Below are 141,587 nucleotides of genomic sequence, written 5' to 3'. Positions count from 1 at the left end.
ACCATGTACGTACTCTCACGCAGACGCTCCGTTATGCACAGCTACAGATGAAGTGAAATATATAATAATACCTATGGTTATCTGTTCTGTTTTCATGTTTAAGGCTGCTTTAAATATTGTCTGATGCTCTGTCTTCTACAAACACAAATCACATTCGTGACTCCTACAGTTCGTGCATCAATGACACGATCAGCTTCGTCTCTCTCAGCATGTAATCCAGAGTTTCTAACCTTGCATTAATCCCCCTCTTCCTCACCTTCCTCCTCCCTTTAGGGGAGCTAAGAGACCCAGCGGGATGACCTCCACCCACGGGCGGACCCCCATGTACGGCTCCCAGACCCCCATGTACGGCACCGGATCCAGAACGCCCATGTACGGCTCTCAGACGCCGGTACAAGAGGGTACGACACACACTATTCTGGTTTCTTTTTTTAGTGTTGTGGATTTGTTTCTTTCTTTTCTCCATTCATGGTTAATTTAGTATTTTTCTTCTTTCGCGGGTTTGGTTTGGGACGGATGTGAAACAACATATTTAAGAAACGACTCATGAGAAACATCAGATAGGTCGTGATGAGGCTTGAGTTGCTCCCTCTGGGTTGTGAGTGAGTCACTGAGTCTCGGTGTGGGTTCATCAGTGAAAGTCTTTCAATGTGAGAACATGACTCATTGATTTCATATTTAGTAAAACTTTCTCACGCTTTCACAGATTTGCTGCCGTCCAGCTTCAGCGCTTCTCTTAGATTTGTTTTGTGCAATAACTCAAAATATGATGAACGATAAATCTTAAAATGAATGATGCAGGCTTAATCCTTCACTGCCTTAACTATAAACTAGTAAACTATAAACTAGTAAACTATAAACTAGTAAACTAGTAAACTATAAACTAGTAAACTATAAACTAGTAAACTATAAACTAGTAAACTATAAACTAGTAAACTGTAAACTAGTAAACTATAAACTAGTAAACTATAAACTAGTAAACTGTAAACTAGTAAACTGTAAACTAGTAAACTGTAAACTAGTAAACTGTAAACTAGTAAACTATAAACTAGTAAACTGTAAACTAGTAAACTATAAACTAGTAAACTGTAAACTAGTAAACTGTAAACTAGTAAACTATAAACTAGTAAACTATAAACTAGTAAACTGTAAACTAGTAAACTGTAAACTAGTAAACTGTAAACTAGTAAACTGTAAACTAGTAAACTGTAAACTAGTAAACTATAAACTAGTAAACTATAAACTAGTAAACTATAAACTAGTAAACTATAAACTAGTAAACTGTAAACTAGTAAACTATAAACTAGTAAACTATAAACTAGTAAACTGTAAACTAGTAAACTGTAAACTAGTAAACTGTAAACTAGTAAACTGTAAACTAGTAAACTGTAAACTAGTAAACTGTAAACTAGTAAACTATAAACTGTAAACTGTAAACTAGTAAACTATAAACTAGTAAACTGTAAACTAGTAAACTGTAAACTAGTAAACTATAAACTGTAAACTATAAACTAGTAAACTATAAACTAGTAATACAATGTTAATGTTGTTAAAGATGCAGCAGCTGCATTTTATAATAAAGGTCCAATTAAAAGAGCGTTGAAGTAGTCAAGACGTTTATTTTTATCAGAAACTTCAAAACAGAATCTAACTTTTGTTTAATTTTAAAGTTAGAAAAAAGTATTTTATTTGTATCCATTCATGTTGTCGTGTCATTAAAAAAAACAATGTTTGTGTTTCTCATCGCTCGTTTCTTATTTAATTTGTTTGTCCTCCAGCTGGAAGTCGTACGCCTCACTACGGCTCTCAGACCCCATTGCATGATGGGAGCAGGACGCCAGGTCAGAGTGGAGCCTGGGACCCCAGTAACCCCAACACACCTTCCAGGTAACACACACACTCACAGACACACACACACACACTCACAGACACACACACACACACTCACAGACACACACACACACACTCACAGACACACACACACACACACACACACACACACAGAGCTTAGTGTGTGTTACTTTCATGTTCTTTACTTTATTTTTAAACCGTTTGCGTCTTCTCTCCAGGAACGAGGAGGAGTACGACTTCGGCTACGATGACGAGCCCTCCCCGTCCCCTCAGGGCTACGGCGGGACCCCCAACCCCCAGACCCCCGGTTACCCAGAAGTCCCCTCTCCACAGGTCAACCCTCAGTACAACCCTCAGACGCCTGGCACGCCTGCTATGTGAGTCCTTCAAATGTTCTGTGGGCTCTCTGGAGTTCTTCTTCACGATGGTCTGAATGTAGCTCAGAGCAGGAACTACGTTTTGTGTCGTTTCTGGTATAAAATGTTTGAATTTTAACATTCTGGTGGCTTTAGATTCTTCTAAATGATGATGGTATGTGTGTGTAGGTACAACACAGAGCAGTATTCTCCCTATGCGGCCCCGTCCCCTCAGGGCTCCTACCAGCCCAGTCCCAGTCCTCAGAGCTACCACCAGGTGGCGCCCTCGCCGGTCGGCTACCAGAACACACACTCTCCAGCCAGCTACCACCCGACACCTTCACCCATGGCTTACCAGGTAGGAGACGGTCCATAAGTAATCAGAACCGTCTCTTAATGAACTTGAACGTGACGACAGCGTGACCCTCGTTGTGTCCACAGGCCAGTCCTAGTCCCAGTCCGGTGGGCTACAGTCCCATGACGCCCGGAGCGCCCTCTCCTGGAGGCTACAACCCTCACACCCCCGGCTCCAACATCGAGCAGGGCGGCAGCGACTGGGTGACCACCGACATCCTGGTCCGGGTGAAGGACTCCTTCATGGACCTGATGGGGCAGACCGGGGTCATCAGGAGCGTCACGGTAAAACCTTAATGATCCTAATGATGTGCAGCTCCTCGCCTGTTGGTTAAAGGGAGACTAATCAATGTATTACTACAGTAGATGGAGTTTGGAGTACCAAAGAGTACTGAGAGACTTTGTGAATCTGAACCTTAAATAAGTCCACAGCAGAACATTGCTTTACCTCATACAACCACACGTCTGAACATCAGTACTGTCCCTTTAAGAGTCCAGATATATCAGTGTTGATTATGAGAAGAACGTTTATTATTTCCATCACCAGACTTTGGAAGATTGAAACTCTTCATCTTGTTTTGGAAGTTGATCTGAAGAGAAGCGAGTCCTCGTCTGTGAAAGAGAAACGTGTTTTAAATTAAACAGAGATGAGGACCAGAGGACCGGATGCAGCTGATCCCTCAGTAGATCATTTACATCCTCTGATGATTTTAGGTCTGCAACTCATCTTAGTCTTCAAGATTGCACATCAGGCAATAATATTTATAACATCATATTCATATTGGGCAATAAGCAGCATTTGAGAAGCTGAAACAAGAGATTTTCTGACATTTTGTGCTTAAAAAATAACATTTGATCAACTATGAAAATAGCTGCCGATGAATGTTCAGCTCTGAAATGATCCTCATCATGACACTTTATTAATATGTCATAGTTTGCATCACTTACTGACGTGTTTTGTGTGTTTTCCTTCAGGGAGCGATGTGTTCGGTGTTCATGCAGGAGTCAGAGAAGGTGGTGAGCATCAGCAGCGACCACCTGGAGCCCATCACGCCCACCAAGAACAACAAGGTACCGACGGCTGGGAACTTTGTTTATGTTTATGTGGTTGTAAATACGCCAACGATACGAGTCCTCGTGATCAATAGCTCTCACAAATGATATTATATATATATAAATATTTTCAGACATTTTTCACTATTTCTTTCCAGATGTTTACGACTTTTTTTCAATAATTTGTATTACTAATTATTTTTAGAACTTTTTGGGGGATGTTTTTGTTTATTTTTAATATATAATATAACGTCAACGATACGAGTCCAGATGATCAATATCTCTCTTTTTTTTTATTTTGTACTATTTCTTTCCATATATTTACTAATTTCTTCCAAACATTTCCCCACATTTTTTCAATGATTTATATTACTGATAATGTTCAAGTATTTTTCAAAATTTTCGCAACATTTTTCACATATATTACTGATTATTTTTAGAACTTTTGGGGGATTTTTTTGTTTATTCTTAATATATAATTTAACGTCAACGAGACGAGTCCAGATGATCAATATCTCACAATTTTTTTTTTATTATTTTCACATATTTCTCAGCTATTTTTTCACTATTTCTTTCCAAACATTTTTCTATTTTTTTAAAAATAATTTATATTTATAATTTTCAAATATTTTTCAGAATTTTTACACAATTTTTTCACATATAATAATAATAATAATAATAATAATAATAATAATAATAATAATATAATAATAATTTTAGAACTTGTTTTAGGATATTTTTTGGTTATTTTTAATATATTTTTCACATATTTATTTATTTATTTATTTATTGTTTATCAAATCAAATAATACACACATCTGGAACAGGTTTCCCAGAATATGGATCTCCGTGACTTCTAAAGTACCGATATCAGAACCTCAATACTCATTCAGAACCGGGTTTCGGGGAACATCCCTACAAAGTGCATTTAGACTCATCACATCCAGATGTTCTCACTCAGACCTCGTGTGTTCACAGGTGAAGGTGATCCTGGGAGAGGACCGCGAGGCCACGGGGATCCTGCTGAGTATCGACGGAGACGACGGCATCGTGCGCATGGAGCTGGATGACCAGCTGAAGATCCTCAACCTGAGGTTCCTGGGACGCCTGGGGGGGGGGGGGGGACCACTGAACACTGAAACGTCCTCACAGAGACACATAAGTGAGCTGGGAGCACAGAGACACACACCAGAGACTGTCGGCTGTGATGTCGAAGGCCAAGACAAGCTGGGAATTCACTTTTTATTACTCTTAGGAGACAAACCACAAACTCTCTCACAGCAGATTAGATCCACAGTTACAGTCTGACTCTCTCTCTCTCTCTCTCTCTCTCTCTCTGACTCTCTCTGACTCTCTCTCTGACTCTCTCTCTCTCTCTCTCTGACTCTCTCTCTCTCTCTCTGTGACTCTCTCTCTGACTCTCTCTCGCTCTCTGACTGTATCTGTCTCTCTCTGACTCTCTGACTCTCACTCTCACTCTCTCTCTCTCTCTCTCTCTCTCTCTGACTCTCTCTGACTCTCTCTCTCTCTCTCTCTCTGACTCTCTCTCTCGCTCTCTGACTGTATCTGTCTCTCTCTGTCTCTGGTCGTGTGATTTTTTATAATTTTTACGTTAGCTTTACTGTATTCTCACCAGTGGTCTGAATCTGTTTTTAGTGCTTTCTGAATATTCTGTCAGTACTTTTTTTGGTGGAGGAGGTTTAAAGAAAGTGTAACATGTCAATAAACTGTGAACCAGTTCATGTGTTAGTCTACATGTTGGACTTTGAGCTGTGCAACCAAACACACACATTTAAATCCTTTTTAAATGTTTTTATTTTAATATTGAGCTGTTACAGGTAAACTGTGTTACATGTATTCAACCATTTAACTGTATTAATCAGTAACTCTTCATACCAAACATTCAAAGTTATTGATTAGCGATTGGCTTCCGTTAGCCGCAGGGCCGCTGTGGGTCCTGGTGGTCGATGGGGAAGTAGTAGAACGGGACCTGGGGGGGGCAAGGGTGCCCGTGGGAGGAGTTACGGGGGGGCGGCGGGTTACCGTCGTCAATGTCGTGGTGGTCACAGCCGACGGTGAGGTTGTGAGACAGAGGAATCTTCACCTGAAACCACACCTCTCTGTCCTGAAGGGGGAGGAGTCAGAGATGAAACCCAACTGGTAGGATACCAACACTTTATTTATTAATACTGCTGCTGCTAGTGCTACTGCTAATGCTAGTGCTAGTGCTACTGCTGCTGCTGCTAGGGCTACTGCTAGTGTTACTATGGCTACTGCTAGTGCTACTGCTAGTACTAGTGCTGCTGCTAATGCTAGTGCTACTGCTGCTGCTGCTGCTGCTAGTACTAGTGCTGCTGCTAGGGCTACTGCTAGTACTAGTGCTGCTGCTAATGCTAGTGCTAATGCTAGTGCTACTGCTGCTGCTAGGGCTAGTGCTAGTACTAGTGCTACTGCTAATGCTAGTGCTAATGCTGCTGCTAGGGCTACTGCTACTGCTAGTACTACTGCTAGTACTACTACTTCTAGTGCTACTTTTAGTGCTAGGGCTACTGCTAGTACTAATGCTACTTTTAGTACTAGGGCTTTTAGTACTTTTAGTACTACTGCCACAGTATTAAAGTGGCTTCAGTTACTCAATTCAGTATCTTTTTGCATGTATGTTTGAGTTAATTCTAAAATCTATAATTAGCTTATTTAAAAACAGCAGAAAAGATAGTGGCGTGTACATTATTCATTAAAGTTAATTTAATTCAAACATAAACTTAAATCTGGCAGAAACAAAACATGTATTCTGTAAACAGTAAGTCTGGATGTGAGACAACGAGGCAAGTTTAGAAAATAAAACGACCACAATAACAGAAAACAAATAAAGATGCAAATCAATCAAATAGAAGCAAAAACAGCCATAAAGACGACAAACACAAGATTTAAATCAAAGTAAAACAAACCCGTCTTGTTTGAGTAAAGCATTTGGTGCTGATGGTGATGCAGGAGGAACGTTTTTAAATTACATTTCTTGAGAATATGAATTTCCACAATAAATGTGATGGAGGTCAGAAGTGGTGGAGATCTCTGGATGATAGTGGGTTTGTTATAGATTTCATTGGAAGAAACTGGAGTCAAATGTCCAACACGGGAGTCATTAAGGCTCATTAGAGCAAAGACAGCGTCCAATAACAGCAGTGAGTCACAGTTGAGTCCAAACGGACCGATAAACATCCTGAGTTATTAGGAGCCGCTGTGATGAAGCGTTTAAAGGATCTGTTCTCACGCTCTAGAACCTCACAGCCTGTTTCATTAGGTGTTTAGACGTCAGTAGCTCAGAGAGATTCACTTAACTGTGACATTTAGAGACTGAACCAGTGCAGCTGCAGCATATAAATACCTTAAATGTTATTGAAATAGTTTATTTCAGCTGTGAAGACAATAATCAGAGGAACGTTTAGATGAAGATCTGACCTTTTCGTCTGTAACACACTGGATCTCGTGTTTGTCTCCCAGATGTGGAGCCAGAACCTGATGAACCTCCACAAGCTACGAAAGCACAGGAAGCAAAGTATGGTGAGAGGAAGCAGACCGCAGGAGCTGCTGCTGTACTGATGAACATGCACAGATCTGAGGATCAGTGCTGCAACATCTGGAACATGCAGTGAACACAGCGCATATGAAAATAAACTGGAGACAAATAAAGATAATATTAGACAGAGTGTCAGCTGGGTCTTTAAATCTGAAGTTTATGGATCAATCTAGCGACAATTTTATCGATGGCGGCTGCATCAGGTGATGGAGGCGTATCTATGGCAACGACTTCCCATCAGGCCACATGAGCACACGCTAGCACAGGTTGAATGTAGCGTGTAGCGTGTTGCGGATGGTGTCGTCCTGTTGGAGGCAGTGCTGGTGGGCTGACTGTTTAAGTTAGCGAGGTTAGTGGTTGTATTCTGGGTTCTTTATTGTTTTAGAGACATTTCTCTTTAAGGTCAGAGGTGCATCACTGTGTTTTGTGGCTGTTGGGTCGTCCTGAGTTCTGACGTTGATCCACTATGTTCATCACTATGTAAATAAATGAACATTCTCTCTGGTTGTTTGGGACTTTAGGTTCATGTTGGTTCATTGTAACCTTCGGCATAACAATAGTATGAATGTAAATCTAAAAGATGTCTTAGTGCAGTATTTAATTAAAGAGTTGAAGAAAGTCATAATATAGTCCGTCATTAAATGTAAAGCACTCCACATTAAAGTGTCAATAAAAGTCATGATGAAACAAATTACAATAAAGATTCAGTCTATTCGTCATAAAGAATGTCTTCATCGGTCAGTTGTTACCTTATATGGTCGTTCACAGGACGGAGTGATACCAGCTTCCTCCAGCAGCCTGCAGAGAAGAACAGAGTTCACATCTTCATCTTATTGTTCACATCTTCATCTTCTTGGTTATATGTTTTTAAGACTTGAAATGTTCACACGTAGTTTGAATTCAGTAATCACTGAAACTATTTCCACTTTGTGCTGCGACTGCTGCAGAGCCTCATATCAGCTTTAATGTGTTTCTATCGGAGAAAGAAACCGCATGAAGTCAATGAATCACAGAAACTGAACACTTCACATTCCAGGAAACAGCACCGAGGCACAAATGTAAATATAATAAAAACGTGCACGTGTGTGTGTGTGTGTGTGTGTGTGTGTGTGTGTGTGTGTGTGTGTGTGTGTGTGTGTGTGTGTGTGTGTGCGTGCGTGCGTGCGTGTGTGCGTGTGCACTAACCTTTGGATATCAAACTGTCCTCGTAGTTTGAGGCAGATCTGGAAGTATCTGAGAGGAGAGTTCATCCCTTCAACACACGCTGCACACACTCCGTGTTTCTCCCACTCTTGTCTCCTGTTACACACAAACACACACACACACACACGTACGCACACACACGTATGCACACACACACACACAGATGTTAGAATAAATGAACTCCAGTGTGTTCACAGTGATGGAGGAACACTGATGAGGTTCTGACTTCGTACCAGAAGTGGAAGCTGGGTTGAGTTCTCAGTAAAGACGGCCAGTGTTCCTTCAGCTCTGCATCCAGCTCCTGGAAGACAGAGATCAGGTCTCAGCCTCAGATTATCAGAGTACCTGGTCTCAGGTCACCGGGCGAGCTGGTCTCAGGTCACCGGGCGAGCTGGTCTCAGGTCACCAGGCGAGCTGGTCCGGACCGGGACTCACCTGGACGTCAGATTCAAACATGGGCCAGCACGTACAGCAGCGCCAAGCCTTCAGAGGCCTGCAGGCAAGAACACGGGAGTTAACAATGAAAGGGTTAACAACATAGTAATTAATAGCTTATTAGCTCGTTATTATAAAAGATATATTAAATAAAAAAAACATCTTCAGCTTCTTTAAAACAAAGTACCTGAATGTGGCTAAACCTCGTTAAGCTTATTATTATTATTATTATTATTATAACTAATATTATTGTTATGATTATTATTATTATTAATATATATATATTTTACTTATTATAAAGACCTGATACTTGATTAAATTGTATCATAAAGTACAAATATCTTAACAACAGAGAAGATGATGATGATGATGATGAAGACGAAGATGATGATGAAGATGAAGATGATGAAGATGAAGATGATGATGATGATGAAGATGATGATGAAGATAATGATGAAGATGATGTAGTAGGTGTACTCACCACAGGCCGTGGATGGTCCAGTTGTTGATGGTCGGAGGAAGCGTGCAGAGCGTTTCTTCATCTAGAGACTGAGGAGACAAAGGAAAGGAGGCTCAGTCTGTCCTCCATCCTCTCCTCCTTCTCTAGCGCCTCCTTTTCTTTCACAACCTCCACTTTTGTCCGTCTGAACTTCCTCTTTTACTTCCTCCTCACCTACTTCACTACCGCCTTTATTTACTTCCTTAACCTCTTCTTTCCTTCTCTACCTCCCTAGTAAAGGATCACTATCTCCTCATTTCCTTCCTTATCTTGACTTTATCCTTGCATCCTTTCCTTCCCTCCCTCCTCCTTCTTGCCACTCAGAAACTAGTTAGGGTGCCTCCATCTTGTCGGCCATTTTAACATCTTGTAACTCTTTTCTTTGTTATTATGTAAATCAATCTCTTCTTCTGCAGCCTGACTTATTGATTGTTGATTAGTCATAAGGATGACGATGATGACGATGATGAAGATGATGAAGATGATGAAGCCCACCTGACAGAAGGCTCCGGGCCACTGCAGAGTGAACAGGAGACATTTCCAGGAGCAGAAATGCTTTTTGTCAGGTAGCTCAGAGCCGTGGCGGCCATGTTTGTAGTCCTGCCAGAGTCCCTCCTCCTGTGTGGTTGTGTAGTCAGGAAGCTGCAGCAGGAACAGAAGCGCAGGACTCACAGCGACCAGCAGGGGCAGCACCGAGCTCCACATGTCCATCCACCTGATGACATCACCCAACATCAGTCAATCAATAACACAAGTACTCTGATAAAAAGTACTTGTAGTATTGTGTACTTATACTTCATTCCCCTGGCGGCCATTATCACAGGAAAAATAAGAAGTTCAAGAGTTTGTGGATGTTTTAATATATATGATAAAAAATATAAAATATATATATATATATGAAATATAAAATATATAAAAAATATAAAATATATATATATATAAAATATAAAATATATAAAAAATATAAAATATATATATATAAAATATATATATATGAAATATATAAAATATATATATATAAAATATAAAATATATATATATATAAAATATAAAATATATACAAAATATAAAATATATATATATATAAAATATATATATATATAAAATATAAAATATATATATATATGAAATATAAGATATATAAAATATATATATATAAAATATATATATATATAAAATATAAAATATATAAAAAATATAAAATATATACATATATATAAAATATATATATATAAAATATATAAAATATATATATATAAAATATAAAATATATATATATAAAATAAAAAAAATATGTAAAATATATAAAATATATATATACATAAAATATATAAAATATATATATATATATGAAATATATAAAATATAAAAAATATGTAAAATATATAAAATATATTTATACATAAAATATATAAAATATATATATATATATAAAATATAACTTCACTTTAAATAGTGAAACTAAAAAACAGTCTTTACATAGAAAAAAGAGGACAAAGAGTCCAGCGAGGCTTCAAGTTGTCTGAACATCTTCAGACACTTTCATGAAGATTTATTAGTTTTTTAAATCTTTTCTTAGTTTAGTTGGAGCAGAATCTCACAGATTTATCTGAACTCATTAATCACCATTAATGTTGGATAAAAGCTTAGTTTTAGTGGGAATAAAATATCCACAATCACATATTATCATATTATATATTATATTATTATATATACATATTATCACGTTCATTCTGATGTTATATGTGAGTTTCAGATTTACACAGAACATGCAACACTAATATAATAATACATATGATATATAATATCTATAATAAGAATAAGATAAACTACAACATTGCAGTAAAACAATATATACATATAACATAAAAGAATACACAAAAAACACATGTACATCTGCAGTATAGTGTATTTTAGTGTGAGGAGTACGCACTGATGATGTTTATCATGTCAGACTTTAAAAGACTGGATCCAAAGTTATACAAGATTAAAAACAAGATGAATCTCATGATTACATGTGAGTTATGATGATTATAATGATGATGATGATGAAACCTACCAGAGAGCTGCTGCTGCTGCACTGAGCTGCTGTATGAGCTGCTTTCTGCCACCAAACACACAAACAGGAAGTGAATCTCAGGCTGAGATTTGGTGGTTTTACACAGAATAAATGTGTGTTGATGCGTTTATATTTAGAGGAAGCAGAACGTTCTCTGTGACACACCTGACAGGTGACAGAGGAACATTTCTGACCAAAGCAATCACATGAAAAGACCACAATCATAACAAGTCTGTCTAACCAAAGACACATACAAAGAGACGCACAACAACTACAAAGAGACGCACAACTACAAAGAGACGCACAACTACAAAGAGACACACAACTACAAAGAGACACACAACAACTACAAAGAGACGCACAACTACAAAGAGACACACAACAACTACAAAGAGACACACAACAACTACAAAGAGATGCACAACAACTACAAAGAGACGCACAACTACAAAGAGACGCACAACAACTACAAAGAGACGCACAACAACTACAAAGAGACGCAAAACAACTACAAAGAGACGCACAACAACTACAAAGAGACGCAAAACAACTACAAAGAGACGCACAACAACTACAAAGAGACGCAAAACAACTACAAAGAGACGCACAACAACTACAAAGTGACGCACAACAACTACGAAGAGACGCACAACAACTACAAAGTGACGTAAAACAACTACAAAAAGACCTTTTGCATGTTTGTCTCGTCACCCCACACATCATGTCCCTAAGCAGCACTTTAAACAGCTTCAGACTTTCTTGCAGTTAATCAACTAAAAACACAACACGGATACATAGAAACACAAAATGTAAACATCATGTTGCTGTAAACACTATTTCATAGGTTTTACAGCTGCAGCAGTCGTTTCCTGACGAGTTGCCGAGCGCACACAGTTTGGCCTCTACAGCAGATCGTAGTTTGGCAGAGATTCAGAAACACTGATACTGTGCGTGTGTGTATTTCTGAGTGTGTGTGTGTGTGTGTGTGTGTGTGCGCATGTCCTTGTCAGGGTGAAGCGAGGCGACGCAGCTCGACACACACAGACACAGACATGAACCAGCTTCTGGTAAATATGACTTTTTCCTCAAACTTCCCTTCTCTCTCTGTCGTTTGTCTCTTTGTGTTTGTGTCTCTGAAGCTTCTGGAACCCTTTGAGGTTAAAGGAGAGAAATGAACATCGTGTTGAACAGTGATTTAAAGTGAACAGTCTGACCTTTGAACGCTGTACGAACACTTTCTCACAACTTATGTGTTATTGTTGTGTGTCTGAGTGAAACGTATGATCTAAATATAAACATGCGGAGCAGCAGCACGGCCTCACATGACCTGCTGACAGCTGGTTTCACTGTTATTCACTGAACAGCAGAACCAGTAGAACCAGCAGAACCAGCAGAACCAGCAGAACCAGTAGAACCAGCAGAACCAGCAGAACCAGCAGAACCAGCAGAACCAGTGTCCTGCTGTTAGTGGGACGCACAGACACATAAATATAATAGTGTCCCATCGGACATGTTTAAGCTCTCAGCAGGGTTCTGTCTATATATATACAATTAGATATATCATATTATATATATGATATATCTAACATTGTATATATATATATATATTATATACATATATAACATATATTATATATGTATAGCAGTTTTGTGCAGTATGGGTGCTTTATGTTTTTTATACTTTAGTACTTGTAGCTGAAAATACTACCTTACATAAGTAATGGAGTATTTGTACATTGTCATAGTACTAATCTGTCTCTCTAAGAGCTAAAACAATCGTACTCGTTCTGGAGCTTTCGACTGTATCACATGGTCTTCATCAGACGTCCTGTGAAGAGATTAACAATTCAAATCAATTTAAATCAAAACTTTACTTAATATAAATAATATATATATATATATATATATATATATATATATATATAATAAGAATACTTATATAATAAATGTAGAAATATAATGGAAAGGTCATGTGTCTTTCTTAGAGCTGAAACATTTTGTTTTTACTGGACAGTTATGAAATACTCACAAACTCAGATGTATTTTTATCTCTTTGTGTTTTATTTTTACTGTCTAACAAAGTGTGGAAGAAGTTCTTCTTCTTAGTTCAGTTCTTCTAAAGGAAACAACGCTGCAGCTGTAGAGATCCTCAGGATTCAGATGGGTTTGAACGCACCATTCAGCGGAGCTGACGGTGCGTTCAGGAACTCCTAGACATGTAAACGAATAGTTGGAGAAACAAATGAAGTCTGCTGTTGTTTGTGTGTAAACGTCTACATGTGATGATCAACATGTGGAAGCTGCTCTGGTTCATCTTCAGTTATTTACATTAAGGAGACAGCTGATTGGTCGATTAGACAGCACGTGACTGTAAACCGACGGAATGACTCCACAGCAGGCAGTTTGGCCTTCTAACACACACACACACACACACTCTCTCTCTCTCTCTCGTACTCTGCTCTGCGTCCTGATTGGTTGGAGTGTCGGGTTCGGAGGCTGTGATTGGCTGTGAGTTGAGCGACCCGACGTGACCTTGGTAGACGGTTAAAGAGTCGCGCAGCTTTCTTAAAGAGACAAACTTCTGCTGCATGATGAAACAACACCTGAACGCACCATGATAACGTTATAATGTAGCTTCAGCCAGTACTCATGTTCACTGAGCAGAGCCTGAAGGCATCATGGTGTCACTGAAGTGAACCTCCGTTGGTTAGCCGTTAGCTGCTAACGCTGCTAACGTTGCTAACGCTGCTAGCTCTCCTCTGATTGGTTGTTTACAATGAAACATGATCAGAGATCAGAGAACAGGTCGTTTTGTAGCGTTTACTGTTTGAACTCTTTCACACTTGGCCCGTAGAGTCAGTGAGGATTAGATTAGAATAACTTCACAGCTCAGCGTTTAGAGACGTTTAAACTGTGATCGTGTTTAAAGCTTTTTAACAACAGAAGTTACAACTTTCATCAGAATAATGAGGAACAATAATGGAGCCAAACTCATAAAAACTCTTATTCTTTGATACTCATCAAAGAATATGAAACAGTGAAGATGAACTGAGTGAACGTGTTGGTTTATAGTCTTTGTCTCCTGATGAAGACTCACGATGAAGAAACAAACCGGAACCCGTCAGAGCTCTGAAAGCAACAACGTCACAAAGAGAACAGAAGCTCAGACTCACTTCCTCTTTCTGCTGAACTACAAACTCTCCTGTTAACACGTTCACGTGATGTTTGTGGAAGTTTCTGCTTCCGCTTAGTTCAGTGTTTCTCCTGAAACAAGATAAATATATACGTGCACGTGTTCAGGTACAAGTACAGCGATGGAAGAAGTACTCAGATCTTTTTACTTCAGTCAAAGTAGTAAAACAACGATGTGCAAATACTCTTCTACAAGTCAAAGCCCTGCATTTAAAACAGCTTCATTCAGGAACAAGATGCTTAATTAAATGTTTTATTGTCTAATTAAATATAAATATCTGATCTATAAGCGATAAAAAGCCACATGTTGTTCTGAGCTGTGAAATGTTTCGTGTTAGAATATAAATGCTGAACTATAAATAAGGTTAAAGAGGAAATAACTAAAACCTGTTTCCTCTTTCTGACACTTTGCTGGATCGAGTTTCACAATAAGAGTCGACATCAATAAAACAATCTGCAGAACGTTTAGTCTCATTCCAAACAACTGGAGTTCATTAAAGAATGAAAGCTTGACGGTGAAAACAGAATGAAGTTGTGTCGCACCAACAAAGACTCATTGTTAAATGTTTAGATCCTGATTTAAACTTGAGTCACGCTGCACTAAACTTTAAGTCTAGTTTAACGGAAGAAAGATTGAATCTACAACTCTTTAAACATCCGTTTAGTTCTTACTTTAATGATGTCATTTATAGAATAAAACAGTTTGAAGTGTTCGCTCTGAAATAAAGTCCTGAACTACAGTTTGTTCAGAAGTTTGAGGAGAAAAGTTGCAGCAACACGTTCGATGATAAACATCTGCTTGTGGGACGAGGAGGAGCAGTCAGGAGTGAGACGGACACGGAAGACTCTCCAGAGGATTCATCGTATTTAATTAATTTTTCCAAACTGAGCTTCACATTTCTTTGTGTTTCCAGAAAGTTCCAGTTCTGGCCAGCCGGGCCTTCAGCAGCTCTGCCAGACAGCTGAGGAACAGAGTCCCCGAGGCCCAGAAGATCTTCCAGGTAACACCACGGTTACATCATTAGGATTCATCCTCTGAGGACCAAGAATATCCACAGAGGATCGTTTTAGATCAGTCTGACCAAAACCTCTGCAGCAAAGAACAGAGAGGAGCTTCTTCAAACTAACATCCAGGAGACAAACCTCCGGTTCTTCTTTAGAGAAGTCAGAGCTTCATGTGTTAAAGCTGCATTCTCTCTAGTGTCCACCAGGGGGCGACTCCTCTGGTTGTATAGAAGTCTATGAGAAAATGACTCTACTTCTCTCTTGATTTATTACCTCAGTAAACATTGTAAACATGAGTTTATGGTCTCAATCTCTAGTTTCAAGTCTTCTTCAATACAGCATGATGTTCATTTAGTAAATGATGGTCCATTTAGAGTCACACAGACCATAAAGCAGGGGATGCTTTAGGGGCGGGGCTACACAGTGATTGACAGGTATACGGCGTCTCTACGTCACTCCTCCTCAGTCCATATATGGTCACTTCCTGTTCACCGGTTGCTAAAAAACAAGATGGCGACGACCAAAACATAAAACGTTTAACATCAGGTCTGTTTCTCCTCCAGCTCGTTACGTCGTCAGCGTCACATGATCGGTAATGTGTTGATGCTATCAGGTTTAATGCTAACACATTAGCACACCCTGTTTGCTCCATGTGGTCTCACACAGGAGGACAACGGGCTGCCGGTCCACATCAAGGGGGGAACCTTTGACGTGCTGCTCTACCGGGCGACCATGACGCTGACTCTGGGAGGTAACTGACACAAACAGGGTTTACTGTGAATTAGCATAACGGATAAGTGATGAATAACGTCATTATAAGTTGATGTTGTTTTATTCACAGTGATGTTTGATCTCTGTCACATAAAGTGCAACCAGATCAATAAGGAGGCGCTCAGCTCCTCCTTATTCACACGTTACAGTAGAAACAAGGAGGTGAAAGGTCAGAGAGACACTGCTCTCATTTCTCTATTTTGTGCTTCCTCGTCTCCTCGTCTCCTCGTCTCCTCGTCTCCTCCTTCCTCTCAGTATGCCATCTTGAAGGTTGTCTCAAATCCTAAATAGGAGGCTTCCTGACAGGAGCTAGGAGCGAGGATGCACAGGTGATTCCTTAGCGGAAGTCTTTTGATGACGGACAGGTGATGCAACCACACGTCTTATTTAAATAAAGTTGATTTAAAATGACGCTTTCGAAAGAACGGAACGCTGCCTCACCTCCTCACCTCCTCTCCTCCTCACCTCCTCTCCTCCTCACCTCCTCTCCTCCTCACCTCCTCACCTCCTCTCCTCCTCACCTCCTCACCTCTTCATCTCAGGTGGAAGGGACTAAGACGCAAGGAGAGGAGGCGAGGAAAGGAATCGAGGATGTAGAACTGAGAAGAGCCCTGTGTACTTTATGCACGAATCCAAACTAATGTTTCTCTTTAATCCTCAATGAATCTCTGACACGATCAACGTGTTTTGGGGATTTTTAGGATTCATTTGTTATGATGACGTCAGCGTCGTAGCTCCTGAGGGTGCGTTTGTTTTCTCCACAGGAACCTGCTACTCTCTGTACTGGCTGCTCTTCGCCTCGATGCCTCACAGGAAGGCGTAGCCCCCCCCCCCCCCCCCCCCCCCCCCCCGGGCTCGGTGTATCTCCTGGAGAACAACGCTCGGCTCCGTCTAACACCGATGTCTGTTGTGTTCGATTCTCTTTGATTTCATCACAAGCTTTGATCAGTTTGTAATAAAGTGTGAAGACGTTCAGACTCAACGTCTGCAGAGTTGTTGTTGTCTTGTTGTGGTTTCTGAATCAATGTGATGAACTAGTGAAACATCACCATGGCAACCGGGACAGATGCAACACATAATCAACCCAACATCTGCTGCAGCCACAACACATCGAAGCACACAACACTACACAACACAACACAACACAACACACTGTGCTGCTGCTACGCAACGCGCTCATTGTTGACGTCCTCAGAGGTAGAAGTGGCTCCACAACGAGGTGTTTCAACCAGAACCAGAACCAGCACCACTGCGGTGTTGTTGGATTGTGGGTCATGCTTGCCGGGTGGTGCGTTCACTGAGCGGGGAACGAGGTCTCAGAATCAAACGTGGGTTCTTCAACTGATCCTCCATCTGCCTTCAAGACCCAGAAGTCGTCCGGATTTCCTTCAGATTCTCTGATCTTCATCCAGACACAAAGAGGAACATTTACAACCCGCAAAGAAAAGAACAGAAACGAAGAAGACGAAGAGCAGGACGCTCTCCGTGACAGCAGCGGACACTTTGAGCTGCAGGAGGTTCCTGATGCTCTCCAGCTGTGACCACCGCTGGCTGCCAGAGGAAGAAACATTCAGCAGCGGCTCCACCTGGTGGCCGCAAACAGGAAGTGAACACCTGTTTACATACCCAAATATACTACTATATCAAATATACTACTATATATATCACATATACTACGATATATATCAAATATACTATATATATATCACATATACTACTATATATATAATGAGGTCCAATGAAGGAGCGCTTCATGTTTTAGCATAAAATGATATTTTAGACAGAAGTGTTCTTCCAGCTTTGAATGAGTTTGTTTTTGGTCTTTTATGTTTCCATGAAGAGAAGCTCTTCACAGTTAAAGCGTCTCTGATCACGTGTTGTGGGGCCGTGTGAAGAAGGCAGCATGTAGAGCTGAGATGCTATTTATGATATTTAAATTGACAGAAAATATTAAACAGTGAGCTGAATTGTAAATTCTTAAAGTCCACAAAATACCAATAAAAAGTCTCGTTGGTGTCATTTCTCTGTTTGCTGCATCATCGGTGCAGCGACTCCAGGAACGTCTGAAATATCTCAGCAACTACTGCAGTCAGACATTCCTGGTCCCCAGAGGATGAACCTATGAATCTGGTGATCCCAGTCTTCTTCTTCTCTTGTATCACCATCAGGACTAACTTTCAATGTGTTCAAAACTTTGGTTTATTTAACGGTCTTCTCTTATATAACAAATATATATATTTATATATATATAATTATATATATGTGGTCTATTTAAGCCGCTGTTTAGAAATGACAAAAGTCTTTCACACAATCCTCCGTCCCAGAACAGATGAGGGGTCTCTTACAGGGCTGGTGGTCTCCTCTTCTTCTTCTCCTCTTCCTCCTCAAGGTGTGTTCACACCAAACGTGATGAACGCGGCGAGATTACATACAAAGTCTATGTACAGACGCGATGGCGCGTTTGACGCGTCAAAACGCCGAATCGCCCCAAACGCAGAAGTTGAAATATTTGAACTTCTGCGAATAAATCGCGTGACGCTCCAGCGCGATAGCCAATCAGCGTTGAGTTGCTCCCCATGTCATCAGTGAAGTCCTGCTGTTGTTGAATCAGGAAATAAATGCTGTAGCCGCCATGTTCACCCAGAGCTCTACGACCCCTCATATCAGTAGAGACCAGACTATGTGTGTGTGTGTGTGTGTGTGTGTAAACCATATGGTACAAACAATGAATAGACGCTGCCGTATTTACGTCTAGATGACGTTATTGTGAGTGTTGATGGAGCTGCTGTAATGTTAGCATAGCATAGCACCGATCGATCCGAGCTCCATTGAGAAAACAAGTACAAATCGGCATCATTACGTAGTTATTTGAGTCCCTTTTTGTCGGTTTATTGCCGTTAAATCACAGCCAAGTCAGTGTATTGTGTGTTCATACAGCTGTAGTAAACAGCCGACGTGTGGCTCGCTAGACACAGTGAGCTCGATGAAATCCACGGAGCTCCTCCGGACTATGTTATGAACCAGACATGACGGCGTTTAGTTCCCCGTGATATCTGGGACTTCCACAACACGTACTGAGCAGAAATAGAGGTGATTTTTCTACGTTGTTTCTACGTCCAGCGCGATGAACGCGGATGAACACAAATAGTCCCGGCGATACCGGCGGCGCGAATGACGCGATGAACGCGATTCGCGCCGCGTTCATCGCGTTTGGTGTGAACACACCTTCAGAGTCACATTGCAACTTAAAGTTTCAATAAATCCCTTTTCTGTTCATTTTTACACTTTATCTTTCAAACTGAACATTAAGCTACAAATATCCTGAAAGCCTTCTCGCGATGCTTCGGAAACCCAATTTGTGATTTGAATATAATATTTCCTCTGCTCACAGCCTCCGTCTCTAAACGTAGTTTATTGCATCACTTCCTGTTGTGGGATGATTCATCTTTCGACGGCTTAATAAAGAAACATCGTAGTTTAAACTGGAGGTTTTTTGTTATCACGCAGGTTCAAACACTGGAGAGCAAAACATTTTATTACTAACACTGGAATAGTTCAATTTGTATATTATTATACAGGAACTAACTGCTTTACAAAAACAAAATGATACAATATCACATGTATGTACAGTGTAGTAAATATACCATCTCAAATTGTACACAAAGTATTTACAATTATCACACATACTGCAATAAAACAAAACTCAGACTATTACTCTACAGACATTAGATTTTGCATAACATCAAATAAAACATGCCACATTTTGAGGTTTTTTTCATCTTTACAAACCCATGACTGTTTTTAAATTAGTGCAAGTCAACCACTTGTTTAAGAGGTTATGGATACATAATCCTTAATATTTCCATTCACACGACAAGTCAAACGAAAACGATGGCAATCTGCTAAACACGGAGCTCAAATAAACCTTGCCTTCAGACCCCCCCGTGTGTTACTTATTAAAGGTTCAGTCACTGATTCTGTAGCTGAAGGTCTGTGGGCTCATTTTAGAGGAAAATCAGGGAATGTAGTTTAAACAGGTTAAAAAAACGTGAAAAGTGTCGAGTAGAGACGATGGATCGAGTTAAAAAACGAGACGTTTCTGTGGAAATCTGAATAAATGTGTACCGTTAACAACTTTAAAATCCTGACAATCCGTACCGATATATCCGAACATCTTGTGTTCGTGACTTTAACAACTTAGAGGTGATGAAAACACAACTTTAACAACTTAGAAGTGATGAAAATGTGACTTTAACAACTTAGAAGGTGATGAAAACGCGACTTTAACAACTTAGAGGTGATGAAAACTCGACTTTAACAATTTAAAGGTGATGAACGTTCATGCTCGACTCTGGACGTTTTACATTAGGGGGGTCAGAGGGCTGATGTTTCACTGAATGCTACATCAGTCAGTTATTCTGCCATCAAAGTTAAAAAAGATAGTTAGAAAAACCTAAAATACAAGATTGACACGTTTCATTTTTTTCGTCGCTAGAAACCCGAAAAAAAAGAAGTTTTCCTACGCTACGGTACGGCCACGTCACGGTTTTCTAGCGTTTTTTTTAGACGCGCATTAAAGTTAAAATATTCTAAAATTTTAGCACCAGGCACGAAGTCAATGGCAGCCAATCAAATCAAGCAAAATGCGAGCTTTACTACTTTAAAACTGACTTCCTGTTTGTAGTGGGAACAGACGAAAGGTCGATTTTTAAACGCGATAAACTAATCGGGGGCTTAATGGCGTCTGAAACCATCTTTTTTCCGAAACAGACAATCCGACGATCAAATGCACTTCACGCAACAACTGGCGAAGTCAAACTGTGTCGGACCTTCAGTTTGTTTGAAATAATCCAGTTTACTGAAAGTCGCCCGTCATACGTCGAGTGACGAGTAAAACGAGTTTCTGATGGACCCGATTAATCTGCTAAACTGGACCAATGAGTTCAGTTCTTCATCACTTCAGTCTTCCCTTTATGCAACGTTGAATTAAAGAATACTGTTTCAAAGTAATGACCACGTGTTGAGCTGCGTGGACAGAAGACGATCACACATTCTCTCAGACGACTACGACACAAGAACAACAGCAGTGAACCGATTCTCAGAGAAAACAGAGTGAGTGGAGACGCTGAAATAATAAAGTCAGAGTTTGTACAACAATACTCAACTCTTTGCCGTGCATAGATGTTAAGGCAGGACCGCAGCGTTTGGACGAACCCGTTTCTACTTCAACCAAAACAGTCCGAACTACCACAGCTGGCTGGTTCTACAGTACCCAGAACCACAACGTCTGGACGTCTTAAACCAACGAACCCACGAACCCACGAACCACAGAGGAACCGAGGAGCTTCAGATCTGACAGCCGTCGGGTTTGCGTTCACAGTGAGCTGATATTTGGGCGTCAATGAGGCAGAAAACCCCGTAACGAGTAGAGTGGACACACATTTGTGTGTTGGGTTCTTGTGCCAATTGTTCCATATTCACACCTAATAATCACGAGTAAATACAAACAGATCAGCTACTTCAAGCAGGTTTCACCTCTGAAACGGACTCGGTTAGAAACACTCCGCCGTCTAAAACACTGCAGCTTTGGAAACTAGTCTAGTTTGATCTCCAAATGTGCCCAGAAAATGCTTTTTTGGCATTTGGAGCCGGCTTCTGCATCAATACCCTCAAGTACCACAACTAAGCTCCACCACCTCTTTGATCCAGATGAGCTGGATCAGAGGCGTGTGGACCTGCATCCACTTTGACGGTGCAAAGATCCACTGATCAGAGAATCCACCAAACCACAGAGCTCAGTTCGTTCTGTCGTCGTCTTTCTTCGTCTCGTTAACGTCTTTAGATGTTTTCTGATCAGAAAAGCTCAGACGAGATGAAAGCGGGTCTCGATGCTGTGACCCGTTTTATTCTGGACCCTATAAACCGGCTCACAGCACCAGGAAGGGACTCAAATTAGCTTTCTGTTAAATAATAAAACGTTTTTGTGTTTCTACCTGCTAAAAGAAATAAAGTTTAAAGCCTCTTTTATGACGTTTCCTTTAAAAGGACGATCGGATGTGCGATGGGATCGAACGCCCGGCGGTCCGCTGGCCTCTTCTTCTCAAACGGAGGTCATCGATAAAGGAAGTCGACGTTTGAGCGCCACGTTTCTCTGTTGTGGTTGAAGGAGTTTGAGAGTTGAGGATTATTGCCTTTTACACACTTGTCCTTGTCAATGTGTAAACAAATAAAAGAATGCTGCCGATCATAAAAATAAAACGACGTGAAACAGCTGAATAAAAGCAAAGAGAAGCCGGGAGCTATTTACAGGTTACATGTCCGTCTAGTGTTCTGCCGTCTCCCCGTTGATACATTGAAAGTGTTTAAAAGAAGATTTTTTTTTTAATTTTTATTCTTTTTTGGGAAAGAGTTTGAAAAGAAGATTTGTTTTTGTGTGTAGCACTATCTAGCTGTACAGGATAAATACTTTCAGGCAACAGGGTATATGGATGATTGTATATTTTGACGATCATTAGAGGCCCCTCCCCCCACCCCCCCCGCGTCGTGGGTGACGTGGACGACCTCCATAATAATTAGTACCTGTGTTCTTTGTCCCCCGGCAAGGTTTGACTTTTTACTTTACAAATTGTACACATTGAAAAACCCTGACAAAGGCACACCATGGAGAAAACGTCGACGTCTAAGATTAGCACTAAGGACTAGTTATACATAATCTGTCTATGTAAAATATGTACAGGACACGGGACCCCCCCCCATCCCCCCATGATGCTGCTTCATTTGGTCCATCAAAAGTTAGGCCGAGGGACGTGTGACGGATCAGTTTGGGTCCAAACTAAACCTTTGTGTTCAGAATGTTTTCCCATCAGGCTCAGAGGGATCCTTCCCCCCCGATAGTTTCACACACGTGACCTCCGTCGATCCGACAGAAGCTCCTCCCTCTTCGTGCGCCATCCCAAATGAAATATTTGAAGCAGCAAAAAAATTCAAAGTTTTCTCCTCAATGCAAAAAACCCCTCACTGCCAGAGCGACGACCATGAAGAAGGAGGAAAAATAAAAGAGGAAGAGGAGGAGTGCAGCATGAGGTCTGGCAGGCCTGGGGGGGTGAGGAGGAGGAGGAGGAGGAAAGTGTTCTCCAGGAGGATCATCACACGATCTTCTTGATGCTCGGTCTCTTGAAGCTGCCGGCGCTGCGCTGCTTCTGGACCTGACTGGCTGAACCGTGGCGAGTGCGCCCCCCACTGGACAGAGCGGAGCTGGGGGACAGCTGGACGTTCTCCTTGTCCACACCTGGAGGACAACAACAGGACAACAACAGTCTGAACGTCTGTTAACCATCAGAGTGTAAATAAAGTTTAACGTTAACCATCAGAGTGTAAATAAAGTTTAACGTTAACCATCAGAGTGTAAATAAAGTTTAACGTTAACCATCAGAGTGTAAATAAAGTTTAACGTTAACCATCAGAGTGTAAATAAAGTTTTAACGTTAACCATCAGAGTGTAAATAAAGTTTAACGTTAACCATCAGAGTGTAAATAAAGTTTAACGTTAACCATCAGAGTGTAAATAAAGTTTAACGTTAACCATCAGAGTGTAAATAAAGTTTAACGTTAACATCAGAGTGTAAATAAAGTTTAATGTTAACCATCAGAGTGTAAATAAAGTTTAACGTTAACCATCAGAGTGTAAATAAAGTTTAACGTTAACATCAGAGTGTAAATAAAGTTTAACGTTAACCATCAGAGTGTAAATAAAGTTTAACGTTAACATCAGAGTGTAAATAAAGTTTAACGTTAACATCAGAGTGTAAATAAAGTTTTAACGTTAACCATCGCAGTTTAAATAAAGTTTAACGTTAACCATCAGAGTGTAAATAAAGTTTTAACGTTAACCATCACAGTGTAAATAAAGTTTCACTGACTCAGTAGAACTTGTTTCTAGTCTCTGATCTCTGATAATGTTTCATTGTAAACAACCAATCAGAGGAGAGCTAGTAACGTTAGCAGCACCGCTAACGGCTAACCAACGGAGGTTCACTTCAGTGACATCATGATGCCTTCAGGCTCTGCTCAGTGAACATGAGTACTGGCTGAAGCTACATTATAACGTTATCATGATGTGTTCACATGTCATCTGTAACATGTAGTTTTGGTGATAAACTAGAATAAATCCAGTAGTTTGAAGGAGATGTTTTCATGTTAATATAAAACAGATATTTAAATTAAATGAACTGATGTATTACATCTTTTACATGATTAAAGTTATATTTGCTCCTCTCTTCTTCTGTGCTGATCAGATTTATGAGTTTTATGATCCGTTGCTCCACTAACTCATATTAATATCATCTCTTCTAATATTCTTACTACACGCTCGTAAAGTTTAAATGATGCAGAACTGTAATTTTAATCTTAAATAACATTTTTAACATCTGTCCAGGGACTAAAGATGAAGAATAGACTCTTTAATACGTCCCTATTTAATAAACCAATAGAAGTATCAACGGGCCTAGTTTAATTCCTTCAGACTGCACTAAGCCAGCGTGACAGGTCTGCTTCCTGTGTGTGCATCTCATGGAGCAGCAGGGGGCGCTGTAGCTCAAGGAGACCTGAACCTCTGTGTGTTAAAGACCTGGTGAGTGCTGCGAGGTGGCCAGTGAGGTCATGGAGTTGGACAGGTTGAGGTTGGCAGTGATGCTGAGCTGGCTCTGGCTGGTGGGGGGGTAGGGGGAGGTGGGCGTCCTCAGCTGCTCCTCCCCTCGCTCCTCGTCGGCCGCCGGCAGGTAGCTGTCGATCAACGCCTCCAGGAACTTCACGATCAGCTCGGCGTAGTCCGGGATCTGGGTTTGCTGCACGGAGAGCAGAGAGCGAGTCTTTAACAGCTTCATTACATAAATACTCACGACGCAGCTTCACGACTCAAGACAACGTTCTCTCCCTTCAGCTTGATGAATACTCATTCATTACAGAACTAAAGCTGAATAGCAGACGAAGGTGGAGAGAGAGCTTCGTACCTTAGAGAACGGTCCAGCAAACCTCCAGAGACCGTTAAAGCCAAAGCCTGTGAATGAGAAGACAGAGCTGTTATTCATTTGAATTAACCGTTGTAGTTTTAGGTAACTTCCTGTTCAGAAACACGTGGTCATGGAGTGTTACTGTGACGTCACAGGTTTGACCCCCCCCCCCCCTTACTCTGTAGGTAGGAGGGCTGGTACTGGGGGGGCGACTCCTCGTGGTACACCACACTCTGCACGATGCCGTGGACCGGGTTCAGGAGGTTGGTGTCCTGACACATGGACAGAACCGTGTTGATCTTAGAGTCCAGCAGGTTGTGGCTGAAGAGGAGGAGGAGGAGGAGGAGGAGGAGGAGGAGGAGGAGGAGGAGGAGGAGGAGGAGGAGGAGACACAAACATATAGATGAAGAAGGCTTTGGTCTAAATACACTTCTGGCTTCTGTCAGAGCGGTGTATATGTAGAAACACGTCCTACGTTCCATCATATCTGACATTTAAATGAGACTTCAGGCTCTCTGAGACAGACTGAACCCAGCGTCGCCGTAGAGATCGGAGGCTGGTTACGTTTCCTGAGCTTCGTGTCTACACACTATCTATCTTATCAAAGGTCTATAAACTGAGCTGAAGACTTTCAGTTTGACGTTCAGCCGAACACCGGACCGGTGCACCGACTCGCTAGATGTTGAGCTCCCGAGAGGAACATAATGAGACGGAGAAAAACCCCAAAAAACATCCCAACAAAGAGAAGACTGGACTTACACGACAGGAAACACCTTCGGGAAGACGACGCTGGCCTCGGCCAAGTACTCGTACAGGATCCTCTGGTCGAAGTCGTCCGTGGTGTACTTCACCTGCGTGGCCTTCAACAGAATGAAACAGGGTGTAAACAAACAGCAGCAGACGCTCGTTGTGTCCGTCGTGCTGCTCAGGTTTCCTCACCAGCACGGTGAGCAGCAGGGCCTGGATCTTTGGGTCGGTCAGCACCTCCTCGTCCAGCAGGACGTTGGACTCGGAGACGGACACCTTGCGAAGGTGAGAGTTTCCCATCCTTTGAGTCTCTGTGATGATAAAACAACGTCAGGCTTTACGTCAAACATCTCTCCTCAAACACAAGACACGAGGAGACATCAAGACGCAGGAAGGAAGCTCACCGATCTCGTAGTCGTTCTCCGCTACTCGCCTCATCTTCGGGGGCGTGGTCATACCCGACTCCATCTCTGGTCTCTTTGGTGCTTTAGAGTCAGATATGAGGTGATCGAAGCTCTTCCTGGTGCCTGCAGGGAGCCAACGGCACAGACGTTTAACAACCCGGGTTAAACCAGAGGCTACGCTCGCTGTAGCTGGTGCTGCGATCACGTGACTGTCACAGATATTCACTGATAAAAACACTATTTACACATCGTTCATCATTCATTATCAGAAGCTTTAGAAACAGGAAGTGTTCAAAATCTACATATGAGTCAATATTTATCAGACAAATCTAATAGTTTACAGGATGTTCTTTGTTTCTTTACAACACATTTACTACTTGTTTCTTCACAGCGTTTGTATGAAGGTAATAAAGTAGTTCATGAATATGAGGTTCTACAGCGGTTCTGTTTGTACGCCCTCTAGTGTTTAGAGTAGAAACCGCTCCGAGGTCACATGAAGGTGTAAAGCAGAGCGTGAGGAGAGCTGGTCGTACCCAGCAGCTTCTTGGTGTTGGCCTGTGAGGGCTGACCCATGTCCAGGCTCATGGACTTGCGTGTCCGGGGGCTGATCTGACCCACCGTGGGGTAGTGGTGGGCCGACAGGTAGCGCTCCGACACCTGAGGCGACGTCCACGGCTGAGTCTCCCGCAGGGTCCTGAGGGTGAACGGATAGAGTTTCATTTTAAGGAGCGTTCGTCGTCTACCGGGACTCACCGGGATCGGGTTTCCCCTCGGCTCACCTGCAGCTGGGGTCGATGATGTGGGTGGAGTACGTGTCCATGGGGACCGGGTCCATGGACATGTCGGAGATCAGAAGGGACTTCCTGTGTTTGAGGCTGCAGCGACTTCGGACCTCCTCAGAGACGGTGAGCAGGGCTGAACAGAACCAGAGACGAGCGTCGTTAGGGTCCATAGATCGGTTCTCTTTGAGTACATCAGGAGTTATTTAAACTACATTCTCATCTCAACATACTCTCAGTGATTATCTTTCATTGATAGATTTCACATACACTAATAATAATTTAAGGACTTTTAAAATTTTAAAATGTAAACATTTTTTTTTTAAATTTCCCTGAAATGTTACACGACCTCGAGGTGGAAACTGACGAACAGATTCTCCAGAATATCTAAAGATAACTCTGGACTTCAACAAAACATCAAAACCAGGAACAGAGATTCTCTCACGATCGTATGACCTTGAATACGAGAATGATTGTAGTAAACAAAGACGTCCTTCAGTCGGAGTGAGGATGTGTGTGACGTACCGGCCAGATAGGCCACGCTCTGGGTGTTGACCTCAAACTTGTCACATTTCAGATGCTTGCTGATCAGAGCCAGCAGCGTGTGCAGGATCCTCACGGTCCTCGCTACCGTGGTGGGAGACGGGTGTCTGTAGCCTGGAGACACAAGAGAGGGACACTGAGGACGGGACACTGAGGACGGGACACTGAGGACGGGACACTGAGGACGGGACACTGAGGACGGGACACTGTGACACCAACGGTCCTGAGCGTTAAAACGCTCTGAGAGAACGTCCAGCAGGACGAGCTGCTTTACCTTTGAGCAGGTGGCCCACCAGAGCAAAGTTGAAGTTGGCGCTGAAGTTGAGGCCCACGAAGTGATCCATCTGCTTACAGTGCCATTCTAGAGGACACCTGATCTCCATGAACACCTCCTCTGGACTCTGGAGGAGCACATGTCAGGAGGAGGAGGAGGAGGAGGAGGAGGAGGAGGAGGAGGAGGAGGAAGAAGGAGCATTGAGCTGAGTCAGCATTTAAAACAAACAAAAACATGCACGGTCATAGGAGCATTTCTGAAGATACTTTTAAATGAAATGACTTTGTGATCAAAGTCAGGAGACAAACCTCCTGGTCAGTAAAGTTCTTCAAAGCTTCATGTGTTAAAGCTGCATTCTCTCTAGTGTCCACCAGGGGGCGACTCCTCTGGTTGTATAGAAGTCTATGAGAAAATGACTCTACTTCTCTCTTGATTTATTACCTCAGTAAACATTGTAAACATGAGTTTATGGTCTCAATCTCTAGTTTCAAGTCTTCTTCAATACAGCATGATGTTCATTTAGTAAATGATGGTCCATTTAGAGTCAAACAGACCATAAAGCAGGGGATGCTTTAGGGGCGGGGCTACACGGTGATTGACAGGTCTCTACGTCACTCCTCCTCAGTCCAGATATGGTCACTTCCTGTTCACTGGTTGCTGCAGTCTGAGGCTGTACATTTGGATTTAGTGTGAAGCTATTGTGTGTGTGTGTGTGTGTGTGTGTGTGTGTGTGTGTGTGTGTGCGCTTCACCTTGTCATTGAAGACCCGCATGGTGTCCAGCGTGTGGAGGTTCTGCTCCAGCAGGGCGGTTCCAGCAGAGTACAGGTTGACCTCGTCCAGCTGCAGCACAGCGACCGCCACCCAGAACAGAGCTTTGTGCATTTGAGACTCCTGCACACACACACACACACACACACACACATGAACTCTCTGTGCTGGTGCTCAGTAAGAAGACGCTATGTGGTGAAGTGGAACAGAGTCTGTTCTTCTTGTGTTTTTGTCTAATTCACCTTCATTTTCTAACCAGTGTGTGTCACTCTCTCACACACACACACACACACACACACACACACACACACACACACACACACACACACACACACACACACACACACACACACACACACACACACACACACACACACACACACACACACACACACACACACAGTTCAAAATCACCCTTCTAGCCTCAATGAGCAGCTGCAGGTACATACACAGCAGACGGGGGCTGGTTGGTGGCGTACCTTGCTGAGGAGAGGCTGCAGCTTGGTCAGAGCGATGACGGTGGCCTCGATCAGCACTTGGCTGTTGTAGTTGTCCGGCCCCTTCAGACAGCTCTCCAGACCCTGAGAGGAAGAGGAGGGGCCGAGAGAGGAAGAGTCAGCACAACAACAAGACGTGACAATAAACATCCTGTATGAACAGTTATTAACGTCACTTTAACTCTTCAGTTTCAAAGAAGAAGAAGAGAGAACTCTGATGACATCATCTCACCCGGTCGATGCTCAGCAGAGGACTGGCCTTGCTGAGGATTCTGATGATCTGCTTGATCTGTCCGTGGCTCACCCGCTTACTGATGCAGCCGAACACCACCAGAGCTCTGGGCTGCAGAGACGGGTTGTACTGGAACGCAAACCTGGCAGACAAACACACACATATATATATATACACACACACACACACAAACATACGGTACATCCATGTTCCCAAAGCAACTCTGGAGAAACCAGTGCAGAGGAAGCTACATTATGAAAACGTCACGTCTTTTATTGTGAAGGTAGCGAGCAGCACTAGTTTTAGAACTAATCCTCATCATCATCATCATCATCATCATCATCATCATCATCATCATCATCATCATCATCATCATCATGAACAATAACAATAAATGGCGTCATTTCAACAAGTCAATATAAACCTACAATTATAAATGTTATTCTTTTTACTTCTAAAGATCAGGAAATAAAGATTGTGTTGATATTGATAAATAAGTCTCTTCATTATTATGTTAATGAGGTATAATAATGTGTTTAGAGCTCGTGTTAGAAGTTAAACATCATAATTCATCTCTAATATCTGTTTTATATTAACGTGAAAACATCTCCTTCAAACTACTGGATTCATTCTAGTTTATCACCAAAACTACATTTTACAGACGACACATGAACGCATCATGACGTTTAGAGAATCTCAACAAAGCTTCAACACCGATGCATCAAACATGAGGAGGAGGTTCCTACTTCTGAGCGAGCTCGGTCCACTGGTCCAACCACTTGCAGGCCGGGATGTCCCGCATACAAGCCTGCAGCAGAGACACAGAGAGACACAACAGAGACATACAACAGAGACACACAACAGAGACGTAGACACACAACAGACACACAGACACACAACAGAGACACAGAGACAGAGAGACAGGATGAAACAGGATGAAACAGGATGAAACAGGATGAAACAGGATGAAACAGGATGAAACAGGATGAAACAGGATGAAACAGGATGAAACAGGATGAAACAGGATGAAACAGGATGAAACAGGATGAAACAGGAGGACACATTTGAGAACATGTTGGAGCTTCAAAGCAAGTTGTGTGACATTGTTTCCATTTTTACAGATTCAGCAGATTTATTACAAATAAGGAAACTCTGAAACCTGAACAACAGAAAACATCACATTTGGCTGTTTAACTTCCAAACAAACAAACTACACGTATCAACTCTTCTATATATGTATCTCTGGTGTATTTCTACGTGTGCAGGTGAAACAGGAGGAGCAGCCAGACCTCCATGATCTCCAGCAGGGCCTCTGTGACGGTCTCCAGGGAGGACAGGGCGAAGGTCTCCCTCTCGTAGGACCCGGGGGAGAACGAGCGGTCTCTGTAGCTGGAGCGGAACGCGATGACGGCGGCCGACTTCACTTTGCTGATGCCGAACAGCAGGTAGAACTTAGGCAGCGAGAACTCGGTGAGACTCAGCCTCAGGACCTGCTTCGTCTCCTCTGCAGACATCACAACACAGTTATCCATGCAACCTTTTATAAACCATTTATATCGTATAAGTGTGTGTGTGTGTGTGTGTGTGTGTCCTCACCGCTGAAGTTGAGCTGTGAGCAGGTGCAGAGCGAGTGGATGATGTTGATGACCAAGCCGTGGGTGGAGGCCCTGAGGGAGAGCGGCCCGGTGGCCACCAGCAGGGTGACCACGTGGAACAGGTAGGGCAGGTGGGCGGCCACGTCCAGAGAGTTGTTGAAGGACAGCATGAGCATGTAGCGGGCCAGGATGGCGATGTCGTCCCACATGAGGTGCTGCTCCAGCGTGGGCGTCGGAGACAGACACGTCTTATCGATGATCTTACACATCCGACCAATCACCTGCCGGCAGACAACGAGAGAACGTTTAAACGCTTTGTGTGACGTCGTCGCTTTCCTGTTTTATTTTAGAATTAGAACTTTACTTATAACCAATAAGACACCAGCATGTATTGGTGTGGTGACATCATATTCTTAAATTCAACTTTTTTGGTGAAACAACACAGAATCAGTGGAAGAAGGAGCAGCACTTCAACTTAAACACTGACGGGCTTCTTCTTGGTCAACAATCCTCACAAAGGCCACTATTGAGAGCGGAGCGGCCGTCGGCCATAATAGGAGGCGGGGCCTGTCTCTTCTATTGTGTTGTGTTTGTTTCTCACAGCTGACGGTGGAGAGGGAGGACTTCTTCTCTCTGTCACTGCAGTGATTTACAGCTTCGGATTCTCCCGCTAAGTAAGTAATTATTACATTTAACGCTGGTCAGAGTCAACGTGGAGCGAACCCTCTAATCATCATCCTGTCACAGCGAGAACTAACACAACCATTAGTATCAATGTGATGACTTTAAACACATTGTTACAGGCTGTTAGGTGATGTCATCGCTCTTCTGTTTTATTTGTTGATTTTACTGAATTATTTTACTTTGTATTTCTTAGTTTATTTTTATCGTATCGATTGTCTCATTATTTCCTTTCTTTTGCTGCTTTGTCAAAAGCACTTTGTAAACTTTTTAAAGGTGCTATATGAATAAAGTTATTATTATTATTATTATTATTATTATTATTATTATTATTATAACACGTATGTTTGCTGTAACAGTATATTGAAATATAAATCAAACTAAATGTAAGAAGTATGCTGAACGGTAGGATCTGTGTGTGTCTGAAAGTTGAGCAAACAACAATATTTGTAGAATTTGAACCTGTAACATTATTAATGTTATGAACTTTAAGTGAACAGTCTGTTGCATCAATGCGTTCTGTATATACACGTTCTGATGCGCCATTCATGAGTAAATATAATAATCACAGCCCATAGTATACTTCATTGAACAGGTAGTTGAGTTTGGCTGGAGGGACAAATTATAAAGAATGTTAACAAAGTACTTTTGACTTCCTGCTGCAGAACGTGAAAGTTTGATTAAAATGCTGAATTAGTCCATAAAAGGTTTATAATTACTTTAGCGTCACCTTTTATTATCAGCAGCAGAGCGACCGCTGACATGAAGTGTAGTCAGTGAGAGGAAAACGATTTCACATTGAGATCTGAAGGAACAGCGTCAGCTAAACGAGGCCTCCTTCATGTCTCACCAACAAATATCAGAAAGTCATGAAGGGTGCAGACGATGGACGTCGTAGTTTTGGTCTCTAGTCGATATAAACTTCACCTCAACAACTCTACAACAGTAGAGGGTTTTTAAATAACACGACTATGATCGGTGGAGTATTGGCTCACACAGGTGACTCTGCATTAGCTCACCTTGCTGGAGACCAGTTTGACGTTCCCTGAAGCCAGAGCCACCGCAGTATCAGCCATGACCTCCGCCTTGATGGAGCCCAGTCCTCCGGTGGCGCTGGTCTTAATGAAGCTGTCCAGCACCACATCCAGCAGGTCGGTTATCTGAGGACACACGGCGAGAGAGTCAGAGGTGAAGATCCGCGACACGTGTACGCTCATCGGGGCCGTCAGCGTGGTGGTACCCACCTGGCCCAGGCTGCCCCAGATCTTCGCCTGGATGGAGGGGTACATCTGCTTCTCGTTGATCGTCATGGTGATGAGTTTGTCCAAGATGGCGGTGACGCGCTGGCGCTTGGCGTCGTCGTTGTGTTTGCAGAAGCGAACCAGGTTGAGCAGCCAGGGCGTCATGTACTCCAGACAGAGATGCTTCAGCTCGATGCCTGCGATAGAAAAAACAAACACGATCAACATACATCCAAACAGCCAGGTTCAAACACGGGACTCTCACCCAGGAGAGACGGGTTCCTGTCCCCGGGCAAAACCTAGAGCCACTTAAAGTTAACGTCGGTTTGTGGACTGATGGTCTGAAGCCTCGAGTTCAGCGTTTTGGCCGTCGCCATCTTGTTTTTTTGCAACCAGTGAACAGGAAGTGACCATATCTGGACTGAGGAGGAGTGACGTAGAGACGGCGTATACGTCTCTGGTAGAGACCTGTCAATCACTGTGTAGCCCCGCCCCTAAAGCATCCCCTGCTTTATGGTCTGTGTGACTCTAAATGGACCATCATTTACTAAATGAACATCATGCTGTATTGAAGAAGACTTGAAACTAGAGATTGAGACCATAAACTCATGTTTACAATGTTTACTGAGGTAATAAATCAAGAGAGAAGTAGAGTCATTTTCTCATAGACTTCTATACAACCAGAGGAGTCGCCCCCTGGTGGACACTAGAGAGAATGCAGCTTCAACACATGAAGCTCTGACTTCACTCTAAAGAACCAGAGGTTGCTGGCAACCATATTTTGTTGCCTAAACCTAACTGCCGGTGTTAGCACCGTTAGCTGCTAGCCACCGGCTCAGTTGTCGTCGTGTTGAGCGCCGTGTGGAGGCAAATAAAACCCTGATGATGTCATCAGTAAGACTACAGTTTTAAGCCAGCATTACAAACTGGAGGTGTGGATTTTAAAAGACGTGGGTATTTGTGTTGTATCATGGGAAATGTGTCCGTTTGTAGTTTATTATGTTAGTTATGTAATGAATATGTAACCTCTCATAAACATCTTTGCACAAACCCTGAAAAAAGGCAGTTTTTCAGCAAGCAAGCAAAAAACCCTTCCAGTTATAAAGAGACTGCAGGAGTCCTGTTAAGTGGACTTACTGGACTTGCTGAAGCCTGAGATGCACTCCTCCAGAAACTCCAGGGTCAGATGGGGCTCGTTGGCAGCCAGAGTCTTGCTGATGGAGACGATGAAGAGGGTGTTGTTGGCGGGGATGCAGAGGCCCGACGTCTCCAGCAGCTGGCCCTCTATCTTCAGGTTGAAGGTGCAGGTCAACGCACACAACAGGTTGTAGGCCGCCGACCTGGAAGTGGAACGGACAACAAGTGAGAGGTGTTAAGTCCTGTCAAGAGCAGCTCAACCCCCCCCAGAAATTACAACTTCTCCAGTAAAAAGAAGCTGGTGATGTTACTGTTGTTTTAGGTGGAATAAGTCTAGAGGCCGTAGAGGACCGACCTGAGGCTGGGGTCAGAGCTGCCCAGGTTCAGCAGGGCGATGTTGAGCAGAGTGCCGGGAACGTCTTTGGGTCGGATCTTGGTGTGCTGCGGGATGGAGTCCGGCTGCGACAGCTCCCAGCGCGTCCGGATGTGGATGATGGACTGGACGATGGCGTCGCACTCCTGGTGCATGAACGTGAGCGGCGTGCCCTGGTTGGCCATGGTGAGGGTGAACTGGCTCTCGTCCACCAGGCAGATCTCCTCGATCTCCGAGGCGTAGTAGACGTCGTTGAGGAAGACGGGCTGGCCGAGGACGCGGGTCCGCTCGGCCGAAGTCACCTGAACTGCGGTCGAGCCCACCTGACCAGCGAGAAAACAGACATTGTTTAAGGAAAAACCTAAACCCATTGCTCAAATTCCTCTTGATCGTACTAAAGTTCTCTGATCTTATCCTTCCAGTCTAATAAGGTATTCACAAAAGCTACACCACAGTGCCCTGGATGCAGTTTGCGGTTTCGGTACCTCTGCAGCGACCCGTCTACGCTCCCTACTTGGTCCATGCGGGGACTTGAACCAGCGACCCTCAGGTTCCAAAGACCAAGCCCCCACAGACTGAGCTACATTCGCCCTTCGGCGGCATCCTCACCTTTATTGAGACCTTGGTGTCTTTGTGGGCCAGCTTGAGGGCGTTGTGGAACACTTTGAGGTCTTCCTCCAGGGTCAGCGTGGCCGCGGGCAGCTTCTGCTGGTCCGGCTCGATGTGCTCGGCGAGCTTCGCCGGAGAGTCGATGAACTGGAGCCGCTTGCTGCCCTTCAGGCCCGTCAGCAGCCGCTCGTGGTACTTGGTGTACTCCCTCACCCAGGTGTTGCAGTTGTAGACGAAGACGGCCGCCACGTTCTCGTAGGCGAAGCCGGGAAAGACCACGAACCACTTGGACAGGAAGTCGGTCTTGAAGCGGTTGCTGGGTCCCACGTGCGTCAGGTCGACCACTATCTCGTAGGGCTTGGCGTAGTACGGCTTGAGAGTGAGGAGGACGTGGTAGATGAGCAGGTCACCGTTGATCTGGCCTGTTTTGAACCTAAAGAAAAAAAGAAATCGGACAAAAGGTCAAACTCAGGCCTTCTAGAGTAAATGATGCATGTCTGTGTTTGGGGTTCGTAGTGTATCGTTCAGATGTGTTCATGGCAGAATGTGTTCGTCCTTTTTTAGGCTTCTGAGAAACTACATTACTTTTTTTTGTCTCTCTCTTCTTGTAAGAGCTCGTCAGCATCTGTGGTATAAAAACAAGAGGCCCCGAAATAACCAGAGCAGAAACAGACCCAGAGACGAGGTCAGGAAGTACGTTCAGAGCGTCTCACTGCATCCCTCCAACAGCACCTCCACACAAGACCAGGTCCAGTAAGTATTGTCAATACAAGTCGACTTTGCACGGTAGGTGATGCAGAAAGTTCACGTTTCTGCTCTTCATTTCAGAGCACGATGGAAGGAACCAGAACCTCCCTCTGGCTGTTTCTCCTGCTCAACCAGCTGCCGTTCTGTCCCACCGACGCCGGCCGGAACCTTTTGACCGTGCAGCCGAACTCGCACCAAACGGAAGGTCAGGGCGGCAACTCGACGCCCGCCGTGGAGGAGCACGGCCTCACAACCACCGGCCGCACAAACGCACTTGACGTGGACGCCAACGGGACCCGTGCGGACTGCTTGATCGACACCGAGATGGGTCTGATCGCTCTGGGCTCGGCGGGCGGGTTGATCGTCTGCCTGCTGGTCGCCACCGTGGTGCTGGCGTGTCAGGTCTGCCTCATTCAGCGCCGGGTTTACGCCCCCCGATCCTCCCGGTCCAACATGGACCTGGCGAGCAGTACCGGGTACTGGGGCGTGGACCAGCAGGAGGCGGGAGGACTGGTCGGGCCGTGCGACGCCAGCGTCATGCTCGAGGAGGTGAGAGCCGACGGCGAGATGGAGGACGAGAGGCGGGCCGAAACACGAGAGGCGAGGGAGGAGGAGGCCGGGGAAGGACCCGAGAGAGACGCCACGGCGACGGCTTTTGAAGAGACGGTCGGTCAGATGCAGAGCTCCGGCTCCAGAGACTCCTGTCTGGAGTCTCTCAGGGATCTGGAGGACATGCCCCTTGTTGTGTGAGGAGGTAACCCCGCCGAGACCACCTCCAGCCACAGACACTCACGACGAACCAGTTCAGCTAACGCGTTTAACTTCTTGTGTTTAAGTTCATCCAGTTTATCTCACCTCACAGAATCTTACTGAAGCAGCCGGCTGGGCATCGTTTGACATGTTACTGAACCAAAGCAAGAAGGAAACCTTCAAACCTCCGCTTTGAGAAATATAAATACAGAGATTTAAGAAAACGGTTTTCTTCACTCAGGAAGCCAAACTACTCAAATATTCAGTTACAGCTTGTAGGACTCAATAGTTTGACTTGAAAGTTTTTTAACATTTTGATTAGAACCAAAAGGTCTTGTGGGTCAACAGCCAGTCCAAGTAACGAGGATTCATTTACTGTTAAATATGAAGAAAATAGTACAAAGAGACTTAAGATCAAGTTCATCCTGTCAGACGCTGGAAAAGCTAAAAAATCCTTCAGGGTGAAAAATGGAAGAAACTTCAGAGAGAGAAACGGAGGAAGTATTTATATTATGAAATACTTCAGTTGAAGTACTGAGAATAGTACTGCAGCACACGTACGGTCAGACAGAAACATCTTTCACCCTTTAAACATCTAATTTGAGATGAGACATAGTTCTATGTAAATTCTACTTTTACTTTAAATCTGCTTGATTTGGCTCAGTTTTACAAAATGAGTGGAAACAATAAGTCAGTAGATCAACACACTGTTCATCACAGAGATCACAGGAGCGCTGGTCAGAAGGTACGTCTGCTAATAATCTGTGTTCATGGATCTCTTTTCTGTGTGTTGAGCTGTTTATGATGTTTATGATGTTTATCAGACTAATACTTCTGATTCTTTCATAACATGAAACCGTTACGATGTCAGGTATTAAATAAACGGACTTTTGCATTGGGTCAGTGTCGTTTGTTTCAATATCCACGATTCAAGAAACTATCTTTTTATTGGCTTCTTTAAGGAATGCAGTCATAAAAGAAGTATAATGTGAGTAATGATCAGCCAGAAACACAACACTCTTCACTGTGCACGACTGAAACACTGAAATAAAGGTTTGGAGGTTGTGACCGTAACGCTGAGCGGATGCTCTGCTCTTCTTTAGACTGCTGTGTGTCTGAATTAGATGGAGGTTCATCTTCTGCACGAGCTAAACTTAGACTCAGTCTGAGTCTGAGCAGACACTGAGTGGTGTGAACGTCACTAAATCATTCCGGCTTTGAAGCAGGCGGCTTCAGCTCAGAGCAACAGAGCGTCTGATACACAAACGTGTACATTTAAAATAGAATCCAAAATGTAGCGACGCATGAACTTTGTGACACACTTGTAAAAGCCTGAGTGGCCTGAAGACACAGTGGAGATGAGCAGCGCTAAACACCTTCACACAACCCGTGTGAAGAAAAGAGTCAAATACATGTGAAATCAATCAAAAGGTTGATTCTGCTGCAAAGTATTCACTCAAACGTAGATTTATAATGTTGAAAGCATTTGAAAACAACTTGGCCATCGTTCTAAAGTCCTGAGACATTTATAGAAAGACATATTTCTAATTAAAGTCAGTTGCTTTCATCAGTGTTTGCAGCGGTCATGTCTGAAAAGCTTTGCGTGCGTTTAAGATGGTGAAGCGTACGACTAAGCGGAGCCACAACCGAACGCAGGCGCCTCAAACTCCAGGCCCCCACACCACCAGCATTAAACTATAATGATTAAGACTTGAGAATAAACATATCCCCATAGTCTAAATAATGAGAGTAACAGCCACAGAGCAGCTCTGTTACTCTACATGTAACATGTAACTGTGTTGTGAGCACATTGAAGACTTTAAACGAGTCTTTACAACACATGAAATACTTCACATGGATTGTTCAAACGCACCCTTGAAAGGATTTCCAGCTTTGAACAGAGTTATTGTAATAACTTGTGTTTGATCTTAATGTGGGTTCAACCCTAAAATAAAAGGATTTAAGTTATAACAACAGAAATGTGCTTAAATATATTTTTACATTTATATAACTGCATGAACAATATTTTAACACTTGAATAAACAATAATCAAATGCAGAGACAGTTATTTACCGATATGTGAGGAGCAGTTACATTTACACGTGATGCTGATGAGGCCCAGAGTGAAGAGGAGTTTGACCTCTGACCTCACGGCTGGAGGTTCATTCAGTGACATCATGATGCCTTCAGGCTCTGCTCAGTGAACATGAGTACTGGCTGAAGCTACATTATAACGTCATCATGATGCGTTCATGTGTCATCTGTAAAATGTAGTTTTGGTGATAAACTAGAATAAATCCAGTAGTTTGAAGGAGATGTTTTCAACAAAGTAAAAGTAGAACATTTAGAGGTTCTGATGGTTAAAATGACTTTAAGGACGATGACTCAACGAGATCAAAGCATCAGTCCTTCATGTGCAGCACGAAGACGATGAAAGTCATCTCTGCTAATGCTACTTTAGCTCTATGATGTACGTTAACACGTCTGAATGCAGTCAGGCTTTGGTGTGAAACATGAACTACTATCTTTAGCACATCAGACCTGAGAACACAGAGTCACACGTCACGCTTCCTGTAAGTGAAGCAAGAAGGACTCAAGGTTTCAGCAGAGAGGAGCCTTCAATGCCCTGAGCGGCTGCCTTCACTCAGAGGACTCAATAACAGCAGCTGTTTACCTTTAAATACGTCCTGGAACGACACCGCCGACGGGTTACTGGAGGTGTGAAGTCACTGGTAAGAACAATTTAATCATGAATTATTAATGCAGCCTGAGGTGCATCTGATAACTGGAGTGCTGTGGATTGATGCTGGTGCTAAAAAATGACAAGTTGCCTCACGAAAATGTACCGAGACCGAGCTAAAGCTCCTGAGAGAGAAACAACTAACAAGACAACAATTCTCCGTTAGACAGAGAAGCTCCTTCAGGTTCAGACATTTGACCATTAAAGAAACATGAAATACACCCTGAACGCTGACGCATCCGTCTATTTAGAGTCACAGTTTGAGGAAACGGTAACACACCAGTTTACATTGCAACACATTGCATGAGGTTGCATTGCTCTGCATCTCCGACTAAAGAACTTCCTCTGTTCTAGTAACCGGCCAGAAGACGGAAGAAAAACAATGACCATCAACTTTGTGAGCCTGATGTTCGTGTGGCTGCTGCCGCTGACGTCCGGTCAGACCGACGCCTTCAGTCGTGTGACGACAGGAACGCAGCCGAGCGAGTCCACGCAGCACCAGCTGACGACCCGGGAGGCGTCCGGCCTGGATCCGGTCTCAGAGGTCGCAGGTCGTCACGTCACTCGGTCCGTCGTGGTTCAAGACAACGTGACGAGACCCGGCGACGAACCTTCACTGCAAACGACTTCTACGATGCTCCCACCAGGGATTCGAACCGCAGCAACTCCAACCGACTCCACACGGTCTCGGTTCAACGGCTCAACAGAAGGCGTGAAGTCCATCACGGAGTTTAACTTCACAACATCAGCAGCGAGAGTCGCAACCAGTCACGCCGGCGACCCGACCGCGACAACACGGACACGTCCGACGCCGAGCAGCTCCGCCCAAACGCAATCCACCGACGATGAAACAAGCAGACCGTCCACACGTCCGACGCCGTCCACAAGCCTCGTCTCTGACACGAACGCATCTACCGAACCCGTTGAGAACAAAACCGCCAACGCAAGCCCGGTCACGGCTACGCAGTCCCCCGGTTTGTACAGAACGCCAAAAGCCACGACGAAGACGCCGTCGGTCCACCTCGCTAAGACGGAGGAAAGACGTCCGGGAGGAAAAGAAAAGTCTGCTAAAGGATCGAACCACGGCAAAATCGTGGCGGGGGTGATCGGCGGAGCCCTGGTGGTCATGATGGTGGGCTTCCTGCTCATCTACGTCAAGAAACGGAAGCTTCAGAAGCAGCAGATCACGACTCAGGACTGGGCCGGTCCCTCGCCGTTCCTCGAGGGCGGAGCCAACAACGGCCAGGTGACGACGAGGTCGTCCAACCGGATCTCTCTCTCCAGCTTCCTGACTCAGAGGCTGTCCAAGAGGCTGTCTGCGCTGCCAGACGCCGGCGAGGAGCTGGAGGACTTGACGCCGGCGAGCACGTTCGGAGGCGAACACAAAGGGAGGTCGTTCGGTCGAGAGAACGGCGGAGAAAGCAACGGGACGGCCGGAGACGCTCCGGAGACGAAGAGCAACGGAGACGCTCCGATGGAGGACCTCGCCTCGCTGACCAACGACATGCCGCACACAAACCCCCCCGCCCCCCCCACTCCACCCGGACAACCATGAGGGAACCTACGCCTCCGTCACCGGTTGCGGTCATGAAGAGAGATAATCATCCAAGTCTCTGCTGTTACAAAGCAGAAGATCATTTAAACAAGATCACAAATAAAAGAACATCTTAAACTACTGAAATACTTCTAAATCATGTGAGATGTTAGTCCTCCTGCTTCTAGAGAAGCTTTGACTCAAACCAGTTCCTTTAGAAATGAAATGAAATTAAATTAAATGAAATTAAATGAAATTAAATGAAATTAAATGTGGCTTTACGGACATGAAAGATTCAGAGTTGAATTTGTCAGAATAAATGTTCCTTATTTCAATGAAAGTCTTGAACACAGTGAGCGCTCTGTTTTATTTTGGCGGTGGTGTGTGTGTGTGTGTGTGTGTGTGTGTGTGTGTGTGTGTGTGTGTGTGTGTGTGTGTGTGTGTGTGTGTGTGTGTGTGTGTGTGTGTGTGTGTGTGTGTGGTCACAGAGAGACTTCAGGTTTGAGTTTAGAGGTGAAAGATGTTTTTCTGATCTGTTCTTTTCACAATGTGTCATTTTAAATGTTAGCAGCGTGTTGATGTATTTAATCAAGTTGTTAATAATTGTGATCATGAAGCCATTTAAACTAGATTTCTGTTTATCTGTTGGGAACCTGCTGGTGAAGTTGGTTTGCGTCACATGAGTGAGTGCTTGTGGTTTAGGAAGTCACATTAAAAACAAACACTTCCACATATCACATCCTTCTACATGACTGGTGTCCTCCAACGACTCATCAAACATGTTCAACCTGAGAGAACCGTCCTCGCAGCCACAACTAGAAGAACATGAACGTTTGTTTCCATTCAGCTTTAGTCCTGCAGCGTGTTTTCATGATTCAATAAATCACAGATCGACCCAAACAGCTCCATGTTTACTGAGTTTAGATATGAAACGTATTGAATTATGAGAATATTCTTACTCCTCGTCCGGAAATAACACACACACACACACACACACACACACACACACACACACACACACACACACACACACACACACACACACACACACACACACACACACACACACACACACACACACACACACACACACACACACACACACACTCACACTTTAGCCTCATCAGCAGCAGAGTGGGCCGGCTCGCTGCTGCAATTCTCTCCCCCCCTCTCCCTCCCTCTCCTCTCTCCCTCTCTCTCTCTCTCCCTCTCCCTCTCCCTCTCTCCTCTCTCTCTCCTCTCTCCCCCCCCCCCTCCCTCCCCTCCTCCCTCCTCCTCCTCCAAGCCAGCAGCTGCATTGGAACCCGTCGGAGCAGGACGGGGGTTGACCGTCGCTCACCGGCAGCATGTTTAGAGCCTCCAGAGAGAAGAGGCTGAGAGACTCCGACCGACTGCAGGAGGAGGAACCGACCGGAGGGATGACGGAGCGACGCTAGAGAGGACGAGGTGAGCGATTTCAAACGGGACGAGCCACATTAACCCTGAGCAGAGAGAGAGAACGCAGTAACCACACAGGGCTCTGTCTCTATGCATGGAAAGTTCAGCCTTTAACCAAAACAGAGGATTCAGTGACGGTGAACAGAATGTGTCCTCACGGTCCCGTCTCTGACAACACAAACGCACATGGAGCTCCGGTGTTCTGCAGTCACCGTGTCGCCCTGAATGAACCTCACTGCAGCACTCTGAGCTCCGGTCGCTCTGGCAGAGCTTCAAGTTATCTCAGCATGACTCGCACCTTTATAAGAGGATCAACAACGGGACTCTTTGCACTGAGAACACGACAGATTTCTGATTTTCACCCATCCATAACATCGTGCTCAGCATAATTAAGATGGAAAACAAAACGAGTTGCAAATGAAACGCTGTCATTTTGTCTGCGTTGCTTCTATTTAACGCTGTGTGTCGTCCTCCAGAGCCCCGACCATGACCGCCTGCCTCGTCCTGCTGCTGTGCGGGCTGCTCGGGGGTCGGGTGGCGTCCATCTGCCCCACCGTGTGCTCCTGCAGCCGGGGGCACCGCGCGGTGGACTGCTCCTCCAGAGGCCTGACCAAGCTGCCGCCCGGCCTGCAGCACAACATCAACTTCCTCAACCTCTCCTTTAACAGGTGCTGTGCACGTGAGAGGTCCTCACAAATAACATCTAGTCGTGGCGTCACCGATAAGTTCATGTTTTAGAAACAGGAAGTGTTAAAACTCGGAGTAAATATTTACCAGCACAGTTAAACCTTTGTTTCTTTATAAAACATCCAATACTTCTTTCTTCACAGGGTTTGTATATATCTATAGTGGAGGTTAGTTTAAGGCTTTCTGTCGCTCTCTTAAATTCTTCAGTTCATTTTGTTTGTACGTCCTCTGGCGTTTGAGAATATTGCTACTAACAGCGCTACTGTGCCAAATATAAACCAGACGGCAGAGTGAAGCCAAAGCTTCATGTGTTAAAGCTGCATTCTCTCTAGTGTCCACCAGGGGGCGACTCCTCTGGTTGTATAGAAGTCTATGAGAAAATGACTCTACTTCTCTCTTGATTTATTACCTCAGTAAACATTGTAAACATGAGTTTATGGTCTCAATCTCTAGTTTCAAGTCTTCTTCAATACAGCATGATGTTCATTTAGTAAATGATGGTCCATTTAGAGTCACACAGACCATAAAGCAGGGGATGCTTTAGGGGCAGTAAGTTATTCTCTTAATAGAATCTCACTGTATTTAATGTGTTCCTTCATGTCGCACCCTTCTGACAGCCTGCAGGGTCTGGAGAGCCAGCTCACCCACTACGCCCACCTGCGGACCCTGGACCTGTCCTACAACCGCCTGGAGGCGCTGCCCCCCGCGCTGCCGCGCTCGCTGTGGAACATCCGAGCGGCGGGGAACCACCTGCGCTCGCTGGACAAGAACGACACGGCGTACCACTGGAACCTGAGGGTCCTGGACCTGTCGGGCAACGAGCTGGAGAGGGTGGTCTTCATCAACAACACGCTGCCGAGCCTCCGGACCCTCAACCTCAGCCACAACCGGTTCTGGACCGTGCCCACCAACATGCCGCACGACCTGGAGAGCGCCGACCTGTCGCACAACTACCTGGCGCAGATCCTGCCGGGCTCGCTGGACCGGCTGCCGAGGCTGGCTCGGTTCTACCTGCACGCCAACCGCTTCTCCTGGCTGCCGGAGGGGATATTCGACAAGCTGGCGGCGCTGGAGGTGATGACGCTCGGGGATAACCCCTGGGCTTGCGAGGAAGAGGAGAACATAACGAAGCTCCTGACGTGGGCGGGGCAGACCCGGGCCACCGTCTTAGGCTGCCCCTGTTACACCAAACCCATCTGTGGGCAGCAGGCGGCTCCGGGGAGGGAGCGGCACTCTGCGCCGTTCACGGAGCCGCCGCTCTGGGTCGACGAAGGTCCGTCGCCCGGCTACCAGGCCAAATGGGCCGTTTTCGAGACGGGGAGGTACCAGGACAGGAGAGCGGTGAACGAATCGGGCGACCGCGAGGCGTTCGCCTGGACGTCTCCCACTAACTCGGACGGTTTCTCCCCACGCACGAGCACGACGGCCCGGCCGTCTTCCACGAAGAAGCCCCGAGCGGCGACTTCCAGGAACAGAAGTCACGGACTCCTCACCGAGACCCGACAAACCGTCGGTCTGACTATTTTAGTCCTGACGGCGTTCAACACCTTCTGAACCACGCGGACCGGTCACAGAACGCACTAGAACATGAACGCGTGACCAGGAGACTCCACGTAGCTCCTTTCATTGTCATTTCTCTTGGTAATAAACTGTTCCTGCCTTTAGTCTTCATCATACGAGTGCATCTCCGTGTTTTAATGTTCCCTGAAGTGTATCGGACTGAACTAACTCTGCATATCTGAATACATGAAGAGGAAGTGCTGTCGATGCTCAGCTCTCTGTTTAGCGCTTCTGCTGTGCTCGGTGTTTCCTTCATGACTGATGCTACGTTTGTTCCTGCTGAGTCAAAGCGGGATGCAACACACATTACATCACATTCAGCCCGTCTCTGAGCAGCGAGGAGCCTCAGTGACGTAAAGAACTGAGAGAGGAATGCATGGAATGGTTGTAGGTGTTCCAGTATGTATTGAATCCCCAAATGATCTCATTTAATATGCAACTAAACAAAGCACAAGAAACTAATTATCACGTTGACAACACGTTTAGTGAGCTGTGACTCGTTCATTAATGAGTCCATGTGATGAGCTTTCTGTTGCACCTCGATAGAGACTCCTACAGAACAGGAAGTGGTCTGATCCGGATCACGACGTTTCAAAGGTTCAGACAAAACATTTAAACAAACACTTTAAACAAACAGGAAAAGTTCGGATTTTCCCTCAAACCGAAGGAAGAAGAACGTAGCGGAAAACGTAGCGGACGTTATGGATCCTGAGGTTCAAGTATTCAGCAGAACCAGACCTGAACCGAGACTGCAGGACTGTTTGTGCCACGAATAAGGATTCACTGTATGAACTCAATCTACAATCTACCACCAACTCCACACTAACCCTTATAGAGCGAGGGTCACATCATGTTAAACACATGAAGAACAGAGCGATTGATTAACAACACAAACTAAATAAAGACAAAACTAATGATCGGGAAAAATGACTGAGTGTTACGTTTGCTTCCGTAGTTCATCGGCTAACCGCTAACGCTAGCTAATCGCCGCAGAGCTTTAGCATGTTGGTGTTGATGTGTAACGTGTGGAGCAGCACCAGCAGCTCACAGGTTAAACTCCATCAGAGGGTTTAGGCCTCTCTGGATAGCTTCAGCCTCAGAGGTAAGTCACGTTTTAAGGTGTTCTATTAACTTTGTGTTTCTTTGGTTCTACATTACGCACATTAGACCATTCAACACGTTACAGCGCTGAGATTCGGTCATATAAACCGGTAGTATTTCACCAGAGTAACGGGGTTTTTCATTTGCTGGATTTGCTGCTTTTACAAAAGCATTTGTAGTCTGGAGTGCAGAGACACAAACACTCATCTGGTCTTTTTTCAACTGTTCCCAGTGAGGACAGAGTGTGTGCGGCCGTATGAGCACTCTGCTGTCTTCATGTGTCCGCTTTAACTTTACATTTCTGAACTTTCCAGCTGACGTCAGTGTAGTAAATGCAGCAGAAGCTTGTTCTGTCCTTTATATTTTGGACAGACCATCATAAAGACTCTGAATGTTTCTGGTGTTTGTTGAGCTTTTCTAGTCTTCAGACCGCTCAAAGCGCTTTAACACTACTTGTCATCATTCACCCATTCACACCCTGATGGTTTGGGCGAGCGTGCCAGGTTTCACCTTGGACTCTAACGAACCATTCGACCCGTTCACACACCGACGGCACCGCCTACTGAAGAGATTTAGGTTCTTAGTTTAAGCGTATTGATGATTCAGCACCATGACAAACCAACCGGGCGGTGAGCTGACGGTAAGGGGAGAGGCGGTCTTACCTGCGAGCCACGTAGTAGAACACTGGGTTGCCGGTCTTGGAGGTTCCTGCCTGGTAGAAGATGTTGAGGGTCTTTAAGGCCTTGAACTCCTCCTTCTCATGGACCTGGTGCCTAAAAAAACAAACCAGAGACCTGAAGGTCAGTCTCAATCCAATCTCAAAGATTTGTTGTTCTAAAGGAGAACCTTATGTTAACGCTACCTGGTCATGAACTCCTCAAACTTGGAGCTGGTCAGGTTGAGACTAGACCAGTGCGTGTCAGCCACTGGTTTGTGTTCAGGAGGACCCAGGTAGGCCAGCAGGGTGGCCATCTTGTCGAAAGGTCGCCTGCCCACAGCTTTGTGGTCCCTGGAAATTAGATCGTAAAGAAACCGCGTCACGAAACACGATCGGCGGTAAAAGAGTGAGCTGGTTGTTGAGGTCCGTTCCCCCACCTGTTACTGGAGAGGTACTGGCCGATCCTCTCCTGGTTGTTCCACAGCAGGCGGTGGAGGGCCAGAACGTTTCCGTCACTGATGAAGGACAGACTGTGGTTGACCGAGTCGCTGGGAGGAGAGTCGGACGCGATGTCCAAGAAGAACCTGAGACGGAGAGCGAACAGAGTGCACACGCACCGCTTTAGTTAGAGAGCGATGTCTGAAGAAAGGTCTCTGCTACCGTGTTCTATACGCCACAGGGTTCTGACCTGTGACCTTAGAGCAAGTTCTGAGAGACCGAAATAACTTCGATAACCTTCATCAAGTAAGAAACAACCCACAAACACTGGAACCCAAACGTAGGCAGAATGAGACCCAAAAGGTTTATCACATGAGTAAAAAACACATTAAACTCATTAAACTGCATTTAAGACACATTCATCATTAACATCAGGCTTCGAGCGTCTTACCTTCTGGCTGAATCAAAGTTGCTCCTGACAAAGTCATTAAAAGGCCTCATGTGTTCTTCTTTTGTAAACAAGACGTGGTTTGCGATGCTCTGCAGAATCTAAAGGAACAGACAGGAAATATAGAACATCAAGAACAATCCAACACAATAAACTGAGAGTCTGAACGAGGTCTCGTTCCATAAAGCGGAGCTAAAGGTCACAATCAGACTCATTTGAGACCGGTTCAAGAACTGAGTCCTGAAACCCAGACATGAGTCGGCATTTATTCACCTCCTGTTCCCTCGTCTGGAAGTCAACGTGTTTCTGTTCAGATGTTTCAAACCATGTCTGTGTTTAACACAAGCTGAAGAGATTCTAAAGTTTAGTTGTCTGATATAAAACAGGTCAGTGAACGCCCCTCTGGTGAATCTTAAAGAGTGTAAATGAGACGACTAAGCGTCCTCACGAGAACACCTGAAGTCATGTGACCGTGGTGGAGTTCCTTCATAGACTAGAATTGGAACGTTAAAATGAAATAAAATATTTTGATACAACCTAATTGAACAAGTTCAAACAGTTGGTGAGAACAGAACAGCTGTAGATTGGTTCACCTTGGACATGAGCTTGAGGCCCCGCTCTATCCTCGGGTGGGGCTTCTTGTCCAGGATTCCGGCCTCGTATGGAGACACGATGGCCGGGTTGACGAAGCGCAGGAACATGGCGCTGCCCACCGCGCCGATGCTGTTCTGTGGGAAACGCTGACTCACCACCTGCGTGAGGGAGGATGTAGGGAACAAGGGAGGACAGAGGAAAGGGAAGAACAAAGGAGGGAGATGTAGAACAGAAGAGAGAGGTTTGAGCAAAAGGGAAGATAAAAAAATACAGGAAAAAAAATGGTATTTCAGTACATTTTAAGAGCAATAGAAGGGAGTGATGAGAGTAAATAAATAAACATGAACCAATGTGTGTAGCAGAGTAAAGATGAGCCAAGACAGTAAAAGATGTGAGAGGGAGGAGGACACATGAAGAGAGACTTAGAAACAATCCCAGTTCATTCTGGGCTGTAGCAAGAGTTTAAAAAGGTTGTGACTCCGGTTACAGTCCAAGAAAAGAGAAGGGAAGAGCAAGACGAGGACCTGTCTCCGCCCTGCCGGTGAACGATGAAACAGGAAGTCATCGGAACAAAATAAACAAAAAGGAGGCGGATGAGAGAGCCACGAGAATGTGGTGCGAAGCAGTGGATGAGCCGGACAGGTGGAAACCCCCCAAAAGAGATCACAACCAGGAGACGCCAAGACGCTCCACAACCAGGTTCAGACTACAGAGGAACGAGTAGCTCTGGAACAGACGTCTTTAATCTACGATGGACGATCAGCAAACACAAAGCTATAGAGTAGATCAGATCTGCAGTAAAAGTCAGATGGTAGACGTATTTATTTGTAGTTTTGGTTCAACATTCATGCCAGAACACTCCGTTTTAATATCTTAAAGAATCCTATAAGCTGTGATGAAGCTGTGATGAAGTGTGCGGATATCTATTCCATCAGTTTGAACTCTTTGATACTCCAGCTCCTTAAACACCATCAGTGTGTCCATAGAGCCGTCAAGTTATCCTCATGAGGCAGAGAAAACTCAACTCATAACCCAGACTGCTCGTGTCTCCTCTACTTCGGTCTGTCTGCTCTGACGTCATCACATGTGAAACTATAACGATAGTAACACACTCACTGGAGTCTGTGTATGAACCGGTTTGATCCATTTGACTCGTCTTCAGTGATGAATGTTCGTCCACATTCTGTGTAACGCTGGCGTCAGTATGTGGAGGATTGAATGCAGGTCAACAGTAATACGAGCAGCACTGACTCACTAAGTAGTATTAGTGTGAACTACAAACTACACGAAGAACAAAAACCTTATTCGGCCACAAAGGTGAATTTAAAAGCATGTGTTGGTTGTATATTCAGAGGCAGCATGAATGCAACACACACACACACACACACACACACACACACACACACACACACACACACACACACACACACACACACACACACACACACACACACACACACACACACACACACACACTTTCAAAGTGTCCTCAAGCGTTACCACTGTTGGAAAAAAAACATGGAGGCTCTACGTCCCCCTCCCCTCCCAAAAGATAGTATTTTTATTGATAAATAAATCTCTTCATTATTATGTTAATGAGGTATAATAATGTGTTTAGAGCTCGTGTTAGAAGTTAAATATCATAATTCATCTCTAATATCTGTTTTATATTAACATGAAAACATCTCCTTCAAACTACTGGATTCATTCTAGTTTATCACCAAAACTACATTTTACAGATGACATGTGAACACATCATTATAACGTTATAATGTAGCTTCAGCCAGTACTCATGTTCACTGAGCAGAGCCTGAAGGCATCATGATGTCACTGAAGTGAACCTCCGTTGGTTAGCCGTTAGCGGTGCTGCTAACGTTACTAGCTCTCCTCTGATTGGTTGTTTACAATGAAACATGATCAGAGATCAGAGACTAGAAACACAAGTTCTACTGAGTCAGAAAAACTTTATTTACACTGTGATGGTTAACGTTAAACTTTATTTACACTGTGATGGTTAACGTTAAACTTTATTTACACTGCGATGGTTAACGGTTAACTGTCATTAATCTGAGGTTCACAGGTCAATGCTGGATGGACGACAGTCTGTTACATCACTAGGAGTGACTTATATCAACACAGCTGCTGTTTTAGAATAAAGAATTGAGACATTTGAGTCGACATCGGGCCTGTGAGCGCAGAGAATCGAGATAAAACCCCAAAACATTGCTCTTTATATACGGTGAGGAGAGAAAAGCCCAAAGAGACGAGGAATCCAACCCGTGACAGAGGGAGGCACTTTATCAGAATATTTCATCAGAAGACCTTTGTGTGTCTTTTTAATGTCAGCTGAAGGCAGGTGAGGCGTTCAGGTGTGCGAGGGTCGACGTGTTAAAATGAGTCACATCGGATGGACAAACGTGATGAAATGTTCTGAGAAAACGTCTCAGGAGAGAAAACACAAAGAGTCCAGAGAGAGAAAAGCTTTCTGTTAATTTGAAAATACATCAGATGGCGCCGATATTAGTAGAATGATTTAAGAGAGAAGGTTGTACACAAAGCTGAGTATGGACAAAAGAAATAAGACACCAAATCAAGATCTGTAAATGAAGAAATCAAGTAAATAAAATGAGTAAAAATGCAAAAAAGGCTTCTTTTTTTGCTTTAGGGGGAAAGAAGTGTCTGAGGGGAAAATAGATTCTCCAAACTTACTGCTTTTTTGTTTTCCTTTTTTTCTTTTACTGTTGCTTTATTCAGTAGAGAGTGGCAAGTAGCCTACAGAACAGAGATGAGCACAATCATGGTCACAGCACCGGCTACACACACACACACACACACACACACACGTAGCACAGCCCTAACCATTCAATGTGTACACACACACACACACACACACACACACACCTAGTAAAACACAGGAAAATAAAAATCAGAGCTGCCGTTAGAAAAGTGTCCATCACTGCTGAGGGGAGTTAAGCGTGTCCATGCATGAGCCAGCGTGGTGTGACTTCAGCAGACTGAATTAGTGTGTGTGTGTGTGTGTGTGTGTGTGTGTGTGTGTGTGTGTGTGTGTGTGTGTGTGTGTGTGTGTGTGTGTGTGTGTGTGTGTGTGTGTGTGTGTGTGTGTGTGTGTGTGTGTGTGTGTGTGTGTGTGTGTGAGAGCCTACAAAAGGAAATCCAAGATGGAGAATGAGAAATCAAAGATGTCAACACATGGAAAATAAAGAAAATAATAATCTGATTGATAAAGAGCCCGGAGCTTGTTTTCTGGCTGTGGGGGGATCAGAGTTGACTCTGTGGGAGCTTCCTGTCGTCAGTAACAGGCGAGGCTGCCGGACCTTCGAGTTGTGCATCGAGTTAAGACTGAAGTGAAATATATATTTGATGAGACGGGACGGTTAATGTGATCACACCTAATCCACCGTTTAGTCGGGACGTTCAAACACGTGACACAATCTTGAAGAAAACTCTGCGGGGTTCAAACGGAGGCTGCACGAGTTTGCAAGTGTGAGACGTGGGCGAGCAGATGGTGTTTAGAGCCGATAGGATCAATGAAACCAACATGGGTCACGTTTCAGTGTGAGCTTATTAGTGTTGTTGTTGCTGCTGTAGGTGAAAGAGACCGGACGGACCGTCCTGTAGTAAAAACACTCAAAGTTAAACCAAACATACACTTTGTGCTTCATTTGCTAGTTCTGTGTAAGTGATGAATGTTCTGCTAAAATACTCTCGTGAACGTGACGACCATCGACTGTGAAGTGGACGCAGTCGTCGTGACGTCACCATTGGTCGAGCTTTAAAGCCTGGAGTTTGTCTTTTTGGCCGTCACCATTTTGTTTTTTTTACAACCACGTTGAACAGGAAGTGACCATATCTGGACTGAGGAGGAGTGACGTAGAGACGCCGTATACGTCTCTAGAGACCTGTCAATCACTGTGTAGCCCCGCCCCTAAAGCATCCCCTGCTTTATGGTCTGTGTGACTCTAAATGGACCATCATTTACTAAATGAACATCATGCTGTATTGAAGAAGACTTGAAACTAGAGATTGAGACCATAAACTCATGTTTACAATGTTTACTGAGGTAATAAATCAAGAGAGAAGTAGAGTCATTTTCTCATAGACTTCTATACAACCAGAGGAGTCGCCCCCTGGTGGACACTAGAGAGAATGCAGCTTTAATACATGAAGCTTTGACTTCACTCGGCAGAACTGGAGGTTGTTTACGACATCAGTACAGATGGATGACATCATGGTGATGCAGAGGATTAGGTGTGATCACACTATTTTTTTTTTACTTGGGAATTATTCTGTGACCGAGTGTTTTTGGAAGTGCTACATAAATAAAGCTTGTGTGGTTTGTTACCTAACAGACTATAAACCCATATATATATCATTTACTTCATGGTGCATCTTGTAGTGGTGTTCAGCTGTACTGTGGATGATGCTACATGTATGTATGAGGTCACTACACGACGCAGTAAGTGTGTATTAGTGAACATCTGCAGAGCTGAAATGTGTTCCGTTAACACATTCATCTTTCTACATAATGAAGTGTTTGTAACTCAGTAATTGTTTGTGGATCTGCATTACATTTAAACACTCTGACTGTGTTTAAATGCATTATGATACTCATCAATAGTTATTTCACATCATTGTTTGTGGTAGCGCTGAAAACCCCAAAATGAATGGGAAACAATTTAATAATCCACCATTTACGTCATCGTTTGATCAACTAAATGCTGCACATCATCTGTGTGATTTTAACTGTGTTTGTAGTTTTAGTTGTATCATCATCTTGGCTTTAGAATGTGGTGAGCTGCATTTGTTTCAGTACTTTCTGACACTGCGTGTCAGCTTCATGGGTAACACAATCACTGTTAGCTGCAGCCCGTCTGTGTAGCATTCAGCTGCTATTGCTCATATTATATATATTCTGTTAAACTGTGATGATGGCAAAAGCTAGAAAAACAAGGTCGTGTTTTAGAATCACATGAAGGCCTTTCCTGCCGGTGTTGAGGAGCATCACTGAGCATGTGCGAACAGAACGGTCTCAATGCGCCGCCCTGCAGGATGTAAAGAGCGTGTGCAGCTGAGCATTGAGTGGCGAGGCAGCAGCTTGAAATGTGTACGTGTGATGCTGCACACAGGTGAGGCAGAGAGCAGCTGGGGGGGGGGGGGGGGGGGGGGGGCATGGTGAGGTGAGAGGGGGGGGAGGGGGTCCTACCTGGTAGAGACAGTGGCAGACGCTGCGGAGCTGTGGGGGGAACTCGCTGGACGAGCCGATGATGGCCTGGAAGAACCGCTCGGTGATCTGCAGCAGGTTCCTCTGGTTCTCCTCCAGGTTCTCACCTTGTTCCAGCCTGACGAGACAAACGGAACCCACAGATCGATGTTTTCTTCTTTATTAAACTCTGTCAGAACAGCTGAGTTACAACCTTTAAACATTTGAACGGCGCTTCTACTGTCATGCACCGCCCTCCAGACGCTGCAGCCAGACACAGTTTGCACGCAGCTACTGGTTCTTGATGTGGACGGTGTGTTTGGCTAACAGCTAACAGCTAAGTGAGCTAACGTAACACGCTCTGCTGAATACCTCTCTGCGGCTCACTTTTAGCGATTGAGCCCCAGAGAACATCTGGAACACCTGCAGGCATTTTTTAACGATACATCCCAACTCTGATGCTTGTAATGAGACTCGGGGACTCACCTGGTGGGGTCCACCTCAAAGCTGATGTGTTCGGGGGTTGTGATGACGCCTCTCAGCAGCGGCTCCAGCAGCTTCTGCAGGTACGCTGCTCCATACACCTGACACATGGAGTACAGTTAATACACAGAGAACCTGTCCCGTCAGGTGCTTTGGGTCAGAAACAAGGACTTTAAAGTGATCTGCTTGTTGTCTTGCTGACGTGACTGAGCATGAATTCAGACTTTTTACAAATCTTCATTACGATGCGCTTATTTCTGCTTCCGTTTATCTGTTTATTGTGATTAAATCACAGCTGAACACTGTATTTGCTGCAGTAAACAGACACAGCTGATAAACCTCTGTAGAGGTTATTCCAGACGTGATGGATGAAACCTGGTCTACGTGGAGGTAAAGACTCGCTCCTCTCCGGCTCCTCTAGTGCGATCAAACTCCGGTCAGCAGCAGCATCGCCGTCACAGCAGGAACCGTTGTGCGTTTTCCTACCTTGAAGCAGAAGGTCATTATTTTGCTGGCCAGGCTGTTTCCTCTGAAGAGCGTCTGCATGGAGTCGGCCAGCTCCACCTCCTTAGAGAACATGTTCCACAGCAGCTGGTAGAGGAGGTGCCGCGAGTCAAACAGCGTCACCAGGACCCGGGCCAGCTCGTCCTGCAAGACACAACCAAACGTGAGCTCACTGCCGGAGCAACAGAACGATGACATCACCGTGTAAACACAACGCGGCGGCGGTAACGCACCCACTGGGACCCCGGCACCACGTTAGCCAGCGCCATGGCGATGGGCAGCTCCCCCTGGTCCCCCATCATGGTGACCAGCTCCACCAGCCTCTCGAAGCGGTCGGCCAGGACCGTCTCGGCCAGCGTGTCGAACTCCGTGCCCTGCTGCAGGATCTTGGTCAGCACCTCCATGAAGGTGGCTCGGGTCTGCAGGTCCTTGTGGTAGCCGAGACCTGCAGGAGGAGGAGGAGGAGGAGGAGGAGAAGCTTCTATGTAGAAAGCAATAAAAAAAGCAATAAGCAGGAAGTGCTGTGAGACGACGTACCGATGGAGTGCATGAGGCCGCTGTCCACGTTGGCGTTGAGCAGGTTGGACATGGCGAGGACGGTGCAGTGGCGGAGGGACGCCAGGCGGCGGGACATCCCTCTCTTTCGCCCCCCCACCGCCTGGCCCTCGTCCTCCACCTCGCTGCAGTCGTTCAGCAGGTTCATGAACAGCGTGAAGTACCTGAACGCCACACACACACAGTTCAGAGGACCAATCAGTGTTTCATCTGAATATGTTTAAAAGCTGTGATTTGAGTCGGGACTTTAGACGTTCGGGTTTCACGACTGCAACCAAAATGGTCACATATGCTGTCGTTTCCTGTGAGCTAAGGCGCTAACGGTAACGCGTTCACGATGATCAGGATGAAGCCGTCTCTTCCATCGCTGCCTCCAAAGAGAGAGAAACACTTTAAAATGTCACACGAGTGAAAACTTAACACAACGATCCATTTAGCCGTTACTGCGTTCCAAAAACTCAGCCTTGTAGAGCAGATTCTCTGGTGTTTTTATTTCTATTTTCAACATCTTTAGATTATGGAACGCTTGCTCTGTTAGCTCTGTTAGCTGAGGATGAGCTTCTTCTTTAAACTCACGATCAGGTGAGGAGGATGAGAGCAGGTGTGTTCTTACTTGAGGAAGAGCTGAGATTTGGCCTCCATCAGTTCTACTCCGTCGCCCTCCTCCGGCTGAAGAGGGAGACCGGCTAACAGAGAAACCACCGCCTCCATGCTGGCCTGGTCCAGGTCTCTGGAAAGCAACACAGAGGGAGAATCGGTGAGGAGGAGCTCTCTCTGGTCCTCACTGAGCTTTAGGAGACTCGGTGGAGCGGAGCTGCACCTCGTCAGACACTTGATGTCGTCGTCAGCAGCTTGGTTGGAGGTTCCCATCACCCAGTCGGTCAGATACTCCACCATCTTGTTCCTGCAAACCAAGTATAAATACATCATTCATGTGTTTCTAGTCTCTGATCTCTGATCATGTTTCACTGAAAACAACCAATCAGAGGAGAGCTAGTAACGTTAGCAGCACCGCTAACGGCTAACCAACGGAGGTTCACTTCAGTGACATCATGATGCCTTCAGGCTCTGCTCAGTGAACATGAGTACTGGCTGAAGCTACATTATAACGTTATCATGATGTGTTCACATGTAATCTGTAAAATGTAGTTTTGGTGATGAACTAGAATAAATCCAGTAGTTTGAAGGAGATGTTTATGAATATAAAACAGATATTAGAGATGAACTATGATGTTTAACTTCCTAACACGAGCTCTAAGCTCATTATTATACTTCATTAACATAATAATGACAATAAAAAGAGACGGATGGGTCGTGATGCGCGTCGACCTTTCACCCCACTGACCTGAACTTCATCTCCTGGCAGAAGGACAGGTCGTCTCGTCTCTCCATCATCACCTCCACCAGCTGACACAGCTTGGTCTTGATCTGGATGGCGTGGACCGCGTTGCCCAGGATACGCACATACCTGAGAGACGGAGAACGCAACAATCAATAAAGTACGATCCGCCTTTAAGTCACAGTGCAACGAAAATCAGCTCGTCCATGTGAACCTCTGAACCGAACCGATTAGACAGACGTGCTGTTTTCTCATAGACACAACCAGAGGAGTCGCCCCCTGGTGGACATTAGAGAGAATGCAGCTTTAACACATGAAGCTTTGGCTCCTCTGGGTTCATCTTCAGCAGCAGGACGTACGTACCTGACCAGGTTGAGCATCATGGTCTCGATGCTGGCCTGTCCCAGGTGCTCCGAGCTGCCCTCCGTGTGGTTATCTAACAGGTTCTTCATGATGGCGATGGTCTGCTCCACAAACTGGGTGTTAGTGTCGTTGATGGGAACCTGAGAACAGGAGAACAGCTGAGCACAGAACCGGAACCAGAACCAGAACCCGGGCTTTGAGATGACGCAAACAACAGAACAGAAAACCTAAATCATAACTACTTTATTATTGCTCCAACATTGTATCAATACTGACAGAATGAGGTTAATGTTTCCCACCAGCAACGTCTTTATTTACTGCACTCATTCATTTCTGTCTATATTAATCTGGTACGAGCCAAACTATGAGTTTGTCGTATTGTTACGACGAGGGATGAATAAACATCCCAAAAAGTCTAAAAATTATTAGTGAAGAAATTATGAAAATGATTGGTAATATAAATTATTGAAAACTTTTTGAAAAATGTTTAGAAAATCCGAGTAATAGATGTGAAATAGTGGTAGATGTTGATGATCTGGACTCGTTTGGACAGAATTTAATGTTTTTACAGAATCTACAGATTTTGGATGAAACATGTAGAATAAAATGTATCAATTCTAAGCTTTTAGTTTCGGTTGCTTTTTCTGACAGAAGCGTTCGTCGAGTTCAAGGACCATCGGAAAGACACAAATCTGATGACGACGTTTTTACAGCTTCTGGCTGTGATAAACTGTAGATTTGGCAATTGTTTAAAAATGCTTTTCCATCCGGCCGGCGGGTTTTGGGGTTCAGAGGGTGAATGAATTTTCCTTCTCACTGAATAAAAGAGAACGATCAGCGGCACAGAGCTCCACTCACCGGTCCCTGCGTGTCGAAGAACTTGCCGATGCTGTTCCTCAGCTTGTTGAAGAGCATCGGGTAGAGAGCCGGGCTCAGCTCCAGACCCAGCAGGTCCTTCACGTTGGTGCGGACGTGGAGGCCGACCCGGTCGTGTCCGCACACCAGCAGGGCCAGCAGCCGGTCCAGGAAGCGGCTGACGGGCGTCTCGCTGGAGGCCGACGAGGAGCAGGAGGAGGACGAGGAGGAGGAGGCCACGGGGTTGGACACGTCGCAGAGTCCCATGGAGATCATGGAGTGTTTGCGCTCGCTCATGGGGCCCATGGGGGGGCTGTAGGTGGCCGGGCCGGGGGTGCTGCGCTGCTGGAGGCAAACGCCGCCCAGAGCGCACAGGAAGCCGGTCATGTTGATCCACTCCTGCAACAAAACACCCGTTAACACACACAACTACACAACAATGTCAAACCACAGCTTTGTTAATAGTCACGCTTCGCACTGTAGCTAATTAACTGTAAACTCATAAACTACTTTATTACCTTCATACAAACAAACTAGTCCAGTATTAAATGTGTTAGAAAGAAACAAAGGCTGAATATTCTGTAAACTACTTCATGTGGCTGATAGAGATTTACTCAGATGTAGGTTTTGAACACTTCCTGTTTCTAAAGCGTCTTAACGACTAATTGGCCGTCTAAAGCTTAATTGATTGAATTTTGTTGAACTTGGCGCACACAATCACGTTACGGACACAACTAGTCGACTGATAAAAACACTGTTTACACGTCGAGGGATTAAACAAGGAAGGTCACTTCATGTTAGATGCAAAGCTCCAGTATAAACAAAGCTTTGTTGGGTCTCTGTGTGTTCGGCGGTTCTTTGAAGCATCTTATTACGTCGCTCCTTCTCCTTCTCCATGACTCTCGTTACATTAATAACATCGGTCTGTACGTGTCCCTCCCTTCCTCCGGTTCTCCTTCGATCTCAGTGGATTAGTTTCTTAAGGTGATCCAACAAAGTAAATCTTATAAATGAACGTACGTTTCCTGCACACACACGGGTTTTAGTGTCAGCTCAAAGAAATCTGTCTGAGGCTGCACTTCTCTGAGCCTCAGCTGCTAACGTCCTAGCTTAGCATCTCCGTCTGTCCGGTCGGTGTGTTTAAACAAAGCGAACGACACACATTCCTGAAGTTTCTCCTAAATCAGACCAGGTCCGAGCTTCGGTCCTCACTCTCAGCTTCCTGCAGTAACGGGCTCACCTGTCCGTCTTCTGCCTTGTTTTTAGGGAAGTTGAGGATCTGTTTGGTGACCTGGTCCCATTTAGTATACGTGTCCTCCCAAGCCTGCAGGTGGACAGACGGACAATGAGCCGGACATCGTGCAAAAACAGAGAACGTCACGTTTATGTATTGAAGGTTTGAATCTGAACAGAGCGTTACCTCGATGTTTCCTGGTGTGGGGTGCTCTATCCTCCGGAGCAACGCCATCACCCGCTTCTGTAGGGTGGACCGGCCTGTGGAGCAAAACCAAGACTGTGAGTGGAAACTAACTAAACCAGGACTGAGAGTGGAAACTAACTAAACCAGGACAGAGTGGAAACTAACTAAACCAGGACTGAGAGTGGAAACTAACTAAACCAGGACAGAGTGGAAACTAACTAAACCAGGACTGAGAGTGGAAACTAACAAAACCAGGACTGAGAGTGGAAACTAACTAAACCAAGACTGAGAGTGGAAACTAACTAAACCAAACAGAGTGGAAACTAACTAAACCAGGACTGAGAGTGAAAACTAACTAAACCAGGACTGAGAGTGGAAACTAACTAAACCAGGACTGAGAGGGGAAACTAACTAAACCAGGACTGAGAGTGGAAACTAACTAAACCAAACAGAGTGGAAACTAACTAAACCAGGACTGAGAGTGAAAACTAACTAAACCAGGACTGAGAGTGGAAACTAACTAAACCAAGACTGAGAGTGAAAACTAACTAAACCAGGACTGAGAGTGGAAACTAACTAAACCAGGACTGAGAGTGGAAACTAACTAAACCAAGACTGAGAGTGGAAACTAACTAAACCAGGACTGAGAGGGGAAACTAACTAAACCAGGACTGAGAGTGGAAACTAACTAAACCAGGACTGAGAGTGGAAACTAACTAAACCAGGACTGAGAGGGGAAACTAACTAAACCAGGACTGAGAGTGGAAACTAACTAAACCAAACAGAGTGGAAACTAACTAAACCAGGACTGAGAGTGGAAACTAACTAAACCAGGACAGAGTGGAAACTAACTAAACCAGGACTGTGAGCAGAAACTAACTAAACCAGGACTGTGAGCGGAAACTAACTAAACCAGGACTGAGAGTGGAAAATAACTAAACCAGGACTGAGAGTGGAAACTAACTAAACCAGGACTGAGAGTGGAAACTAACTAAACCAAGACTGAGAGTGGAAACTAACTAAACCAGGACAGAGTGGAAACTAACTAAACCAGGACTGTGAGCGGAAACTAACTAAACCAGGACTGTGAGCGGAAACTAACTAAACCAGGACTGAGAGTGGAAACTAACTAAACCAGGACTGAGAGTGGAAACTAACTAAACCAGGACTGAGAGTGGAAACTAACTAAACCAGGACTGAGAGTGGAAACTAACTAAACCAAGACTGAGAGTGAAAACTAACTAAACCAGGACTGAGAGTGGAAACTAACTAAACCAGGACTGAGAGTGGAAACTAACTAAACCAGGACTGTGAGCGGAAACTAACTAAACCAGGACTGTGAGCGGAAACTAACTAAACCAGGACTGAGAGTGGAAAATAACTAAACCAGGACTGAGAGTGGAAACTAACTAAACCAGGACTGAGAGTGGAAACTAACTAAACCAAGACTGAGAGTGGAAACTAACTAAACCAGGACAGAGTGGAAACTAACTAAACCAGGACTGTGAGCGGAAACTAACTAAACCAGGACTGTGAGCGGAAACTAACTAAACCAGGACTGAGAGTGGAAACTAACTAAACCAGGACTGAGAGTGGAAACTAACTAAACCAGGACTGAGAGTGGAAACTAACTAAACCAGGACTGAGAGTGGAAACTAACTAAACCAAGACTGAGAGTGAAAACTAACTAAACCAGGACTGAGAGTGGAAACTAACTAAACCAGGACTGAGAGTGGAAACTAACTAAACCAAGACTGAGAGTGGAAACTAACTAAACCAGGACTGTGAGTGGAAACTAACTAAACAAAGACTGAGAGTGAAAACTAACTAAACCAGGACTGTGAGCGGAAACTAACTAAACCAGGACTGTGAGCGGAAACTAACTAAACCAGGACTGTGAGCGGAAACTAACTAAACCAGGACTGAGAGTGGAAACTAACTAACCCAAGACTGAGAGTGGAAACTAACTAAACAAAGACTGAGTGGAAACTAACTAAACCAGGACTGAGAGTGGAAACTAACTAAACCAGGACTGAGAGTGGAAACTAACTAAACCAAGACTGTGAGTGGAAACTAAGTAAACCAGGACTGAGAGTGGAAACTAACTAAACCAGGACTGAGTGGAAACTAAGTAAACCAGGACTGAGAGTGGAAACTAACTAAACCAGGACTGTGAGTGGAAACTAACTAAACCAAGACTGAGTGGAAACTAACAAAACCAGGACTGAGAGTGGAAACTAACAAAACCAGGACTGAGAGTGGAAACTAACAAAACCAGGACTGAGAGTGGAAACTAACTAAACCAGGACTGTGAGTGGAAACTAACTAAACAAAGACTGAGAGTGGAAACTAACTAAACCAGGGCTGTGAGTGGAAACTAACTAAACCAGGACTGTGAGTGGAAACTAACTAAACAAAGACTGTGAGTGGAAACTAACTAAACCAGGACTGTGAGTGGAAACTAACTAAACAAAGACTGAGAGTGGAAACTAACTAAACCAGGGCTGTGAGTGGAAACTAACTAAACCAGGACTGTGAGTGGAAACTAACTAAACAAAGACTGAGAGTGGAAACTAACTAAACCAGGACTGAGAGTGGAAACTAACTAAACCAGGACTGAGAGTGGAAACTAACTAAACAAGGACTGAGAGTGGAAACTAACTAAACAAGGACTGAGAGTGGAAACTAACTAAACCAGGACTGAGTGGAAACTAACTAAACCAGGACTGTGAGTGGAAACTAACTAAACCAAGACTGTGAGTGGAAACTAACAAAACCAGGACTGAGTGGAAACTAACTAAACCAGGACTGTGAGTGGAAACTAACAAAACAAGGACTGAGAGTGGAAACTAACTAAACCAGGACTGAGAGTGGAAACTAACTAAACAAGGACTGAGAGTGGAAACTAACTAAACCAGGACTGAGTGGAAACTAACTAAACCAGGACTGTGAGTGGAAACTAACTAAACCAAGACTGAGAGTGGAAACTAACTAAACCAGGACTGAGTGGAAACTAACTAACTCGATTTATATTAAAACATGCAGTAAAATCACTGAATAATAACCCGTTTCACCAGAAGCTGCAGTGCTGAACAGTATTTCGTATCGTAGGTGAGAGTGCGACCGTCAGTACTGACCCGTTCCCATCATGTTGCTGACGGAGGCCAGTTCACTGAAGGTGGCGTAGTTGGGCAGGATGTTCTGGACCGGCACCTCGTCGGCGGCGCTGCGGATGTCAGCCTCCTCACAGAGGTGGCGGAAACACGACATGGACACCAGCACGGCCTCGGTTTCAGGGCTCCACAGGAACATGTAGAGGGACACCTCCAGCTTGGTCTGAGCCTGGCGGCATATGGGGATGGCACCGCCCATCGTGGCACACTCCTGGAGCCAGAGAGGACCAGACACACACTTTACACACTCCTGGAGCCAGAGAGGACCAGACACACACTTTACACACTCCTGGAGCCAAAGCTTCCTCCCTCAGAACTCAGGAAGAAGCTTGATACTATTAAAATAATCTATAAAAGTTTCTCTTCTTGTTTGTTTCAGAGAGAATTATTCTAGGAGGACTTCATCATTTGACTTTCTATAGCTAACAGAGCAGCGCGTTGCTACGCTAGCAGAGCAGCGTGTTGCTACGCTAACGGAGCAGCGTGAGCGTACCTTGTTCTTGAGCAGGAACTTGTTCCTGCAGATGAGGATCTCCCTCAACCATTTCAGAACTTCTGTCCCGTTTATTATTTGCTGGCCAATCAGTTTGCGGCAGATAAGGAAGAGCACCTGAGAGCTGAGGAGACGAGTGAAGGAAGGAAGGAAGGAAGGAAGTTGTTATCGTGAAAAAACTACAACAATAAGTTTAAAATGACATAAATCAAAGATTTTTCACACAGTCAGGACATTTACTGTGGGAAAAGGGTTGCATTATTATTATTAATACAAATTTAAAATCAGATTTTTAAGCTTTCAAATGCTGAATAATGATAAATACATGATGAACATGTCCACCTGTAGACGTGATGTTGGAGGGAATAAGAGGTAAAGAACTGCACCGTTGAAACCCTTAAAAACATTCGGAACAACTTACTTAGATAAACAGTAATTATATTCTAATTCATTTATGTTCTTTCCTTCATTTCAATTGTGTGTTTTCTGCAAATATCCACCATAGAGGTCAATGACATTTAGAGGTTCTGAAGGTTGAAACCATGTCGTTGTCGTTCCAGAGCTCTTGATATGCTGTGATATAAACGTTAGGTCATACTGCGCAGCAGAACTAGTGAAATCTGTCCAACACATTAAATACGCATCAAAATCCAGTAAAAGAACTCAAATATCAGGCTTCACTACCCGCATCAGACGTGTTACAGTCTTTACTCTGAACAGCACCTCCTTCAATCCCCAAATACTAAACATCTCAAGTTTACTGTGATGGAAACTAAACGTATAAGAAACACAAAAGGGGCGGTTTGAGTACCTGATGTCCCAAAAGGTCTCTATGGGGGCGTCAGGGTTCCACAGCTCGATGGTCTCTGGCTGGTGCAGAACTAACAGAGCCTGGAACAGACAGGACCAGGACCAGGACCAGGACCAGGACCAGGACACAGAAACAAGGGTTTGTTAATAGCAAAACAAAAGAAATGTTTGAAACTGCTTTTTAGTCTTAGAGAGACTCGAGGTGCGTCTCCGTAAGGTCTCAAATAAAGAGAAGGAGAACCGGCCTGTTCTTGATATTAGAGACAGACATTTATGTATAATGTTATCAGAGTATATGACATCATAGCTGCTTCTGTTTAAATGTGTCATGTCACACTTTTTTGGTTTTTAAGTATTTCACAATTTTTCCAACTCAAACCTTCCTGCACAAATGTTTCACATTAAAAGCCCTCCAGCAGTTCAAAGGCATCATTTCTTCAATTCTTTCTCTTTATATTATTTATTTATATTTCTTATTCTCTGCGGCTTGTTAGTTTAAACGTCTGTATTCTGACGTTCCTTAATGACCATTTGTGCATGTTGAATAAATCAAAAAGAATTCTGTTGGGCTTTTACACTGAAACATCAGCAGGAAGTGATAGAACAGTATTTGTGTTGTTCTACGTCTCCTGTGAGTCCACTGACTTTACTACACGTTGTTCCTCTTTAATGTCTGGAAACAACAACTGTGTCCACCATGTTTACTGACAGTCTGACCCGTAAGAACAAAGTGCTGAAGGTGAACAGCTGACGGTTCTTTCAGTGAGAACTCTGAAGTGTGTTAGAAAGCAGAAGTGTGCGTCTGCGTCTGACCTCCATGGCTTCCTGTGAGAGCTGGGTGGTGTTGGTGAGAGGAACCAGCTGCACCAGGCCGGTGATGAGCTCCGCCGTGCTGCTCTGCATCTCTGGAGCCTGTTTCACTGGGTTCTAAACACACAAACACAACCCGTCATTCATCAACAAGGACGTGAAATATGTACAGTACGCAGGAAGACGAGTGACTCACGTGCAGCATGAGTTTGGGGTCGGCGTGGATGAGTTTGACCAGAGCGAGGAGAAGGCACTTGTAGCTTCGAGTGTCCAGTTCTGTGGCTCTCTCTTTGAACTTAAGGCTGGTGGTCATCTTCCCTTTGAACGTCGTCAGACTCTGTGGGAGGAAACAAACGTCACTAACGGAGCAGAGAACTCCTGATCGGATCACCACGGGAGGAAACGGGGAGCAAACAGAACGTAATGATGATCGTTAATGATCCAGATTAACAGATACAGATGTTGGTTGATTACAGCAGCTGGTCTACGAGGATCCAGACTGTGTTATCGTCCCAAAAATCATTTCAACGCTCTGAAGTCTGTAAACTATTAAAAGCTCTAAATGTTATACTTTTACTTTGTTATTGTCATTTATAGTGTTTTTTTTTCTTCATAAAAACATGTAGCTTCAGCCAGTACTCATGTTCACTGAGCAGAGCCTGAAGGCATCATGATGTCACTGAAGTGAACCTCTGTTGGTTAGCCGTTAGCGGCGCTGCTAACGTTACTAGCTCTCCTCTGATTGGTTGTTTACAATGAAACATGATCAGAGATCAGAGACTAGAAACAAGTTCTACTGAGTCAGTAAAACTTTATTTACACTGTGATGGTTAACGGTAAACTGTGTGTGTTACACCACAAGTGATAAATATCGTTAGAGAAATGAAATTATGGATATTTATTCGCTCTATTGACTCCTTAGCGTTCAGTCCTTCACCTCGTTTAGTTACACTGACTTTGAACTCATCGTACGATCATTTAAGGCGAGTTCACTTTCACTTTGAATAAAGTGGTTTGGATGATCTCAACAATAGATATAATAAAGTCTGTCACTGTGTTCCTTGTTCTCAACTATTACTTTGTAATTTTAACTTATAAAATGGACAAAACTACAGAGATCAGACCCCCTCCGTCTCAAATTCATCATAAAGTAACGTGTGCCTCTCACCGGGGTCATGCGTAGAGGAGGGTGGGGGCCGGCGCCCTGGGTGACCCGGGTCAGGGTGTCCGAGAACATGAAGCGGAGCTCTCCGGAGTAGCAGTAGACCGCATCGATCTTAGGCCACCAGTCCAGATGAGACTGAGAGGAGACAGAAGAGTGAGACCGGAGAGGAAACACGTCTGACTGTAGTAGTTATAGTCGAGTAGTAGAGGCGTCACCATTCTATGCAGTTTATAACATTTAAGGGGATTAATTAGCAGAAGTTGAATATAATATGCAGAACTATGTTTTCATGAGTGTATAATGAGCAGAAACTAAGAACCGTCATGTTTATTTAGCCTAGAAAAAGCCTTTTATATCTTCGTAGGGAGCGGGTCGTCTTCCACGGGGTCCGCCATGTTTCTACAGAAGCCCAGAACGGACAAACTAACGAATAAGCGGAGACGGTAGCTCAGCTAAGCCAGCTAGGAGCTACGGCTCCTCCACTACCCAGCATGCTCCTGGTTGAAATATTCAGGCTAACCAGCAGCGGGAGGTCTGGCTTTACTCTCGACGTATTGATGACAGAAACGTTGGGCTGACTGGCTGTGCAAAACAGAAGGAGGAGCCAATTACTGCGAGGAATAAAACGGAATAAAAAAAGATTTAAATTCCCTCATTAAAGAGGCAAAGTGATTTTGATGAACGAGGTTGATTGTTTGATGATTTCTGGTGACACGTCTGTCAGTGTGTGCAGAAGCTCTCCAGACTCACGTTGGTGATGATTCTGTTCAGCGAGTTGACCAGGACGAAGTGGAAGGTGGAGGGGGAGGAGGAGGCCAGACAGACCTTCAAGGCAAAGAGGAAACACGGGTGAGACTTCATAAGAGCGACGACATCAAGTCACAACCAACACATCAACACTCAGAACCCCAAAACCTTTCTCTAAACAATCGCCAAAACTACACCGTTCATCACGACCAGAAGCTGTGAAAAAAGTCATTATAGTCCGATTTCCATCTTCCTGACCGTCTTTGAACACATCATGTGTGATGAACGCTTGTTTGTGATATTTCATCAAAAACACTTTTCAGCTCCTTCAGTTAAAACCGTCTGAACACCAAAACGCTCCGGTGGGATGAAACAAGTGTTTCCTTTAAACAATCTTCAGAACTGCAGCGTTCATCACGACTAGAAGCTGTAAGAACCGTCATAAACAACAGACGTCTATCTTTCCAACGGTCCTTGAACACATCATGCGTGACGCTTCCATAAGAAAAAACAACAAAACGAAGCTTTAAAATGTGATATTTAAAACATTTTATTCTACACGTTCTCATTATAAATCTCTCCTCTAATAAAGCGTTCACTTTAACTGTGAAACTATGACGTCATGATTGATTCATCTGAGTCATGTGACGACAAACCAGAGAAACGTTTTCCAACATCAGGAACACGTGTGGACACTTGTAACCATGCTGGATAAATAGATTAGATTAGAACTTGTGTTCTGTTCTGTGTTCTCTTCCTGGTTGATGTCGTAGTAACCGTGTCGTTCTAGTTCTCTCTACTTCTAGTCGTGATGGTTCAGGAACAGGACTTTTATTTTGAAGTGGAAAAACCAGACCACAGAGGAGTAAAATGTGACCGCAGCAATAAAACTCAGAGGGTTCGTATCACTGCTCTCCACCTTAAAGTGCTGGTTGTTGTGAGGGTTGATGCGGAAACAGGAGACGAAACAGTCCATCATGAGCTCCACGTCGGCATTCTGGCTGCCGGTGCCCCTCCAGAAGGGTTTGGATGGGTTGAACAGCAGAGCCTGGGGGGGGGGGGGGGGGGGGGGGGGGGTAACATCACAGTGTTTTGAGGAAACGCTGAACTGAAGTAAGACTAGCATTCCTTCAGCAAAAAGAAAACTCCTCAACCCCATAAATCTCCTCAAAAAGTGTGTGTGTGTGTGTCTCAGACCTTGAGGTCCATGACGATGGACTGGACCAGCAGGAAGATGGTGGAGTGGTCCTCCCAGTTGATGTAGGTGGAGGCTTTACACAGTTTGACGCAGGCGATGGCGGCGCTCTCCATCAGCTGTTTGCTGCCTCCCTGACCAGCTAGAGCCTTCCTCAAGCTGTCCAGAAACAGCTTCTACACACACACACACACAGGAAAGAGTGTGTGAGAGTCTCTGCTCTGTGTGAGTGAGTTAGAGAGCGAGAGAGAGTGTGTGTGTGTGTTGGCTCCTCCCACCTTGTTGGCCTTGCTGTCCTCCACGGTGTCTTTAGAGATGGTGTGTGTGATCTCAGGACAGAGGATGAGGAGGATGATCTGAAGAGGCCACACAGCAGCCTTCCTCTTAGCGCTCTCTGCGAAGCTGTCGACCAGGTCGAACAACTTCTCTGCAGCTTCTGCGCGCACACACACACACACACACACACACACACACACACACACACACACACACACACACACACACACACACACACACACACACACACACACACACACACACACACACACACACACACAGTCAGCTAAAGGAGGCGGGATCTATGTTTTCATACCGTTGAACTGGTTCGAGGCAATATTTGTAAAAGTTGACCGTTCGTGGATTCTTAAAGGGTGACGTAATAATATAATAATCAGCTTGATACCATCCAACAGTCATTCCTACCCGCCATGTCTGCCTGTGGCCTCTGGTAGAGCATGGTGAACTCATCGGGGTAGTTCTCCACCCAGTTCCAAAACGCCTGAGGAGACAGAAAACAGTAGAAGAACAACCTGCACACAGCGCTGTAAAAAAAGACTTGTTTCTTTAATGGAGTTTGGTTCGATCGGGGCGGGGCTAGGCTAGGCTAGGCTAGGCTAGGCTAGGCTAGGCTAACATTGTAGCAGCAAAGAAATTGCGCCACGTTTGGTGAGAACAATTGAAAAGTCAAGTATCACAGTAACAAACAGACACATGATCATCAGAGGTACCTTCTCCAGGCTGTTGATGACGGCGAGCTGGGCCGGCTTCTTCAGAGCTCTGAACTTTAACACAGTTTCTGGAAGAAAAACAGAAACGAACGTCACAAGCGTCGGCTCAACCGCTCCACGTCTCTCCATCTGAAACGTGAGACCACGTAGACCCCTCTACCTTGTAGCAGCCTCTTGAGCTTGGAGCAGTCCACGTTGATGTACTGCATCAGCTCGATGTCGTGGACGTCCACGTTGTCCTCGGAGCAAACCGTCAGCTCCTGCAGCCTGAAGAGAGACACGGAGAAACACTCGTGAACCTTCTGCTGCTTTCAACGCACTCAAGAGATCAGGAAACAGACGTGTTCACTGAGCTACCTGGTGGAGATGCGGCTGAAGACGGCGTTGAAGTTGTTGCAGCTCAGAGAGAAGAGGACGGCGGAGGCCGAGGCCCGGAGCTCGGCGGCGTGCTGGTGGCCCTCGCGGTACGTGTGGATGAAGTGACAGATCTCCGGCAGCAGCTGTTTGACCAGCATGGTCTCATCCAGACGCAGGCAGTCCTTGGATTGCTGAGGACAGAAGGTCTCTGTCGTTAACCATCAGAGTGCAAATAAAGCTTTACTGACGATCGATCAGTAAAATATGCCTTTCTAGTCTCTGATCATGTTACAGAATGCAAGCTTCACGCTGAAGAACTCCCACATCGACACACGATGTCGGTGCATCTCTATTAAATATACAATAACTACATAAAACATGGTTTCATTTAAAGCCCACAGAGAAGACAGAAAAGGCTTGTTGTGTTGTGGTTGTTATGCTACACAGGTTAGCACAGGTTAGCACTCCGTCCCAGACAGGGTGCTACCTTCTTCACATTCTAGAGAAGCTTTTTGACTCTTTAAAGAAGCGCTATGCGGTTCCTTTTCCTCAGATCATCAACTGAGACGAGTGCAGTGAAGACGAGGTCGAGAGCCGAAGCTTTAAAAGTACATATTTCCTACGCTGAAGGGGAGATAAACCTAACGCTAGTGAACGCTAAGCTGAAAATGCTTGATTATAAGAAAGAGACCGATGCAGCATTTGCTGAAGCACTCAAAGCTGTTTAGATCCGAAGCCACACGATGCGCCGAACAAGACAAAGTACGACCAGAACAAAGCCCCGTTTACAGCACTCCACCGTCACCTCTCAAGCCTGAAGGCAAACCCTTCTTTCCTCTCACGTCTATGGAGATACGTTTGTTCATGAGTCACGACCAAAGGTGGGCTAGAGAACGACCAACGCTACTTCTGAGCAGCGTTTTAGACCTCAACATACGATGGTCCCCAAACCCTGTCCCACATCTCCAATCCCTCAATAACAGCAGCTCAACCATAGAGGACTTTGTAAGACACTTCGCTCGCTGTGAGCTAGTGGCTACAAGCTAACTTCAATTTAATGAGGAACCTCAGAAAGCTTCCATCCGAGGCCACATCCACATCCACACCGTTACCTTTTGAACGCATATCTTTTGCTACGTTTACTGAAGTGGTTTCAGTTTGAAAACTCCAGGGTTGTGTTTTAGTCAGTCATCTGTAAACGTCTGATCGATGGCAGCTATCAATACAAAAATAAATCAGTAACGGTGACGTAGACACCAACCGTGGCTACTTGATTGGGTCTCAACAGTCGTGACGCGTCCTCTGATTCGTCCTCTGATTCGTCCTCTGATTCGTCACGCCGCCAGAAGAAAAACATCAGCATTTTATAATTCCACTCCTGCCGACATGCGGAGGAAGCAGCCGTTGGTGTCGGAGAGACTAGTGAGCGCCGCGTCCGGCGGAGCGGACGTCTGACGTCACGGTTTGAGGAACGGAGGACTTTACGTTTCTTATCAATGTTTATTTTATACTACTGTGAAGTTCACACAGAAACTGTAAAGGAACAAAAGCATAGATGCTCTCCAGTGAGACGTGTGTTGACCACATTCATTGATCCATAATCTAGTAAAACTTATATTTGCGTGTTCATTTTAAAATACATTTAATGTGAGAGAGCTGCAGCCTTGCAAGTAACTTCTTTGTCTTTGTCTATAGAGGAAGATCTTAAGTATCAAACGCGACTTTGTATTATTAAAGAAGTACAACAATACCATGTTGTATTTTCTGTAACTGAGCAACCAATCTACTTCCTGTTAACACCGGCACGCCCAGCGTACGTGAACGGTCACGTGAACATGAGAAGCTTTTAATGCGTGTTAGTGCGACGGCTAATGACAAGAAGCTGCACAGGAAGCTGAGAGCAGCTCCCGACCAACACGGCTGCAAATGTAATCGTTGAGCTGCTGGTTCACAGAAGAAGAACCTCCCGACAGGAGGAGAGAGAGATGGATGGAGGCGTAGTACATTAACAGAGGCTTGTGTTCTAGGATACTGGACCACTGAGGAAAGTGGAAGAGGAAACAACCCAGGACGCAGCACAGAGGCTCGTCCTGAAGGTGTGGATCTATTTAGTTGTTGTTGTTCTCAGAGACCGGGTCCAGAGAGGAGGACTCACCCCAGCCAGGCACTTGTCCAGAGTGTCCAGGATGATGAGCTGGGAGAGGTAGAGGTTCTTCTCAGAAGCTTCCCCGAAAATCCGCTGTGAAGACAAACAGTCAGAAGTCAGAATTCACTCAGAGTTTAGACTTCAGGACACGGCGTCTACAGGAAGAGTAACGTTAACGCATCAATAGATTCACCATGTTCTCCAGTAAACAGTGTATTCATGAACACATTGGTTGTATAGATATGAAGGGTGATGACACAGCAAAAAGTCACACATTTAAAAGTAATAAATACAGTTTTTAAATAAAATGTTATAATTGCTCCAAAGTCTGTTTCACAGTTATACGTGTGAAGAATAAGAATCAAACTGTCATAAAGTAGATCTGTGCTGAATGTATCTCGGTGGTGCAGACCTCAGGTCTGTAAGAACTACTACCTCCATCACTTTGTGGTTAAATAACAGTAACGCCACGAACGCCTTCAAGCTAACAGCGTAGAGAACGCAGAACAAACGGCCACGAGACGCCGTCTGAGGAGAATAAATCCTCACGTGAAAAGTGATTCATAAACGCTTCATCTAGACTTGTTCTGTACAGTAATTATTTAAAAAAAGAAAACACAGCGAGCAGCATTAGTCCTCCCCCAAAATATATTGAAGACTTAAATATTTTGTCTTAATCAAACTAAATATTCTGCGTCCGTTTTTAAAAACGTTTCCCCTGCAGAGAGAACAGTTTGCTCTCCAACTCACCGCACAAACAGACTTATCTTCACCAAAGGAAGAACAAAAGAAATACCAACTCATCTGCCCTCCATTCACATCCAGAGTATCTGATCTGTTTTTAGGGTGATGATGTCATAAAAGATGACAGCTTCATTTAAAAACCTCAAGAGAAGCTTTGAAATGTAGAAAAACAACATTTTATCTGTAAAACATGGACAAAACTTATATTGAATTAGAATCATTAGAATTCAATAAGGTCTTCTTATCATTAAAATGACGGGAAATAACAGATGAAGAACTATGAAGGTGAAGCTTCACTACCAGCATGAAGAGGAATGAATACGTTCACATGCGCCAAATATTCAAGTTTCTGCCTTTATTCTGAAAAAGACAATATTCCCATCAAACTGTTTACGCGGCTAAAGAAAAGAAATATTCCCGTTGACATTCAATCGCTCATATTCAGATTAACGTAGAACGAGCTCACGTCCACCTCAGCCTCAGAGAATCCCACAGCGACGTCCCAACACGTCGTTCATCTCGTATATATACATACATATATCCAAAGAATGATCCTATAACCTGAACAATATCAACACAGCACACAGGTTTTAAATGATATAAAGAGCTCATTCACAACATGCAAAAGGAATATGATGCTTACATGGACCATATCTAATTGGGAGTAATGGTGGAGTGTTAATGTGTCCACTCACCATGTTGTTGACGTTCTTGAGGATGGTGGTGAGGCCGCTGATGACGAGGGAGAACTTGTACTTGGAGATGTTGATCAGACATTCCTTGTTGTGCTCCGTGCTCACTTTGGTGTGAGTGTTCTGGTGTCCCACTTTAATGGGAAGCTGCAGGACGAGACAACAGAGGATGAGGATCAATTCAGCATTATGGAACATTATAGTGTTTGAAAGCATCGTCGGCTTTGATGTTTTCATCTACTTTCGATCTTCACTGAACACGTTTCAAACGTATCAGAACCAGAAACACGTTATTGATCACTGGGGGAGATTGTACGTACAGATGCTACTATTCTACAATCTAAACGTAGAAATACATATAAAGAACAGACACAAGTGTGTGGAAATATGTGCATTATACTGTAATATATATCAAGAACAATAAATATGGAGAAAACAGAAATACGATATGGATGTTTGTGGGTCGCCAACATCGCTGCAGAGGACAGGTGACTCCTGGGAACCGGTTCTAAATGAGTAGAACCCGTTAGTACTGATGAGGTCCAGAGTTATCGGTTCTGCTATCGTTACTTTCTTAGTTCCTGAGTGAGACGTCCTCGTCTCCTCTCAGTACAGCGTGAGACTCACATCATGACCAGAAAGTAAGTTCATCACAACATGTGACCAACAAGCAGAAGACCAGTCTGTGATGTCATACGGTAGTGGTGTCACACGGTAGTGTCATACATTAGTAATGCCATACGGTAATAATGTCATACGGTAATGATGTCATACGGTAATGATGTCATACGGTAATGATGTCATACGGTAATAATGTCATACGGTAATAATGTCATACGGTAATAATGTCATACGGTAATAATGTCATACGGTAATGATGTCATACGGTAATGATGTCATACGGTAATGATGTCATACGGTAATAATGTCATACGGTAATAATGTCATACGGTAATGATGTCACACGGTAGTTGATGTCACACCGTAGTGATGTGATGTCATACGGTAATAATGTCATACGGTAGTTGATGTCATACGGTAGTGATGTCATACAGAGTTTGATCAGAAGAACAGGATCATCAATGAAAGATAATCACTGAGATCATTGATTAGATGAGAATGTATTTTAAAGATTTTAGAACTCAAGAAAGATTATTTGTTTACATACAAGAATAATAAAGAAATGTTGATTCTTTTCTTAATTAAACATCTTTTTACTCACAAAATAATCAAAAAGAACCGATAAAGAATATTGATAAGAGTACTAGTATCTATAAAACCCTATTAACTCCCATCACTACCTGTGACTGTAATACCTGGCTAAGATGTTCCCACTTTATTTAAACACCTAAAAGTGAACAAAACTCTCCTTGTCCTTCTGTTTTAGCTCCACGATCAGCAGGTTACGATCAGTCCTGTAATTATTCCAATCCACCAAACTCACTAGATTATGTTCAGCAAGTTAACAAGAGGAAAGTATTCTAGTATCAATAAACAAAACAGCATATTTATTGAGAAAACACAGACTGGAAGGCTTCCGTTAGGGTTTAGTATAACAATAACCAAGAAGTGGATTTAACAACTTAAACCACCGGCAGTAATCCAGCTGAGCCGCTAAACCTCGGATACGATCCTTAATCTGAGGCGACTAACACCAAAGACTTGTGGAGACTTAAAGCCAAATTACTTTTAAATGACAAACACTAATTCATCCAAAACACACACACATACACACACACACACACACAGGCTGTCAGATATACCTTCAAACAACAAAGACTACTGGTAACACAGACAGAATGTTGATCTGAGTTAAAAATTATCTTTATCTACTATTTATACTTATTAAATATAGCGTGACCATTACAGCAGCTCTTCAGTTTAAGGCTGCAAGTTTAATGTTACAAATATGGATGTTAATAATGAACCGTTCAAGTGTTAACTAACCAGTTCAAGAAAATATAAAAAATCTGAACTTAAGATCAGCAAGTCCACCTCAAAAGGTTAGCCAACCTCGAGTGTTCAGGAGTTGTAGCATTTTTTTTTTTACCGACGTTAATGTTGGCGTCGGCTTTCGGTAAGAAAAATATATAAATTAGCTTTCCTAGTTACGAGAATAGAAACAGAATAGGAGTAGAAAGTGGAGATTGTTGTTAGTTGCTATGAAGACAACACACATTAGAAGGGCCATTAGAGTGTTATCCAGAGACGGATGGCTAGCTAGCTAGTTAGCTCGTCTTTCTCCGGAGCAACGAGGATTTAAGCGGGAGGGACCGTTAGACCCAGAGCTGACCACCAGCACATTATTTGGCTTATTTTTCTAGAACCAGTGTCGCATTAAAGCATTGGTGGAATCAGCACGCTAACTAACTCGCCAACTGTATGCTAGTCAGCCAGATAGCAAGCTAACTCCACCCATGCTTTAATGCTACACTGGTTATAGGAAATAAGCCAAACAAAAAGGTGCCAAATGGCAATAGCAATGTGTATGTTCAACGTTTTTAACGTGGCAATACGTTTATTAATTAATTTTGAATTTGAATTATTTACTCTGACTTCGTAACATTACTACTCCACTGCTGGTATAAGTCGTAATGGCATGTTGTAAGGTGGTTAGCCCGCTACAATGGTCGCAATGGCAACAATACACATTTTTAAAAATGGCCGCCACTCTGACACATACATTTCAATGGGAATACTACTGTTCTACCTCTATGGTTACAATAAATTAAACAGGTTTTTACAAACATGGATGATATATCTGAGCTAGTACATGTGTACAGTTTCAACATATAGGCAAATAAAATAATGGGTCACGTAAAGTCTACCTGTAACTAGATTCCTTATGGAAAATAAAGCTTTTATTGTGGTAGTCTCAGCTGCCATACCTGACAGCGGTGGTTTTAGACACTAGAAAGCAGCTCTCACCTGTAATACTCGTGGTTTCAGTCACTCACAATGAACACAGCGTGTTAGCAACACTCACATCTTATTTGTTTACATTAGATAGCTATAGGCCTGCTAACGTTAGCCACCTAGCCTGGCACGAGAGAAAACGTTTAGCTAGGGCACTTTAAAAAAATGACACACGGACGTTTAACGTGCAATGTGTCCGGATACATTGCTTTATTGTGCATTATTTAACAAATTGACTGAGGCCAAATCCCCGGGATGCATCTGCTAATTGATCGTGGAGACGAGGTTGCTGCTAGCTGAGAAAAGGAGCTCATCATCAGTGTTTTTGCAGCTGGGAAAAGAAACACAGCTCACATTTCATCCGGAAAAAACGACAGACCCTATCCCGGAGAAAGGAATAAACACTCCTTAAATTAGCCGTTTCTTTAATGGAGGCTGGTGTATGTGTGAGTGGGACTTTTATCCGGAGTAAAAAGGGGGCCTCGGGTCTACCTAAAGCTCGCTACACCCATCCAGTGAATCACAAACCATCTTACCTGCTCATCAAATCTAGTAATCACGGCCTGGACCCACTCCACTGGTTTGTGAGCCGCCATGGCCGGTAACGGCTAAAATAGATCCAAAGCTACGGGGCCGGTCCTCACGGGCTTTTATTTATGAATGAAAAATCTGTCCCCGAGTCTATGTGGGGGAAAAAGGACGAAAAGGGGGCGAGTAATTTTTCCCTTTTCTGTTTAGGCTTCACCATGCCACCGCCATGACACACCACCGGAAGTCTTCTTCTTCAGAGAAATATTGGATGGGAGGCGTTAGGAGAAACACGACAGGGTCAAGCTAGCTTTAGTGAAGGAAGGACCACATCCAGGAGGACATATTCATAGTAACGGTTGTTCCAGAAAATGTGTTTCGTCTTAATTAATAGAAATAACACTTGGAAGGTTAAATTTACACTTTACAAAATGAACAAAAAAAAACGTATGTCTCTGTTAAAAGTTAATTTTCTGTATGTTAGCCCTTTATGTCTGCTTTTAAGTCTACTATAACTGTGAAATAGACTTTATAACTCCACATATAATGTGATTTAGATGTTCTGCTCAACCAACTGACATAGTTTTTAACGTAGGTTTCTTTTTTTTGTCTTATTTTGAAGTAACACCATCCCTACTTCCGCTTCTAAGGTAGACAATTCTGTTAGTTTGTCGGATCGTCTGGTGCGCATGCGTGAACTACTACCAGGCCTATCAGGACGTTTTCAGGACTGAGAATGGATTCTGTTTTCATTAACAATTCTTTGTCCTTCTCAATGTTGGTACAAAAAAACACGTTCACAACTTTGAGATTTGATATTATTCTAAGTGAAGAATCTTTAAGTATTTTAAGGTTGTTTTTGACACATAAAAGAAGACTTTATATTATTCCTAATCAGAATTTCTGAATCAGCTTTGTTGTTGTAAACACACCAGAAATTTTACTTTTTCGTATCGTAATAAAAATATAATAAAAACAACAATTCAAGTAGAAGTTGTTATAGATAAAGAAATAAGAATAAAAGAAATAAGAATACGATTTTTTTTTTCTCTTCGCTTCTACTCACTTGCTCAACTTTTTTAGATGTATTTTTTATGTATGTATGTGTATATATGTTTATTATTTTAAGCTCATGTGTAACCTTAAAATACTTCAACATGTATAGTACATATGTATTTATTAGTGCTGGGCAAGTTAACATGTTATTATCACGTTAACGCATTAATTAATTAACGTCGACAATTATATAGTCGCACGTTAACGCAGGTTTTTTTTATTATTAAGCGACATTTTTAACACAAGAACAGCAGTGAGCGATGAACAGCTGTTTGTGTGGCATCTCTTCCGTGTCTTCCTGTTTCCTTCCCCTACATTCCCCTGGGTCCTAAGTCCCTCCATGTACAGCTTCTTATCACCCTCTATGTACCAACGTACATTTATAACAAACACCACACATGTTACGCTAATCAGCGTTGCATAGTGTCTGACCAACATACCAAAAACAGCAAAAAAGCATTGATTCATTTAAATTATTGTTTTAGAGTTTTTAAAAGTGTTTTGTTTGTAATATGTATAGTAATCATATCATTTAGTTATCACTACTGAGAATGTAACAAACATTAAAACATGACGTAGATAGGTTTGCAGTCTTCAAGATGTAGATTTAAATTCATCTCTGACACACATGAAGATAAAGTTGTGAACACGCTGAATATCTATGATCAGAATCATTATAACTGTGTTATAACTGCTGCTGTGTGAAGAGAATCCTGCTGTTAACAACAACCTGATGAGTTTAACGTGTTTAAACCAAATGTTGTTGACCTTTAGTTCATAGAGCAGCACTTTAACATAAAAGTGCACAATACACTACTTTAGAATTCATTATTGGATTTTGCGCATAACAATGAGATTAATTTCGATTAAAAATTGTAATTGTTGCCCAGCACTAATATATATATATATATATACATATATATATAAATACTACCTCACCTCATTCGACACCCCTCACTCACACATTAAACAGATCACATATAAGATGGACACCCACACACACACATATGTGTCATTACACACGTGTGTGTGTGTGTGTGTGTGCAGGTTTCTACCAGACGTATACGGCGTCTCTACGTCACTCCTCAGTCCAGATATGGTCACTTCCTGTTCACTGGTTGCTAGAAAATAAGATGGCGATGACAAAACCACCGAACTTGAGGCTTCAACACATCAGTCCACAAACCAACGAGTGACGTCACCGTGACAGGTCCCGCCCCCGGCTCTGATTGGTTAATCGTTAGTCCGAGGTCTGAAGTAATGTGATTCAAACGTGTCATGTTATTTTAAAAATTCATTTATTGAACTGAAATAAAACAGTTGCTTGAATCTGTTATTAAGGCACGTTATCATGAGACTCAAAGGTCGCCAATAACTTAAAGGAAACATTGACGTCACAGACGAAGAGATTCAGCGTCGTCTGAACACAAAAATAAATCACATTCTACATTTACATTCAGTGAGACTCTCCAGAGATGCATTCCAATGTTTTCAGAACAGAATCCTTCTTTGTCCCTAAAAAAATACAAACTATTCACACATGAATCAGTGGTACATGTCAGAGCCGTCACGTTGCATCGATTATTCAGAGCAGTCAGAGAAGTTTAACGTTTTTAACAACCTCGGGGTTGACGAGCTGCGCTCCGGGTACTTTGGTTTTAGTGCGATGTCGGCGTTTATCCACCGCTCATCTGAAGGTACTGAACTGTTTCTTCTTTCTGCAGAGCAGAACACAGAAATGCACTTTGGGTGAAGCTTTCGTCAGGACAAAAGGTCGGCCGGACGCCGGCCTGAAGGAGGACGGATGTCACATGACTGTGTGTCGGGGGGGTAATCCTTTGGGTAAAGCCACTGTCACTTTTTGAAAGCCCAGTCAGGTTTGGGAGTCCATGTCCTCTTAACGTCTACTCTATGTCCCCCGGCCGGGTGGCCACGTAGACGAAGACCACGATGAGCAGCACCACGAGGGCCAGCGTGGGCAGGACGATGGTGGACACCTGCTGCCGGGCCTCCTGCATGGCCTGCTTACGCTCCTTCTTGTCCCGGGACGTCTCCTTTTTGGGTTTGCCCTTCAGCTGCCTCATGATGTCCTCACGGGAAACCTGACGAGAGACACAATCAGAACTGTTCAGTTCAGCCGTAGGCGGTCCATTTAGCTTGTGAACAGAGAGGAGAAGTCCCGCCCCTTTTTCAGTTTGACCACCACGGGACCTTATTTCAGAAAAATAATATATTTAAATATATATATAGTCAATTTCGAGAGAATTGTTCGAATTGTGACATGAATTACACGTTTGTCAATTTAAAAGACCAAAGAGACAACCTCCAGTTCTTCAAAGAGAAGTCAGAGCTTCATGTGTTAAAGCTGCATTCTCTCTAGTGTCCACCAGGGGGCGACTCCTCTGGTTGTATAGAAGTCTATGAGAAAATGACTCTACTTCTCTCTTGATTTATTACCTCAGTAAACATTGTAAACATGAGTTTATGGTCTCAATCTCTAGTTTCAAGTCTTCTTCAATACAGCATGATGTTCATTTAGTAAATGATGGTCCATTTAGAGTCACACAGACCATAAAGCAGGGGATGCTTTAGGGGCGGGGCTACACAGTGATTGACAGGTCGACACCAGAGACGTATACGGCGTCTCTACGTCACTCCTCCTCAGTCCAGATATAGTCACTTCCTGTTCACTGGTTGCTAAAAAAAACAAAATGGCGACGGACAAAATGGCGAACTCGAGGCTTCAAAACATCCACAAACCAACGAGTGACGTCACAACGACTCCGCCCACTTCATATATATACAGTCTGTGTGTAGAAGATGTGATTATTAAGACTTGACACCCAAAGAGGTGCAAGTGTCGTCTCTCTCTGAAGCTACGATGTGTTTACCAGGATGTTCTCTGACAACGAGGTCTCACTCCTTCTTTCTCTTCCCGGCTGATAAAAAGCGTCGCTGGATAAAGATCAGGCTAGCTAGCTAAGCTAACAGCCGTGTTGGTGACGTTCATCGAAGAAGACGAGAGAAGAAGTTCACTGATCGGTTTCAAATGATACGACAAACTGAAGACTTTCTTTTAAATTGACAAACATACGTGTAACTCATGACACAATTCAAACATGATCAACAAATATATTAGTTTCAGTTGACTACTGTACATATTTATCCAGAAATACAGAAGGGGCGGGACTTAGCCTCTCTTTAGCCAATGGACCTCATGCCACAACATTTTGGTATTCTTCTCTTAAACTTCTCATACTTTTTACAGTTATATACATATATATACATACATATACGTACTCATATATTTACATATATATGATATGATATGATATATGTATATGTACTGAACACATTCCTTCCACGAAATGATCCAAGTATAATCGTGTCAGTTGATGGGCGTAACGTAGTGTAACGTAGTGTAACGTAGCGTAACGTAACGTAGCGTAACGTAACGTAACACCAACACAAATAAGGTTGTGACTTTTTCCCCAACTGACAACCTGAAGTACCGGAGCGAGCTAAAAACGTCCGTTAGTCCGTTAGTCTCGTGGCGGAAAATTCTCTCTCGTGTTCTGTCCTCGCGCTGGTTAGCAGGTACCGACTTTAGGGCAACAGTTAGCTAACGTTAGTAAAGTTACAACACTTGAGAAAATAAGTGCTGACGATTCAAAAATAAAAGAGTCCGGTACTGACCGGTTTCTTACGGGCCGCGTGTGCACGGTTCCTCGGTCGTTCGACCCGCTGCTCCGGTGTTTTCTCCGGTTCTACAGTAGAAAGTACAGTAAGTTAAGTTTGTAAAAAACGATGTTCCTCGCGGAGCTCGACGTGGCAGCTTGTGGAATAGCCCCGTCAAGCTGTGCTAGCGCGAACACAAGCACACTTCCGGCCTTACCCTCCAAAATAAAACGCCACATGACGGCGTTGCCATTAGAACGTGATATTAATATTATAAATATATTTTTTATAAACATTCATTTTAAATATTAATCTTAACATTAATATCAACATTAATGTTATACCTTAATTTTCATAATAACATTATTAAAATATACATTCATTTTAAATGTTAATATTAACATTAACAATACACATTCATTGTATATCTTAATAAACATTCATTTTAAATCTATAAACAAAAACTTTCATTTTTAATCTTAATTTTAATAGTAACAGTAACATTGACATTATTATTAGGTCATGTGACAACATAATATCAGCAATAGCTAAATGAGGTGAATAACTTAATAATACATAATAAAAGATATAAACAGGACCAGAATAAAAGCTTGTCACGCCTTCAATCCTTCCAGTTTTAAAAACTCTTAAAAACAGGAATCCGAGCTCAGCTCCCGGCAGCAGCATCTCCACCTCCTCCTCCAGGAGCAGAGCTTCTCCTCTCTGCTGGAGACCCAGGACGTATTGCTGGACCCGCTGGAGGGAAGGGGGGCACGGGAGAACCAGGACCAGGACTGAGAGGGTCAGACTGTCAGACCTGCTGCAGTAACATGAGAGGTTTACTAAAGAGACTCTGGTGCTCAGAGACACTACCACTTTAGTCCACAGGGGGCGACAGAGTCAACAGGAAGTCCCTTTGCAGTAACCTTAAATGATACATTTAAACTGAAACAGAGATTTGAAGATGAGGAAAAGAGCCGTTTAATAAATCAACATCTTACCAAATCTCTTAAAATATAAATATATAATAATATATATAAACCTGTTTTTTGTTTTTCATTGTGATTCATTTCTCCTACAGTTCAATTCAGAGTGAAAGGTTTTTACAAACACTGCTCAGCAAACTGGATTTTAATTTGATATTTTTCGTTTTTTCTGGTTTACTGTCGAGAGCTTTTAGTTTAAACATCAGATGAATAAATACTGAACCAAAGGTCCAGATCTAAGTTGAGATAGAAACTTTATACCATTATAACATGTACCAGTAGGAATAAACTGCTTCTCCAGAGGCAGAAACGTGTTTGTCATGAACAGAGAACACAATAAAGAAAAATAAACCACAGAACGGAAGTGCGTTTGATTTCAAAATAAAAGCGGGATTGCGTGACTTATTTTTCTTTTTTTAACGAGCTCCAGGCAGCAAAATAACAAAATTATACATTTTATTTGGAGAAAAACACAATATGTGAGATAACATGTAAATAAAAAAACAAAATATGAATTAATATTTTAGGGGCCCAGATGGGAAATAAATAAATATACACATTTAAAAATGTGCACATATGAATAATTAAAAATATTGTATTGATTGTTTGGTCTGTAGATTATAAAAGTAAAGATGTTGGAATGATGTAAAATTACTTATTTAACTTATTAAGAAGTTATTACTGAGATGACTTTATCAACTTTTTATCAAATCAAACCTTCACACGAGAGAGTTTAGAGAAAAAAAATCAACTTTAAACTAATAATGAAGACCAGAAAACAACGTACAGGCTTTCTTAGTAAAACCATATAAATAATAAACACGTCATGACGGTAAAAGTATGAACAACAAGCTTCTTTAAACGTCACATTTAATGTGTTCATCGTTATTATGACCTAAAACATGACGACTGACGTCTGATTTACAGTGCAGCTCCATAGATATACCTCTCTACTGTGTGTGTGTGTATATATATATATATATATATATATATATATATATATATATATATATATATATATATATATACACTGCAGGTTTTATTCAAATTACAATGCATCTGATTAGAACATCAAATATACAAACATTGTGTTGGACAGTAAATCATAGGACTCCAGTAGTCTTCAGAGTGGTGGTCAGTTATTACTGTAATATTCAACACGGGGGGGGGGGGGGGGTCCTACCACTGAGGACGTGTTCAATCGTCCTCGTTAATATAGATAATCCACTACGATCAATAACACACACGTGCTGTTATTCTTCATAATGTGTCTGATCGTCTCACGTTAATCTACGGATGATGAGCCTTTAGTTTAAAACACTTTATCCTCCAACATTTCCACAAATATCATTCAAATAAACCAAATAAAGAAAACGTTAAGTCTACGGTCACGGGACCGGATGATGAGTCTCATCAGAGTGAATCAAAGTTGATCCTTTTTAACATTTATTAATATTTATAAAACAATTAAAAATTAAGAAACGCAAACAGAGAAACACAATTGGATAAATGACTTTAATCCTGGATTCTGATTGGATAAGACTCTACTGAATTCTAACAAGAATTACTACAGCTTTCATCTGCCCGGATACAACATCTTACATATTTAGTACTTCCTAAACCTTAGTATAAACCAAATACTACAGTACGCAATCACCGCAGGGGCATACATATCCCACAATGCAATGTGGCAACACCGTCACAACAGACGACGGCTGACGGCTCTTTAACGCCAGCGACTCTTTAATTTAAGGGTCAGATTTTAGGAGTTACATTCTTCTTAACTGATTAGTTTGATCACATGAAGGCCGGTACAACCAGGATCTATTATGTTCTTAATCTCTGAACATCTGGACTCTTTGAACATCTGGACTCTCTGAACATCTGGACTCTCTGAACATCTGGACTCTCTGAACATCTGGACTCTTTGAACACAGCTGCTGTGGAAATCTCTCCCCTCCCGACACAACAAAGAGTGAACTAACAGTCGGGGAAACATGGCTATCAGGACGACTTTGAGACATTATTAATAATACAAACATTTAAAGTCTGGTGTTTGCTGCAGAATTTCAGTATAAAAGCTTTTAAATGGACGTTCAAGTTGTTGTTGTCCATGAAACCAGAAAGATGGAGGTAAACAAAAGCCGAGTTACTGAGCTCCAGAGGTAGAGACCGACACGTGGACCGGTTCTGACCGGTTCTGATCCACTCGGTGCTGCTGCGACGGATCCTTAACGTGACGGAGTTAACGGGGTAAAAACCAACCAAATATATTTACACTTTGTATTCAACATTTTAAAAATAAAAAGGAACTTCACAGCCTGAAGAAATCTGCAGGCTAATACTTTCTATACAGTGGTTATTGTTTGAGGGTGTCGATTTCTGCTTCTCTATTTAAACACATTTTATATATATATATATATATATATATATATATATATATATATATATATATATATATATATATATATATGTATGAAGTACAACGGTCTCTTTCAGTCCGATTCCCTTTTTAAACAGATTTCATATTCACAGAAAGACTAAACTGTTCTTCATGAAACAGATTCATCTAAAAACAAAGCAGTGAATCATCTGCTGAACGGTTTCATTGTTCTGTTGATGGCCTTAATATTACCAACGTTATTCATAAACATGTGTAGGAGCCTCATGTATAAACGTCTGCATACATTCATCTCCTTCTATTCTTATATATGATACATGTACGTAAAACGTCACATAGTTCCTCTTTTAAAGACACCAAACATATAAACGAAGAGTTGATATCGTCTCAGGCTGCACTTTAGTTTCATTATGTTAACTCAGACTGTGAAGTGATTAGATAACCGTGAATAGAGGACTAACTACAAGTAATAGAAGTAATCGAGTGAGACATTAATATCAGTGTTTCTCCTCTTTTGACCACCAGGGGGCAGAAGAACTCTAAAACAAGACACGCCTTCCTTCCTTGAAGCCCCTCCCCCTCCCTACATTCTGACATCATCTCCCTAAATAAATGACAAATCTGTGAAAGAAACCTTCAATTTGATTAAAGTGATTCTGTGTATTAAATTATTATTATTCTCTTTCTAGATCAACTTTTCTCATGATATTAGTGGAGCCTGATCTCTTTGAGGAAGGGAAAATAAATATATTTATATAAATATATATATATATATATATATATATATGGAAACACCTTTAGCCTCATCTGGAAACACTTTGTCAAACTAAGTTTCTTTGAACCTCCTGAACCTCCTGAACCTCCTGAACCTCCTGAACCTCTTGAACCTCTTGAACCTCCTGAACCTCTTGAACCTCTTGAACCTCCTGAACCTCCTGAACCTCTTGAACCTCCTGAACCTCCTGAACCTCCTGAACCTCCTCCTTGTTGCCTGATACGACAACAAATGTTTTTATGAATCCAGAAACTTTGCAAATTGTCCCACAATCGTCCTGTTTAGGTTTCATTGATACATGAGGCTCCTGATCTTTGGCAAATGAGTTGTTCAATAAGTACGAACTGGCCAAATGTGCAGGGGAACACGTGTCATAACTCATTTTATAATAACTTTAAATATCACTGTGCACGGGTACGTTGGTATTAAACATGGGGGAAAAAAACCTTCCAACTACAATTACAATCGATTGTCTGGTTCAGAAGTTTTGCTTCACCAGTGCAGAGATGAACAGCCTGATTGCATGGGAAACGTTCAAATAGACATCTTTTAATTTATATCAATATATATATATACATATATATGTATATATAGCAAAACAAATGTACAATAACTGCTAAATCTTATCTACCTGGAATAACCAGATGAAACATTCTGATTTGGTCTACAGCCCCCCCAATAATACGACCCCGTAAAGCAACAACCAGTGTTTCTCTTCATGTGTCAGCACTCAGACCGGAGAGACCGGTGAGTCCTGCTGCTCTCCAGTGAATCGCTACGATAGACCACAGAAGAAGAAGACGTTGAGACGCTCGTCCGTGTTCCCAGTTTAGCAGCTCGTTGGTCGACAGAAGAAAGATGGCGGCGGTGGCGGTTACTCCCACGCCAGAGGAGACGGAGGCATTTCAGAGGGCTGAGCCACGGTGGAGCTGTTCAAACAGGAAGTTCACGTTAGCTGCTGTCTTTGGGTTAAATGTGTCGTGTTTTCTAGAAAGGTTTGAAGGGAGGATTGTAATTCTATAAATGTACTCATTATGCTACGTTCACACCAAAACGTGAAGCTATTTTTTTCCCGCGGTACAATTAAAGAAGTGAAACTATGAGTGTAAATGTGTGTGAACCACAGACCGTCTATGATACAAAACAATTAAAACAGCTTCCTTTTTATCCCTTTATTGTGATTAAATCACAGCTAAATCTGTTGATTTTGTGTTGGTACAGCTGCAGTAAACCAGCTGACGTGTGTCTGTTAGAAACAGTGAATAATCCTCCAGATGACGTCATGAACCAGACAAGACGGCGTTTAGTTTCTCTGGATGTCTGAAGGTGTGTTCACACCAAACGCGATGAACGCGGCGAGATTACATACAAAGTCTATGTACAGACGCGATGAACACGATGGCGCAGCGCGTTTGACGCGTCAAAACGTCGAATCGCCCCAAACGCAGAAGTTGAAATATTTGAACTTCTGCGAAAAAATCGCGTGACGCTCCAGCGCGATAGCCAATCAGCGTTGAGTTGCTCCCCATGTCATCAGTGAAGTCCTGCTGTTGTTGAATCAGGAAATAAATGCTGTAGCCGCCATGTTCACCCAGAGCTCTACGACCCCTCATATCAGTAGAGACCAGACTATGTGTGTACATGTGTGTGTGTGTGTGTGTGTGTGTGTGTAAACCATATGGTACAAACAATGAATAGACGCTGCCGTATTTACGTCTAGATGACGTTATTGTGAGTGTTGATGGAGCTGCTACAATGTTAGCATAGCCTAGCACCGATCGATCCGAGCTCCATTGAGAAAACAAGTACAAATCGGCATCATTACGTAGTTATTTCGGAGTCCCTTTTTGTCGGTTTATTGACGTTAAATCACAGCCAAGTCAGTGTATTGTGTGTTCATACAGCTGTAGTAAACAGCCGACGTGTGGCTCGCTAGACACAGTGAGCTCGATGAAATCCACGGAGCTCCTCCGGACTATGTTATGAACCAGACATGACGGCGTTTAGTTCCCCGTGATATCTGGGACTTCCACAACACGTACTGAGCAGAAATAGAGGAGATTTTTATACGGTTGATGGCGGACAGTTGAACGGCTTTCAGGCCGATAAGCCACGCCCCCTCTACGGCGCGTCCAGCGCGATGAACGCGAATGAACACAAACAGTCCCCGGTGATACCGGCAGCGCGAATGACGCGATGAACGCGATTCGCGCCGCGTTCATCGCGTTTGGTGTGAACACACCTTCAGACTTCTACAACAAGAACTCTGCGAGCCGGAGAGACGCGAATAAACACAAATTAACCCGCGAACAGCAACGCAACATCAACATTCACTTCACGTTTGGTGTGAACGCAGCACGAGAAAAGGTTAGAAGAAGAAGAAGAAACATTCAAACACTCGTATTGAGAGTGAACATGCGGCTCGTTAGCCTAGCTTAGCACAAAGCCTGGCTCCATCAAAAGGTAAACTATATATTTATATACATATAAAGCCTCCTACCTGATGAAGCTTTTGAAAGCAGCTGATTGAGGGTTAATGCAGAGCGGCACTCGGCTCCCCTTCTGCTGCCCCAGAATGAACTGATGGATGATCTCTGAGGACACGAGTCAGCAGGAAATAACAGCACGTTTAGAGTTCTTCAGAAGACATTTCTCTCAGCTAGAATCTTTGCTCGTCATTCTTTATTAATGTAATTTCACCTCTTAAGTTCACTATCAAGTCTTTCTAGACAGTGAGGAAGCAGTTGTCAAATCATTGACTGTAGTTTAATGTGTTAGACTTTATTCCAGGCGATACTCGTAGTAACTAATACCTGAAGCTCTGCAGCTCCTTCAGTTAAAACCCTCTGAACACCAAAACCCTCCGGTGGGATGAAACAAGTGTTTTCTTTAAACAATCTTCAAAACTTCAGCGTTCCTCACAACTAGAAGCTGTAAGAACCGTCATAAACGACAGATTTTTATCTTTCCAACAGTCCTTGAACACATCATGTGTGAAGAACGCATATATCTATATATATAGATATATATATATATCTATATATATATATATATATATATATATATATATATATATATATATAGATATATATATAGAGAGAGAGAGAGAGAGAGATTCATTGTTTGCTAATTTTTGTAAAATAAATTATGAAATAAATCTAATGATGATGTCATCATAACTGTGTTATTCTGCACTAAAGACATGTTCTTCTCTCTACTTCTAGTCATGATGGTTCTGTTTCATAGAGGAGCAGGACTTTTATTTTGAAATATAAAACGAGACCAGAGAGAGAAACGCCCTGAAACTGTTTTGAGTTCAGAGGGTTAAAGAGCTTAAAGGTTCCACAACTGCTCTTCTCTTTAAAATTAATGTTTAAAAATGTCTTTAAACATCAAACATGAAGCCAACCAGTAACCCAGCTGACCTTTGACCTGTCTCACAGAGCTCAGGTTCTTCTCAAAGCCGTCATCAAACTTGGGGTTGGTGACGGGCTCAAAGTCGCTGGTGTAAACCCGGCCGGAGGACGTGGTGTAGCAGCATTTGCACATGCAGGTGTGGTAGCGCAGCCGACCCTCGTCCAGGTACGGGTGGGCCAGGGCGTCCTTCGCCGAGATCCTCTTAGACTGGAGACCAGAACACATGAGATCAACAAGACTGGAGACCAGAACACATGAGATCAACAAGACTGGAGACCAGAACACATGAGATCAACAAGACTGGAGACTAGAACACATGAGATTAACAAGACTGGAGACTAGAACACATGAGATTAACAAGACTGGAGACCAGAACACATGAGATTAACAAGACTGGAGACTAGAACACATGAGATTAACAAGACTGGAGACCAGAACACATGAGATTAACAAGACTGGAGACTAGAACACATGAGATTAACAAGACTGGAGACTAGAACACATGAGATCAACAAGACTGGAGACTAGAACACATTATTATTCTATTGTTCATATACGTTTATATTCTTCTGTTTTTCGCTCTTCTTCTCTTGTAATCTTTCATAAACTTCTATCTTATCTGAATCATCTGAATCCGCGGTGTGAACACGTCGTCTCTGTTGGACTTTGTGACTTGCTTCATGACGTGAACGCCTACTTGTGCACTGCGTTTATGGTCCATATCCATAATTATACTTCAGTGACTCACTGATGGGCTTCATTCATTATGAATCTATATTTAAACAAGAGTGACTCACCGGGTCGAACACCAGCATCCTGCAGAGGAGGTGGACCGCTTCATGGGTTGCTTGGCTAGACAGCGTGTACAGAACAGGAAGTGATGGCTGCAGACGAAGGAAACAAGCGTCACAACATCAACCTCGTCTCCTTCAGCTTAACTATAACTCATAAACATGTGTTTCAAATAACATATATTCTAAATTGTAAAACTGCAGAATGATGAAGAAGAAGACTGCAAGTCGATGGGTTGTAAATCTAAAGTCGTCAGCTTTAGACACCAGATATACTGCTAACGTTTAAGTGTGTATGAGTATTATTAAGATTATTTTGGGGCTTTTTATGCATGTATTTGACAGCGACAGGTGTGTAAGCTCCCTGCTCACCTGCTTGTGAGGTCCTCTGAGAATGTGTGCACGAGCGCCTTCACACGCCGTCCTCATCGCCTCCATAGAGGGAGTCCCCAACAGGTCCGTGATCAAATCCAGCTGCAGGCAACGAGGCAACAAAAGGTTACGGTTTTGTAACCCTAGTTCTATAAGGCAGAGCTTTCTGTCGGACACTGTGAGTTATACTGTCCTCCTATCACAAGCATGCACTAGCCCACTGAAGGTTTGGGCTCCTACAACCAAGCGGAGTAGGAGCGGTAGGGTTAGGACTAGGGTTACAATACCGTAACCTTCGTTCTAACCAGGCGGCAAACTCGGGTTTTTTAAGTGAAGTCAAAGCTTCACGTGTTAAAGCTGCATTCTCTCTAATGTCCGCCAGGGGGCGACTCCTCTGGTTGTATAGAAGTCTATGAGAAAATCTGGACTGAGGAGGAGAGACGTAGAGACGCCATATACGTCTCTGGTGTCGACCTGTCAATCACTGTGTAGCCCCGCCCCTAAAGCATCCCCTGCTTTATGGTCTGTTTGACTCTAAATGGACCATCATTTACTAAATGAACATCATGCTGTATTGAAGAAGACTTGAAACTAGAGATTGAGACCATAAACTCATGTTTACAATGTTTACTGAGGTAATAAATCAAGAGAGAAGTAGAGTCATTTTCTCATAGACTTCTATACAACCAGAGGAGTCGCCCCCTGGTGGACATTAGAGAGAATGCAGCTTTAACACATGAAGAAATGGATTTTCAGTCTCTTGGTTGTGACAATACATGATTTAACATATGTATGTACATTTAATCCACAATGTAAATGAAGAATCTTGGACATGATACCTTGAGGATGAATAAAGTCCTCCGTTACCTGCTGGATGGGACTTTGGGCTTGGAAGAGGATGCGTCTCCCCAGCAGCTCAGCGAAGATGCAGCCCACAGACCAGATGTCGATGGAGTTGGAGTAATGGCGGCTCCCCATGAGGATCTCTGGAGCTCTGTAGTACTGCGTCACCACTTCCTGAGTCATGTGTCGAGACTCGTCCGACTCCTCCACCCGAGCCAGGCCGAAGTCACAGATCTGGAAGACATGCAGAGGTTTAAATCTGCCTTCATTCTCCTCACAGCTTTATTCTGACCACAAAAAGTTCATATTCGTATTTAACCTAGTGGCAGTCTGGGAGTCGTGCGTTTCACCCCTTTAGGAGACAGACGCCGCCCCTTTAAGATACTAGTCCCGCCCCTTTATGTAACAGACCACGCCCCTTTAAGAGATTAACAGCACGTCTATTAAAGAGAAGTGAACGTGAAAGTACATATTTCACACAATTTTTTCACAAGCAACATGTCTTCTAAAGATTCTGACACTAAAATGGTATTTTTCAGACAGAGAACATTCACTTTTTTTTTGTGGAACTTTCTGTCTACCCAATCAGCTCTCTTCCATTCACACACCTTGAGCACACAGTTGCTGTTGACCAGCAGGTTCCCAGGCTTGATGTCTCGGTGGAGAATCCCAGCAGAATGAAGGTACTTCAGTCCTGGAGGAGAGAAAACTGAATATTACAATCCTGTTCTCTTTATATATATATATATATATATATATATATATATATACACACACACACACTGAAGCCGTATCTGCCTGGAGTCCTGATGCAAAACACAAATTTTACAACATAAATTCTGAAATCCAGCAGGAAAGCAGCAGAGGAAGAAGGTATGCTAATGATTTAAGACCGAGTGCTTGTAAAGATTCACGGGTTTATTATTGTTCTTGTAGCAAACTCCACGCTACAAGAACACCAAAAATATATGCAAAGAATTCATTGTATTTATTTTCATGTTTTGTGCTGCTGTAACTTTGCTCTGAGCTGACAAATAGACATTAAATCAACTCGTCTTATATTCTTCAGACTCTCATCCTCACTGCTGTTTAAGAGACAACATGTTATAGACGACAACAACAACAACAACAGGCAGAGGAACAGACAGCCTCACCTCGTAGGATCTGATAGAGGAACACTTTGGCGTGGTCGGAGCTCAGAGGCTGAGGAGATACGATGATCTTATGGAGGTCACTTTGCATCAGTTCAGTCACCACATAGCTGGTTGGAGGAGTTAAGGAGCAGCAGGAGGAGGTGGTGATGTGTGGAGGCTCTCCTTTCATTCACATTATGTCAGCATGTGTTCTATACTAATTATTGATCATTGATGATCCGTATCAACAGACACAGATCCTCTGATGTTTGATTACAGCAGCTGGTCTACAAGGATCCACTAAAATCATGTTAACGCTCTGAAGTCTGTAAACCATCAAAAATAGCAAATGTTATACTTTTACTTTGTTTAGTAATTTATTGTGTTTTTTTCTTCATCAAAACTCACATAAGAAAATAAAAGATTGTATTTTTATTGATTAAAACAATTCATTACTAGATTTAATGAAGTATAATAATGTTCTTAGAGCTCGTGTTAGAAGTTAAACATCATAATTCATCTCTAATATCTGTTTTATATTCATGTGAAAACATCTCCTTCAAACTACTGGATTCATTCTAGTTTATCACCAAAACTACATTTTACAGACGACATGTGAACACATCATGATCAGTGCAGGAACGTCAAGAGAACAAAGAACGAAGAACAAAGAGAACAACGCTGGACAAATTGAACAGTAGAAATGTCTCTTTAAGGGACGGATTCTTACAGGTTTTGTCAACAGGAAGTCGTCATCACTGGTTCCCTCCTCAAACAGCCAATAGGATTCTTCCATTCGATTATTACAGAAAATAATCTCTGTGTCAAACAAACGTTGATGATACGTTTTGTTCATTTTAGTAATAATAACCGTATTTATGACCTGTGATGTGAACTTGTTGGTGAAACTGAATGTGAAGGATACATTTCTTCAAAGTAGTCGATGTGAGGAGGTTGTAGAATGTCCAGAGCAGAGAGGACCTGAGGACACAGTCAGAGACAAGGTCTGTCTTTACAGGTCGATACCAGGAGAGAGACAGACAGACAGACAGAGAGACAGAGAGACAGACAGACAGACAGACAGAGAGACAGAGAGACACAGATGGAGAGAGAGAGAGACAGACAGAGACAGACAGGTCTCAGCATCAGCTGTGTACTGACGTTCTCATGTTTGAAGAAGCACAGCATCTTGAGCTCCCGAAACACCCTCTTGCAAGAAACAAGGTTTTGGAAGACATTGGGCATCTTTTTGAGGGCGACTCTCTTTCCGTCTCTGGGATCCGTCACTGACCTGAGACGACAAACAGAGTTACTGAGGACTTCACCACCAAACAACTAGACGTACAATCACTACAACTACAAGCACTACAATAACCCCAACCACCACAATCACCACAATCACTACAATCACCACAACCACCACAACCACCACAATCACTACAATCACCACAATCACCACAACCACCACAACCACCACAATCACTACAATCACCACAACCACCACAATCACCACAATCACTACAATCACCACAACCACCACAATCACCACAACCACCACAATCACCACAATCACCACAATCACCACAACCACCACAATCACCACAATCACCACAACCACTACAACCACCACAATCACCACAATCACTACAATCACCACAACCACTACAACCACCACAATCACCACAATCACTACAATCACCACAAACACTACAACCACCACAATCACCACAACCACCACAATCACTACAATCACCACAATAACCCCAACCACCACAATCACCACAATCACCACAATCACTACAAACACTACAACCACCACAATCACTACAACCACCACAATCACTACAACCACCACAATCACCACAATCACCACAACCACCACAATCACCACAATAACCCCAACCACCACAATCACCACAATCACTACAACCAAGTCAACCACTACAATCACCACAAGCACTATAAGCACTACAACCACGTCAGCCACTACAACCATTACAACCACTACAATCACTAGAACTACAACCAAGTCAACCACTACAATCACTAGAACTACAACCACTAGAACCACAACCAAGTCAACCACTACAATCACTAGAACCACATCAAGTCAATGCAAAGACACAAACACATTTGTGTTATTATTTCTTTAAGCATGTTGTACTGAGTCAGTTGAGATTGTATTGTTATATAACTATATTTGGGCTGCGTGTCTTCTATTGTAGACTACCTGTGTAATCACAACCCTGGAATGAACAGCACTCAGACAGTGTGCCAGTCAGGATGCTCATAGATATTATTATTATTATAAAGAGACACAATCTGAATGACTTCAGTGAATAGGTTTTGACTTAAAATGATACAATTATTCTTCCTAATGGATCCTTATTATTACTATAAATAAACTAAAAGCTAAAAGACAAAACTTGAATAATTTACAAGTACGATTTCTTCGTCTGAACATTTAATTCTACTGGAAATGATTGTAAATCAAAAGAACCAATTCAGAAACATTTTATTATATTATATTTGTTCATAGATATATAAAGTTATGACGAGAACCTGAACATTGTTGTATTCTCCCCACATTGTTTTTATGCTCATACTGCTTATGAAGTGTTGGTACCAGCCCACTTCGAGAGGTCAAACTCACATAAATGAAGATATACATCTCCATGATATCTGGACACTCTGGGTCCCCAGAGGATAATCCCCAATCAGTTTAGCCCCCCCCCCTCCCAGCCCTTTTCTTTGGCATCGCTAAGAGACTAATTCCAATTTACAAAACGGTATTAGTCAGTTTAGTCAGAGACTGGACGAAGACGCAGACACACCATCATTATTCAGTGTGTTTTGTCGTTTGAAGACCTTTTTCTTAGAAATCTTTGAGTCTTTAGAGATGAACAGCTCGTGAGGAACTCAGCAGCTTTAAAGTAAGAGCTCCGCCCTCTGCGGACTCTTCCTGCACAACCTCCAGTGAACCGGTTCAAATGGGATCAGTGAAGGCGAACAGATGGCAGCGACTCCGATCCAAGGTTTCACCACCACTGTGCTGAAAACACCTCGCAGCAGAGGAACGGCGTTCTGAACACCAGTGTGTTTGTTTACTCGAAGACTCTTTAGTTGTTTATTTCTTTACATGCAGAGATTTAGAAAGTGCATTGACTTCATCACAGTTCTTTACTGGCTGTTATGCATTAACTTAAACTATTTTAGAATCTAGTGTACACATGTCAGACATCAGCTGACAAAGCTTCCACGAGACTCTTTCTATATCAAACGACAAGGGAAAGCTGTGGCTGCCCGACGCACAGCAGCCAGATCTACACGTCTTTCAGTAAAATGTGTTCAAACATCAGACTACCGGTGCGGTCTGTTGTTGTGGTGGTGCATGAACTTACCAAACGACCCCAAACGCTCCATAACCGATGGGCCGGTCCAGCTCGATGTCCAGCTGCGGCTGCAGGTGGTGCGTGTTGTGCTGACGGTGAGCTTTGACCGCGGCGGCTTGGACCTGGACCTGGGCCGCCGGTCCGGGGGCTTGTCCGGGCGCAGGAGACGGGAAGTAGGGCTGCTGCTGACCAGGATTGAGCATCACCGCCGCGGCCGTGTGGCTGTTGTTGTGGTGGTGCATGTGTGGAGGAGGGAGGTGAGGGAGCTGGTGGTGGTGGTGATGCGGGTGATGGGCGGCCACCGCCGAGGAGCCACCGTTGTAAGCGGCCATCATTTTTGTAACATTTGTAGCCGTCACGCCGCAAAGAGCCATCCACTGATGATGATGGTGAACTTATAGGAAGCAGACCGGCGGGCTGAATGATCCAACACCTGCTACGTTGTGTCCAGTGTGCCTCCTCTTGTCATAATGACAACAATCTGACCCACTTCCTCTAAATTAATGCTCCATGCATGCTGACGGGAAACACATCATCATGCAGCCGGCAGCGATGAGTCTCAGAGATCTGTTGCAGGATGACGAACCAAACTAATATTGAATAAGAAAAACAACCCGCCCCCCCCCCTTCAATAAATACAAAGCAACAACTAGATGTCCCTCATGGTGGTCCCTCCCTCCCTCCAGATGAGGTTCAGCCTCCCTTCTTGGTAGAAGAGTGATCTTAAAGCGGCTCACATGGGAAGCAGCGCATTCATCTTTCTAACTTTGCCACGCTGGTCCAGGTCCAGGTCCAGGTGCAGGTCCAGGTGCTCTTCCGACCATCAAGGCTCCACGCGGCATCTAGTACACCAAACTGAATCCTCCTGCTGGTGCTGGAGGTGTAACAGAGTTAAAAATGTACTTTATTATTTCTTATTTGTAATATTTTAATTTAGTTTGTCATTTAACGATCCTGTGGAGTTAGGTGTACATTTGATCTGAATGAGTTATTTTTAATTTAGCGTTATTTGTATTTATTTATAAATGTTTCCTGCGGAAATGACGTCTCACCTCTTCTTCCTGAAGCTTCCGTAGTCCCGTTATCTCCCCACAATGGTGTTTAGTATTATTGAGAGTGAACAGAAGTGCAGAGGGACACCAGGATAAGTTAATACGTGCGTGTGTTGTTGTGTTGTCTTCTGCGGCAGCAAATAAATGGTGGAGAAAGCATCCTCCGAGTCGTCTCCTTCGATGCCCCCTATATCCTCGTCGGTTCCACTGGTGTTAGTGTAATCTCCGAGCCGTGATTAACGCTGCTGCCACAACAACAGAGGCCTCGGTCCTCCGCTCCTCTCTCATAGTAGTATTACAACCGGACGAGCCGTGCGCGCTTAGAAACAAACCCCTCCATCATTCTGGCGAAGCTTCGGCCATGATTTATTAAAAAAAAAAAAAAAAAACGAGAACAAGATCTGTCAAACTGGCAGGCTACTTACTTCCTCCATCGACATCCGGGTACTTAGCGCTGCCGCTCATAAGCACAACATCCACAGGCACGCGAAGGCTGCTTCTTCTTCTGCTTCTTCTTCTTCTTCTTCTTCTTCTTTGAGGTTTAGTGGCGGTTGGCAAACGATAACTTGGCGCATTACCGCCACCAGCTGGTCTGGAGTGTGGATCAGGATGTCTAGTACATGAACACGTGAGAATCCCTAATTTAAATCATTAGATCCTAAAAGTTATTTAAAAAAATATCTAAAATCCAGAGTTATTTTCCTTCCTCCGTTCACGTGAATGAGAACGAGGCTGGACCAGAGGGCTGGGGGGGGGGGGGGGGCGTGGTTAAAGGAAACACTACTGCGCATGCTCTATGGGCCCGTGGGAAGATCCGGGTATTTTTCATCTGAATTTCTTCCATTCGGAAGCCGGAAGTTCAACTGTATGTGCTTCATGCGCCACTGTGGGGCTTTTCATAGGAATGAATCCAGTTCTGTGTAAAGCTCCACGGTCACGTGTCACAGTGTTCACTGAGTCACGGAGAGAAAGAAAGGAACAAGAATGAGAGAAAGAAAGGAACAAGAATGAGAGAAAGTACATAGGATCACGACCAATGGGAGACAAGGACGCTGAGACATTTAGGGTATGCACGCTGGATTTAGCTGAGTGACATTTGAGTGTCAACAGGTTAGTTCCTTTTTTATTTCTCTTCTTATGAGACGTGACTTCATACGGTCTGTGTGGAGCAGAACGTTAACTTAAAGCAGGTGTGAAATGTCTCGTCCTGCTCTGACTTGTTGCGTTATGCAACACATCCTTTATGACTCCATAACTGTGTGCAGACTTCCAGGAGAGTGACCTGCTCGCCAGTTGTGTGTTTGTCCTAAATATTCTGCTCTGTCTTTAGGTGACTAGACCATTAAATAGTCTGTAAATCACTTTGTTGTCACAGTGTTGTTGAACTGCATTTAAAGAGTTTTGATGTTCTCTATTTAAAGAGAAATAACAAGTCAACGTCCCTGCAGAGGCTGTAAAGAGCCTTCAGGACCAGTTCAAGGTTCCTCACTGGAGCTTTAAGAGGAGATGAAATGTCCTTTAGATGCTGGTTCTGAAACGTTATAATGGATGCTAGTTATTTTGTTATTCACATTTTTTATTTAAACTTTTAAAAGCTTCTATGCATTTTTCTTATTCTGTTTAAATTCTTACCGTAAACACACGTCATGTAGTCTCTATTCTCAGGTGCATTGTTACATCTCACCGTTGCACTTGACTGTGCGCATGCGCGGGGATATATTGCTCCGCAGCGCCACTAGTGGTCAAACACTCAGCGGCTAACCTTTAAGTTGTTTTCTTCTGTTTCTCACAGCAGCGGACGAACAGAGCAGCAGAGCAGCAGGATGAGCTCACTGCACAGGTGGGTGAAGGTTCTGTGTCTGCTGGATGTGTGAACCAGCAGCTGTTTGCTGATGCATTCAACAGATTTAGAAGGTGATCATGTGACCCAAAAAGAGTGATTAATATCAAAATGTGAGGAGCTAGCTCAACGTGTATGTGGTGACATGTCATCTTTAAACAACTGCTATTGTCGCGGTAATTGCTACATATTACTAAATAGTTATATTGCCTAAACCTAACTAAGTTGTTTCCTGTGAAGAGAGAAGTTTATTTTGAAAAGACTGTAACGAGCTGAAACTGACACATGTTGCTGGACTTTTGTAGGAAAACATGAAACATGAGGAGTAACTTTCCGTGAGAGATATACGAACCATAAATATGTTGACGTAGGTTGGAATGACTCGCGTGTTCAAGTTTACTCAGTGAACATGAGTACTGGCTGAAGGTACATTATATAACGTGATCATGATGTGTTCACATGTAATGTAATAAAACTACTAATGATTCAATCAAAGTAAATTCCCTATTCCTTTGAATGAACACTTGGAGCTTCCTGTGTGTTCCTCTCAGAGCAGTCTTAGTTGTGCGTGCTTGTATAAAAGGTCAGTGCTTTGGCGGTATGTCAGCGTACCTGTTATAACCTGCACACAGCCCAATTAAGTGCAATAAACTGCCACGTGAGGCAGATCTAGCTTCAGTGTGAATAAGCCACGTTGTGAGGACCGTTGACTGCTGACTGTGGGAATGAAGTAACCTTTCCAGCTCGTCTCTGTGGTTTTGCATCCTGTAGAGATTGTGTATCGACCTGCATGATGTGTCGTGTTCTTTTTTTTTTTTTTGCAGACAGCTGAGTCAGCTGCTCGGAGCATGGAGGAGGAGGAGGAGGGTGGAGGTTTCTCTGTACACAGCCACTGGTTTCCAGTGCAGGACCTTCTGCTCCACCACCTCAGGACCAGGTGCACAAAGCTTTGTTGATGTTCGACAACATACTTCTCTCTCACACAACCACGACACCCCAAAACCCACCGGCGGGATTCAAAAGCACGTTTTCTTCAAACAATCACCAAAACTACACCGTTCATCACAGCCAGAAGCTGTAAAAAACATCAGTATCGTCAGAATTTCTTCTTTCCGACGGTCCTTGAACACATCATGTATTAAGAACGCTTCCCTCAGAAAAAGCAGCTGTAATGAAGCTTAGAATTGTGATATTTCGTCAAAAACATTTTATCCTCATTATCTGCTTCATGTGTTGTTGACATGAAAAGTGACAGCGACGTCTCTCAAGACATCTTTCTCTTCATGCCCTTATAACTGCATCATCTATAAACTTGTTCTGTAAATATATTATTTAAAAAACACACATAAATACAGAGAGCTTCACTGTCACCGTGTGTTTCGCTGTCTCAGTCCAAAGCAAACAGCAAGCGAACTGTGAGGAGATATTCTAAAGTTCTAAAGCAACCAGTGACTTGTAGTCCTGGGTGTGTCTGGACTACAAGTTAAAGACATAGTGTCTATAGAGACACTAAGCACATTGAATATATAAAATACACAATATATATATACAGCAAGATAGAATATGCAACATTAGAGATCAAACGTAGAGAGTATAAAATCTATTATTCAGAGAGAAAGCAGCTCTCCATCAAAGGCTCAAGAAGTCCTCCCTTTGTGTCTCTTGCAGCAGATCCCCTAGAGATCCACAAGAAGAAGGTCTTCCTGTGGTTCAGCCACCTTCCTCAGGAGGAGAAACAGTTTGGAGGTTACTTCAGCCCGGAGACCATGCATGTGGATCCACTGATCCTAGAAAGAGACGCCGAGGAGAGGGCAGGACGGCTCAGTTCCCCTCTCCAGACCCAGACCCCCTCCAGCCCCTCTGTGACGGTGGAACAGCTGTTTGAGCCCAGCGAAGCCTGGAGCGAGGGCCGGGGGCTCAACGTGCTGATGTACGGAGCCGTGGGAACTGGGAAAAGCACAGTGGTCCGGAAGCTGGTGCTGGACTGGTGCGCCGGCAGAACCCTGACCCAGTTCAAGTTGCTGGTTCCTTTCTCTTGTGAGGACCTCGGCCAACTGTCAAAGTAAGATGATCTTCTCATTGGTGTCGTCTTATGTCACATAACTGATATTTTGAGTTTGGAGCCGCGTTATTTTAGTAACTTCCCTCAGAATGAGACTCAATGAAGACCTATCTACCTACCCACCAACCGACCTGTCAGACCTACCTACCTACGGACCAGACTGATCTACCCTTACCCTACCGATCCTACCTACTTACCTACCGACTCTACCTACGGTACCTATGGACCGGACCAATCTACCGACCCTAACCCTACCGACCGACTTACCTGCCACAACTACCTACAATTCCTACCGACCCTACATTCCTACATACGGACTGGTCTGACAGTCCTACCGAACCTACCTACCTACCTATGGACCGGACCGGACCGACAGTCCTACGGACCGAATCGATCTACCTACCAACCGACTTACTTGCCACAACTACCGACCCTACCTAACGACCCTACTTACCTACCTACTGACCGGATTGATCTACCGACACTGCTGTTGGAACAGTATGTTGGTAATAAAATGCACAAAGTGATGAATCCCTTCCTTCACAGGGTGGCTTCCTTAAGGGACCTGGTGAGCAGGAAGTACCTCCACCTTAAAAGACACCCCTTGTTGAGTGGGGAGGGAAACCAGGCCAAGGACGTGCTTTTCGTCTTCAACGGGGCGGAGAAGATGAATCTGGATTTCAGAATTGGAGCCACGGAGCTTTGCAGTGATCCTAATGAGGCGCTGCCTCCAGGTGTGGTGGTGGTCAACCTGCTGAGGAAATACCTCCTGCCTGAGGTAAGGGACAGTCCACCGCAGTTAAGGCCAAATCAGTTAATCACGACATCTGCAATTACGAACTTGGCGTTAGTTTATCGATACAATATCGCGATACTATGCTGTATTGATTTTCTTCCCCTAATGAAGAACATATGTATTGAATCATTGTTCATTTATAAAGTGTGTTATTTGTTTCCTCAGGCCAGCATCTTGGTGACCACCAGACTGTCTGCCCTGGATCGTATCCCCGAGAAGTATGTGTGTCGCTATGCACAGATCTGTGGTTTCAACGACCCGGACCGCCAGCGGGCCTACTTCAGCAGCCGCCTGTTGCAGCAGAGCGGAGGTACGGGCCAGAACCACAAGACCCTCATAGAGCTGCTGTACCTCAACCTCCAGAGAGAAAGCCAGCTGGCTGCAGCCTGCTTCCTGCCCTCCTACTGCTGGCTCACATGCGCCACCTTACACTTCCTCCATTTCACCGACGCCAAGGCGCCCGTCCGCACGCTGACCGGCATTTACACCAGTTTCCTCCGGCTGAACTTTGGCGGCGAGGTGCTCGGTACGGGAGAGGGAACCAATGTGCCCATTCAGGAGCACCACAGCTCTCTGATGCTGTACGTGGTCCGTACGGTTGGGAAACTCGCGTTCGACGGCGTGACGAACAAACGCACGTCGTTCTCGGAGAAGGAGCTGGAGCAGTGGATCGGAGGCAAGACCAAGACTGACGAGGAGCTACGTCAGCTGGCCATGTTCCGGACCGACGTGCTCGACTTCTTCTTGGCTCCCAGTGTGGGAAGCAGCAAACATTTAGCAGAAGATCCCAGTGAGAAGCGCTACGTGTTTGCTGTCCCGGCCATGCAGGAGTACCTGGCGGCTCTCTACGTTGTTCTGGGAGAGAACAAATCCGCTCTGGAGAAGCTGACCGGTCAGGTGTCTGAGGCCATCGGTCAGGCGAGTGAGGACGTCAACGCCATCGTCAGCATCCTCTCAAAGTTCATCCCTCTCCGGATATTTGCCGTGTTCAACCTCCTCAAGCTTTTTCCGAAGCTCTACGAGAAAATCAGCAGTCACAACAAAAGCGGCATTGCCAGAACCATGGCGGCCGAGATGTTCCGCACCGAGGACAGCTACAACGAGGACGTCCTGGACCAGGTGGAGCAAAGCCTCCTGGGAGTCCACGGCCCGCAACCAGAGCAGTACAGTGAGGGCCAGCCTTTCGAGCTCTACCCCATCTTCATGGGTGGACTGTTGCATTATGGCAACCGTGTCCTTCTCCAGCAACTTGGGTGCAGCATTCAGAGCACCACCGTGGCCCAGATCACACACGCCCTCAGGAAGTACCTCGTCAGAGGTAACGTAGATGTTCTCTTCAGTCCTGCTTTTAAAGTATGCTTTGTTTTTCATGTTGGGAGAACTTAAACTGATCTTGGTTTCAAATATTACACACCCACTGACCTTAATTAATCAGTGTAGTCCTGGTCCTCTATATGAACCGGTCTCAGTGTAGTCCTGATCCTCTATCAGACCTCCATCAGTAAAGAGACCATCAGAGAGAAGATGGTCTATTTCTATAGAGTTATTCTTGATGCTCGTCATCAGAGCCACCGGGTCAGGTTCTGGTGAAACCAGATGAACTCATGCAGGTTCACCAGAACCTCCTTCAGCTCAGACTCCAGCAGAGACCGGTCCACCGTGGACAGACCCAGATCCTCCAGCAGAGACCGGTCCACCGTGGACAGACCCATAAAGTTCCTTATTTCGTTTTTGTTTTAGACAGAAATCTTTATGAATCATGCCTCTCTTTTCTGTTATTTAATTCTAGAGCTCAGCAAGCCACAGCCGCCAGAGGAGCTGATGGATCTACTGGTCCTTCTGTATGAGTTTCAGAACCCCAGAGTGACTGCAGAGGTTCTAGCCTCGATCAGAACCATCAAACTCACCAACATCCGTATGACACCACTCAAGTGCTTTGTGCTGAGTTCTGTGCTCTCGTGCACACCTGCAAGGTAAGGTATGGATTAGGGATTTACTGATAAATGTTCAGTATGTAAGGTTTAGTGTTTTATCACTTTGTGGCGCTGAATTATATGTTTATTTCTAAATTGCTTTTTATTCACAAAGTGCATCCAAAAGAGGAAAAAGAAAATCCAGATTCAACTATTGGCCTGAGTCTGAGTATCTGAGCATAACCGGCTGAGTCTGAACGTTAGCGACTGAGTCTGAACGTTACTCTGAGTCTGAACGTTACCGACTGAGTCTGAACGTTAGCGACTGAGTCTGAACGTTACCGACTGAGTCTGAACGTTAGCGACTGAGTCTGAACGTTAGCGACTGAGTCTGAACGTTAGCGACTGAGTCTGAACGTTAGCGACTGAGTCTGAACGTTACCGACTGAGTCTGAACGTTAGCGACTGAGTCTGAACGTTACGCTGAGTCTGAACGTTACCGACTGAGTCTGAACGTTAGCGACTGAGTCTGAACGTTACGCTGAGTCTGAACGTTACCGACTGAGTCTGAACGTTACTCTGAGTCTGAACGTTACTCTGAGTCTGAACGTTAGCGACTGAGTCTGAACGTTACCGACTGAGTCTGAACGTTACCGACTGAGTCTGAACGTTAGCGACTGAGTCTGAACGTTACGCTGAGTCTGAACGTTACCGACTGAGTCTGAACGTTAGCGACTGAGTCTGAACGTTACTCTGAGTCTGAACGTTACTCTGAGTCTGAACGTTAGCGACTGAGTCTGAACGTTAGCGACTGAGTCTGAACGTTACGCTGAGTCTGAACGTTACCGACTGAGTCTGAACGTTACCGACTGAGTCTGAACGTTAGCGACTGAGTCTGAACGTTACCGACTGAGTCTGAATGTTACGCTGAGTCTGAACGTTACCGACTGAGTCTGAACGTTAGCGACTGAGTCTGAACGTTAGCGACTGAGTCTGAACGTTACGCTGAGTCTGAACGTTACCGACTGAGTCTGAACGTTACCGACTGAGTCTGAACGTTAGCGACTGAGTCTGAACGTTAGCGACTGAGTCTGAACGTTACGCTGAGTCTGAACGTTACCGACTGAGTCTGAACGTTACCGACTGAGTCTGAATGTTACCGGCTGAGTCTGAACGTTACGCTGAGTCTGAACGTTACCGACTGAGTCTGAACGTTACGCTGAGTCTGAACGTTACGCTGAGTCTGAACGTTACCGACTGAGTCTGAACGTTACCGGCTGAGTCTGAACGTTACCGACTGAGTCTGAACGTTACCGGCTGAGTCTGAACGTTACCGACTGAGTCTGAACGTTACGCTGAGTCTGAACGTTACCGACTGAGTCTGAACGTTACTCACTGAAAGGTGCGTGTTGGTATCTTCCTGTAGTTATCACCTTGAACAGATGGACCTGTCCTCCTGCCTCCTGACTCACGACATGCTTCAGATGCTGTGGCCGGCCTTCAGACACACACACAACCTCAAGTGAGACAAAATCAATAAACCTTCTGTTCTGGTTTGCAGTGAGTAACAAAGGAAAATATGTTTTTTTAGTGGATGATGCTGAACATTGTCCATGTTATACTACTAAGAAGTTACCAGTGTTGGTTGAATCGTACCAAAGTAAATGCATAAAAATATCAGAATCCAGATGGTTTGGTTAATTCAGATTTGAGTTGGTGAAGAGCTCCTATCAGGCTCTGAGTCGACCCATCTGGTTGCTGACTTTCTAGGTAAATTTAGCTGAAATAAAGACATCTTAATATGACATTAAAAGCAGGAGGATTGTAAGCTAGAAACAGTCAGATGCTGGGTTTTTGAGGGTCACCTTAATTTTATTTGCTCATTAAAAAAATATCGACAAAGAAATGTGCTGAACAGGACGTTTTACAGCGTAGAAATCAACACGTCACTGCTCTGGAAACACTTTACGTAAATGATCTAACGACGCGTTAGGATGTCAAACACAGGAGAGAACGACGTCAAAGTGTGATAGATCTGACCTTCTTGAAGGTTTTAATTCTTAGTTTTTGTTGTTTAGAGACGTATTGATTCATCTTTATTATCATACTGGAGGATGTACTTTGTGGTGCTGTGGTGTTAAACTCATAACTTCTGTTTTTAAATGCATTTGTGTTGACTTTGGATGACTCCCTTGCTCGTCTCGCATGTGAATGCTGTGTTTGTGTTGTGATTGTTGTGTCTGCCTGTCTCTGTTGTCCTCAGTCTGCAGTTTAACAGCCTGGGTCCTGAGTCCTGCGTCCTCCTGAGAGATCTGCTGCTAGACCCCATGAGCTCTGTTAGATCTCTACAGTAAGACCATCCCTCTACTCATGTCTTTACTCTGATCTCTCAGTGGCTCCGGGGGGAATTCATCCATCAGCGGGATGTTTTTTTCGTGTACGGAGTGACATTATTTTACCAATGCATGTGTAACAGACAGCTGTGTCTGTCTGAACAACCTGCTGCAGCCTCCAGACTGGAAACGAAGCTCCATCGTAGCTAACTTCAGCGTTTAAACTGGTTTAACCGCTGCTGGTAAACTAAACTCAGTACACCTGCCGGACACACAAATAATAATCTCAGCGTTCACAGAAGACGTTGTACAACTTTGATGGTGCGAAACATGACGAGCAAAATCAGCCTCCTGCTCCTTTCAGCCAGCAGAAGGCTTTTATTTTGAAGCAGCTGGAGGAAGTGCAGATTAGTAAAGCTTTGTTTAAGGGTCATTTATCTTAAGGGTTACGCAATGAAATGCAACTCTAGTCCCTTTTGCTTCACAAGCTAAACAAAAGACAGAGACATTAACTGTGTTTGTTCAATAAAAAGAGTATATATATATATATATATATATATATATATATATATATAATGTATGTATATACAGTAGTAGAGTCCATTCTCCTACCGTCTCTGGTAGGTCTGTTCTCAGCCTTGTCTCATTATTATTCCGACGTGCTCCTCAGACTGTGTGACAACCCTCTGCTGGAGTCTGGAGCTCGCACCCTGCTGGAGGCTCTACCTGAGAACCGGTCCCTGACCCACCTGTCCCTGATGCACACGGGTCTGGGGGACCAGGGGGCCCTGGAGCTGGCCGAGAAGCTCCAGCAGCACACGGGGCTCCTGGAGCTCAACGTGGCCTACAACAACATCGGGGACAACGCCGCTCTGGCTTTAGTGGACGCCTGCAGGGAGCACGACGGCATTCACACCCTGCAGTAAGCAGCTCATTATTAATCCCTGAAATACTATAAACCCTCTTCATATAGAGATGTTCTGATCTGAATAAAATAATCAAAATGTCTTTATTATTCTGTTTGTAAACTAATATTCTTTCTTGAGCAACAAGACAAGAAGAACCGCTAACTCCGGACCGCATCAATACTCCGTGTTTTACTCATTTAGAGCCGGGTTTCAGGGTTCAGGCCGAACTGAAAGTGAGCGTTAATGTAAAGTCTGTAATCCGTTCGTACGTTTCTTTGTCGGTGTCTTTGTGCAGCTTGTATCTGAACCCTCTCAGCGATGTGGGGAAACAGTCCCTGTATGTCCGAGGTGTTCCCAAGAGCCAAGGAGGCCGGCGGGTCAAGGTCCTGGCTTCGGTCACCGAGGGCTCCGACGTCTCGGAGGACTGGCACCCGATCCTCAGCGTGATCCAGAAGAACGCCTCGTCCTGGGACCGAGAACGTGTCAAACAGCAGCTGAAGGTAAAGTCCTGCTCCTCTATGGAGACAGAACCATCATTACAGATAACAAAGCAGAAATCCACTCACGTAGGCGAATACATTGATACAGTTAGCAGACAGTGAATCATTAATGTAAAAGGTGGATCCCCGTCTCTCTCTGTGAAGGTGTTCCTCAGGGATCTGGATTGGGGCCGTCAGCAGCAGCAGAGCTTCTGGAAGAGGCTTCACTTCCGACGGGTGGAGAAAGGAGTCCGACAGACGCTGAGGATGCTGGAGAAGGATTGTCTGCCTCCGTCGTCAGGATACGGCAAATAACCACCGAGAGGTCCGGTCTGAACCGGAGCTCCTGGAGAGACGTCTTCATTAATGTGAAGAGATGACTTCAGTCTACAAATATTCACAAAGAGACGCCCTGACTTTGATTTAGCACTTCCTCAACTCAGAGATGTTAAAACCTCAACAGAGAGCTCTTAAAATATGCATTTCAGTTCTTCTCTTGTGACGCTCTGGAACAAGAATATGTATGAGAGCATGAAATGTTGTGTTATGAATATTTAGCTGACAGTCATTTTTTCATCTGATCTAGCTCAGAACAAATACAAGTAGTATTTAATATATGACAAAGAAAAGGGATATTAAAAAAACACGGCAATGCAATAAATAAATGTTCCTCTGAAAACTCCTTTTTAAGATATTACAATAATATTACACAGGGCTTGAAATGATAAATAGAGTTCTCAATACAAACGTAACTGTAAAATCTGCATGTTTTGAGTGATGAAACAGAAGCATGTGGTTATGAGATGCAGCCTCGTTCTCCCAGCGTTCCCCTAAAGCCTTAACTGTGAATACGAATGGTAAAGCACTTTACTGCGACACATCGCGTTGTTATGAACAAGTGTGGGTTTACATTTGTTTAATTTTTTTACTCCCAGATTTAAACGTCTTCCAGGTTTTTCCCTCACAAGATGAGAGCTAATTATTAAATAAACTATTTACTGTTTTTGTCCAAAAAGCTTCAATAACTAAATGGAATGTTTGATGAATAAATCCGTGCAATATTCCTCTGATTTCATGTGTTTTTTATGTTCCATCTTTAATCCTCAATGTTTATGTTTGTAAATGTAATATTATTGTTTACCTTTTTTATTTATTTTTACGTCTCCATGCTTCCACTGGTAACCGCCGTGTTTAACATCACAACGCTATGAATTGTGGGTAATTCCCTAAAACAAAACCTGCATTAATGCAGACTCGTGTCAAGTTTTTATAAAGAACTCAAACACTCGATGATTTCAGGACGGAACTAAATCTTCACGTTAGTACAGGTCCCTATTCCTCGTACGTGGCTAACTGAGTTAGCCGGATCATTTCCAGGATGAGATTACATAAGTGAGGCTTTTCGGTTCCTCAAAGCAAGTTTGGAAAAATCACCATAGCAACACATCCATAAGCCTGAACCTGCTCCAGAGCGACTCAAACCTCCGTCAGGTGTGACTGTACTGAGCTGCTGCACTGTGACTCTTTTATGAGCAGATTTGCTGCCTTTTCCACGTCACCTTTTACAATGTTGAGGATTACTCGCCATTTAAAAGATCTGTAGGTTCTCAACCTCGTGCATGTGTTATTAAAATCATATATGTATATTAAATACTTTATAAATGAGGGGAGTTAACAGACTCTTGTTTATTTCCATTCATCAGTGGTCTGCAGTCATCAGACCGATCGGAGCTCTCTGGCTCCCTCGTGCGGTAAGAAGGTGTACTGAAGATTTAAATGTTGAATAAAAAACTGAAGAAACTGCAAATGTGTTTTGCGACCCAGTAGGGGGTCCCGACCCACGCTTTGGAAATGACTGTACCACACTATGACTGTGGTTGATTGATTTTAATAACATACTATACTATGACTTTTAATGATAAACTATTGTTATGGTCCGTCTCTAGCTAAACCCTCAATAAATACATTTTATTAATCAAAGGTTGAGTTAACAATGTAACCTCTGAGGATTCTAACACATGATGCTGGAGGTTCACTGAGGTAATGATACATAAATATACAGCCAATCAAATGTCCAACATATAAACAAGGTGGTGCCAGACAAGCCCACCAATCACAGGAGGGGGCGGGGCTTATAGACTGACAGCAGTGGTCAGCTGACTCCAATTACTCGATGGCTTCAAGCTCCAACCAATCAGGAGCCAGGAACACTGAACGACAGCAACACCACACAGCAACACAACACAGCCACACAGCAACACCACACAACAACACAACACAACATAACAACACAGCACAGCAACACCACACAACAACACAGCAACACAACACAGCAACACAGCAACACCACACAACAACACAGCAACACAACACAGCAACACCACACAACAACACAACACAACACAACAACAACACAGCACAACACAGCAACACCACACAACAACACAACACAACAACATCACAGCAACACAACACAACACCACAGCAACACAACAACAACACAGCAACACAGCAACACAAGTGCTGGCAGAGGTCCTGACACACCAACGAGTATTTTTATGTCATACTATACTATGACATTTTTAAATATGTTCCTATAACATACATTATCACTTAATGTTTCATGACATACTATGTTTGACGTACTAAATCCTTTAATGTTATTGGAGTTCTGCCTGATTAAACCTGTGAACGCTGTGAGGAGAGGCGGCGGTTTAACAGTGAAGATTGTTTGAACATCGATACGATTCACCGATGAAGCTACGAAGCCTCTCATGAGTGACGACAGGAGTCAGGATTTCTTAATATCACTTTTATTGTCGAACTGCTGCTTCTGACCGGGACTACAACACGATATCTTTACAAGTGCCCAAAAAAATATATCTCACTGACCTTTTGTTTTAATATTTGGCAACTTATAAGTCTCTGCTAAAACAATTAACAATATATATACTAATTTATTCATGAAAAAATACATTGTCAGTTTCCACAACAAAATACCAAAGAAGGTGCGACACACAGTAGTCCTGTTATAACTCATGCTACAGATACACACACACACACATGGACCACTTCAGTCAGCGCTCTGTAACATCTGGATGTGGACTCCTGGACCACGGGACGCGTCTACACAGTGTTCAGGCTTCACATGTAAAGAACGTTTAGAGTGGACTACACACAGAGCTGTGGTCCACCGAAGCTTCAGAGATTAACATCAACTTCATCTCTGTGTGTTACGTACAGAGCTGGAGTCAGGACATGGTTAGCCTAGCTTAGCATCACATCTGGAAGTAGAGATACACCAACTCAACAATAACATGCTAATATCCTGCTTGTTTAATGTGAACAAACAGAACCGTGTAGCTCTGTACTGAACACACAAACATGACACTAATATCAAGTTCCTCATCTCGCCCTCTGAAGGAAGCGAAGTAGAGCTTCACAAAGCTGCCGACTGAACTCTCGTTCCTCGCTCTGAACTCTCGCTCTGAACTCTCGCTCCTCTTGATGTTTCTAATCACACGTATTTAGACTCGACGTACAGGCGACTGAGCTCTGAGGTTTCATTATTGAACCGTCAGAGGTTCACGAGTCCACATCGTGAGGAAGTGATGCAGCGAGGAACTCTCTGTTCTCTCACGAAAGGGAGGGAATGATCAAAGACTATATCAAGCATTGCATTATGGGGGATGTAGGTTCCAAGTCTTTTTCTTAACTTGATGAAAGTGCAATATTAATCACTGGAGTTAAAACTCATCACTACACACTTTGAGAAGCTACAAATCAAACGACAACTAAATGTAAATTCTTCTGTCACAGTGTGAAAACCCATCAGTGTTTTATAAAGAAATGGTTCATTTAGTGTCCACACAAACACAAACGATAAGAAGATTTATCTGGTGTTGAATCAGACGAAGCACTCAAAGTTAAACCTGCAGCTCGTCTGTTTCACAGATAAAGTCCACGTCAGCGCTGTCGCTCGCTGCTAGCTGCTAGCTTCAGTAGCTTCAGTAGCTTCAGTAGCTTGTAGTGCAGATGTACACGGTGCAGTAGATTTCTAACATTGGTCTATTTTACATGAAACATACGCTGAATTTGATTTTAAATATATTAGGTCGAGCCTACATCGACACGTGTTGCACTGCATGCTTGTGAAAACAGTATATTGAACGACAGCAGACTCAAGATTCACACGACTCAGCAAAACTGTGCAATACATGTTGTGGGGGCGCCGAGAATTTAGATCCTAAAAACAGAATCACAAGCCGAGTTTAAGAGACGCTGATCAACAGGCTGGTTCCTCCATCTTTAATCTTTAATCTTTAATCTTTAATCTGTGCTGCAGTTTAAAGTCAGTCTGTAGACCTCGGCTCACTCACAGAATACACGTTTAACAGGAAATGTTTAACATTTGAGAAAATAGGTTTACTGGCTTTCTGTCTGAGCCGGAGTCGGGATATGGTTAGCCTAGCTTAGCATAAAGACTGGGGACCTCTGAAGCTCTCTGACTAACACGTTACACCTCGTTTATTTCCTCCGTACATGAAGAGAAATGTGGAAATAAGCAGCTGTGGTTTCAGGGGGAGCTGTGTGCTTCGGACTACCGATATGAAACGAGTTCATCGTGAAGGTTCCAGCGACAAAGTGCAAATAAAAACCACAAACGGTCATTTTAAAATTCCTGCTTTTGTACGGTTAGTGAGCTTTACAAGCGTCTATCAGGCTAGCTGTTTCCCCTCGTTTCCAGTCTTTATGCTAAGCTAGGCTAACCGGCTGTGCACTTATTTCCCTCTCAGAGACCGAAGCCAATAAACACAAAACTAATCCTTTAAATCAACCTCCCTGGTTTTGAAACACTTCACAGTTGAGTTTTTTAAATCTGGGGATTGTTTGAAGTTTTTTTTGCGCGATTTCAAAACCAGAGCGAAGCTTCAACGGATCAAAGAAGGATTAATCTGTAAACTAGTGATGAACGTTGAGCTGCTTGATGTTGGATCAGACCCACTGAGCCAACAGACAAAGTTGCATAAGGATTCATTTTCACCACCGACACTTTCAGACGTTAATACTTAAGTTATTACACCGTTATGATATAGTTATTATCTATTACTATACTGTTACGATGACGTTGGAGGTTAGGCGTCTTATTTAACTACACTTGTAACAGTGTTAGCGAGGATCATATGACACAAAAGAAACGTACGGACAGTTTAACTTTGTCTAAATAAGTAGAAACACCTCGAGATGAAAACTTCCCGTTCTCACACAAAGAACTGTGGAACAGCTGCATGAAGTCTGGAATGATTGAACCTCGTCTGTGGCGCGTTTCGAGGTATTTTAGTGCGTATTTACTTCAATGCATGGTTGCTATCTGTGTGTGAGTGGATGAGCAGCTGTTAGTGGCGCCTCAGTAACTCTGACTCGCTGCCTCAGGAGCAGAAGGCCGACTGCAGCTGCTTGAAGGCGGCTTGTCTCTGTTTCTTGTCCACTTCCTGTCTCTTGCGTTCTTCTTTCTCCTCCTGAATCTCGGCCTCGAACTTGCTGCCCAGAGACAGGGCCTGCATCTGGTGACACACACACACACACGATGACGTCATCACGATGATGTCGCCCCCGCACGGCTGCTTTCAGTCCAGGACCGCCCTCACGCAGCCCGTTTGATACGGCTTCATGCCATTTTTTTTTTTTTTCTCATCTTATTCATCTAGGCCTCAGCTCAGCTTTATTGTGGCGGTCTGTGGAGACTTCCTTGGATGTCTTTTGGTTTGTGATTGGTTAATGTTACATGGAGGTTCAGATCGCATCACGAATCATAGTCACAGATCAGATCAGCACGAAAGAAAAGGAGCAAATCACTAACGTTTGGTTTTGTCTACGAGGATCCACCGTCCCAAAAATCATTTCAACGCTCTGAAGTCTGTAAACTATTAAAAGCTCTAAATGTTATACTTTTACTTTGTTATTGTAATTTATAGTGGTTTTTTTCTTCATAAAAACATGATAACGTTGTAATGTACCTTCAGCCAGTACTCATGTTCACTGAGCAGAGCCTGAAGGCATCATGATGTCACTGAAGTGAACCTCCGTTGGTTAGCCGTTAGCGGTGCTGCTAACGTTACTAGCTCTCCTCTGATTGGTTGTTTACAATGAAACATGATCAGAGATCAGAGACTAAAAACAAGTTCTACCGAGTCAGTAAAACTTTATTTACACTGTGATGGTTAACGTTAAAATTTTATTTACACTCCGATGGTTAACGTTAAACTTTATTTACACTCTGATGGTTAACGTTAAAACTTTATTTACACTCTGATGGTTAACGTTAAAACTTTATTTACACTCTGATGGTTAACGTTAAACTTTATTTACACTGTGATGTTAACGTTAAACTTTATTTACACTCTGATGGTTAACGTTAAACTTTATTTACACTGTGATGGTTAACGTTAAAACTTTATTTACACTCTGATGGTTAACGTTAAAACTTTATTTACACTCTGATGGTTAACGTTAAACTTTATTTACACTCTGATGGTTAACGTGAAACTTTATTTACACTCTGATGGTTAACGTTAAACTTTATTTACACTCTGATGGTTAACGTTAAACTTTATTTACACTCTGATGGTTAACATTAAAACTTTATTTACACTCTGATGGTTAACGATAAACTTTATTTACACTGTGATGTTAACGTTAAAACTTTATTTACACTCCGATGGTTAACGTTAAAACTTTATTTACACTGATGGTTAAAGTTAAACTGTGAGGGGGGGGTCAGTACGGATCACACATTAACTTAAACTTAGTCTTAAATGTCTAAAGAGGCATAAAGACCCATCAAATCAACACAAACCCAGTTTAGGATTGGGGATCTTGGGGGTCAGAGTTTAATTCAAACATCTAAAATTAGCTTTTCAGGCCTCAGCTTTTAATCTGGTGAGTAAAAAAGTTATAAAGAAATGATGATAAACACTATAAAGTAAAAAAAACAAACATCCGTAGAAGCTAAATTCTAGTCTGAATGTTTAACAAGCCCTAAAAGAGGCGGAGTCTATCAGAGCAGGTAGAACACAACAGTACCTTTGCTTCAAAGAAGTCTTTGGCCCCCATCACTCCCTCGGTAGACACGTTGATCTCAGACAGCCTGGCCAGAGCCATCAGACCGCTCTCCTCCTGCAGCTCTCCCGCCGCCGCCCTCCGGAAGATCAACAGGAACTGAAGGAGGTTACATGCAGTTAAAAAGAAGTCCACCTCTGATCTATTCTGGTCCACAACAGCTGCAGCCCAGTAGGATGCACACGAGACATGACGGAGACATGACGGAGGCATGACGGAGCAAACAAGGTGATGAACAATAAAAATCAGAGCTGGATGAACCCAGAATGAGCCGTGGGAATATTCTAAAGATCAGGTAATTAATGTGCCTTCACCTTTCCTCCTCCTCCTCCTCCTCCTCCTCCTCCTCCAGATGTTTGATGATGAGGAGCATTATTGTTGCACATGTGCAAATATATAACTAGCAGTATGATTTGACACTTGTATAACTTTGAGGTAGAACATCTGCTGCAGGTGTTTATCGGCGGTTAACTTCTCTCCTCACACATTAACATTTCAATAAAACATGTGAAAGAAAATGAGCCAGTGTGTAAAGATGAAGATGAAGGTTCATATTTATCTTCCTCCACATGCATGACATCACTCTACATTTTTACCTTTCAACCCGTGGACTCATGGCACGATATTAAAAAAACATCACGTCGTTATCCTCGCCAAAATAAAAGCGGTTACAAGATATTCTCCTGATAAAAACATGCTGGAATCACTTTAACTTACATTTAGTTAAGAACATAATACTTTGCATTGGATCACAGATATGACAGTGAAAAACACTTTTGTGTAAAGTAATTATAAATAAACAATAAATTAGGTCACTGTCATGTCGAGCCTTATTGCTTTTCATCTTGTACTTCTATATAATCTTATATTATTATAATCCCATCACGGATGTGTTGAGCTCTATTTGGTGTAACTGGACCAGAGCAGAGTGAATCTCACCTCTCTGTAGCTCAGCTTGCCATCGAAGTCTTCGTCCACCTCTTTGATCATGTTCTTCAGGCCCAGGTGAGTCTGTGGAGCTCCGAGCTTCTCCATCATCAGCTTCAGCTCCATCAGGTCGATGAAGCCGTCTCTACCGGTGTCGTAGCTGTAGAACCACAGAAACCCATCACAGTTAGCAGGTCGTTCATGTGTTGAAGCTGCATTCTCTCTAGTGTCCACCAGAGGGCGACTCCTCTGGTTGTATAGAAGTCTATGAGAAAATGACTCTACTTCTCTCTTGATTTATTACCTCAGTAAACATTGTAAACATGAGTTTATGGTCTCAATCTCTAGTTTCAAGTCTTCTTCAATACAGCATGATGTTCATTTAGTAAATGATGGTTGTAGAAAACGTCTAAATGTAGAACAAAGAAGTGGCCTATAGTTAGTTTGTTATTGTAACCATTGTTAACTGAGTTGGATTAGATCACAATTGGAAACCTCATTTGCATAATGGACCGATTACAGCCAGAGAAAGAGCTTCCTGTTCAGGCTGCATTCCAGTTCTGAGGAACACAAAGAAACGCTCAGACCAACTCTTGTGTGTGGGAGAAGAGAAACCATCCGACCACCAGCTCACAGGAACGCTCACTATCTCACATATATACATTCATACATATATATACATATATATATATATATATATATATATATATATATATATATATATATATATATATATATATATATATATATATATATATATATATATATATACATACATACATACATACATACATACATACATATATGAATGAAACCATCCGACCACGAGCTCACAGGAACGCTCACTATATCAGATATATACATAATATAACAGAGGATGATGCTTCTGCCTACTTTTGTTTAATTTTTAATATTTTTTAATCTCAATTGGATACGATTGACTGTATTACATTTTTTGTTCCTTTTTTTCCATATTCCATCTATTTATATATGTTCAAAACACTTTGAAAAATGTTAATATACATAATATATACACATATACGTGTGTGTGTATGTAATATATATATATATATATATATATATATGTATTCAATAGGAATACATGACGCAATTACAATATATATATACTTACATACACACATACACACATACACACACACACACACACACACACACACACACACACACACACATATATATTGTAATTGCGTCACGTATTCCTATTGAATATGACGCAGTAGACTTTATTGTCACATCTGGGCCTCCGTAGAATATCTTCACCGCTTGTTTTTTATGTCAATAAATCTGAACCCATCAATGTAATCTCTGGCCTCGTGCGCTCTCCCCTCTGATCACGAGACGTCACGGGACGGATTAAAACACGCACTGAAGAAGCCCTCAAAACGGTGACGAGGGCCTCGGTGAGTCGTGTCGTGATCAGAGTGACAGCTCGTGCTTTCACCCGCGAGGCTTCACGTCAGCAGCAGCATCATCATCATCTTAATCCCCCGCGCGCTCACTCAGCCACCAACGGCCCACGCGCGCACGACTACACGTCAACAATGTCGGAACCACCGTTGCTCCGCGTGCAAAAACCAGCGGACAAACAACGGGCATCTTACCGTTTGAACATCGCCTCCATGTCCTTAATCTGTTTGCGGGAGAACTCCTTGAACTCCGTGTACGGGTTGAACACGCGGGTCAGTCGCGGTGCGGCGGTCCCGTCGTTGATGTCCTGACGGCGGGTCAGCACGGCGGACAGCTCGGAGGAGGACGAGGAGTCTCCGCAGGCTGCCTCGGCCTCCTGCGGTCTGGGTCGGAGAAGGACCGGGCTCGGTACGGACTCCGGCTTTGGGTCGTGGTCGGCGGCCTCCTGCGTAGCGACCAGCCGGGACTGGAGCTTCTTCGCCAGCTCTTCGGACGCCATGGCTGTTCTACTGGAGGGGTTTAGTTAGGAGGGAATGAAGCCTGACAGCCGTCTCGCGAGTATCAACCGTTAAACTGACCGCTGTGATCACCAAGAAGGAAGACTGCGCAGCTTCCGGTCTCACTTTTTCAGAATAAGACTTATAACGGTTACAATTATAACGGTATATATTTTCTGCGTTTATTCCTCTGGTATGTTAGTTTGAATGTATGTATTCTACTGTGTATTATTGTGAATATGTGCAATTTGTTCAATACATTTGAAAAAAAGGTTTAAAAAACGCTTTGATTGAGATTCATTTCATCATAAATATGGTGGAAAAACACTAAGAAATCCTCAAATGATTCATATATCTCAGAAAAAGTTCCTCATTTGTTGTGTTTTCCTACTGAAGTCCAGAAACAAGTGTCAATTCATATGAACTGTTTTTTCAAAATAAACTTCCGTCTTCACAGGAAGCCAGTTTAGAAGCCAGTTTATTGTAACTCCTGTTCATGAAATTAATCAAGTATGTTGTTGAAATATATCAATTCAATGACACCAAATATGTTCTAAGGTATACATTATTGCATGCAGTTTATCTTTGATCATTTTATGAAAGTTTGGGATAAAATTACAGAAAACTAAAATTTAAAAAACAGCATTGAAGGTAAATGTGAATTATATTTATAGTAAAACTTTATCAAACCCTTTGACGTCAGACAAGGAGACAGGCTTTTAACATGTGAAGTTATGGCATCACTAAATTCAGACACTGAACACTTTAACTCTTATATTGTTTATCTTAATCTATTGTACATTTTTATATTTTTATTAAGTATTTTATGCTGTTTCACTGCGTTTATCATCCGCACCAATCAACAAGTCAAACTCCTTTTTTGATGCGAACATATTTGGCAATAATCCGTTAAATAAACCGTATTTAATACTCACTAGGATTTCAAATGACTTTATATATGTTGACATATATCAATGACATACGTATGAGAATAGACCAGTTTGTTGTGTGATGTCTCGTCTAACGTCTCGACCACCATGGATCATGTCCACCCCAAAATAAATACAACAAAAACAGTATATACTGATAAAAAGGGTTTAATATTTAATGTTCAGTACATCTAAGAACATAAAGAAGATCCGTTTTAAAAGATGCATGTTTCTATATGTGGAGCTTAATTTAATCACACAACGCTTCACACTAAATAATGACCACTGTTTATAATTAATATTAAAAAAATGAATCAAAATGTACAAAAATAGAACGGTCCTGAGATCTCGCTACAGATTCAGAGGAGCATCGTGGTCCCAGAGGATCATCGTGGTCCCAGAGGAGCATCGTGGTCCCAGAGGATCATCGTGGTCCCAGAGGAGCATCGTGGTCCCAGAGGAGCATCGTGGTCCCAGAGGATCATCGTGGTCCCAGAGGAGCATCGTGGTCCCAGAGGAGCATCGTGGTCCCAGAGGAGCATCGTGGTCCCAGAGGATCATCGTGGTCCCAGAGGATCATCGTGGTCCCAGAGGAGCATCGTGGTCCCAGAGGAGCATCATGGTCCCAGCAGATGGTCCCAGAGGATGATCACACAGATTTGTGATTTTAGAAGAAATCACAGGACGTCCGTCTGATGTGAAATCATCTGAGCTCCTCGTCTGCTGGCCTCAGAAAGCATCTCTTGTTCTCTGACGGCTGGAAAACATTAAACATAGAATGTTCTTATATGAAGTGATGAAGTGATTTCAGACCAAAAACAATGTGAGGACTTTCACACAGCTTCAGAATATTACACCTCTGGGGTTAAAGCTCCTGACTGACGTGAGACCCGGTCTGTCCCGGTCTGTCCGTCTCCTCTCCGTCCTGAGCGTAGATTGTTGGACGTCCGTCCTCGCAGAACAACAGCGGAGATATTCCCAACTACAGGAACACGACAGAGAACATCTGTATGATGATAGAAATGCGTGTGTATATACACAGTATATATATATATAAAAATAAAAAGATATATATATATAAATTAAAAAAATTAAAAATATATAAAAATAAAAAGATGTATATATATAAATTTAAAAAAATTAAAAATATTAAAAAAAAAAAAGATATATATATATATATATATATATATATATATATATTAAATATATATAAATAAATAAATGTACCTCTCTGTAAAAGTCTCTTCCTGGTATCGATATGGAGGTGAGGACGACTTTATCTCCGCTCCGTCTGATCTCTTTGACGATGTCGTCGTGCTCCAGAGACTCTACAGGTGTACCGTTGACGGCCAGCAGCAGGTCTCCGTCCTCCATCCCCTCGGCCTCAGCTGGACTCCCTTCATCCACCTCCCTCAGCACATGAACTAGGTCTCAGCAGGACGGGGGAGCAAATAAATACAAGCAGCTCAGAGACTCTGACAGACAGCTGATTATCACAGAGGAAGGCTTTGACTTTAACGTGGAGGTTAAACCAACACAGCTCCTGTTGTTATTATTGTTAAATGTGTTGGAACTACTTTGATATAAATTAAACTTGGTCCTAGACTAAACCTCTGAACCCCAAAGCCCTCCGTCCTAATCCTTCCAGACGTCATGTGTGATGAACACTTCCGTCATAAAGAGCAGCCGACAAACAAAGTTTGAAATAACGTCTTATTCTAAATGTGAGTTTCATTTAAAATGTCTCTTATTTTAAAGCCAACTACGATGTTTGTCATGAACCCAACTCAGTGGTTTTGTTTGTAAGGTGTCTCTGTACACAGGACAACGGATCACATCTCGTGACTCTTTCCCTCGTCAGACGTCTCTACGAGGTGCTCGTGCTCGTGGTCACGTGAGCGTCGGCGTGCCTCTCACCTTTCCTCTGAGCGCCGGCCAGCCTCTCTTGTCTCAGCAGGAAGCCGTATCCATCGGGTCCTTTCACCAGACGCATGGTTCTGGCGGCGTGCGGGAGGCCGCGGCATTCCGCCACCTCGGGCAGGACGGGCGTCCTCCTCCGGACGCTGCAGGACTCGCCCTCGCGGTCGATGACCAGCACCGTCACCGAGTCCCCGATCCGCTTCACCTGAGAGGACCAGACGCACTGCAGCAGTCACACACACACGATCATCATCTAACACACAGGTTTAGATCGTGAACTGAGGGACTCGTACAGTTCTGCTGAGGGTGGCGTGAGTCAGCGTGGACACCGTGACCCCGTTGATCCAGATCAGACGGTCCCCCGTGCAGACGCCGGCTTTCTCTGCTGGACCGTCGGTCACCGTGTTCACAGTGAACTGTCCCTTCTGACCTGAGGACGCAAACATCACCATCATCAGTGCGTTAGATACTCTCAAAGTTAATAAGTTATTCCTGCTCATGTCGTTTATTAGGAGCAAAGTTTCTCTGCAACAAAGAAACGAACGAGCAACTTCTGTTGATAGTTTTAAGAAAAAAACTTTTTTACAATCTTGCTTTTAATTAATTCCATCTTTTTCAAACTGCAAGTTCCTCACTGTGACTTTAGGCACAGAGCTGGAGTCAGGATGTGGTTAGCCTAGCTTAGCATAAAGACTGGAAGCAGGGGGAAACAGCTAGCATGGCCTCAGGACCTTTTTAAATCTAGAGAATCATTAATGGTGACAATATCTGCTGACGTTTGGTTCTTGTCTAGTAAAGGAGAAGTTAACCTTCCACTGAGGTGACGGTCATCCCCAGACCGTCCTCCGGGTGTCTGCTGATGTGACACAGTCTGGGTCTAGACCAGCCGTCCCCTTTGGAGGACTTGGCCAGCGTCTGCAGATCCACACCCACAGACACGGCCTGTGGAACGGAGACCAGAGCGGGATTCAACTCAGAGAAACAACAACTACAGATTAACTCACATCACTCACTCTGAACTTCCGGTCACACAAAATGCTAATTATATTTCTTTAATAATTTATTTTACAAAAAATGGGAAAACAATGAAATCTAACATTTGGTGCCCACAAGTGTCAACATGCTTTAGCTTACATATTTTACTTTTCGTCCAAACTGCAGCTGCCTTCACAAAGTACATCCTGTTGCATACAGAATGCATTCAACCGAGACAAACTTTGACCCTTTTGCTCCGCTGTGCAAAGGATTGTGGGTCAAATTGCCCAAGAAAAGCATGCTGGCTTTCATGCTGCTAAATGTGACCAGATGTAGTAGAACATCCTGGTCATTTTGGCATATATTTGGACCAGGAGACAACTTCCAGCTCTGAAAAGTGAAGCTAAAGCTTCATGCTTAAAGCTGCATTCTCTCTAGTGTCCACCAGGGGGCGACTCCTCTGGTTGTATAGAAGTCTATGAGAAAATGACTCTACTTCTCTCTTGATTTATTACCTCAGTAAACATTGTAAACATGAGTTTATGGTCTCAATCTCTAGTTTCAAGTCTTCTTCAATACAGCATGATGTTCATTTAGTAAATGATGGTCCATTTAGAGTCACACAGACCATAAAGCAGGGGATGCTTTAGGGGCGGGGCTACACAGTGATTGACAGGTCTCTCTACCAGAGACGTATACGGCGTCTCTACGTCACTCCTCCTCAGTCCAGATATGGTCACTTCCTGTTCACTGGTTGCTAAAAACCAAGATGGCGACGGACAAATCGCCGAACTGAAAACTTCAAAACATCAGCCCACAAACTAATGAGAGACGTGAAGATGACTACGTCCACTTCTTATATACAGCCAATGATTGGGACACACTATCTTTTTCTGACAGAATACATAGGTAGATTATAAAGTTAACCTTCATACTGTACCTCTTCATACTCGTCCCGTCTCAACACCAGCAGAAACAGATGTAATCCACAGGACTGGATCTTCCTCACAACCTGTCAGAACATCACAGAGACACAGATGATAAAGTGAATAAACTCTTTCATTTTAAACATTGAGGCCCTGTTCCTTGAATATTTATGTCCATCCTAAATCAAAAGAACTCTTGTTTTTGACATGTAAGCAGACAGAAATTTGTTCTTTTCATTCAGCCATTAAAGTCATAATTAAGCTCAGGTGAGATCGATCCAGTCTGTTTACTTTTAACTACAGATACCTAGAGCGTAGAGGGATCTATTGGCGGTTTTCTTCCGTGTGAATTCACCTGGAAATAAGAATCGTTGTGTTTTTGTTACCTTAGAATGAGCAGTTTATATCTACATAAGGAGCCATGTTGCTACGGTAGCCCAGAACGGACAAATCACAGACTATGTACTTTAAATGACCGACGATACGATAGACATCCACGTTTTCACATTTAGGCCACCGTAGTTCTCTGACTCGCTTGGCACATGGGGGGGGGGGGGGTTTCAACTGGTTGCGATCTGCAACCTCACCACTAGATGGCGCCAGAACTCACACACTGCACCTTTAAACTGTGAGAAATAACTAGCTGCCCTTCAGTTTATTGTCGACAAGAAAGTTCGGACAGATGGTGAAGCCTGATGAAAGGTCATAGGGTCACCAATGTTAACGCAGACGATCGATCCTGTGAGCATCATGAATATGCAAAACAAATTCATAGGAACAGTGTGTGAGATTTAGAGACATCTATGTTAAACATAACACTCCTAAAAAATAAATATCTTTAAGAGTTTATTTCTACAATGAGCTACTCTCATCAATACTCTGTTTCATGAATAAATGATTGTTTTTAAAAACATGAATATAGAATAAAAATAAAAGCTTTGGTCCGATTGTTCGTGCTGTGCTTGTGTAAACATAGCGTTGGTCGATGATCGAGGGTTGATGGATTTAGGTTTCACTTTCATTTACATGTTCACATATGTGTTGATAAGGGCTTTTTACTTGCAAATATTTTATTCCAGTAACAGTAATGATCATAGTCGCTGTAGTTCGAGTGTCCTTCACTTCACCTGGTTCACAAACCAAAATCTCTGTAGAGCCAGCGTTCCTTAGTGTTTGTCCATTCTGGGCTGCCGTAGCAACATGGCGGTGCAACATGGCGGAGTCCGTGTAAAACGACCCGCTCCCCACGTAGATCTAAAAGGCTTTTTTTCTACACTAAATAAAACTAAACTAATGAAAACATAGTTGAACATATTATATTCCATTTCTGCTAATCAACCCCTGAAGTGTTCCACACTGTTCCTTTAAGAAGAAGCCCAGGAGATGTTGCATCATCTCGATTGCGGACACTAACCTTGGAGAAGTCCACGTTGTGCACGTACTCCTCGTTGACCTCCAGCACTCGGTCCCCGTCCCGGAGGCCGCCACGCTTCGCCGGACTCCACGGCTCCACGTCTCTGACCTCAAAGCTCCGGCCGCTCTGGTCCATCCGCAGGAAGAAGCCGAAGCTCTGGCCCTCCAGACGCGTCAGGTGGCACAGTCTGGGAACCAGACTCTGAGGGTCTGCACACACACACACACACACACACACACACACACACACACACACACACACACACACACACACACACACACACACACACACACACACACACACACACACACACACACACACACACACAGGGTCCAGTGAAGACCATCAACACCGAGGAAGGAGTCACAAAAGGTCACGTAAAGGCTCGTGTTCTGTATCAAACCTCACCTGGATCATCGGTGATGACCAGAGCGGGATTATCAATGCCTTCCTTTGGATTGAAGGTAAAACTGAGAGGAGGAGAAATTAAAAACAGACAGAATGGAATTCAGTTTTATACAAAAACTATACTGTACACAAAATGGCTTCTTTTTCAAAGGACCGACCAGCATTTCTGAAGTTGTATTTCATTCTAGTAGACTCACTTCATCATTTAAAACAACGCTGTTATTCAAGATATCTTTGGAACGCAATGGTTTACTTTCATGTCACTGCATCACGTGTATACACGTAACTTGTGTAATGTAGTTATAGTACTTCTGTGGTTATTCTAACCGGGGATCTTTTCCTAAAACTAACCAAGTAGTTTCCTGTGAAGATGGAAGTTTATTTTGAAAAACGCAATTAATCTATCAAGCAGACATTGATACAAATTCCTGGATTTCATAGAAAAACGTACAGAAAATGTGTCACTTTTCTAAAGATATCACAGGAACGTTGCACGAGGACTCGTTTGATATCTGGAGCATCCTGACATGTGACTCACTGATGTAATTGACTTTTAGTCATGTGGTCAAAAACAAACTAGTAGAACTTTCTGACAAAGCAGCAAGAACCGTCTTAAAGTTAAATTTTGAAATTAAAAAAAAAATATATATATATATAAAAATAAAAAGATATATATAAATTCCCCAAAAATTATATATATATATAAAAAAATATATATATATAAAAATATATATATATATAAAAAAATATATATATTTAAAAAAAGTTTTTCATTACATTTCGCCTTTATTCACTATATTCATATTGGATTCTCTAGTGCATCATTGAAGCCCAGTGCAATATTTATTGGTGATAAACATTTATGTCGTACACATTTCTTTAAATATCGACACTTTGTCTGCTGAAAGGTCGATAACGGTGAACACATGTTGCACTGAGGAAACACTTCCTTGTTGTATCCAGAAGATAAAGAGCTCACAGTTCAGCTGTTATCTTCAGCGATATCAACGTTATCAGGTGTGGTCCTTTATTAACGTCATGAACACAGTGTGAAGACTCACCGTGGATGTTCCATCTCATGCTGGCAGCCTGTTGGAAAAACAGACACAAGATGAAATACTTCTTCCTGCAGCTGCTGCTTCGTTCTTCCATCATCAGATGCAGGTAGAAGCTCAAGCTGTTTTGAATCTTTGAGTCTTTGTTCAGAACATAGATTGCAGCTGAACTCACAGCGGCTCATTGAAATGTGCTCAGAGAACGGAGGTTACCGGACTTCTCAGGACACGAAACGTTAATACATTCTAGCTCCGGAGCTTCAGGAGGTAAAAATATGACCAATGAACACTGGAGCCTTTAATGAAAGAATCCTCACAGCTCTGCAGACCTGGTCCATCTAGACCTGGTCCACCGAGACCGGATTCCACCCCCCAACCAATGAGACCCTCAAGTACAAACGCACACATTATAAATAGACGGCGCTTTTTGTTGTCTTAACAACCAACACACACACACACACACACACACACACACACACACACACACACACACACACACACACACACACACACACACACACACACACACACACACACACACACACACACACACACACAGTTCCTGATTGAACTTGAACTTCTGAGTTTATCTCTGCTGACAAAGTTAAACATATTTGTATTTTATATTTCTAGATTGAGCGTTAAATGAAGTTACGGTTCATAAGAAGTGTTAATAACTTTCCTGTCAGTGTCGTTCAGCCGACCATCCTTCTGTCTTTGGACTGAGCCGCTGCGTCACACCTGGTCTGGTAGATTAGAATGGACAATTGGACTGTTCCATTCTCCCACAGCCAGAGGGGTGTTCTCAGGAGCCACTACATGTGCACCACAGAGGAGGAAGGTCTGCTCTCCCCTTCAATCATCTATGGACCGGCCAGCATAGTGTTACAGTCATGTCGTTAGGAGATGAGGGAGTTCTGTTTAGTTAAGTTGTGCTTAGACTTTAGAGAAATTACATTAAGTTTATATAGTTGTTTCTAATTAGAACAAATTAGAACAAATAAAAATAATTATTTTGTATTTTATTTTATAAAATTATTTTATTCACATATTTAATTTTGTTCAAGTTAAAAACTAATTCTATTTTATTATTATTACATTTTTCACTTATTTTGTTGTATTTAAGTTGCACCTTTTTTTTAAATTGATCATTTATTTTACTGTAGATAAATTGTATAATCGTATTAATCTAGTTTGTATTTCAAGCGGTTTCTCTACTATTACTGTTATTACAGCTTTTAATTACATTTTCAATATTTTTAAACGTTGGTCTAAAGTTGTAGAATTACTTTTATCTTTTCTGTTTTCACCGTCGCGTCTTGTTGCGTCTCATATTTCAGCTCTTTGAACTTCACTCACCTATGAAAGGTGCTCTGAAAGTAATGTTCGACATCGTGTGTGGAATGAATGGTGGCCGATACACACAATCACATTTTGATCTTTTATTAAAGATCTGTTCAATAATAGCAGAATTCTAATCTTACTGTTGAACCCTGATGACATGACGCAATACGATGCCTCTTTAGAAAGCTCCAGAAAACACTCAAGACTTCATGTGACGGTCAATTCATGGTCATCAATAACAACAACAATAACCTCCTGAACACCAGCTCAATAACAACAACAATAACCTCCTTAACACCAGCTCAATAACAACAACAATAACCTCCTTAACACCAGCTCAATAACAACAACAATAACCTCCTTAACACCAGCTCAATAACAACAATAACCTCCTTAACACCAGCTCAATAACAACAACAATAACCTCCTGAACACCAGCTCAATAACAACAACAATAACCTCCTTAACACCAGCTCAATAACAACAACAATAACCTCCTTAACACCAGCTCAATAACAACAACAATAACCTCCTTAACACCAGCTCAATAACAACAACAATAACCTCCTGAACACCAGCTCAATAACAACAACAATAACCTCCTTAACACCAGCTCAATAACAACAACAATAACCTCCTGAACACCAGCTCAATAACAACAACAATAACCTCCCTAACACCAGCTCAATAACAACAACAATAACCTCCTTAACACCAGCTCAATAACAACAATAACCTCCTTAACACCAGCTCAATAACAACAACAATAACCTCCTGAACACCAGCTCAATAACAACAACAATAACCTCCTTAACACCAGCTCAATAACAACAACAATAACCTCCTTAACACCAGCTCAATAACAACAACAATAACCTCCTGAACACCAGCTCAATAACAACAACAATAACCTCCTTAACACCAGCTCAATAACAACAACAATAACCTCCTTAACACCAGCTCAATAACAACAACAATAACCTCCTGAACACCAGCTCAATAACAACAACAATAACCTCCTTAACACCAGCTCAATAACAACAACAATAACCTCCTGAACACCAGCTCAATAACAACAACAATAACCTCCCTAACACCAGCTCAATAACAACAACAATAACCTCCTTAACACCAGCTCAATAACAACAACAATAACCTCCTGAACACCAGCTCAATAACAACAACAATAACCTCCTTAACACCAGCTCAATAAGAAAAATAATAAACAGCTCTAGTGTGAACAAGAAGATTTAAAATGAACCGGTAAGATGACACTTTGTGATAACTGTAAACTGTACACAAACATGCAGAGAAGGACTGCAGGTGGAAAATGTTTCACCAGAAAACACAAAGTCACGCACAAAGGAATGATTCCCACAACCATCAAAAAGAACAAGCAGGTACTTTGACTTTACCTCTTGAATACACAGGTGATACTGATGCTTATACCAAGACTTCTCCATGAGAGTTATGTCAAGATAAAGAATCATTTTTACCTCAATAGTCAAATCAGAGCCAGAGAGAGAGAGAGCTTACCTGTGGAGGTCCTCATGGAGTCCTGAGTGTGTGTGTGAGTGTGTGTGTGTGTGTGTGTGTGTGTGTGTGTGTGTGAGAGTGTGTGTGTGTCCACTGAGGACGGACAAGGTTCACAGCTCACACAGACAATAAAAAGACGCCTCCAGCAGGTGAGATGGTGTTAAACATTGACAGGCTGTTACACATTAAGGAGGAGGAGCCTGTTCATAACGTCTGACATCAGACCAACAACCACCCTCGTTGAGAGGAGGTGTTACCTTCTTCTTCTCTTTTTAAACAGTAATGTTAATCACAACAGCAGGTTGGGCTGAGTGATAGTCAGCCAATCAGATCCTCTTTAAGATGTTAGAAGTTGAGCTGAGGCAACTACATGAAGTAAACGTCAGGGCCTGCAAAGCCTTCTCTGCTGGCCTAAACAGAATCACAAAGTTAGAGCTATTTTATAATTTAATAATTTTTCTTAAATACACTACATGTATCATAATTTATACAAACATTGTTCCCATTATCTTATGTTCTCATTGCACAGCTACTGTGCTCCTCAGCTGCTCTGCTTCAGTGCAGCTTGTTTTAAGTAGAGCTTTGATCCAATCAGAGTTCACCTCTGTGTCTCTAGGTAGAAGAGAGGCCCCAGGCCTGCAGACTCACCAGTGAATCCATGTGCAGGTTAAGTGAATGGGGACGATGTTGTTGATTGTCATAGTCTTCAACCAATCAGATCTTTAGTTTGACATGTTGGGCGTATTCTTTGACGTGTCAGAGCTGCTAGCTGGCCTACAGCTACGTGATTGGTCAGTGGGCTAGCGTGACATGTTGGGCGGTGATGATCCCAACATCTGCTGCCTCTGTGGAGCGACATGTTCAGCCTCAAACGCATTAAAACGTGTTCAAGAAATACAACTGGGGAGGCTCGACTGTATTCACTGGCGTCCGTGAATCCAGAAGAACTTCTTACTGGAACTAAAACACACGGATGTACTGAACAACGTGAGATTAAACTCTTTGTTAACAAAGAAAGGAGGATGGACTTTGTCTTTAAATAGTGAACAGCAGCTCTGGTAAGTGAACTGCTTTTGTTTGTACATCTGCAGCAGCTTTAAGATGCTTGTTTATATATTATTATTTGTACAACTTGTTTTTATGAAGATGGATTTTTGTTTGGTTTTATATGTGATAGGAACCATTGTTACGTCCAATGTTGCTCTGGGGACATATTTAACCGGTGCCAGTGTTGCCAACTTGGCGACTCTCTCGCTAAATCTGGCGACTTTCCAAACCCTCACGGCGACTTGTTTTATCAAAAGCTACTAGCGACAAATCTAGCGACTTGTTCTGGTGTTGTTGGAGACTTTTCTGGTGTTTTGACTGTTTAACAATAACACAAGAGAACACCGTTTGCATCTTAACATTTAATGCAGCAAGTTTAAATTACACCCTATCACTAACTAGTGGTTCTTTTCATATTACTGAACATGCATCATTTAGCTCTGACCATAAACAATCACATATGAAATAAAAGATCAATTAAAGCAGCATTGCACCTTTAAAACCATCTTAAAACTGTCTATTTAGACGTCTTTACCTTTAACAAAAAAAAACAACCATGATGGGAATCATCTGAAAGGTTTAGGTACTTATACTATTTATTAAAATACCTTTTGTTCGATAACTATAACTCTCAAACACACTGTTGTCGTTGGAAGTATCAGAGGAACGACAAAAAACAGATTACAGTTGAGCGCAAACACAGTGAATATATTTAATCTGATTAAATAAATTAGTCAAAGGGGAAAAAAACTATTAAAAATGTATTTATATGACTGGCTGCATGAGGCCAAACATCTGGAAGACTTTAAAGAAGCACCGATGTGACTTTGTGTCTGGTTGGTGAACAAACAGTCAGCAGGTCAGAGGGTTAGCGGTTAGCTCAGCAGCTAGCGCCAGCATGTTAGCGGTTAGCTCAGCAGCTAGCGCCAGCATGTTAGCGGTTAGCTCAGCAGCTAGCGCCAGCATGTTAGCGGTTAGCTCAGCAGCTAGCACTAGCATGTTAGCGGTCAGCTCACCAGCTAGCACTTGGACCTGGGCCCTATTCCTCGTACGTGGTTGAACTAAGTCGATCAAATGTCCTATTATCCAGCTTAAATTAACTCGATGATTGACATCAGGCTATCTCGGTTCCTCAAAGGCTGATCCGCTCAAACAGTCTCGTTAATTTGAACCAGACGTCAGTCATCAGGATCGTTGCGTGTGCCCGTCCTACTTCAAAAGGGGGAAGCGTCGATCACCGAAACCATGATTTTCTAACAGTACAACGGCAAATAAACGCAAAGAAAGAGCCTCTTTTTACTCCGCTGACGAGCAGGAGATGATCATGAACGCATATGAGGAATTCAAGACCATAATCATGGCGAAATCTAACGCCGGCTTGAGCTAGATCCGCTGGATAAACTGCCACTCCCCCGGAAACAAGTGTCAGCTCCCTTCCTCAGAGATCCATCGATGAGGAAGCGATATTAGTCAGATTAGTGTTTTATAGGGAGAGAGTTCTTCGAGATCGCCAAGATCCGTTATCACATCATGATGACTTCCTGTACGAGCGCTATCGATTCTGCCAACAAGGAATCATTTATTTAAAGACCTTCTGGAGCCGTACATTGAACACCACACGCCATCTACTGTCTCACGGACTGATGCAGCCTCGCGCTGTGTAGCGATGGTTCATGTTTGTACAGTGTCGGTGATGTGGAGAACATCGGGAAAGCCGCTGCATGCCGTGCTGTTCATAACGTTTATTTGGCGCTTAAGAAACGTATGGATGTGTTCATTACATCACCATGGCAACATGTTGTATTGATCACCATTCTGAATAATGTGTGTGTGCTTAGTGTTTACTTGCTCCCGTGTCCTCTTGATGGCTGGTTGAACTACATGCTGGTTGAAAGCATCATAATGATATGACAGTATTATTAGTACACCATAGATATCATTACTGTAGAACATGATTAAGGTGGACTCATGATAAGAAGAGAGAGAATTACACACAATTTATTTTTACTGCTTATTATGAATAATACACACACACTGATCCGCCCATACACAGATTCACACACATATTCAAACTCCTATTCTATATGATAATCTACACATACATGTATATACACATATATATATATATAGTACATGATACATACGTACATACACCTACATATATCCTCATAAGTATCTATTCATTGGTATCAGTTAGATTCTCTTTGGGCTTGTTTTTATCTACTTATTCTGAAAGAGTTGATATCATTATTTTCGCTATAGATCTCATTGGATGATGCATTCCATTAAGCCTACTGCCAGCAGCACATTTAAAGAAATATAATCTGATTGATTGGGGTGATGAGGCACTTAAAATTAACCTATACATGTTCCCAACACTTGCGCATTTAATGATCTGAAGACAAACGAGACGGCACAAAGGACACAGCGCCACCTAGTGGAGCAGAAGGGTCGCCACAGTCTTTACAAGTCAAAGTATATTATGTCATAAAAAGTCACAGAATAGCGTCATTAAATATCATAAGAGTCACAGAATAGCAAGTCATACTGAAGTATGTCATAAAAATGTTTTTAAAAAATCATAGTTCAGTGTTAAAAAATGTCAAGAATTATGCAGATGAGTGTCTCTTTTTAGTACTTTTTCGACTCTTTCATTACCCAGAATGCCTGTATGAGCATGTTTTCTGTTATTGACAGTATTTCATAAAGTGAATCCTCACAATAACTGGATGCACACACATGAGACTGAATCACTCCAGACTAGAACTTTGTTTGTTCTGTTCTTTAGCTGTAAAAATGACGCACATGCACACAAATACACTAACTCAACGTCCTCGTACCCACAAACCAAACCACCAGATAACACGTCACATCACAGCTCACGTTGTCCAGAGTCTCTCGCTGCTTCCGCTTATTATTAGAAGTAGTACCAGTAGCAGTTTTACAATTTAAATTTGAACTCATTTATTATTATTACTAACATCTATATGCGTGTAAATAGTTTCTAAAGTTGCTCCACCATCTCCAGCAGCTGGTTCACTCGTGTCCCGTCTCCCGTGTTCGTGTCTAACACCTGGTATCGGTGTCCACATCTGTCCAGCAGCCACTGTAGAGGCCGTCCGCTCTGCTCCACGTGGTCCTCCAGCGTCCGTCCTCTCAGCTCCTCTCCGAAGGTGAACACCGCCACGGTGCTCCTCCACACGTCGCCCCCCAGGACGCCGAGGTTCGTCTCCACGGCCCTCCTGTCTTTCTCCCTGAAGGAGCCGACCGGGACGACCAGCAGGAAGGAGACTTTGCTGCTCTGGTGGCAGAGGGAAGGGCTCCGACCGATCTCCGCCCGGACCTCTTTGGCGTTGGCCAGACCGAACAGACTCCACCCGGGCGTGTCCACCACCGTGACAGCCCGACCTGATACTCTACCGCGGCCCGCGGAGCACCTGCTGGTCTTCACGTCCACCCGGAACTCCTCCCGGTCCAGGATCACGTTGCCGGCCGAGCTCTTCCCCGACTTCCTCCTCCCCAGCAGGACGAGGCTCAGAGCCGGCTTCAGACCGACCGGTTCTACTGGGAAACCTGCAACCAACACACATCGCAGCGGGTTTTCACAACGTGTCCCGGGTGTTGGCGTGATGATTGTGTGGCTTAGAAACACAAACCTTTAGGTATATATGTCCGTCTCGAGGCCTCTGGCTTCCCATCATGCACCACTGTCATTTCTATCTCCTCCCGTCCTCCCCACGTCCTCCTCGCATCCTTCATGCTCACCTCTCGTCTCAGCCGGGTGTACATCTGATCCCGGATCTCCCTGGGACGCTCGTTAGTCTCCATCATCTTCTGGATCTTCTCAAAGAGCTCCGCGACCTGGGCCTCCGAGGCCCCGGACCGCTCCGACATCACCTGGTACCGGTTCCCACATCGCTCCAGCAGCCAGCGAAGAGTCCGGCCCTGTCGCCTTATGTGCTCCTGGATGGGGAGGCCACCTGCAGCACACGTGAGACCTCATTGGTTGAGCTAGATCTCTAATGGCCAATCAGCAGAGAGAGAGACAGAGTGAGCATAAACAAAACGATCGTTGGTTCACCTAGCTCGTCTCCGTGGGTGAAGAGGACCATGGCTCTCTGCCAGACGGGGGTCTGGAGCAGCCTGAGCTGGGCCTCCATGGCCCTCCACTCCGGCTGGCCGAAGGTGGAGGTGGAGGGCAGCACCAGCAGGATGGCGTGGAGCTCTGGGTGGCAGAGGGTCAGAGCTCTGCACAGCTCCTCAGATACTCTGTCTGGGGTGATGGAGTGGGACGTCCACCCCGGGGTGTCCACCACCGTCACCTGGAGGACCACATGTAGTCTAAAGTGAGCGGAGCTTCAGGGTTAAAAGGGAGCAAATACTGAAAACTTTAAATATTCACTTGTCTTCCAAAGACGGTGGCGTTCTCTTTGGAGCTGCGAGTGGTTTTCTTGTGGAAGGCTGGTTTTCCCAGGATGGTGTTTCCTGCTGAGCTCTTCCCACTTTGTGTCTCTCCCAGTAACAGCAGCACCGCTGAGGACAAGCAGTCACAAGCTCACATTCATACAAACTCAAACAAAGTGTTTCCACTTGAGTAACTCACCGTCAGAGGCCGCCATGTCCAGCGTAACGAGCTGCTCTTCTCTTGTGATTCCGGCTTTTACTTCTGAGGAAGAGAATCAAGGTTTGATGATCACTTCAGTCTCAAAGTCCACGAGAGAGAAGTTCCTGAGAAGAGATACGCTGAGGCTATAAAACATGAAGACACACACACACTCACTCACACACACACACACACACACACACACACACACACACACACACACACACACACACACACACACACACACACACACACACACGGTAACGATACAGCTCTACATCATTAATAATAACGATCATTTAAAACTGAACTCCAAATAAAGAAGTAATAATAAAGGTCTTTTTCTATCTGAGCTTTAATATAAATAAAAACACATTTAATGCTTTTACAAATGAAAAGTTGATTTCTTATGTCGTAAAATGACGCCAGTAATGACGCTAACGTCATCTCAGCAAACTAAACTCAATTTTATGGGTCTGTAACTTCAAATTTGTTTCTTAATAATTTCCAGGAGGTTCCCTGGAGAAGAAAATGTAATCTGGTTCTAATGTTAAGAAAGACAAAGACTTTAATCAGGAGGTTTGTAACATGTGCTTCTTCTTTTAAGGTATAAAAGGAATTTAAGGACCAGTTGTAAACAGTTATAGATTCTAGGCTTGTCTACGGAGCCCAATGCTCGCTAAAGGAACCACCACTGAGTCAGAGATAAGTTTGACTAAGAGTTGTATTGTGATTATATTCCAAACAAAAATTAATTACATACAAAAAAAATAAACATTTCAGAAAGGTCAGTTCAGTTCATTTTCCATATAGTTCATAGAGTCTCCGTTCAGGTTGTTTCTCCTATTGTTCTCCGTTCAGTTAGTTTCTCAGATAGTTCATCGAATCAGTTTAGTTTGTTCCTACCACACCTCTTGTGGGAAGGAAAAGGAATTGTGGTCCAAAGGAATCTCCATTTGTAGCTCGCCATCCAAACCTTTACGTGCTCCGGAACTCTGTCACAAAAACCTGACCTAAAAGGCCACAAGGAATGATAAATGAACATGAACTTTTAAAGGATAAATACAAATATCTGTCATGTTGAAAATCATATTAAGACATCAGTCACTTATCAACAGGTTTTAACAACTGCACAGAATGAATTGAATTGCATTGCTTAAACAAAAAGAAACCCAAAATAATTACAGGGCTAAAATAAACAAACCTCCATAATCAAATATTAACCCAGCTATGCTAAGCGCTAAGCTAGCGGGAGCTAGCTAAATGTTAAGCCAGCTGGAGATTACATTTAGTCTTTGTTCTACTCACCGCTGACTGCAGATTTAGTGCGCAAACCCACACGGTCTAGTTACGACACCGATCGTAGCGGCTGCTGCTCAGATGCCGTCCGGCTGAACCAAAGGTAAACAGGAAGTGACCTAATATTGACCCGGATATTTATGGCAGCTGGCGGTCCGTGATTGGCTACGTAATTAAAAATAGTTTCTGGATCAGAGGGTTACACTTTCCCCCCCTAATCTCATGTACGTCCCGTAACATGGAACGGGTTAGGTGTTAATTGCTTGCTGTGGTGTAACACAGGAGGGACCCTCGGAAGCTGTTAGAGCATATGTAAATACATTAGTTAACTCCTGCAATAGTGACTGAATAGTATTCAATACTGGGTGTCCAAGTTTTGTATACTGAAGTCGCTCTGGTGGCTTCCTGGTTCTAGTCGAATGTCTTAGAGGAACCTCGTAATTACTGTCAAGTGAAAGGTTTGAATCATTGTCTGTAGGATGATACGCTGTTTCATCTGCAGCATCGTTAGTTATCAATTCGGGTTCTGCGTCTCCTGTTGCGACTGAGCCCTCTGGGCTGTTGGCTGCATCAGGTAAGTCAGCCAGCTGCTGAGTAACCTTCCCTTGGTTTGGATCATCAGCGGCTGTGCGTTGTGGGGTCTCTAAGGTTGCAGGGACTGTGTTGGAAGGGGCCATAACAGAATCTGTTGGAATGCCAATTATGGTTGTGAATCTGGCAAGTTCTGAGCTGGGTGGCCCACTGTACCAGTAGTTCGGAGTTAATTCTTCGTCATCCGAGAATGTGGTCATATCTATAGGATCATCAGGAGGATCATGATTCGAGCGAAGGTTTGGTTTTGGGGTTTGCTTCACAGATAGAGTACTTTTTGGGGCAGTCAAGTATCCACAAGGTAGCAAAAGATCTCTGTGTAGTGTTCGTAGAGGAATGCCTCTATTCTCAGGTCTAACTGTGTAGACCGGAAGATTACCAGCTCTCTTTACAACAATGTAGGGCTCAGATTCCCATTTGTCAGCAAGTTTATGTTTGCCTCTGAGACGAACATTTCTGACCAACACACGATCTCCCACAGCTAATTCAGAGGCAGTGACATGCCTGTCGAATCTGGCCTTGTTTCTTTGCATGACTTTTTCAGCACTTTCTGTTGCAATCCTGTAGCTCTCTTTCAGATGAGATTTAAGATCTTTAACATACTGTGAATGGGATGTATGTTGACCATGGACAGGTAGTCCAAAAGCTAGGTCAACTGGCAATCGTGGTTGGCGTCCAAACATGAGTTCGTAAGGAGAGAATCCTGTGACATCATTTTTGGTGCAATTGTATGCATGTACAAGTGGTTTCACAAAATCCTTCCAGTGTGTTTTGTCCTGATCAGTTAGGGTTCCAAGCATGTCCAACAGTGTACGATTGAATCGCTCAACTGGGTTTCCTCTCGGGTGGTATGGAGTAGTCCTTATTTTATGCATTCCAGCCATTTCACACAGTTCCTTTATAGTCCACGACTCAAAGTCTGGTCCTTGATCACTGTGAAGTTTTTCCGGAATTCCATAGTGAATGAGAAAGTTGTCCCATAGACATTTCGCGACTGTCTTGGCTTTTTGATTGGGTGTGGGAATGGCCACTGCATACTTTGTGAAATGATCTGTGATTACAAGAATGTCCTTGATTCTGCTACTGTCTGGTTCCAGTGATAAGAAATCCATGCAAACAAGTTCCAGAGGTCTTGTTGTTTTTATGTTTACAAGGGGTGCTGCTTTCTCAGGTAGGGATTTCCTTTTGACACACCTTTCACAAGTTTTTATCTTCTTGTAAACATCAGCAGACATTCTTGGCCAATAGAATCTGGTTCGAACCAGATCCAGTGTTCTTTCGATTCCCATGTGACCCAACTGATCATGTAGACTGGTCAGTACTTGGTGTCGCAATTCCTGTGGCAGCACAAGTTGATAAGTGCAGTGAGATCCCATTTGCCTCTTCCTAACAAGAATGTTGTTCTGGAGCTCCAATCGTTTTAATTCTCGAAGGAGGAGAGGCAGATCAGGAAGTTCATTTCTCAACGTAGGAGGTGGTGTCCTTCCATCTTCCAATTGCGATATGACATGTCTGATGGTTTGGTCTGCCCGCTGTTTTACAGCCATCTCAGCTGCTGTAAGCGGAGACATGATGGAGGTTCCAAACTGACTGTCATTCACAAAACTGTCAGGAAGTGCATCAATGGAATTTGAAAGTGATTGAACAAGGGCCAACTTTTCGTTATTAGAATCTATAGTTGCACTATAAATGAGCTGTCTGTCACAGATAGCCTGAATGGTGTGTTGATCCATAGAGACTAAAGCAGGGTCAGACAGATGATGTTTAATGAATTTCCCAATTCGCTCGCTCTCTTTCTTAGACTTAGCATCATCCGACAGATCACCATGAGGTCTGCGAGAGAGCCCATCTGCATCGGCACTTTGCTTGCCAGCACGATACAGTATTTTAAAGGAAAAAGTGGATAGTGCAGCAAGCCACCTGTAACTGGTTGCGTCCAGTTTAGCAGATGTCAGGAGGTAAGTAAGTGGGTTGTTGTCTGTTACCACTGTAAAATGATTTCCATACAAATAGTCATTGAACTTTTCTGTCACTGACCATTTGAGAGCAAGGAATTCAAGCTTATGAGCAGGATAACGGGATTCGCTACGAGATAGCCCTCTGCTGGCATAAGCAATGACTCTGTCTTTTCCGTCTTGTTCTTGATATAACACAGCTCCAAGACCAGTGGAGCTGGCATCAGTATGCAGAAGGTAAGGCTTTTGAGGATCAGCAAAAGCGAGAATTGGTGCAGTAGTGAGTTTCTGAATTATGGCTTCAAAAGCCTGTTGACAAGCAGATGTCCATCGACCACCAAACAGCTCTTTGGGGTTTAAGTATTGTCCTGGTTTCATTATTGGGTTAAATTTCTTCTGTGTTGGTGGATACCCAGAGGTAAGGTTATGAAGAGGTTTGACAATAGCAGAAAAATCCTTTACAAACCTTCTATAGTACCCAGCAAAGCCAAGAAACGACCTCAGTTCTTTCAAGGTTTTAGGTACTGGCCATGTCGTGAGGGTAGCAATCTTTTCCGGGTCAGTTTCCACACCATTTCTGGAAACCACATGTCCAAGGTAACGAACCGATGATTGGAAGAATATGCACTTCTCCACAGACAGTTTTAGGCCAAACTCCTTTAGCCGATCCAGCACTTTCATTAGCCTTGCTTCATGTTCTTCTAAGGTGGGTGCAAAAATAATCAAGTCATCAATGAAGACAAGGACTTCCTTCAGGTTCATTTCTCCCATGCATTTCTCCATAAGACGTTGGAAAGTGCTCGGTGCATTAGTTATCCCCTGTGGCATGCGATTAAATTCCCAGAATCCTAAGGGACATACAAAGGCAGTTTTAGGTTTGTCTGCTTCCTCCATTTCAATTTGATAGTAACCCGATTTTAGGTCGAGTACTGAGAACCACTTGGATCCAGATAGTGCTGTGAAAGTGTCCTCCAGTTTAGGTAGAGCATAAGCATCTTTGATGGTTTGCAAGTTCAGCTTCCGGTAATCTATACAAAGTCGCACACTGCCGTTCTTTTTCCTCACCACCACGATAGGTGACGCGAAGGGAGATTCAGATTCTCGAATCACTCCGGAGTCAAGGAGTTCTTGAAGATGTTTACGGACAGCGTCAATGTCTTGGGGATGAATAGGTCTTGGTCTGTGCTTGAACGGGGTTTCATCTGTAAGTTTGATGTGGTGAGTCACTTTATCAGTTCTGCCAAAATCAAGATCATGTTTGGAAAAAACTTCTGGAATACTGCTGAGTTTTGTTGTAATGCGATCTTTCCATTCAGGTGAGAGTGGTGAGTCGCCAAAGTTGAAACTCATATGTGGCTTTGGGGATGTATGATCGGATTTAACTGGGTTAGTCACCATTTGTTCCTTGGAAATTATAGTCTGAATTGCACTCATCTCTGCAATAGCAGATCTAGCAGAGATGATGATGTCATGATCAGATTCATTGGTTATGACAACCGGCACTTGACATGGCTGAAACCTGGGAAAATCAATAAGACATGACTTGACCATCAACCCACCAGGCAAGGGGAAGGAGGATGGATGCTCAATAATGACATCTCTTTCTGACTGCCAAGAGTGTGTAGCTGCAATCCCTTCCACAACAACAGTTCTTCCTGCCGGAATAGTTTGAGAGGTTTTCCCATGCATCCGGATAATGCCATGATGACTGTTAAGTGTCTGTTTATGTCTAAATTCCAGAATGTTCAACACTGCTCTGTATCCATAAGGAAGCGGGTGACTAACCGATAGGTTGTCTTCAACGTATTTCTCATAAAGGACATCAAGTGTGTTAGTGCCAATAAGCACAGGAGACTGCGACGTCCTAACATCAGGTACCACCAAGGCAAGAGTATGTACATCAGCTGACGTACCAAGGAACTCAGGTGGAAAAGTAACATCAAGCTCAATGTAGCCCATATATGGCACAGCTTGACCATTAGCTCCCTCCACTTCCAGGATATTCATTAAAGGTTTGATTTCTTGATCAGATAGATGACTACAGTAAAAAGAATGTGGGACTGTAGTCACCTGTGAACCCGTATCCAATAAACAATTGAATAATGTTCCTTTCATCTCCACTTGTGCTGTGCTTTTGGTGCCAATGAGTCCTTTCGGTAACTTGCACAGATATGAAGTAGACTGTGATGGAGGCCATTTTCTGGGACATTGTTTCACTGCAGCCTCTGTCTGTCCCTCCGCAAAAGCTGCACTTAGTTTGATGGATTGAAGGAAGTGTTCTTCACATTCCACATGTGTTGTTTTTCTTGTAACGCCTTTCGTTTTGACATCACCAGAGCTGGGTTGGCTGCATTAATGCATTGTGTGGAGATGTGACCATCCTCGCCACACTTAAAACAGTACCAAGGCTTTGGTTTAGTTAACTGTTTTGGTACGACAGTTCTTGCAGCTCTAGACTTTGATGCATTTACTTGACACGGTTCATGCCTTAGTGCAGAGTGTGTCTTCCTCTCAGAAATCAAGGCTGTTAGTTGGCTCTGCAACTTGTTCATTTGCTTCCTGAGATCCTCGATTACATTTGAATCGTACTCTGTTTTTGCACCACAAGCACAAGCGGTTTGCGAACTCAAATTAATTCGTTGCTTGGATGAGCTCATGTGTTTCTTCATGCGGCTCTCTTTTGATAGTTGCCTGTCTTCTTCTGTGCGCAACAAAAGTAATAACTCTGCAAAGCACGGAGGATTGCTTTTTCTCTGTTCAAGTTGTAGGTTTGCAATGACTGTGTTATCCCAACATCCACGGCAGAATTGTTTAATTAGATGTTTATCCATTTCCCTTACTTGAATGCCTCCCCTTTTCACCACGGCAGTCCCATTGAGCTGCAGTCGCTGGAGGTAGGCTGAGGGTTTCTCACCCGGGTCCTGAAGTGTACTTAGGAATTGAGCAAAAAGCTCCTCTCCATCTTGGACAGTAGCAAAGGCTGAATCAAGAACCTGTAGGTAGACAGTCGGCAAGGCATCCGGACCAAGGCCTTTGACGACATCAGCTGCAGGGGACAACAAGCTCTCCAAAATCCTTCTGGAGACATGCAACGCAGACAGACTAGGATCAGTGAGAAGTAATTCAATGTGAGAGCGCCAAGTTTCATAGTCTGTTTCATTACTGGGTTTCGGACATCTCCCAGAAAAAGAACGGAGTCGGAGTGGAGACAGTGAATGAGCACTTATGTCTTCATTTCTCACAATATGTTCAACCACAACTTTTTGTATGCCAGGTGGGTTTAATTCATCTACAGAGAGAGAGAGACAGTTCTTCTGGTATTTGGGACTCGCGAATTTGGTTGCTGGCCAAGCACCGATCCTTGTGGTAGTGCGGGGTCCAATATTAGAACTGATGGCTCCTCTTCATTGTCACTGCTAGTACTTCTTCGCTCCTCCAGTTCCTCACCAATTCTACTCATCATGTCCTTTAATATTTCTTCAAAGTGTTTTCCACTATCCTTAGCTAGTTGTTTTAACTCATTAAGGTAGTTTGTTGTACAGCTACCACTGATTGCAGCTGTATACTCATCTGTTAGCGCATTTACGCAAAAAATAACATCTGGCTCATCCTGTGAAGGATGTGTGTACGGCAACAGCGGCCCTAAAGCTACTAAAGCAGAACTAGTAGAAAATTCAACGATCAGGTTTTTGTGATATCTACTGCTGGAATCATCAATTGGAATAACTTTCCTAATAGACCCATATCGTTTTAGACACTCAATAATTTCCCCTTCGGTATCTGTACTGGTACCACCACTAATAATCACAGACCTAGTTACATCCACCCCAGACTGCTGAACGTAATCCATCTTGGTAACCAATACTCATTTAGCACAAACTTATCAAGACCACAAAACAATGGTTCCACACATATTGGGCTCCTAGCTAGCTCGCCACTTTTGTAACATGTGCTTCTTCTTTTAAGGTATAAAAGGAATTTAAGGACCAGTTGTAAACAGTTATAGATTCTAGGTTTGTCTACGGAGCCCAATGCTCGCTAAAGGAACCACCACTGAGTCAGAGATAAGTTTGACTAAGAGTTGTATTGTGATTATATTCCAAACAAAAATTAATTACATACAAAAAAAATAAACATTTCAGAAAGGTCAGTTCAGTTCATTTTCCATATAGTTCATAGAGTCTCCGTTCAGGTTGTTTCTCCTATTGTTCTCCGTTCAGTTAGTTTCTCAGATAGTTCATCGAATCAGTTTAGTTTGTTCCTACCACACCTCTTGTGGGAAGGAAAAGGAATTGTGGTCCAAAGGAATCTCCATTTGTAGCTCGCCATCCAAACCTTTACGTGCTCCGGAACTCTGTCACAAAAACCTGACCTAAAAGGCCACAAGGAATGATAAATGAACATGAACTTTTAAAGGATAAATACAAATATCTGTCATGTTGAAAATCATATTAAGACATCAGTCACTTATCAACAGGTTTTAACAACTGCACAGAATGAATTGAATTGCATTGCTTAAACAAAAAGAAACCCAAAATAATTACAGGGCTAAAATAAACAAACCTCCATAATCAAATATTAACCCAGCTATGCTAAGCGCTAAGCTAGCGGGAGCTAGCTAAATGTTAAGCCAGCTGGAGATTACATTTAGTCTTTGTTCTACTCACCGCTGACTGCAGATTTAGTGCGCAAACCCACACGGTCTAGTTACGACACCGATCGTAGCGGCTGCTGCTCAGATGCCGTCCGGCTGAACCAAAGGTAAACAGGAAGTGACCTAATATTGACCCGGATATTTATGGCAGCTGGCGGTCCGTGATTGGCTACGTAATTAAAAATAGTTTCTGGATCAGAGGGTTACAGGTTGGTTTGATGAAGTTTCCTTGAACGAGACACTGAACCACGAGTTGCTTTCAGGAAACAATGAACTTTCATTGTGTTGACTCTGTCGCCCCCCTGTGGTCTAAAGGTGTGTTCACACCACCCGGCGACTGTTTGTGTTCATCCGCGTGCATCGCGCTGGACGCGCCGGAGAGGGGGCGTGGCTTATCGGCCTGAAAGCCGTTCAACTGTCCGCCATCAACCGTAGAAAGATCCTCTATTTCTGCTCAGTACGTGTTGTGGAAGTCCCAGATATCACGGGGAACTAAACGCCGTCATGTCTGGTTCATAACATTTCTCAATGGAGCTCGGATCGATCGGTGCTAGGCTATGCTAACATTATAGCAGCTCCATCAACGTCCTGGGTCTCCAGCAGCGTGGTGTTGATGTTGGCTCCCAGAGAGGAGAAGCTCTGCTCCTGGAGGAGGAGGAGGAGGAGCTGCTGCTGCTGCCGGGAGCCGAGCTCTCCTCCTCCCTCCAGAGCTCCGGATCTGGGTCTGTCCACGGTGGACCGGTCTCTGCTGGCACCGATGACGAGCATCAAGAATAACTCTATAGAAACAGACCATCTTCTCTCTGATGGTCTCGTTTACTGATGGAGGTCTGATAGAGGATCAGGACTACACTGAGACTGGTTCATATAGAGGATCAGGACTACACTGAGACTGCTTCATATAGAGGATCAGGACTACACTGAGACTGGTTCATATAGAGGATCAGGACTACACTGAGACTGCTTCATATAGAGGATCAGGACTACACTGAGACTGCTTCATATAGAGGATCAGGACTACACTGAGACTGCTTCAGGACCAGTTAAAAGTTCCTCTCAGTAACTTCAACATTAGATTCATTTTCTGTCAATAGCTTCCTCTGAATGCTTCACACTGTTCCTTTAATGTTTCGCTGTATTCATTTCATTCCCCTCCAGGGTGTCGTGATGTAGATCTGATCCACCGGCTGCAGGACTTCTTCAGATCAAAATGTGAGGCTGCAAAGCTCGGACAACAGAAATAGGACACGTGGGGATAATGCAGCAGCAGGA

At 43.4% G+C, this 141,587-nt stretch overlaps 12 protein-coding genes across 21 annotated transcripts in view; 5 read left to right on the top strand and 7 right to left on the bottom strand.

The window, feature by feature from the left end:
• supt5h (SPT5 homolog, DSIF elongation factor subunit) overlaps nucleotides 1-5,356 on the top strand; it is a 21,056-nt gene extending 15,700 nt beyond the window's left edge. The window contains exons 23-30 of the mRNA XM_079165597.1: nucleotides 1-5; nucleotides 274-401; nucleotides 1,779-1,887; nucleotides 2,070-2,228; nucleotides 2,397-2,565; nucleotides 2,649-2,846; nucleotides 3,537-3,632; nucleotides 4,593-5,356. The exon at nucleotides 1-5 is cut by the window's left edge and continues 98 nt beyond it. Coding sequence (XP_079021723.1) covers nucleotides 1-5; nucleotides 274-401; nucleotides 1,779-1,887; nucleotides 2,070-2,228; nucleotides 2,397-2,565; nucleotides 2,649-2,846; nucleotides 3,537-3,632; nucleotides 4,593-4,922 — 1,194 coding nt within the window. The 3' untranslated portion in view covers nucleotides 4,923-5,356. The remainder of the gene's footprint in view (nucleotides 6-273; nucleotides 402-1,778; nucleotides 1,888-2,069; nucleotides 2,229-2,396; nucleotides 2,566-2,648; nucleotides 2,847-3,536; nucleotides 3,633-4,592) is intronic.
• A 55-nt stretch (nucleotides 5,357-5,411) lies between these two features.
• rnaset2l (ribonuclease T2, like) lies at nucleotides 5,412-11,423 on the bottom strand. The gene is made up of 9 exons (XM_079165599.1): nucleotides 11,388-11,423; nucleotides 9,824-10,043; nucleotides 9,311-9,378; nucleotides 8,830-8,887; nucleotides 8,628-8,695; nucleotides 8,377-8,490; nucleotides 7,941-7,989; nucleotides 7,074-7,148; nucleotides 5,412-5,739 (listed from the first exon to the last, which is right to left on the bottom strand). The coding sequence occupies exons 2-9, from the start codon at nucleotides 10,037-10,039 to the stop codon at nucleotides 5,548-5,550; spliced, it is 840 nt and encodes a 279-aa protein (XP_079021725.1). The 5' UTR covers nucleotides 10,040-10,043; nucleotides 11,388-11,423; the 3' UTR covers nucleotides 5,412-5,547.
• A 901-nt stretch (nucleotides 11,424-12,324) lies between these two features.
• cox7a1 (cytochrome c oxidase subunit 7A1) lies at nucleotides 12,325-17,350 on the top strand. Of its 2 annotated transcripts, XM_079166100.1 has the most exons (5): nucleotides 12,325-12,454; nucleotides 15,494-15,580; nucleotides 16,251-16,335; nucleotides 16,426-16,524; nucleotides 17,120-17,350. In XM_079166100.1, the coding sequence occupies exons 1-5, from the start codon at nucleotides 12,440-12,442 to the stop codon at nucleotides 17,176-17,178; spliced, it is 345 nt and encodes a 114-aa protein (XP_079022226.1). In that variant the 5' UTR covers nucleotides 12,325-12,439; the 3' UTR covers nucleotides 17,179-17,350. The 2 variants fall into 2 exon arrangements, with proteins under 2 accessions (XP_079022226.1, XP_079022227.1); XM_079166101.1 differs by lacking the exon at nucleotides 16,426-16,524.
• Nucleotides 17,351-23,371: 6,021 nt separating this feature from the next.
• Nucleotides 23,372-75,691, bottom strand: nf1a (neurofibromin 1a). 2 transcript variants are annotated; one of them, XM_079166313.1, is made up of 57 exons: nucleotides 75,470-75,691; nucleotides 72,021-72,164; nucleotides 70,591-70,674; nucleotides 68,436-68,626; nucleotides 68,239-68,345; nucleotides 68,079-68,146; nucleotides 67,774-67,849; nucleotides 67,350-67,507; nucleotides 67,074-67,247; nucleotides 66,796-66,924; nucleotides 65,880-65,954; nucleotides 65,133-65,264; nucleotides 64,161-64,301; nucleotides 63,968-64,081; nucleotides 63,156-63,235; nucleotides 62,345-62,468; nucleotides 61,816-62,062; nucleotides 58,679-58,752; nucleotides 58,499-58,582; nucleotides 57,262-57,657; nucleotides 56,404-56,543; nucleotides 56,047-56,169; nucleotides 55,522-55,605; nucleotides 55,315-55,431; nucleotides 54,684-54,865; nucleotides 54,380-54,591; nucleotides 54,129-54,290; nucleotides 53,646-53,743; nucleotides 53,163-53,298; nucleotides 50,648-50,710; nucleotides 47,938-48,096; nucleotides 47,348-47,445; nucleotides 46,896-47,042; nucleotides 46,663-46,809; nucleotides 46,463-46,573; nucleotides 35,245-35,677; nucleotides 34,618-34,958; nucleotides 34,263-34,465; nucleotides 33,129-33,322; nucleotides 32,904-33,044; nucleotides 31,205-31,484; nucleotides 30,898-31,112; nucleotides 30,355-30,416; nucleotides 29,609-29,750; nucleotides 29,359-29,460; nucleotides 28,862-29,002; nucleotides 28,111-28,237; nucleotides 27,819-27,950; nucleotides 27,294-27,429; nucleotides 27,048-27,208; nucleotides 26,515-26,637; nucleotides 26,303-26,421; nucleotides 26,123-26,223; nucleotides 25,542-25,684; nucleotides 25,364-25,410; nucleotides 24,982-25,198; nucleotides 23,372-23,643 (listed from the first exon to the last, which is right to left on the bottom strand). In XM_079166313.1, exons 1-57 carry the CDS (start codon nucleotides 75,527-75,529, stop codon nucleotides 23,501-23,503), a joined length of 8,340 nt encoding a protein of 2,779 aa, XP_079022439.1. In that variant the 5' UTR covers nucleotides 75,530-75,691; the 3' UTR covers nucleotides 23,372-23,500. The 2 variants fall into 2 exon arrangements, with proteins under 2 accessions (XP_079022439.1, XP_079022440.1); XM_079166314.1 differs by lacking the exon at nucleotides 50,648-50,710.
• Nucleotides 39,416-41,293, top strand: evi2b (ecotropic viral integration site 2B). The gene is made up of 2 exons (XM_079165818.1): nucleotides 39,416-39,473; nucleotides 39,836-41,293. The coding sequence occupies exon 2, from the start codon at nucleotides 39,864-39,866 to the stop codon at nucleotides 41,034-41,036; it is 1,173 nt and encodes a 390-aa protein (XP_079021944.1). The 5' UTR covers nucleotides 39,416-39,473; nucleotides 39,836-39,863; the 3' UTR covers nucleotides 41,037-41,293.
• On the top strand, nucleotides 42,397-44,693 carry LOC306700838 (oligodendrocyte-myelin glycoprotein-like; the record flags this gene model as incomplete). Its single annotated transcript, XM_079165963.1, has 3 exons — nucleotides 42,397-42,461; nucleotides 42,929-43,120; nucleotides 43,757-44,693. The coding sequence occupies exons 2-3, from the start codon at nucleotides 42,939-42,941 to the stop codon at nucleotides 44,691-44,693; spliced, it is 1,119 nt and encodes a 372-aa protein (XP_079022089.1). The 5' UTR covers nucleotides 42,397-42,461; nucleotides 42,929-42,938.
• A 2,116-nt stretch (nucleotides 75,692-77,807) lies between the features above and the next one.
• Nucleotides 77,808-80,369, bottom strand: smco4 (single-pass membrane protein with coiled-coil domains 4). 2 transcript variants are annotated; one of them, XM_079166597.1, is made up of 2 exons: nucleotides 80,214-80,369; nucleotides 77,808-78,619 (listed from the first exon to the last, which is right to left on the bottom strand). In XM_079166597.1, exon 2 carries the CDS (start codon nucleotides 78,599-78,601, stop codon nucleotides 78,422-78,424), a length of 180 nt encoding a protein of 59 aa, XP_079022723.1. In that variant the 5' UTR covers nucleotides 78,602-78,619; nucleotides 80,214-80,369; the 3' UTR covers nucleotides 77,808-78,421. The 2 variants fall into 2 exon arrangements, with proteins under 2 accessions (XP_079022723.1, XP_079022724.1); XM_079166598.1 differs by having other exon boundaries at nucleotides 80,225-80,365.
• A 3,304-nt stretch (nucleotides 80,370-83,673) lies between these two features.
• Nucleotides 83,674-94,906, bottom strand: nlk2 (nemo-like kinase, type 2). Its single transcript, XM_079166844.1, has 11 exons — nucleotides 94,315-94,906; nucleotides 92,075-92,204; nucleotides 91,839-91,894; nucleotides 90,935-91,041; nucleotides 90,389-90,474; nucleotides 89,805-90,014; nucleotides 88,938-89,039; nucleotides 88,572-88,658; nucleotides 87,783-87,981; nucleotides 86,858-86,951; nucleotides 83,674-85,286 (listed from the first exon to the last, which is right to left on the bottom strand). Exons 1-11 carry the CDS (start codon nucleotides 94,677-94,679, stop codon nucleotides 85,232-85,234), a joined length of 1,491 nt encoding a protein of 496 aa, XP_079022970.1. The 5' UTR covers nucleotides 94,680-94,906; the 3' UTR covers nucleotides 83,674-85,231.
• A 1,308-nt stretch (nucleotides 94,907-96,214) lies between these two features.
• On the top strand, nucleotides 96,215-106,758 carry nlrx1 (NLR family member X1). Of its 4 annotated transcripts, none has more exons than XM_079166178.1 (12): nucleotides 96,215-96,467; nucleotides 97,153-97,197; nucleotides 98,022-98,134; nucleotides 98,866-99,259; nucleotides 99,806-100,037; nucleotides 100,221-101,373; nucleotides 101,845-102,028; nucleotides 103,395-103,490; nucleotides 104,232-104,318; nucleotides 104,972-105,223; nucleotides 105,505-105,709; nucleotides 105,854-106,758. In XM_079166178.1, exons 2-12 carry the CDS (start codon nucleotides 97,181-97,183, stop codon nucleotides 106,001-106,003), a joined length of 2,883 nt encoding a protein of 960 aa, XP_079022304.1. In that variant the 5' UTR covers nucleotides 96,215-96,467; nucleotides 97,153-97,180; the 3' UTR covers nucleotides 106,004-106,758. The 4 variants fall into 4 exon arrangements, with proteins under 4 accessions (XP_079022304.1, XP_079022305.1, XP_079022303.1 ...); XM_079166179.1 differs by having other exon boundaries at nucleotides 97,150-97,197; nucleotides 98,869-99,259; XM_079166177.1 differs by having other exon boundaries at nucleotides 97,150-97,197.
• Nucleotides 106,759-108,518: 1,760 nt separating this feature from the next.
• Nucleotides 108,519-115,844, bottom strand: efhd1 (EF-hand domain family, member D1). The gene is made up of 4 exons (XM_079166801.1): nucleotides 115,357-115,844; nucleotides 113,747-113,894; nucleotides 112,772-112,906; nucleotides 108,519-111,252 (listed from the first exon to the last, which is right to left on the bottom strand). Exons 1-4 carry the CDS (start codon nucleotides 115,659-115,661, stop codon nucleotides 111,118-111,120), a joined length of 723 nt encoding a protein of 240 aa, XP_079022927.1. The 5' UTR covers nucleotides 115,662-115,844; the 3' UTR covers nucleotides 108,519-111,117.
• Nucleotides 115,845-116,740: 896 nt separating this feature from the next.
• On the bottom strand, nucleotides 116,741-126,199 carry nherf4a (NHERF family PDZ scaffold protein 4a). 4 transcript variants are annotated; one of them, XM_079166638.1, is made up of 11 exons: nucleotides 126,167-126,199; nucleotides 123,293-123,320; nucleotides 122,232-122,293; nucleotides 121,824-122,032; nucleotides 120,424-120,495; nucleotides 119,318-119,450; nucleotides 118,802-118,938; nucleotides 118,506-118,713; nucleotides 117,816-118,018; nucleotides 117,446-117,570; nucleotides 116,741-117,345 (listed from the first exon to the last, which is right to left on the bottom strand). In XM_079166638.1, exons 1-10 carry the CDS (start codon nucleotides 126,180-126,182, stop codon nucleotides 117,454-117,456), a joined length of 1,185 nt encoding a protein of 394 aa, XP_079022764.1. In that variant the 5' UTR covers nucleotides 126,183-126,199; the 3' UTR covers nucleotides 116,741-117,345; nucleotides 117,446-117,453. The 4 variants fall into 4 exon arrangements, with proteins under 4 accessions (XP_079022764.1, XP_079022765.1, XP_079022766.1 ...); XM_079166639.1 differs by having other exon boundaries at nucleotides 117,816-118,012; XM_079166640.1 differs by lacking the exon at nucleotides 126,167-126,199 and adding an exon at nucleotides 123,973-124,002 and having other exon boundaries at nucleotides 123,293-123,324.
• Nucleotides 126,200-129,247: 3,048 nt separating this feature from the next.
• Nucleotides 129,248-131,832, bottom strand: LOC306701601 (GTPase IMAP family member 8-like; the record flags this gene model as incomplete). Its single annotated transcript, XM_079166957.1, has 5 exons — nucleotides 129,248-130,786; nucleotides 130,870-131,193; nucleotides 131,295-131,535; nucleotides 131,616-131,746; nucleotides 131,817-131,832. The coding sequence occupies 5 exons, from the start codon at nucleotides 131,830-131,832 to the stop codon at nucleotides 130,218-130,220; spliced, it is 1,281 nt and encodes a 426-aa protein (XP_079023083.1). The 3' UTR covers nucleotides 129,248-130,217.
• Between the last annotated feature and the right edge of the window lie 9,755 nt (nucleotides 131,833-141,587).

Source organism: Pholis gunnellus, assembly GCF_910591455.1.
Source record: "Pholis gunnellus genome assembly, chromosome: 9".
Classification (NCBI taxonomy): Eukaryota; Metazoa; Chordata; class Actinopteri; order Perciformes; family Pholidae; genus Pholis; species Pholis gunnellus.
Note: the sequence above shows the minus strand (reverse complement) of the source record. Positions and strands in the feature narration are given on the sequence as shown.

Excerpts from the sequence above, each read along its gene's own strand:
- rnaset2l (XM_079165599.1), bottom strand. The coding sequence starts at position 10,039 with ATGGACATGTGGAGCTCGGTGCTGCCCCTGCTGGTCGCTGTGAGTCCT. Across the intron at positions 9,379-9,823 it reads GGCCCGGAGCCTTCTGTCAG|TCTCTAGATGAAGAAACGCT; the intron begins GTGGGCTTCATC and ends TTGTCTCCTCAG. Across the intron at positions 7,149-7,940 it reads CCTGTGAACGACCATATAAG|CTTGTGGAGGTTCATCAGGT; the intron begins GTAACAACTGAC and ends GTGCTTTCGTAG.
- cox7a1 (XM_079166100.1), top strand. Across the intron at positions 16,336-16,425 it reads CATGACGCTGACTCTGGGAG|TGATGTTTGATCTCTGTCAC; the intron begins GTAACTGACACA and ends TTTTATTCACAG. Across the intron at positions 16,525-17,119 it reads TAGAAACAAGGAGGTGAAAG|GAACCTGCTACTCTCTGTAC; the intron begins GTCAGAGAGACA and ends TTTTCTCCACAG.
- evi2b (XM_079165818.1), top strand. The coding sequence starts at position 39,864 with ATGACCATCAACTTTGTGAGCCTGATGTTCGTGTGGCTGCTGCCGCTG.
- nf1a (XM_079166313.1), bottom strand. The coding sequence starts at position 75,529 with ATGGCGGCTCACAAACCAGTGGAGTGGGTCCAGGCCGTGATTACTAGA. Across the intron at positions 65,265-65,879 it reads TGAACAGAATCATCACCAAC|TCTCATCTGGACTGGTGGCC; the intron begins GTGAGTCTGGAG and ends GTCTCCTCTCAG. Across the intron at positions 54,291-54,379 it reads TGGTGCCGGGGTCCCAGTGG|GACGAGCTGGCCCGGGTCCT; the intron begins GTGCGTTACCGC and ends TGTGTCTTGCAG.
- smco4 (XM_079166597.1), bottom strand. The coding sequence starts at position 78,601 with ATGAGGCAGCTGAAGGGCAAACCCAAAAAGGAGACGTCCCGGGACAAG.
- nlk2 (XM_079166844.1), bottom strand. The coding sequence starts at position 94,679 with ATGGCTCTTTGCGGCGTGACGGCTACAAATGTTACAAAAATGATGGCC. Across the intron at positions 90,475-90,934 it reads CCTCTATCAGATCCTACGAG|GACTGAAGTACCTTCATTCT; the intron begins GTGAGGCTGTCT and ends TCTCTCCTCCAG. Across the intron at positions 87,982-88,571 it reads GGATGCTGGTGTTCGACCCG|TCTAAGAGGATCTCGGCGAA; the intron begins GTGAGTCACTCT and ends TCTGGTCTCCAG.
- nlrx1 (XM_079166178.1), top strand. Across the intron at positions 98,135-98,865 it reads CTCCACCACCTCAGGACCAG|CAGATCCCCTAGAGATCCAC; the intron begins GTGCACAAAGCT and ends TGTCTCTTGCAG. Across the intron at positions 101,374-101,844 it reads CAGGAAGTACCTCGTCAGAG|AGCTCAGCAAGCCACAGCCG; the intron begins GTAACGTAGATG and ends ATTTAATTCTAG.
- efhd1 (XM_079166801.1), bottom strand. The coding sequence starts at position 115,661 with ATGGCGTCCGAAGAGCTGGCGAAGAAGCTCCAGTCCCGGCTGGTCGCT. Across the intron at positions 112,907-113,746 it reads GCAAGCTGAGCTACAGAGAG|TTCCTGTTGATCTTCCGGAG; the intron begins GTGAGATTCACT and ends AACCTCCTTCAG. Across the intron at positions 111,253-112,771 it reads AAGACTTCTTTGAAGCAAAG|ATGCAGGCCCTGTCTCTGGG; the intron begins GTACTGTTGTGT and ends GTGTGTCACCAG.
- nherf4a (XM_079166638.1), bottom strand. Across the intron at positions 122,033-122,231 it reads GGTCATCACCGATGATCCAG|ACCCTCAGAGTCTGGTTCCC; the intron begins GTGAGGTTTGAT and ends GTGTGTGTGCAG. Across the intron at positions 119,451-120,423 it reads GACGGGACGAGTATGAAGAG|GCCGTGTCTGTGGGTGTGGA; the intron begins GTACAGTATGAA and ends TCCGTTCCACAG.